At 38.6% G+C, this 137902-nt stretch overlaps 1 protein-coding gene across 5 annotated transcripts; it reads left to right on the top strand.

Annotated features, from left to right (window-relative positions):
• Positions 1-20590: 20590 nt before the first annotated feature.
• On the top strand, positions 20591-132960 carry EPSTI1 (epithelial stromal interaction 1). Of its 5 annotated transcripts, none has more exons than XM_072617147.1 (12): positions 20604-21397; positions 51412-51470; positions 55291-55374; positions 58414-58487; positions 59034-59117; positions 66062-66135; positions 86000-86084; positions 89210-89242; positions 89904-90047; positions 119899-119972; positions 126656-126755; positions 132640-132960. In XM_072617147.1, exons 1-12 carry the CDS (start codon positions 21243-21245, stop codon positions 132646-132648), a joined length of 975 nt encoding a protein of 324 aa, XP_072473248.1. In that variant the 5' UTR covers positions 20604-21242; the 3' UTR covers positions 132649-132960. The 5 variants fall into 5 exon arrangements, with proteins under 5 accessions (XP_072473252.1, XP_072473248.1, XP_072473249.1 ...); XM_072617148.1 differs by having other exon boundaries at positions 20616-21397; positions 89904-89987; XM_072617149.1 differs by lacking the exon at positions 20604-21397 and adding an exon at positions 30482-30590.
• The last annotated feature ends 4942 nt before the right edge of the window (positions 132961-137902 follow it).

Here is a 137902-nt window from a genome sequence, read left to right as displayed (position 1 = left end):
TTCTTAGTATTTTTCATATGCTAGTCTCACATTTGTCTTTGTCTCTACTGGCTCCTTTCATTCAACAAAGTTATTCTGAAAGGGGGATACCATTATACTTAAAATCCACAGAATTAAAACACAACCAAAAGCAATCATGAAACACAAGAGAATGGCACAAAATCCAACACTTAATAGACACCATTTAACAATCCACAATGACAAACAACTAACTAAAGGTGGCAGAATGGTTTAATCTGGTTTCATTTGGTCAAGGTCAGACGATATGAGTCAGATAAATATCCATGAAAACACACCAAGTGTGAGCACTGGTACCACAAAATGAAACCATATCAAAATTGTGACTTGTCTCAAGCAACATCAAGAATCTGGTTAAATTGGTCACTAAGATTGTTCCAGAAGACCCCTGATAGTCTTACAAACAGAGGCACATAATATACTGATCTTCCTTTTATGAGAATACTCAGAATTGTAGGATATTGGTCTTGATAGTTTATTGTTCAATAAGATAACCAATAGATTAAAAATGAGCTTATACAGAGTTGGTCCCACATGTTTATATATCAAGTAATTTGTTGTTGAAATAGTGTTTTGGGGAGAATTATGGGGAAGAAAAAAGGAAATAAGCATTTCATAGTACCCATTATGTGCCAGGCACTGCTCTAAACACTTTATAAATATATTGGATCCGATATAAGTTCTAAATAGAGGCAGCTAGGTGGTGCAGTGGAAAGATTGATGTGCCTAGAGTCGGGAAGACCTGAGCTCAGATCCAGCCTCCAACTACCTGTGTGACCTTGGGCAAGTCACTTAACCCTGTTTGCCTCAGTTTCTTCATCTGTAAAGTGAGTTTGAGAAGGAAATGGCAAACCATTCCAGTATCTTTACCAAGAAAACCCCAAAAATGGATCATAAAGAGTCTGATATGACTGAAAACAGCTGAGCAACAAGGTCTAAGTATGGTCCAATTTAAAGGCTACAGACCTTAACACTAAAGCACAGGAAAAATGTTGATAAATTTTTTAAGTGTAAGCATTTGGAAAAAGGAAAGTAGTTGAAATCTTTTGAGGTTTTCCAACTGACAACTACAAAGTAACTTTAATTTTGAATGTAGATGTTCACTGATTCAATTAATATATATAAATATATATCAACAGTGAGTAAATGCTAAACAAAATATATACAGAATAAAAATGCAATGTTTATTCAGCATAGTCAGGCTATATGTAGTAAAGCCTCACTTGTTCAGAGGTTACTGATCCAATTATCTCACCTATTTGGACTACCACCCAGAAGCTGAGTCAGCATTAAAAGGACTCTGAGCAGCTCAAATAGGTATCACAAAGTCCCTGAGCTAAAATTCATGTACTTTATTCATAGGAGAAGACCTAAGGCTTTCACCCTGAACCTATTGTCTAGTACTTTACATATCATTCTAAAGAGCTTGTGTAGCCTTTATGCTATTTTAATCATAAATCAATCAATAAACATTTATTAAGTGCCTACTGTGTGCCAGGCACTGTGCTAAGCTCTAGGAATAAAAATAGCATTAAAAAAAGAGACAGTCCCCACTCTTCAGGAGCTTACACGCTAATAGAGAAAGACAACTCATAGATAGATTAGCTAGCTAGAGCATTTATAAATGCTTACTAGGTGCCAATCATTCTGGAGATGCAAAGACAATTCCCACACACTAGGAGCCTACATTCTTTTTTATGTAAATAGTATTTTTTAAATTACATGTAAAAACAATTTTCTGCATTCATTTTATGTAAGACTTTGAGTTCCAAAGTTTTCTCCTCCCTCCCCTCCTCTTCCCCAAAATGTCAAGCAATCTGATATAGGTTTTATATATATATGTGTGTATATATATGTATATATATACATATATATACATACACAATCATGTAAAATGTATTTCCACATTAGTCATGTTGTGAGAGAAGAAACAGAACAAAAGAAAAAACCCCACCAGAATGTGGATAGCGTTTTCCATCACAAGTCCTTTGGAATTATCTTGGATCATTGTCTTCCTGAGAAAAGCTAAGTCAATCATACATACTTTTGTACAATGTTGCTGCTACTGTGTTCTCCTGGTTCTGCTCACTTCACTCAGCATCAGTTCATTTAAGTCTTTCCAGGTTTTTCTGAAACTATCCTGAGGAACCTACATTCTAAGGAAGGAAGATAACGTATTCAAAGGAGTTGGATATTAATGTTGGGCTGGGGTGGAAGGGTACCAAGGTGTTTGGGAAGGAGGTAGAACAGTCTGGGGAGTGGAGCTAACAATGAAGTGAGTGTGAATGAACTGGACTCTTGTGAAATGATGACTCCTTATCTACCAATCAGAGGAGAGGGCTGCAGGAGTGAACCCATCTCTAGGGTTCTAGATCTATCACAAACCATTTACTCTTCCTCTCTTCTGCAGCCCTCTTCCCCATTGGAAAATAAAACTACTCACAGCAACAGCTGTTACAGTTAGAGGATCTTATCTAGCTAACAGGAGAAAATCAAACAGCTTAAATAGAAACTGAAACGAAATTTCACTAAAACAGAATAAACTTTTAAAATTTCTGCCCCACTCAGAAGCAAAGAGGATGGGGAAAAATCAAACACTAAAGCATGAGTCTTCCATCACTGGGAGAAAATCTACACCATCCAGTTGCTCCATTGTCTACAGTGGACAGAGATGGCAGTCATGGAGGTCATGGGGGTGGATCAATACCTCAGATGCCTTGCTCATAATCTCCAGTCTCCAGCCCAAACTTCCATTCCATCTTGTTCATTCAAAATTATGTGAATCCCCATGATCTTCTCCCAACCCTGTATGTCTTTGCACAGCTCCCATAAGGGTAGTTTCATCTCTCCCTGCACTGGAAACCCACTCAGGCAGCCAGACTGAACACTTCTCTTCTGATCACAGAATCTGCCTCCAAAAGCTCCTTACACTGGTCTACACTGGAGGTTCCATTCTATAGTGGATAAAAAAGCACTGTCACTTGGTAATTTAGGCAAAGAAAGAATGCTTTAGGCAAAAACATGGAAAGTAGAAATAAGAAGCAGCTAAAAAAAGAAAAAAGCCTGAAAGTAAGAGAAGAGAAAGGGGGAAAAACTATAAAAAAAATAACTAAATGGGTCTGTTTAGTAGAAATAAACAATACTATATACTCTACGACATATACATATCTATGAGGACATAGTCGTATTACAACATGAAACAATTTATTGGTATTTTAAATGATGACCCTGAGTCATCAAGAATAAGTTAGATTATTTCCAAATCTATAATTTTAATTATGTTTAAACAGACCCCTATTTAAGCAGTCAGGAAAGTCTGTTATATATTTTTGAAAGACTCCCCTCGGAAATGGTTTAAATAAAATTTTGTCACTTCAAAGGGTAAGGCTTCAATATCTGGAAAATGTAATTATATGGAATATCTCCTTTCTGACAGTGTTAGATAAATGAGGCATCACTGGAATTATTTTCCCTACATCATTGTTCATTAGCTGTTTATTCACTTTTCTGCAATCGTAGCACTGTGGTGTTTCTACTGTGTTTGAGTTATGTGTAGCAACAGCATTCTGCAGAATTGTGAAGTCAGCAGTTTTTTTTTTCAGTGTCTCTCATTTCCCTTTTCATTCAGCTCATCCCCTTTCTAAGTGCCTTTCCCCTCAGCACTGGGTGCCCTCATGCACCTGGTCGATTCAGTCGAGAGAAAAATGGCCAAACAAATGCATTCCCAAAACAGTATGGGGACTGAATGTGTTACCCTGCAAGGGAGTGTTTGGGTTTTAAAGGAATGCTCCATAAAGCGTAATGCTCTGTCCTCTGTTTAACTCCAGTGTAAACCACTCCAAGAGGGTAAAGCCAGCCCCATGTACCTAACCCAAAGGAAAGGGAAGAGCTGACGATACCTGAATATTTTAGGCTGTGTAGAGAAATAGTTGATTTACAGGCCAGAAAAGCCACCTCAACTACTGCTCATTGACAAATGCATTAACTGAATAATTGCTAAATCCCTCCTTGATTTTGTACAATGTAGACATCATTTTAACCTTAGATATGCTATGGCCACAAAAATACCAGCTTCCAGGCTTTCAGACACACTGAACTGCTTTGTAAAGGGTTGAGAAATGTTTTCAGCTAGAATTTCTAGCTTCATGGGAAGTTTAAAAAAAAAACAAAGAAATGAACCTAAAAGGAAGCCACCAGGAGGCTGAACAGAAGGAAATCCTGCCAAACAAGATCCTGATTTAATTTTTTTTTTTAAATTTTAACATGTATTTTCAATTGACTGTCTGCCAAACCATTGGCAAGCTTGCACTGGCCTGTGACAAAGGCAGTAAAGGAAAAACTCCTCATGGCGGTGTCCACTGTCTAATCATGGGAAATGGGTCTTCTACATCATGTAGATTTGTCTAATGGCCACCCAGAGCAACATCTGTGGCTCAGGTGCCAGCTAGAGATAATCCCATGAAAGAAAAGCTGGCAATGCCACACACATATTCCCTTCTAAAGCCAATTTACATTTTGTGCTTTTGTCATCCGGAGCCAAAACAAAATGAACAGTGCCAAACCTGGTTTTCTGATTATTTTCAGGCTGATTGAATCTGGCACATGACATGGGTTTATCTAATTAACCCACATGTGGTACAAAACAAAACAAATTTAAAATGAAAAGCTCTTTCTGCCTTTATTGAAAAACTGAGGAGGAATATATAATTATTTTGTCCTCTTCTCCTGGCCAGATTTATAGTTGGTAGAGGGCGGTCTCTTAATAGCAGATAGAAAAAGAACTTCTATGCTATTACCTCCATAATTTTATTATAATTAAAATTTATTACAGGTTATCCATTTTCCCCCAGCCATTCTCCCTCCCTATCTTCCCCACCCTTCCAACTCTCTTTTTCTCTCTTTTCCTCTTTCCCTGTCCTCTCCTCTCATTTCCCCTTTCTCTCCCTCCATCTCTCTTTCTTCCTTTTCTTTCTTCCCCCTTTCTTTCCTTCTCTGTCTCTTCCCCATCCTCATCCCCAAAAGGCAAGGCTAAATGCCAAAAAGTCATGTTTCTAATAAGCCCATTAGCTGTTTGTTAGTTTGTGGAGAGGTATCTGAGCAAAATGTGCTGCTACATGGCTCAAGAAGTAAATAATCAGACTTTTAAAAACCTGGGATAACTAATGATTCTTTTATGGCTGCTGTTACCTTCCCTCTGTCTCTCTGGCAACAACAGAGTTAAGCGACCTCTAGACTCTCAGGATTTCTGCACCACTCTCAGAACAGTGGGATGGAGATGGTCACATTCAATAAAATTCTTCATAATCACAATGCTAATGCTGTTAGAGTGGGAAGGAATTTCTATGATCAAAGTAAGGAAACTTCTTTGAATTGACCTTTTAAAAAATCCCTTAGTTTTGTTGCCAATAACATCAGAATTGTCTCTTTATGAAATTTTCAAACGCAGAAATTTTTAAGGAAAAAACAAGAAGCAATTTGTACAGGAATGTACGGCTGCATGTGCCTCAGACATTTAGTTTGTAATATGACTTAGCATCTGTTTCTAGTCTGTCCACCTATCTCCTGTGGCCTTACTTACAATTTCACTACTATGGGTAGGCCCTCCAGAAGTGCAGATCGTAACTCATCAAGGTCATCTCATCTTGTACCATTCTTGTCTATGTTCTTCCATAAATCCTCTTCAGGGGGTCCATCCAGCATGATGGGTGGAGAGATCTTCTTTTAAATCTTTTAACAGCACAACACAAAGACTATTAACCCTTATCCTTACTCCATAATCTTGATGTCTCCTTTTCCAGTCCATCATGTCAACACTTTTATGCCATTGGATTCTGTGTGCACAGCTGACTATTGGTAATAGGCTACTGCCCACTGCTATGAGTCTTCCCATTTTCCTTTGGGTAATTGACAATTTTCTGTCTTCATAGTTTTGTTATTCCATGATTAATGTCCATATAACATTATCAGAAGCCATACAGCATCACTGGCATCTTATATAATGAGGGCTCACACAAATATAGACCTTTAAAGTGTATTTTACTCACAGTCATTCCATGAGGTCATAGCATTATGGGATTTGGAAATGGAACCAGAGGAAGTCCTAGGAAAAATCCAGTCCAACTTTCTATTTTTTTATTTTAAAAAAATGATTGCTATCTTTTTTTTTTTTATTGTCATTTTCAGTTCCAAATGCATTCCTCTCCTCCTTAACAAAGAATGAAAAGAGACTAAAAGCAGTTCAGCTAAGCCAAACAACACATCAACCAAGTCTGGCAGGATATGTAATATTCTACTTCCATAGATCCCAGCCTTTGCAAAGGAAGGAGGAGGTATGCTTTTTCATCACAACCAAGCTTGGTCATTAATTATAACTGCAGAGTGGTTTTTTTTTTTGTCATTCTTAACATTTGAATTGTTGCAATCATTTTATGTGTTGTCTTGTGTTTCACTCTGCTCAAATTCCCTTAAGTCTGAATTCTTCAGAGAACTCACAGAGGCAGCTACTACAGTGGACAGGGTGGTACACCAGGAGTCAGGAAGGCTGGGGTTCAAAGTGACCTCACATACTTGCTAGGCATGTAATCCTGGGAAAGTCATTTAATTTCTGTCTGCCTCAGTTTCTCCTTTTGTAAAATGGAAATAATAGCACCTCCCTTTAGGATTGTTGTGAGGATAAAAATGAGATAATATTTTCAAAGCACTTTTCAAACCTGGAAGCACTGTATAAATGCTAGATATTGTTGTTACTTTCAGCATTTCTCATGGCATAATAATATTCCATTAATGAATGTTCCAAAGTTTTATGTGGCCATTCTCAAAGCAATGGGCACCTACTTTGTTTTTGCTTCTTTACTACAACAAAAAGTCCTGCTATGAATATTTTGGAGTGTGTGGAATATTTCTCTCATTGACCTCTCTAGAGTTTGTGACAAGTGGTAGGCATGTTAGTCACTTTTTTAGTGTAATTCCCAATTGCTTAGGTTGGTTCATTTCATAGTACCCACAAAAGTGTGTTTGTATAACAATCTTTCTGTTGCCTCTTCAACGTGGACTGTTTAAATCTTTTCTCATTTTCTGCATGAGTTAAAACTTCACATTTTTAAATTGTACATTCCTTTTAATATTAATGTTTTGGATCAATTTTTCATATATTTTAAAAATTATTTTTAATTCTTTTGAGAACAGTCTATTTATGACTTGTGACTAGCTTTCCATTTGGAAATTGTCCAAGATACTTATGTTTTTAATTGATTTAAAAAAAATTCTTTAGTTTTGTTGCCAATAGCATCAGGCTTTTCTCTTTATGAGACCCTGACTTTTTTGAGAGGAAAAAAAAAGAAGCATCTTGCACTAAAATGGACTACTTGGTGTGCTTCAAACAACTGGTTTGTAACACATCTATTACCTATATCTACACCTACAACAGCTATATATCATTTGTATCTGTCTTTTCTATATCAGGCCCTTATTAAACATATTTCATTTAAAAAATGCTGTCCCAACTGGCAGATGCCTTTCTTGTCCTAGCCATATTGATTTTGTTTGTGCAAAAGCTTTTCAGTTGTATGTGATCAAAATCATCTGTTTAATCTTTTCTGATCTCTCCCTTGTTTGGAGAGCCATAACTGTGAAATTCCTGTTTTAACAGATGAAGAAATAGGCCCAAGGTCGGACAGAGAGTAAGTGGCAGGTTTCCATTATATAAGTCTCACAATTACTATCATCCTTATCTTATGGTGGAAAAAATAAACTTAGAAAAGAGGGTGAGTTGTCCACAATCTCACATTTGGTAATTATCATAATTAGGTTTTTTCACTCCAAATTCTGTCCTCTTTCTCTTATATCATAACTACAATTCACAAAATAATAATTGCTCAGATCTATACAGAGCCTTAAGGTTTACAAAGCATTTTTCTTAAAATAACCGTGGGAGATAAGACATACACATTTTGTCTGCCATATTACGTATGAATATACTGAGACTGAGAGAGATTAAAATGACTGGTAAAGTCAGAACTCACACCTAGGACCCCTTACTCTAAGTTTAATATTCTTTTCTCACTATCTGATTTTATTTTTATATTTTTTAAAATCTGTGACCTCTTCTGGACACTTTCCATTTCTTAAAATGATATTTGATAAGGTGAAACTGATGTCTTCATCTATCCTCCTATACGTACTATGTGTGAAAATAAATCAGTTGTTATTGTCTTTATGCTTTAACTGTAGATAGTTTATAGTGTCTTTTCCAGCCATATTAAGTCAGCAGCTCAGAAACTGTTGACTATATAAATACCCAAATTATGCAAAGCTTTATCAATGAAATTTAGCAATATAATGGATGCATTGTGCAGGAAAATAAAAGACACTAGCCATGTGCAGCAACACACACCAATTAAACACTTGAAGAATATTATTGGATCTATTTTTATAACAAATATTAAAGAGTGTTTCAGTTTCAGTACCTTGCCTCTGTTTTTTTTTAAACCCTTATCTCCCCATTTTCTAGCTCTAATTAAATATTTCCTGCCATCAGAAGATCTCTGAATCCAAACAAGAATAATTAAAGTAACACTTCACCTTTATTCTGCAGTTTTCTCTCTAGGGACCTGTGAAATTTCATTTCTTTGGCATCATGATTTCTTAAAAACACTGCTGTCAGCCCTTTCAAGCCTTCTTTCAACACAACAAGGCATTCTTGATGTAATACAGCATCTTGTTTGAAGGATAGACTGCCAATGATAGCCCTGAACCAATCAATCTATCACAAGTAATGACAGGATTCGTTTGATTGGTCCATTTATTTCCCATGTGGGTTTCAAGCTTAGGTTTAACGTCTCATAATTCCAGAGGGAGTTTTTCTTGGATTAAACATATGAAAAAAAAATAACAACTTCATCTTCAAGACCTTAAGCCAAAGAAAAATACTGGAGAAGTTCAGCCAGTGGAAGAATAAAAAGTATTTGTATATTCGTTTGAGTTAAAATTTTTCCTTTGGCTTTAACTGAGTTAATTGGTGATTAGACTCTGGAGTGCACACATTTTGAAGAATGTGAAGTAGTTTTGACAAAAGTTGTCATCACAGGATCATTTCAACCTGATCTTTCTCTTGGCCTAATAATTAAATGTACCTGGCACATACTGTCCTTGCCTAGGTTTTCATTTTGTCGTGCTAGATTGTGACAATATTCATATCTCTTAGCAAAAGATAACCAGGGAACAAAATTGTAGTATAGAATAGATGTGTATACACACACACACACACACACACACACACATTTTTTCACATTACACATTTTCTGGTTTCATGTCCTGGATGTCCCTGACATTAGAACAGTATGACCTTCAAAAACAGGACCATAGTCTCAAAAATAACAGTCTGCTGATGTAATGCACAATGGCAGTGAGGCTTCTAGATCATCACAGATACTTTTGCAAGATAACTGTGCTCTTAAGAGAATGGCTTTTCCTTTGGAGCAGCTTATTCTGAAAAGGAAAGGAAACATAAACAAAAATTATATCTACTGGTAAAGGATATAAAATATATCTCTTTCATAGATGAGATTTGATGCCACAAAAGTGTAGGAAAAGAAAATTGTTTTAATAAAAACTGCTAAAATATGGGTTAAAAAAAACTTTCTTCTGGGATTTGAACCATTTGGAGCGATAAATGTTGCTGAAAAATAAAGACTTAAATCATCTGGTAGAGAATGTAGGATAATGCTTTGTATGTGAACAAGGTTTAAAAGGACAGAGAAAATTTATTTATTAAAAAAAAGTGAAAAAAATAAGTATAAAGGAACACAATTTTTATGGACATAGATTGAGATGGAAGAACATTTTGAGAACTGAGTGTTACGGAGCATCATTGCCACTCAACTCATTTGCATATAATTATTTTTAAGATTTAAGAAGGCCAATCTCATAAAGTGAAAAATCGTACCTACTAGAATCTGTGGGATAATTACATAAGGGTAAGAGTAATTGATTTCAGAGGAGAAATTGGGTGATTTGTCACCTAAGTGGAAGGTGAATCACTGAGTATTAAGAGGTTCTGATTTAATTCATTTAGACTAAAGGGTGGGATAGAGACTCAAGGATCTATGGTAAAGAGATTGAAAAGCCTGGTAGCCGATTGAAAAAAAGACCAACTTTGTCAGAGTTGATTGAAGAAATCAGCAGAAGGAACATTTAGCTGTTATCAAGACTTTAGTTGTTAGCTCCTGATTAGTTGAATAAAGCACATTAAAACAGGAGTGGAAAACTACAACCTCTGTATCCAGCCCACCACCTGTTTCTGTACTGCCCATGAGCTAGGAATGTTTTTTTTTCACATTTTAAATACAATAAGATTTTATTTTAAAAATGTAAAAACCCTTCTCAGTTCACACAGTGGAATAGATTTCGCTTGTAGGTCTCAGTTTGCTGATCCAGGGCCACCTGTGGGTGGCCAGAGCTGAACAGAATGGCTAGAGATGGGAGAGTCAGTAGTCAGCAGTTTAATTTCAAAGTGAGGGAAATGGCTTGCAAGTAAGGGGGATTTGGGGGGATCTAGACACATGTTCCAGGGTCCTGCCCTTAGTGGGGGCATTCAAGGCAGTGTGGGGAGATCTCAATACTTTATACCAATGGTTGTGCAGTGAGCTGTAACTATGACAATGAGGGGTGACCGCAACAGTGAGATAAGTTTGATTCATAGCAGCGCCTCATGTCCAGTGCTTGTCTGAGCTCTGGTCCAAGCAGTACAATAATTATGTGATTTTACTAGAGGGTGAGATCATCCAGCGGGTGAGCACAAAGGATTGTTGTTATGCCAAGCTAGCTTGTGGGGCCTTAGGTTTGTCTGCTAATAGCAGGACATGTTTAAGACTTGGAACTGTTAGTGACTGACAAATGGGACCTTATGGGTGGAATCAAGAACTAACATGGTGAGTAGGGGGATTATATTCTGCCACACCAGGATTACTCTTAGGAGTTTGTGATTTTGAGTGTAACCTTGTGGGGCTGGGCCTTCCTTGGGAACTTAGACATGAATGTGAGAACTGGTTGGAGTTAGTGATTCCACCCAGAGAATGAGTAGATATACACATATCCATGTACAAGGTGTAAGTCACAGAAGGTATAGTGTGTTCTATTGTGTTTCCCACAATAGAAATTAAGTTTTTCCTAATGCAACCAAGTTATTCCTGGGAGCTGATTAAATCCCTGCCTCCCTCAATAAAGCTTGATCACCTAAGGGAACCAGGACCTGGCTGGGTGTCTTGTCATCTGCTCGGAGCACACATCTGTCTCTCTGTCTCTCTCTCTCTCTCTCTACCTGCTCAACCCACACCTACATCTTACTTTTTTTTTTTTAATTTTTGCCCTGGAAATAATACTCAAACCAATTCTACTCTTTGTAGTAGAAAGGGCATGACAATCACCTGTCCTAGCTCTCCACTCACAATCTCTGTGACTCCTCACACCCAAAGTCCCTTCTCTGCCAATACTCTCTATTTAATCTGTCCCATCAGACTATAAATTCCTTGAGAGCAGGGATTATCTCACTTTTGTGTCTGTATCTCCACTGCCCAGCATGTACTTGGGACCTCGGAGGCCCTTAATAAATGATTTTCATACTCATTCATTCATTGCTTCTCTGCGGGGAAAGTCTTCCAGGACACTCAACATCTTTGCTCTTTCTTGGGGAGCCTTTATACTAATACAAGTTGGAGACTATAAACTAGGGATAGACTATCAGTTGTGGTATGTCCAAGGAAAATTGGCCACATTGCCTTAGTTTTCTTCTTACAGGGCATGCAGGATAAAACTCTGTCATTTCTATATGTCACATCATTCTAAGGCCCAGAGCACTGCACTTGAAAGTAGAGGTTGGGTTCCAGGACCCATTTCAATGTGGTTAGACTGTGTCCATGGAATACACTTGTAAATAGCTTAACAGGTAACCCAACTGGCTGATGGTGTGTCCTGAACTAGGAAACTAGGAGTTGCTTTGGTGAATAAAAACTTTAATTCAGGTAGGGTAGTGTTGAAAGGAGAATTCTTCAAATTTTCCTTTCAAAAGTACCACCAAAGTGGGGAGACTTTGTGGAAAGTCTAAAAATGTCACTGTTCCTTGAGGAAGTTTGCCTGCCTATGGGGAAGGCTGTCACGAAAGAAACCCTTTTGGTGATCCCCTTACCATTTCTCAGGCCTTTAGGAGTTCCCCGAAAGGTCAGGGACATTCCTTCTACCCTTTCAGCCAGAATAGGACCAGCAACAATTTAAAAGAATGAGCGAGTTGCCATCAAACAACGATAGGACTGACAAGTCATGGTCTGATTTTATCCAGAGAATTTTAATTCACAAAAGAGAAATTTCAGCATCCTTTGTGGAGTCAGGAAATGTCAGCAGCATATTTTCAGTATTCCTCTTGTTTGGAAAGCTCAGACCTGGCAATCAGGAACGTCTTCTTATCTTTCAGTTCCTAAATAGAACCTTCTTCTAGTGTTTTAACATTTGAAAAAGAAAATGCATTTTTTTTATGCATATAAAACTCCTATACGAGAGCCAGAGTAATGCCTCACATAGAGATCTGACTTAAGCATCAGGAAGACTTGAGTTTCTCCTCCTTGCCCCCTGAAGCCTTTGACACTGATGATCTGCCTCTTTCCCTCCTTGCTTTTGTTTTTTGTGACATTGCTCTCTCCTTGTCCTCCTCCAACCTAGCTGACCATTCCTTCTCAGTCTCCTTTTCCGGATCTTCATCCAGCTTTTATGTGCAGTGGCTAGAACACCAGGCCTGGACTCAGGAAGATCTGAATTCAAATCCAGCTTCAGACACTTAATAGCTGTGTGACCCTGGGCAGATCATCCTCTATTTGCCTCTGTTCCTCATTTCTAAAATGGGTATACACTGGGGAAAGAAATGACAAACCACTCCAGTATCTTTGCCAAGACTTTGCCCATGAAGGCATGACTGGATATGCCTGCTAGGATATCCCTGAGGTGCCATCCTGGGTTCTTTTCTCTTCCCCCACATGTGATTTTTCTTGGAAAATCTCATTAGGTCCATGGATTCGATTATAATCTCTATGCAGATGAACTTTGGAGCTACTCATGAAGTTCTAAAACCCCCCCCTCCTGACCTCCAGTCTTGTATCTCCAACTGTCTATTGGATAACTAGAGCCTCATGTTCCTTAAGCAGCAAAGACTCAAGATCTAAAGAAAACTGAATTCATTACCTTTCCCCCCCCAAGCCCTCTCCTCTTCCTAACTTTCTTATTACTGAAAAGAGGTCCCTACAGGTCCCATCCTCCTAGTCATCATCTTTGATTCTTTTCTCTCTCTGTCTCTATCTCTGTCTCTGTCTGTCTGTCTCTCTCTCTCTGTCACCTCTCTCCATAGCCTATCTGAGGTGGATTCTTCACAGCATCTCTTATACACTCCCTGTAGTCTCCTTTGATACTTCCATCCTCCTGCTGCTGGTCCTGGTCACGTCACGCTTGGACTATTGCCGTAGCTTTCTGGTGGTTCTCTCTGCCCCATATCTCTGATTCTCCAGTTCATCCTCCATAGAGCTATCACACGAGGTGATCTTAGAGCATGGATCTGAGCACATTTCCTTTCCCCATCCCTTTTCAATCCCTTTAAACTCTAGTGACTCCCTATTGCTTCTAGGATTAAATATCAAATCCTCCCTTTAGTTTTTAAAGCCCTTCAAAATCTGGTCCCTCGCTACCTTTCCAGACTCTTTGCATTTCATTCCCTTTCATGTATTCTGTGATCTAGTGACAGTGGCTTCCTTGCTGTTTTTGCCCAAAATATTCCATCTCCTTCCATTTCTGGGCATCTTCCCTGGCTGTCTCTCCAACCTGGAATGCTCTCCCTCCTCGTCTCTGCCTCCTAGCTTCTCTGGCTTCTGTCAAATCTCTGACAAAACTTCATATTTTGTTTGTTTACATGTATTCTCCATTAGACTTTAAGATTCTTGAGGACAGGGGCTGTTTTTTGCTTTTCTCTGTGTATACAGTAAGTATTTAATAAATGTTTGTTGATTTAACTTCAAGTCCCACTTCTGTCTCATGTTGTGTGACCCTGGGTAAGTCATTTTATTCTTTGTTCCCCAGGCATCTCTCCAAGACTCCAAGTTCCAGCACAGCACTCTAGAACAAAATGAAATCACAGCGTGGGTTTGAAAAAAGAGAAGAAGAATATGTTTGATGTTTGATACAGTCAATCAACCAGCAAGCATGTAAGTGCTTACAGTGTTCCAGTACTAATCTAAGAGCTGGAGATACAAAGAAAGCCAAACCACCAAAATGACAAGTTGCGTAAGCCATTTTTACAACAGAGACCAGCTGATCACATTGATATGTCACAATATCAGGTGAGTGTTTTGATAGCTGTTATTGTCAAAACAGGAAAAAAAAAACCATATTTTTAGAATCTTTTTTTATTCCTTTTTCCTGGACCTGTGATTTCATCTCTAAAGGGAATTCTTAGGAAAGAAACTCCTTCTCCCCATGCAGAGATGCTTCTTTGCTCTAGTTATGGGCTTAGAGAGATCCCACACTCCCTGCCTCCCCAGGCTTAAGGGAGTCACCGAGCTAGTATGTGACACAGCTGAGACCTGAACCCAGCTTTGCCTTACCCGGAGGGCATTTCTTTATTCACTTAGCCATACCAGATTTAGATGGAGGAAATAGTATTTAGCACCACATTAGGAAATAATGATATATTGAAACCACTCCAAATGCATCATCTAAATATATTCTTGCCTTCTTCCAAACAAAAGCAGTTTTGAACTATTTCAAAAGAATGCTAGGGAAATTCCAAAATGCTAACCTTGCTTTATGTTGGCAGCTTGTTGGCTCAGTGGATAGAGTGCTGGACCTCAGGAAGACATGAGTCCAAATAGGACCTCTGATACTTACTAGCTATGTGACCCTGGGCAAATCACTTAACCTTGTTTGCTTCTGTTTCCTCATCTGTAAAATGAGCTAGATTAAGGAAATGGAAAACCACCCTGCTATCTTTGACAAGAAAACCCCAAATGGGGTTACGAAGAGTTGGGCATGACTGAACAACAATCTACTCATGTATAGAGCATCTAAAAACACAGCAAAGATAAGAATAGGGCTTTACGTAACTTTTATGGTTAAAGAAAAAAGGTAGAATAGACTAAAACACTGTTATTATTTAATTTTATTATTACTTCTGTCATAGGTCTGTTATACAATCAACTCATCCAGGAACCTGGTTAATCTAATTAAGCCAATTCACACTAAGATGTGGATGACTAATGGTTTGCCCAAGGGCATTTGGATTTTAAAAGATTATATGCTCTTTTCCCCCTCTTCCCATATCCATTATTAGTATAATTTCAGGCAAAGGGAAGTGAGAGTTGTTGATCTTTTAAAAGAAAGACTCAGCCTGTTGGCTGTAATATTCCTAAGTTGCAGGGGGGGGTGGAGGGGGGGAGGCGGGGGAGGATGGTGAAAAAAGGAGGGAGGAACCAGATTAAAATGTAATAGGGAAACATTTACCAAAAAAAAATATGAATGAACATAGAAAATATGTGTTTTTCTAAGTCAATATGCAGCTTTTAAGGATCCTTAAAAGGATTGTTTAGTTTCCATTTGAGTTTGACACTACTGTCTTAAATCATGAAGTGATTGACCTGGCTATAAATTGGATTATATATGTGCATACACACACAAACATTTGTGACAGTCTTTGTTTATTAGGGTTGAATCTACTCTTGACAAACTGGTAATCTATGTAGTATTTATAAAGGAACATGAGGTGGATGATAGTAGAAAAAAAGGGCTGTCTTGTAAGATCGTGAGTTCTTTGTCCCTGAAGTGAGTATTCAAATGGAGTCTGGATGAGCCCTTACCAGGGATATTGTGGAGGGGATTCCTGCATTTGGTTGCAATTATGTGAACTCAAAGGTCTCTTCTCCTTCTAAGACTCAACAATTCAATGGAAATCGAGGGGATGGCCATCAACTAGGGGATGGCTGAACAAGCTGTGATATATGATGAATGTGATGAAATACTGTTGTGCTATAAGAAATGATGAACAGGCAGATTTCAGAAAAACTTGTAAAGACTTATATGAACTGATGTTTAGCAAAGTGAGTAGAACCAGGAGAACATTGTATACAGTAACAGCAACATCTGTGGTTGACTTAGAAAGACAAGGATCCAAGACAGTTCCAGAAGATTCATGATGGAAAATTGCTATTCACATCCAGAGAAAGAACTATGGAATCCTGTAGCACAAATGTGATATCCACAGCGCCTACAGCAACCACAAATATCCTTGTGCGATTCAGAATTGTGAAATACCACAGACTCTCCACATGGAAAACAGAACCAAAACATTTGTTCAGCCACCAGAAAGTCAAATCCATAATAGTAATAAAGATATCTATATACAATAACAATGCAGAGGGTAACACCGAACCCAAGCCTTCCCCCTACTAGGCTTCCTACAAAACAGCTCCATGAAATAAAACACAATCACAAAATCACTCCTGCTACCCAGCTACCTGCATCCTTCCTATCTCTGACTGCTCTCAGGACTAATTTCCTCCCAGCTCTGCTCTAGCAGGCCTCTTCCTGTTCCACCCTTCCTGCTCTACCCTTTTGTGTTGCTTGTGACTTAGAGTCATGTGACTCAGGTTTCCTTGGGACCCAGGCAGGTCACGTAGGACTATTAACGAATGGGAAAGCTCTTCCCATTTAAATTTAAATTACAAGTCTGAATACAAATCAAAGCATACTATTTTAACTTCTTTTGGCTTTTCGTAGCTTTTCCCTTTTGTTCTGTTTCTTCTTTCACAACATGACTAATGTGGAAATATGTTTACATGCTTGTACATGTATAACCTATATCAGGTTGCTTGCCCTTTTAGTGGGGGGATGGAAGGGAGGGAGAAAAAATTTGGAACTCCAAATTTTGCAAAAAATGAATTACAAAAACTCTTTACATGTAATTAGAAATAAATATTATTATCCCCCCCCAAAATCAACAATTTGATCTAATCTGGGTTTGATTGCAATTATCTCCTATAGCAAGTCAATTTATTAAGTGCCAACTGTGTGCCAAGCAAAGTGCCAAGTATTGGGGAGACAAAGAAAGACCAAAGATAGTACCACCTGTTCTCAAGGAGTTCAGTCTAATGGGGTTCACAGGCTAATGATACATATGTAGCCAAATCAGAACTGGATGGTGCAAGGATCAGACCAATCATGGGAACTACAGATTTTTGTTGTTGTTGTTGGTTTAGTTTCTTTTATTTATTTATAGGATGAAGTGCTACTTAAACTAAATTCAGGAACTTTTATGAAGCATTTACTACATTCAAGATACTGTTTACTTTGTAAACTTAAGTTTGTTCCTGAAAAATGCTTTTAGGTGTTTAACTACATGAAGTGAATTGGTTTTCCCCTTTCTCTGAGAGTCTTAAGCTGTGACTCATGACTAAAATCAGTGTTTTCCTGTTTAAAACAAAAATACCACTAATATATTTTTGGGACTTTTCCAAATAAAGAAGATATTGAATAGGTAGGTCCCAGAGAAAGACTTGCAATACCATGTCTGGATAACTAATGAGAATGGCTGCTTGCTCCCTCTTCGAATGAGCTTTGGCTTTAAAAAAATAAGTCAAAGTTACTGAAACAGGCCGTGTGAGAGGGTTAAAATAAAATATAATGCAACCTCTTCAGTTCTGTAAAAGATTGTTCCAAATAAGGTAGAGATTGCATGCTTAGATGAACTCCAAATCTACCTTCCTTAAGGCTTTATTTTCCAATAAACTGAAAGTGTGGTCTGGCTCAGAGACTTAACTCCATCTGCCAATAACCCTTACACAGATCGAAGGTTAAAATAACCTCAAGGACTTGGATGGATTTGTCTGGTTTTCCAAAATGCCGTCACTAAGCCTGTCCAGTGTCTCCAGTGGACAAACTCAGAGATAGTAGGCTCTCAGAATTACAGAATGTCAAATTTGGAAGAGAATTCAGAGGTCCTCTAGCTCAACTGGACCTAGAAAAGAATTCTACCACAACACACCCAACAATTAGTCACCCAACCTTTACTTAAAGACTTTAGTGAAAGGGAACTCAGTAATTCCCAAGAAGTCCACTTTGGGGGATTGTTAATTGTTCTTTCAGTTCACTCAGTCAGTGTGCTAAGGAGTTATGCTTAAGCAAAAAGAAAAGTAGTCCCTAAGGGATCACAAGAAGCTTACATGTGGAAGAGGTAAAGCCGAAGGAGTGGAAAGGGTACCTGCAATCAACTTTCAACAAAATGTGGGTGGACCTAAAACACAAGTGTGTGGGATGACAAGACCCCTACTCAAATTGACTACTCAGAGGCATCTCAAGGTAAAAACAGAAGGTCCTTTATTCAGTTCTCATGAGAAGCTGGCATCACCCTCCCCAGAGAAGTCTGGAGAAGGGAAACCCAGTACACAATCTGAAACATGGTTATATAGCTAAAAACCACAAAGCCACCCCTCCTTACCCTTTTGGTCAAGAGCCTGAGCAAGCAATTTATTTTCAGAAATTTGCCCCAGATACAAGAAACAAGGAAATGGAAGTCAAGGACCTGAGTAAGCAATTTATTTTCAGAAACTTGTTCCACACACAAAGAATTGAGGAAGAGACTGAAAAGACATCTCCCCTATTTGGCAAAAGGTGGAGATTGTACAATATGATTAGAAAGTGGGTTAAGCAAATCTGGGGAGAGGGGCGACAGGTGGTTTCACAACTTCAAGTTCTGAGAAATTGAAACTCAGGTCTAGAGTCTGTTCTACTTCAGATTTAAGTTCTTGAGAAGTTTTCACTAGCCATCACACTCACAGGTGTGCTGAGTGGATCCAAGGCCCAGGTGGATCCCAAATGAGACATAGGCGGAGTTCAAACATGCCCAGCCAGACACCCCCAGCTTCCCTGAAGGTTCCCTAAGGTCCAAATAACCCATACCTCACACTGTGGGTCAAACTATATCCAACCATACAAAGCTAGGTTCAAACCATACCAATAAATAATAAAGTATTTTCCTCATAAGGTTAAATGACTTTAGTTCACAGCTACACAGGGGGCTCTGGGTAAATGGCAAAGCCTGTGTTCTAACTCAGGCCCTCTGATTCCAAATCCAATTCTCTTTCTACAGCATTGCCCTGCCCTTGTAATAACTTGAGGATGATCCCCTTGGATACCTGCAGTGGCAAATTCCTCATGGGGGTCTTCATCCCTTAACTATTATTTTCCTTTGAGCTGTACAGATTTGACAGGCTTGAGCTTGTAGACACGTGTCTACACACACACACACACACACACACACACACACACACACACACACACACCCCAACTCCCCCTCCCCCAACTTTCAACTCTGAGACTTTTTGGATTGTATTGTTATTTCATTGACACTTATTAAGCCTCACTCGACTGAGATGGAACTGGGTTCCTGCCCTCAAAGCACGTATGGAATATATGAGGATAAGACATATACAGAGAGCTACAATACAAAAATATTCACAAGAACATTTATGGCTTCACGGAAATGACCCATTTACACTGTGGTCCAGAGCTTAAGAGTTCTGATCAGTGCAGTGACCATTATCTCAGTGGTCTCATAAGGAAACATGATATCCACTTCCCAATGAAGTGACAGATTTAGGGTGCACAATGAGATAGATGGTTTTGAACATGGCCAAAATGGAATTTGTTTTTGCTGACTATACAGATTTTTTTTCCCTAGTGGGTGTGAGGGCAGAGATGGGAAAAAAAAAATTTCCATTAATTGAAAAAAATTAAAAATTAAATTAAAGCTAAATTTAAAAAATTAAAATAAAAAACCCAAGACTTTGGGATCAGAGGACCTGGGTTTGAATCTCCCCTTCCTTAGCCACTCCCTGTGTGACCCTGGGGAAGTTTGGGCATCAGCTTCATCTTTTAAGGGAGAGGGTTAGAGGAGATGGCCTCAGAAATTCCTTCCAGGCACCTCTGAATCCTAGAAAAATGAAGAGCAACTAAGTTCAAGGTTATTAGCAGAAAATAGTAAGCTAACATTTATATAGCACCTTAAAATCTGCTAAACACTTTACATACATTGTCTTTATCCCCACCACTACCTAGGGACCAGGGCACAATTATTATCCCCATTTTTGAGTTGAGGAACTGAGGCACATGAGGTGAAATGATTTTAGTTCTGAGTTTTAGTTCTGGTTTCCCGACTTCCTGACTTCAAGTCTAGAGCTCCATACAGAATGAAAAACCCAAAATAGAATCAGAAAACAAAGAAAACTTTAAAAGAATGTGAGTCCTTGAAAATGAATGGGTAGGCATCCCTAATCTCATTGACAGGATTTCTTGGCCAGCTGTCTCTCCCTTGTGTATGTGTGTACATGTGTGTGCCTATGTGTCTGTACACACACACATTCCTGCTTTTGTCCAGAAAGGGAGCTCCATGAAGTGAAGAGTCACTTACAAAAGGCAAGGGATAAAAGATACGGCAGGATTTAAATGACTGCAGTTCCTTTCCCTTACAGCTTTGTCTTTTCTGCGGCCTCTAGAATTCAGTATGTTTCTAGGAACCTGAACTAAAATTAGGGCTGAGCTGTCCTACTAACTACCTAAGCCCGTCTCCCCCTTCTCGCCCACCCAGCCCCTTCCCCCTGCTGATGACCGCGGGGTGCCCACGGGGGCCATGGGGATGCGGCTGCCGGCCAGTGCGGACTTCTCCCTCGCCCTCCGCACGTGCAGGGTTTTGACAGTAACTGAGCCTCGGAGAAATTGACGCGTGCCGGGAGGCTCTTCCCGGAGGAGGCGGCAGCACAGGTGGGGCCGATCTGGCTCCGGGCTAGTTAGCTCGTTACCCCGGGCAGCTGTCCGCAGAGGCCGGCCAGGCTGACACCTGGAACCAGCGGCCCCAGGAAGCTGTGGCGGCTGAGGCTGCAGAGTCTGGGGGCCCCGAGGCAGCGCCTCTGGGAAGGAGGGAGGAAGGAACTCCAGAGCGCCGAGTGAGCCTTTGGGGTGTGGGCAGGCCGGCGGCCGAGAAATAGAAACTTAAAGAGTGGGGTTTTCCGGCCGCTTTCGTTTTCCCTCGAGCCCAGAGCGCCCCTCGAGAGCCAGCGGCCAGCTGCCTCGGAGTCCGGCTCCCCGACGGCTGCCTGTGCTGCGCGCTGGAGCGTTGCGCCCCTGCCCTCCGCGGAGACCCTCTGACCATGTCCAGCCGAACCAGGGCTTCTTTCTCCTCCTGGGAGTCCGCGGGCGGGCAGCCGGAGCTGGGCTTGCCGCACGGCCAGAGGCAGGGTGCGGGGGCCGCCGGTGAAGCCCCGACGCTGGAGAGCTCCAGCCCCGGACAGCGGACGCAAGTGCAGTAAGTGAGCCTGGCCCTCGCTGGTTAGGTGGTGGTCCGCGTCGGGGACGTCTGATCTTTTTAAAACACAGGTGTGAATCCTGGCGAGTGACACGTTCTCTGCACGTCACCACCTCCCCGGCTCTTTGCAGATGAGGGAATGGGACCCGATGGCCTCTGACTACCCAGACAAGCTGGATCATAAAACTTCATATAGAACCCTCTCTTCACACCCCTCCTTCCCCCCTCCAATTGAGGGAGCATCTCTTCTCCCTGACTCAGGTCTTTAAAAAGACATTGAACCTGACCTCAGGTGAACAGCCTGGGAAAGAGCAGGGTGTAGGTAGGTAGCTCTGTAAAGGATTTTCTGTGTACATAGAGGCGATGTGCCTTAGCCAAAACTGAAACCAAGTGCAGTGAAACTTTTTTTTTTTTAGCAACATCTGAAAATACTTCGTACATAGGCACTTTATGAGTTTGACCCCCAGGGACAGATCGAAGGGTTTGGGTTAGTGGGAGGAGAAAGAAATGGCATATGAAGGTCTAAAGACCACAAATCCGGTGAAAGTGAACCCCCCCTCCCCCCAAATTTCTCATAGCCCCAGCCCTTATCTCTCCTTAGAATTTATCTTTCTGCCTCTCTGGGAGTGGACTCTTGAGTTGTGTTGCCTTGCATTAGTTAAGTACTTAACCGAATTGAAAGCCTACCTCCAGAAATCTTTTATAATCCAGCTACACCACTATGTAATGGGTTTTCAAATGTTTTAAGGGTTGGTATGGAAGAGTTTACCTTCTTTTGCATGGCCGCAGAGGGCAAAACGAGGACCAACCTATGGAAACGACTGGGAATCATTCAATCTTTATCTGAATAGAAAGAAGGATTTGCCAACAATTAGAATGAGTTTTTGGGTTTCCTGAACTTAGAGGTGTTCAAGGAGAGGCTTTATAACCAGTTTATTTCTTTTTAGCAATAAAATAGTGTGGTCCAACAGAAAGAGAAAACTGGACAATTATTTTAAAATCTAAGATTCTGTTTTGCCCAATCTTGACTTTTCTGTCCTTATATTAAAGACAGCAGCGTGGAGTGGTGGATAGAGAGCTAGCCTTGGAGCCTGGAAGATTTGGGTTCAAGTTCTTCCTGACACATTGGCTATGTGACCTTGGGAAAGTCACTTAACTTCCTGTGCTTTAGGCAGTTCTCTCATACTGTGAAGTGAGAGAAGGTGTTTACCTGTATGACAACAGGGAGTTTCCTAGGCCACTGAAATCACAGTCCTGTCCCTTTTTCCTCTAGGGGATAAATGAGCTCTTGAGTGAAGTGATATAGAATTTAATCAAAAGCAGAATCCTGGGCAGATTTAACTGCTAATGCTTATTAGGTGTTCTTGAATGAAAGGCTAAGAGCTTTTTTTAGAAGCAAAATTACATGTAATATGCATATATATAATGAATATTCAGCCATAGGCCTGTGACCTGTTAGGAGTAAGTGCTGAGGATTCTAGATTTGTGGGTTACTGAAAATTAATGAGGTCTTACTGTTGCATGACTTCTATTATCCTGAGGACAAGAGAAATGTAGAAATCTCTATTTGAAATTACCCAGATCACCCTTCAAAAGGAATCCTAAACTGGATAATTTTCAAAGTTCGGGGATGAGTGAATTTTTTCAAAAAGCACGGAATGAAATCAAAAAGACTGTTTACTGGCCACCAGGTCATGTGTTTCTTAGCAACCTGTCTTCAGCTTTCAGGTGTTTAGAAGTTTCTAATGGAAGGGGAAAGTGAAAACAAAGCTATTTGTAAGGGTCTTTAATTACAGCCACCTTTTGGAAAGCAAGGAGAGTAATACAGTGCATACTATTGCCTACTTCCAATTGATCAGAGGGGAGGACTGATGTCATTTCTCCATGGTGTAAATTACACTGCCCTGATAAGATAGGCCTACATACCCAAGGGCCCATCAAGCTCAAACAGCCACTGTTTGTGGGCACTCCACCCTTTGGACTCCATCCGTTCTTCTGGTTCATTCTTCAAGTACCAGAAGGTGTCATGTCAACCCTAAGATTCATTCTGACTTCCATTAGTAAGTACACAGTGAGCCTGGCTGATTAGAAGGCTCAAGGTCAATGATTTGTGTCAACACATGCCTCATTGCCTGGTCTTCTGTGCTGCTATGAATCCATCAGGTCTGATATGCTGTGGCACTAGCTCATTGTTCACTTGGGACACCTAGAGAAAAGGTAGATGGTGGTTTGTCCCCATCTGAAGGTCCCAAAGAGAAGAGCCTGATCATGCTTTACCAATGAAACCTTAGAACTGCACTTTGTACTTTACTATTGTGTGGAATTTGACCTTTTGTTTATGGTTGCTATAAGAATGTAAGTTGTGACAGAGTTTTGGTTAGTACAGGAAGCTATGTCCTTTGGTTTGTTTTTTTTTTCCCCACTCCCATCCAAATAATCTAGTTAAAGCTGCTAGCTTTTAGCTTCAAGTGAGGACACTATAGTTAAGATTCCACAGAGGAAGAGAGAGACTCTGGGAAGAAGTTGACATGTAGAGAAACCAGCACCTCCATCATGGATTTATTCTAAGCTTACTGCACTAGACACTTCAGGGAATTTCCCTTTGGGTGAGATTGGGGATTTTCACTCTTCTGACTGAGCTGAGATGTTTTCTTCCCTTTGGAAGAATGCATTGACCCTGTATATTGTCTGTTATGTTCTAATTGGTATAATTTATCTGATTTCTGTTTGCTATCAGCTTGGATAAACTTTTTTAAAGAACTTAATAAATTTGTCTCTGACAGACTCATACCAAACAAGCAAAGGGTGCTGTTTTTCTTTCCTAGGATATATGTGTGTTCTAGGTACTAGGTGATTCAGTGAGTAGAGTGCTGGGTCTGGAGTCAGGAAGACTCATCTTCCTGAGTTCAAATCTGGCCCCAGATACTTAATAGCTGTGTGACCTTGTCCAAGTCACTTAACCCCATTTCCTCACTTGTAAAATGAGCTGGAGTAGGAAATGACAAACTACTTCAGTATCTTTGCCAAAAAAAAACCAAACCCCAATGGTGTCACAAAGATCATGACTGAAAAATGTCTCAACAATAACACATGTCCTATATGTCATCCCCAACAGAATATAAGCTCCCTGAGGGCAGGGACTTTTCATTAGTCTCTGAATCCCCAACCCCTACCATATAGCACTTAATAAATTCTTATTTATTAAAATAATCTTTGTCAGTTGGATTTGGGTCAGGTGAAATCTCAATTGTTTTTAAGATCTATTTCTCTGATAGATTTTTTTTCATATGCTGGTTTTTGTCCTTTCAATAATTGCTTATTTCATCAGGAATTGCCTATCTTTTAACCAATTATCCTTCAGGTTATTTATTCTGAAATTTGTGTCAGTTCCTTATATTCTTTAGTTGTCAGACCTTTATTTGACAAATAGAATCCACTTTTCAAATTTCTTTCCTCTTTCTGGATGCATTGTTTTTTGTTGTGCTATTTTTATCTCCTATAATTTCCTCTGGTCAAAAGATAAATTCTTAAAACTGATTTGGAGGAAATTTATCCACTCTTCAACATTGTATGACATAATTAATTATTCATTTTGTTACACATGCATATTAATATATCTAAATCATTGATCCATTTGGAACTTATTTTGATTTGTTTCCATTATTTTGTCAGGGTGTTATCTAGCCTGTATGACAATTATTCTGGAATGAGTGTTTTATAATTTTAGGTTTAGTAAACACTAGACTATTATGCAATGTTTCCCTTTCCATCTTTTCCTTAATTCCCCTTGATATTTTTGACCTCTTGTTATTTTGTATGAATTTTACTTTTCTAATTTTGTGGAATATGCCATTGACTTTTGATCTGTATAATCAAACCCAGAATTAATTTGGGAAGTATTATCTTTGCTTGCTGTAGCTGATGGACCCCACAAAAGGTATTTTAAGTTCAAGACACTTTGAGTTAGTACCCATTCCTCCCCCTGGTGTTTACTTTTACCTGTCAGCCAAATGAGCAGTTAATTTATACAAGAAACACCATAGCAAATAAAGTGACAAGACTTCACATGCATATGGGACATGTTTCCTCATAGGTTAACATAACACTACTGAGAAAGGGTACAACTGCAGAGAACACATGTAACCAGAAAACATGCTTAGAAGGCACATACATAGGGGAACCCTTATGACCAGGGGACATGTGTGAATAATGATAATAGCAATAATTATTATTAATAGTACTAGCTAGCATTTGGAGTGTGCTTTAAGATTTGCCTCAACCTTGGGAGGTGAAACTGAGGCAAGATAGAGATCATTTGATTTGCCCAAGGTTACACAGCAAGTGTCTGATAGTGGATTCAAATTTGGATCTTCCTGACTGCCTCCCCTGTGTGATCTAGTTGTCTGTATGAAAAGATTTACATCACTTGCTGCTTTGGCCACTCATCAATTGGAAAATGGCTCTGATGAATTTGTGTCAGCTCCTTTTACATTCTAGAAATCTACATTTATCCATACTTACTCAAACTATTCAAAGTAGGAGGGATCTTAGTTTTTCCATCACTTGTAATGCTGGCTCTTGCATTTAAGTAAATTATTTTTATCGTGTTAAGGAAGACTACTTCCTATTCTTTGCTTTTTAATAATACAAATTACTGTTTTTCAAAATTATCCTTTTTTGCATCTGTTTAAATGAATGCGTGACTTCTGCTTTTATAGTTAATATGAATTGTAAAATTGTAGCTATTTTCCTAATACTGAACAACTAGTCTTGCATTCCTAGTTTTCCCACTGGTAACTTTTCAATCTAATGCTGTGTTTTATTTGCCAGCATATTATCAACATGAATAATCGTTATGGGCTGATAGCTCTTTGCCATAGGATTATAAAGGAAAGGACAATGGACCTGGAAGGAACCTCAGAAGTCTAGTCTAACTCCTTCATTTCATAGATAAGGAATCTCAAGCCTAGGGAATCTAAATGATTAGTCTAGGGTCACTTAATAGATATAAACAGATAGGCCAAGATGAAAACCTAGATCTTCCGACCCTCAGCCAGCAATCTTGCTTTTTCCTCCCTGGGTTGGGGATCCGAACTATAGTTAGAAAATTTTGTAGAGCGCAAGCTTTCTTTTTTAAAAGTTTACCTGTTTGGGGGATTATTTGTTCCTTTTTTTTTTTCTTCTATAATCTTCAACTCTAGGCCTGACTTGATTGTACAGTGAACATCTCCAGGAAGATGTCCCACAGGTATTTCAAACTCAGCAGATCCTAAACTGAACTCAAATTATTTTTCCCCTCCCAAACCTTCCCCTTTTTCTAATTTCTCCGTTTCTGTGGAATAGAGAACCACCATCCTAGTTACCCAGGTTCACAGCCTTGATGTCATCCTCAACATCTCACTTTTATCCCTTCAGTTGCCAGATGTTGTTATGTCTCTTTCTATACGATGTTCCATGTCAGCACTCTCCTTTTCATTCCTATGGCTGCTACCCTAGTTCAAATATTTATCACCTTTTGCCTTGACTACTATAATAGCCTACTAGCTGGTCTCCTAGTCACCAATCCATCCTCCACAGTTACCAAACTAATACTCTGAAAAATCACTTCTGGCTATGCCACTTGTTTGTTCAAGAAACTCAAGGGCTTTCCTCCTGAAATTTCTTTGCACTTAAAAGCCATGTTCCTGTTCTGTCTCCAACTTACCTTTCCAGGTTTATTGTTTTCTAAATTCCAGACAGGCTAGACTACATGCTATAGGATCCTCCATTTCCCTTCTATGTGTCTTTATTCAAGCTGTACTTTCCTACCTTCTCTCTTTACTTCTACTTCACAAAATTCCTAACTTAATTCCTTTTTTTTGTAGGCAAAGGGATTAAGTGACTTGCCTAGGGTCACACAGCTGGTAAGTATCTGAGGCCAGATTTACACTCAGGTCCTCTTGACTCCAGGGCCGGTGCTTTATTCACTTTGCTAACTCCCAAATTACAGTTCATCTCCTATAGAAAGTCTATCTTGATTTATTGGTCTCTCCTCAAAAATTACAGTGTTCAGATTTTGTGTTTCATTTCCTCTGTAGGTGTTTTTTCTCCTTAGTAGAGTATTGGGGTAGCAACTTCCATTTTTGTCTTTCTGTTTCCAGCAAGCTAAAAGAAGGTCTAGCATGTAGAAGGTACTTAATAGATGTTTATTTTTGAATTGAATTATCTTCCTTAATAGTTTAGTCAAAGTCTACTTTGGCTTATCTAGATATTATCTAGAATTATCTAGAATCATGATTGTACCTCATAATTTTCTGGAGTCAAGCAGTTCAAATTTCTCCCAACTTCTCATTTTAACCCTATAAATACCTTTCTTTCTTAGTTGTATTTTCTGTAAGCAAAATGTTACTGAGCCTTATCATTATACGTTTTGCAACCTTTTTATTTGTAGGTAAACTCAACCATTAATATCCAGAGTTATAATTTAGTAGGTTCTGGTTCTTAATTTCTTTTGTTAACCTTATTGGAGACTCTGCCAATAAGTCTTTTGGTCCAGTTTTGTTTTTGAAATTTCTCGCTTTTGTGTCTGTACTATAGTTTTATTACAGGATATATTGTGGTTGTATTTCAGGCTTTTTTGATGAACTACTTCTGTGTGTTTCTTTTTTTCTGCATGATTATTTTTTTTTGGTTTAGTTCTTGGTTCTTTTATTTGGACACTTTTGCTGCAATTTTTGAAGGGATATAGTAGAGCTTGGGTCATTCATTTCTACTGTGCCATCTTCTAGAAAGATCCCGGTTAGTCTTCTCTTCTCCAGGTTAATTTTTGCTTTTGTGTGTGTGTTCATTCTATACTCTTTGTTTAGTCGTAATTGTGAAAGACAGCCTCATCTTTTTTTAACATGACATTTTTTAACATCCTCCAATTTTTAGCACTTGGCTCTCATTGTAACGCAGTGTACGTAATGAGTCTAAACCTGTTTGCTGCCTTTCAAGTTTCTCGTTTGCCTTTGTCAAATACTTCTTCTCCAAGTAGTTAGTTTTTGGGTTTGTTGAACACTAAAGTTGTTGAATTTGTTTCTGATTCTTATTTATCTAATTGACTCCCCTGTCTTTTCTTTTTTTAAATAAGTTTGAAAAACTTTTGGTGATTACTGATTTATAATTTGAGATCTAGCAATTCTATTTTACTTTTATTCCTATTATCCCCATGATTTCCTTTGAAATTCTAGAATTTTTGTTCTTCCAAACAAATTAAGTTATTATTTTTGGCTAGCTCTTTAAAGCTGGTCTCAGAGCCGGGATGATCTGAGTTCAAATCCTGCCTATGACATAAATTGGCCGTATGATTCTCAGCAAATCACGTAACCTTTGAGTGCATCAGACATGTCTTTAAGACTATAAATTGCAGAGAAAGTGACTTGAATAAGAAAGTTTTCCCATCTGAGAGTTCCCTGTACCAATGAAATCACAAGTTCAGTCATTCTGACCTATAAATCCCTCCCTAGGTAATGTTGCCTGGCACTAAATCCATAAAATAATTTAGGCAAGTATTTTATTGTGAAACCCAGCTAGAAACATCATGAATAATATTTCAGTGAAGATTACCATGAATCAATGAATAACATTCAATAATGTTCCTTTAATTATTTGTGTTTATTTAAAGACTGTTTTGTGATTGCATTCCTAGAAGTAATTAGCTTGTCTTAGTAGAATGATTTCACGATGCTTTGAGTGTTTTGTGGCCATTTTGAGTGTGGTGTCTTTTTGTATGATTTCTTTCTGATTTTTGCATTTGCTATCTAGAAATGCTGATGATTTGTCCATTTTTGCATCCTGCTACTTGGTACTTTTTGCTGTTGAGTCATGTTAGTCATGTTTGACTCTTTGGCCCTATTTGGGGTTTTTTTGGCAAAGATACTGGAGTTTTTTCTATTTCCTTCTCCATCTCATTTTGTTCTCGTACTTTCCTTCATTCTGGAAGAGGACCATGACATCAGGAAGATGATACCGTGACTTGCAAGTGAATTGGATTTAAGTGAGGGAGGGCTGTGCAAGGTTGCCAGCCTCTCTTTCTCCTCTGGGACCATCTGGGTCCCATGGGAAGATATAGATCAGGACAACTGGACATGGCCCCAAGATCATTTTACAAATAAGGAACTGAGGTTGACAGGATGAAGTGACTTGCCCAGGGTCACACAACTAGCAAGTGTTTGAGGTTGGATTTTAACTTGGGAAGATGAGTCTTCCTGATTCCAGGCCCAGCACTCTGTGCACTATAGAGCCTTCTGGGTATTTTTTACCATAGTAATGCTTTTTGTTTGTTTTTTTTCCCCCTTGAGATAGAACAAGAGTCAGCTAAAGGATTGGGGGTCCCCCAATCACTTATGTACTAATTTGTACTTACCATAAAGAATTTAAAGAGAATTTAAACCTCATGAAAAATAACTCATTTCCCCCTTCTTAACTTAGTCTTGTTACTAGACTTTTAAGAATGCCTTCTGTGATCAGGGTGGAAAGGTAACAGTACTGACAAAGATAAGTTAATATGATTTGGAGTCACTCACGGTTCCCACAGAAGCATATGTGCCTATACAAAATCCTACCTATCACTTTCCCTTTTAGCTATTTATTTCCATCCTAGGAGTACTCAGACCTAAAATCGGAGGGGATTATCTATCCATATAGGGAATATTACTCAGTCTAATTTAACTACAATCTAATGTAAGAATTCTGATTTTGAAACATATTTGTAGAACCCATAAACACTAGTTTCGTGAGAGGCATTACTGAATATGGGAAACCTTGTGGTAACATATGAAAAATTAAGCCTATTTTTAAAACTCAAAATTTACGATCATTTTAATATTTGTAAATTTCATAGCAATAATTTCACATTACACATTCAGAAGAGAAAATAAAAGCATTAACATTTTCTCACAAAACTTCTATTCAGGTCCTAGAGTGTGCTAAGTTTTTATAGAAAGAATGTTCTAGGGTATTGCCAATCATAGCTTGGATGCTGGAGTATTTTGCCTCTTGGTTTAAAAGATCCTGGCATCCCACGGCAACGTCTGTTGGGTAGGGGGAAGGTGACTATGGCAACCTCTTTGCTGCCCCATCCCTTCTCCTGTGCCCTCAGGGAAGTGAGTAAATGATTGAAGACGTGGTTCAGCGTTTACAAAAGATTGCCAGTCCCTGATATGTGACAAAGGTACTGCAAGAAAAATTAATACTGAGAAAACACTATCTGTGATTTGGGGGTGGAATGTGCCTCAACGGGATAGCCTGGTTATTAAGTTTTGTAACTGATTCCTGGTTTAAATCTCTGAACCTCTTAAATGCAATTGAAAAGTAGTGAGGTATCCTCTAATAGACAGAAGGAGGAATAGGGAAAAAAAAAAACATTAAAAAATTATTCCTGACTTAACCCTGTTTACAGGTACCGAATGGTATGAATGGACTAGCTACGTGTCTCCTGGTAGATGGGGGAAATCAGATCACTCTAAGGTTTTTGTCAGCTCTGATATAGTACCTCAATGTCCTGAAAGAATAGAGATTGATTGGGTTTTTTCTTTTTGTGTGGGGGAGGAGGTATTGCTAGAGTGCATGAGTGACTGGAGAAACCCTAATCCTTTAGTTGATCATGGGGAAAAAATTAAAATACCTTAAACCTCCTTTCTGAAGGATCAGTAAAAAGGTTCTTTACATTTAACAACTAAGTTGTGTGATTCAATGAGTTAAAAGGGCGCAGAGTACAGATATACTCTGAAATCGGCTAGGTGGCATAGTTCATAAAGTTCTGGACTTGGAATCAGAAAGATCTGAATCTTACCTTGGATACTTATTAGCTGGGTGACTCTGAGCAAGTCACTTAAATCTTTTTTTATTTTGGTTTCAGTTTTATCATCTCTAAAATGGGGATGATAATATTATCTGTCTCCCAGGGTTAGGGTGAGGATCAAATGATGACTTGTCAAATGTTTTGCAAACCTTGAAGTGCCATATAAATGCTTGGTACAATTATTTATTTACCACTGTTACCATATGAATGAAGCAAGCCTCTTTACTTGCTTTATTCTTCACATGGGACTATTGATAAAGCAAACTAATGAGATGAGTAGGGCTATAGTTAGTGAAACAGATTAGTTAATATTGTGGTTCTTAGGGGGCTGCAGGTAACCTGGAAAGAGGGCTGGATTTGGAATCAGAGGGAACTACTACCATTTAAATCTTAGGTGTACCTTGTGCAAGTCACTTAACTTTTCTGGGACTCAGTCTTCTTATCTGAAAAATGATGGAACTGGACTAAGTGACTGTTAAGTTTCTTTCTAGTTTAAGTCTGTGATCCTAAGCCATATCCCTCAGAGAATAAAACCAGACGAGGGGAGTTGTCAGTTTTTGTATCATTTGAGAAAGTAGAAATCCTATAGGTAATGAAATAAGTGATTCTGAAAGAAGAAAGTATTACTGGTATTGACAAATCTGAGAACACCTGTTCACATTGTATGTGATATGTATTTATATGACTTAATTAAAAAAAAACCCTGGGAGTTATTGCTCAAATTATTTTTCCAGAACAATATGGATAAGTTTCTATTGTTGAGAATCTACTTAGAAATATGGTGGACAGGGTGCTCGGTAGATACTTACTGTCTTTAGTTCTTAATAACCAAATGGACAGAATTCTGGGAGGGGAGCATTATCAATCAGCTTTCTAATTATGTTCTATTAAATCCGTAAGCCCCATATTGGGGGAGGAGGAGCATCTCTTTCCTATTTAGAGTGAAGTTTCAGCATTTTCCGACATTTCATTTCCATCGTAGGGATTACAGTTGTGCCACGCCAAGACTCCAGGAATAATCATTTCAGTTCAAACACAATATCAAAGAAAATGAGTGGGCATTTTATTTGTGAAAAGTCAGTGACAGCTGAAACAGTACAACAGTAAATCAACAGGATGATGAAAGCTTGAAAACACTTAATACCTATAATAATCAATTGAGGCCTACCAGAACTGAGAGGGGGGAAAAACTTAGTTCAATTACATAGTGAGGTTACTTACTGCAAAGTCTGCAGAGTACTATAAGGTTATATGCATTGTTAAGGTTAATTGCATCTATTCAGAATGTATTTGAATCTGAAACAAGAGATTAAAGTAGGAAAAAAAAATCAAAGGGAGCTGACTGACAGTGAAGGCACTGGCTATATCTGGGAATCGCCCGCTGCCAGTGGATGGATGCTTTGTTCAGTCTGGGGCTCTTGTTTTTAATTTTAATTTGAGAAGAATTAAAAGGCTTTAATAGAAAGTCCTGTGGCATGACTGTAGAAACTTATAATCATAAAAAGTTCAAGGACAAACTTACTCTATACCATATGACAGATGGAAACTGAAGTTGCAGGCTACCCAGTTTGGAAAGGAAATGTCTTAGCAGCCTGTATTCAGAAGTCTTATTTTTTTTTTGTTTTAAGTGTAGTTTATTTGTATATCTTATTCTCTCTTCAGAATAAATAGGAAAGCTTTAGAACTTCAATGATCTTTAGTTGAGAGAGGTTGATCATTGTTCCTCCAAAATGGATTTCAGAAAGTTGATTTTTTTTTTTTGAGGGGAGGAGTTGGTAGAGAGGGAGAGTGGGTAGGAAGAATTTGGGGAGAATGTAAAAGAGGGTTAATAACTAGCATTTGTATAATGCTTTAAGGTTTGCCAAGCACTTTACATGTGTTATATCACAATTTTCACAATCACCCCTTAACTATGATCCCCATTTGACTGATATAGGAAATTAAGGCTGAGAGGTTAAGCGACAACCAAAGTGACACCACATGTGTGTGTGTGTGTGTGTGTATGTGTTCGTGTGTATGTGTGTAGTTGGATTTGAACTCAATCTTCCTGACTCCAGGTGTAGACTTCTGTCTATCTACTGTGTCATTTAACTGTATCTGAGAAGGATAGATTAAAAAATGCATTATTACTTCTAGAGAAGAAAATCTGTTAGCTTGATTTTTGTTAGTAAAACCCTAGTTTCTTCAAGGGGTCATATCCCATACAGGCTAAGAGGCAGAATCCAGAATTAGAAGGCATGTCATTGTGGCAGAGATAAGTAGAACTCAGAGGGAATGAATGAAGGAGACAGAAGTCCAGTTGTATTTAGAAATGATATTTTTTTAAGGGGGGTGTACAACTGCCCACATCATCAAAACAAAGATGTATTTTGAGAATGAGTAGGGAAAAAAGACACACAAAATGAAATTGATTAATGAAATTGAAGTCTGTTTTAAAATTCTATCTCATCAAAAAAGTCCAAGAGAGGAGTCACGTTGAGGCCTTGTTCATGTTGGGGGTATCTAGGTATGATAGAACACGTGGGTTTAGAGACAGAGGACTCAAGTTGAAATCCCAGCTCTGATTGATGCTTACCATCTGCGTGACCTTGCGTTAATAGTCTCCTTAGTGTACTCATCTGTAAATGAGAGGATTGGGCAACAGGTACCTCCCATTCTGCATTTATGATCTCTTCTGCAGTAAGTGGCTCTTTTGCCCCCTTAAACCCTTCCCTAGGATGCTGGTGGAATGCTAGAATGCTACCTTTCTCATAGCATCAAAGATTTAGTACTAGAAGGAAGCTTAGGGGTCTTCTAGTCCAATCATCTTCCTCTACTGATAAAGAAACTAAGGTTCAGAGTGGCTAAATGTGGCCACTGATGGCCACATCAGGGCCACTGGTCCCTGATGCCGAATCTAGTTGGTATCTCACTTTGTATGCTCCTTAAGGGTAGAGGTAAAGGGGTGATATGACATGGATCAATTTGAGGTCATTAAAATGTTCAGGTAAAAACTCATCTTATAGTTTCATATGTATCATGTTTATTGAGAAGCAGAATGACAATGGACAAGGAACTTAAATGTTCCAATGGTGAATTTCCTTTATGGAAAATGGAATGGTAATACTACTTCCCAGAGTTGTTTTGAGGAAAGCAGTAAGTAAATTTTAAATGGTTCTATAAAGAAGAACGATAAGTGTAACTGTATTGTTTTCTTTTTAATCTAAAAACCATCCTTGAGAAGGGTGTCAATTCTAGTATTGACCACTGAAAAAAGAGCATACAAACTGCTTGAAATGGTTTATTACAGGTGGATGACCTGCTTGTTTGAGATTTATACCTTTACTGTCAAAAAAAATTTTAAATAGCAAGTTCCCTTACCCTGATAGGTTTAAACTTTTGCCAAGTCTTCACCCATCCCTTTATTGTCGTTTAGTTATTTTTCAGTTGTGTCCAACTCTTCATGACCCCATTTGGGATTTTCTTAGCAAAGTACTACTTTGGTTTGCATTTTCTTTTCCAGCTCATTTTACAGATGAGAAAACTGAGGCAAACAAGGTGAAGTGACTTGCCCAGAGTCACACAGCTAGTGTCTGAGGCTGGATTTGAACTCAGGAACATGAGGCTTCCTCACTAGAGACCTTACCCTCTATCTGCTTCAATACCTAACTGCCCCTTCATCCATCCTAGCCCCTTGTGATTTAAGCCCACTTGTGATCTGTCTTCGTTGTCTGTCTCTTTAAACAATTGCTATAAATTCTATTTAATGTGAATGGGTACTGTGATGAGATAATTATTCTTTTTTTCTTCTTCACCAATAATCAATTAGGAGACTAATTGAATAGTTAAAGGGAGAGGAGATGAAGGTTTGAACTGAGGTGATAGCTGTGTACCTGAAGAGAACAGGGCATATAGGAGAGGTGTGGTAGCTGAGTGGCTAGGTAGGGTAAGATTGAGGATTGGAGGATGATGCCAAGAATGAACTCAGAAACAAAATGGAGATGTGGGTAGCTGTGCCATGTCTCTACTGATCTCATCTCTATGATATATGACCGTCTATCTGCCCCAAAAGTAAGCTTCCAAGCCTCTATCTCCATTTTGTTTCTGGAAAAAGAGCTTCAGACAAAGCAGGAAAGGACAAAGATGGATAATGGTGTCAGGACCTATAATAGAGCTCTGGAATAACCTCAGCAAGCCCAGTCACATTCCATCCTAGGGTAATGGAAGGACTTGGCTGTAGGATTGCCATGTAGTCAATGACCTTTGATAAATTTTAGAAAATAGGAGAAACTCTGTAGGAATGGAGTCAAGTTAATGTACTGATTTTTAAATGAGAGGGCAAATTCTATAAAGGATAGGTCTGTGAGCCCAACCCTGACTCTAAGAAAATACTAGAACATACTATTAAATGATGGTGAGTACTGATAACTCACATTTTATGTAATGCTTTAGGATTTGTGAAGCACATTTCTTATCTTCTGCTGAGGGTATGGAGTGTAATTATGACCTCCACTCTATGGAAAACTCTAAACTGAAACTGAGGCTCATTCATGGAAATCCAAGTGGAAAAATCGTGCTTTGACAATTGCTAAGTGTATAACTCTGGGTCACTGAACCTCTGAGTCAGAGAGCTTTTTGCCGTAGCCCCGTATCTCACTAGGCTAAGAGGCAACATGTGTCAAGAGGATCAAGTGAGAAGAACCCCATTTCCTTTCTTGTCAGGGTTAATAGATTGGTAATTCAGTGGAATGCTTTAGACAGAGTAAGCTTGGGAATCAGAAGGCACTTGACAAAAAGATTCTCAAGATTATTAGTTGGAGACACATGTCCTAGATGATAGATTTCGGTAGAATTAGACCTGGCCAAATAACTAGACCCAAAGGATATGACATATCAACCTAGAGGGATGTGTCCGATGACCCTAAATTTGACCACGTTTTCTTTAATATTTTTTTTATCAATGATAAGGTTGAAGGTAGGCTTGTCAAATCTGTAAATAAAACAAAGTTGGGAGAGCGAGCTGACCTGTTGAATGATTATGGTCTAATATGATATCGTCAACCTTGAATGATGAGTCCAATTCATTATAGGGATAACTGTAAGGTCTTAAGCTTGGGGTTAAAAAAGTCAACTTTGCAAAGCCCAAGATAGAGAAACTGTTGGTAGACAGAAGCTTTTCTGAAAACGACCTTGGTTGGGGCAAAAAGGCAGTGTTAGTGGGCCGAATGCTCACTAGGAGTTAACAGTATGGCTAATTTGTGTGGCTGTAGGCTTTATTGACAGCAGAATAGGGTCTAAGATATTCTGCCCTGTTCAGACTACATCTTCAATGCTGTGTTCTGTTCTGGGTACCACATTTTACCAAAAATGCCAGTTAGCTAGACATCCAGAAGAGGGAAGCCTGCTGCATGATTATGTGATGTGAGCATCTGCAGGTTAAAGATACTGGATGTATTTAGCATGAAAGGCCTGAAGGGCTGAACCAGGAGCAGTGAATACGAATTGTTGAGGCAGATTTTTCTTTATGTAACAAAAAACATTACAACACAGCTGTCTAAAGATAGAATGGTCCACTCTGGGTGGTAGTGAGCTGCACACCAGTGGTTTTCAATAAGAGTTCAGATGAACACGTGTCAAGAATATTTTAGAGAGAATTGCTGCTTTAGGAATGGGTTGGTCTAGATTGTATCTGACATCTCTTGCAACACTGAGATTCTAGGAACTAAATTCCCACCCAAGGGGAGAATTTCCTGGGATAATAAGGGCCTCCAACTATTTGAAATTTTAAAAGAATTCTAAATTTAATGAATACTTAAAAAAAAAAAGCAGCTTTCCATGTAGAAAGTAAACTAGAAAGGGAAGATTATGTGAAACTGAATCTTTATGTAAAAGTTGCTTTTTTCAGAACATATAATAAATTCATTATGTTATTTTTAAAGGTGTATTGATTGTCTGTTTCCCTCTGAACTTTTTCCTGTTTCCTTCTGTGTATTTTTAAGATCTTTCATTATTGTTTAGTCGTTTTCAGTCATGTCCAACTCTTTATGACCCCAGCTGGGGTTTTCTTGTCAAGGATACTAGAATGGTTTGCCATTTCCTTCTCCAGCTCATTTTACAGATGAGGAAATTGAGGCAAACAGGGTTAAATGACTTTCCAAGGGTTACACAATTAATAAGTCTCTGAGATCAGATTTGAACATGAGTCTTCCTTGCTTAAGACCTGGCACTCTCTCCACTGTGGCACATAGCTGCTCCAATAATAAGATGCTCCAATAATCCTCTTTTATTTTTATTATTTTTGCAACACTATAAATAACTGCTCTCTCTCTCCTTTTCCCCACAAAAAAGGGAAAAACACAATCCTTGTAACAAATAAGCATAGTCAAGCAAAACAAATCTATGTATTTGTCATGTGCAAAAATGTATGTCTCTTTCTGCACCTTGGGTCCCAAACTATTTTTTAAAAGAAATTTAGACTGAATGTATTATACCTCTTCTTTTGAAATTCTTCTTTCCTACAGATGAATATTTAATCCTTCTTCTCTCTCTTATTTTGTTGGGTATTTGCTTTTGATAGGCCAGTGTTTTTCCTAATTAGGAATTTAAATAGCATCTGGTACTGCATGCTCACATAGGGGAATATGTTTAGGTAATACTTGGAGCCTGTCAAGATGTTTTTCACCACTACCATAGAAATTTTTTCCTAGATACACTATTGATGACAAGTTCTGAAAATCATACAAAAATTTCTCTGAAGGAGACCAATCTCCATGGCCCAGGGAGACCTCAGAAGAGTATATGAAAAAGAAAAATCTTTCTTTTGAGGTAGGGAAGGTGGTATTCTTTTGGGGAGAGAGAAACTGAACAACAGAAAACTTGTCTCCTTTCATAAACTCTCACTCAGTAATCTCATTGATGTGTACCATTGGGAAGTTAAAATAATCTTCCAAATTGGGATATTTCATTAAATTTCAATGAGGTAATTAAGGAAACTCATTTTCAAAGATACACATTTATTTCGGTAGCTTGGATTTTGCTTAATCAGGAAACTGACTGGAATGCTAAGTGTAGCTAGATTGGGCTTTTCGGGATCAGAAGCTTTGTAAGAGGTTGTTGAAATGGATGACATGTGGGTTAAAACAACAGAGGCCACTTAAGTGTGGATAAGAATTAATTGGCTGAAAAACATGAATAAGTAATGTTGGTATTCATGTCAAGAGAAAGCCAAGATAGAACAAGTGGATATTCAAATATACAGAGATATTATACTTTATGCTGCACAATATTGCTAGGAATGGAATTGCAGCTCCTTAGATTTAAATTATTCTCTTAGAACAGGCTGAAAGAATAGAAACTGAATTACTTTGGAGCATGTTTTCTACCCAATCACATGGAATATCTTATATATGGTTCTTAGAGATGGTAAAATATTGCTAATAGTGGTTGTTCCACCAATTTCCATATGATATTGCTAATGACTGACCCACACCCCTTTCCCCATCCCTGAATCTTTAAGCTAACAATGCTGGTAATTAAGTCCCTAGATATGATTGTTTGTTACATTTTTGAAATGCTACAGGACTGAGTTGTCTCCTCTTCTTCCTTTTCCTATCATGTTCATACCAGCTAACCCATCATATTGGTTATAACGTTGGTTGAATCCAATTCCTAAAATAAAAATATTTATATCTTGACAGACTTCAACTTTTTGTTGTATAAGCAATAACTTTCTTTTTTAAAAAGTATTTTATTTATGTATTTTTGTTACATTTTGGGTTTCTAGTTGTCTCCCTCCCTCCCTCCCAACCCTGTGTTGGAGGAGGTCAACATTTGATATAGATATGGATGTGGAACCATTTAATACACACTTCTGTATATCAGTTCTTTCTCTGGAGGTAGGTAGCATTTTCCTTCACAAGTCCTTCATAGTTAGTGAATGATCATGTTACTCAAAATAGCTTAGCCATTCGTAGTTATTCTTCAAAAATATTGCCATTACTGTATGCAATGTTCTCTTGGTTCTGCTGGTGTCACTCTACATTATTTCATGGAAATCTTTCCATGGTTTTCTAAAACCAACCTGCTTGTTATTTCTTATAGTACAATGATATTTTATTACAATCATTACAAGTGCCCCAACTTATTCAGCCATTTTCCAATTGATGGGCATTCTTATTTCCCAGTTCTTTGTCATCACAAAGAGAACTGCTATAGATATTTTAGGACATACAGGTGCTTTTCCTTTTACCCTCATCACCTTGGGACACAGACCTAATATGGCATTGTTGGGTCAAAGGGTATACACAGTTTTATAATACTTGGGGAGCAATTTAAGCAACAACTTTCAAAAATAGTAAATGTAATTAATGATCCTTTCAAATATTCATTATCTGGGGGTACAACCAGGATGGTGGAGTAGAAGGATGAACCTGTAGAAGCTCTCCCCCTATAACCTATAAAATACCTGTAAAAAATGAGGTCACAACAGAGGCCACAAACTGAAGGAGTGAAACAGTTTTCTAGCCCAAGACAGCTAGAAGACCAACAAGAAAGGTCTATCACACTGGGCTCAGAGAATAGCACAGCCCAGTGTGGGTCATGCAGCACAGACAGGACTGGAGCAGGCTTCAGGGCATGGAATCACAGGTACCAGATTTCTCAACCCACAAAGGCCAAAGACAGCTTCAGAGGTCAGTAAGAAAGCTCTTTCACCTGGGTGAGAGGGGAGTGCAGTCTGACTCCAGGGCTGTGGCAGCAGTATCCACTTTTGGAGCCTTCAGACTAAAGACCCTGGGGAATCAGGCAGCTGATCTGGACTTCAGTCCTGAATGACAGTCTTGGGGTGAGGAAGAGTGCTGGCTTGGTGGAGCAGGTAACGGCTGTAGAGAGGGAACCCTACTCACAGTTCCAGGGAAGAAAAGAGTGCTTTTGGTTGCTCACAAACCAGCACCAGGCCAGAAGACTTGATTGTGCCTCCTTGGAGAAACTGAGAACTTACTAGACATATCTCAGAGAATAGCCACACAATACCTCTGAAGCCTAGGGTAGTATACCTTCCACTTGACAAAGGACTCTACAGTCAAGTAACTGGCTGGGAAAATACCCAAAAGAGGGGAAAAATAACACTATAGAAGGTTACTTTCATGTTAAAAATGTATTTTCTTCCATCCTTTTGGATGAGGAAGAAGAGCAAAGCATACCATCAAAGGAAGACATCAGAGGCAAGGCTTCTACATCCAAAACCTCCAAAAAATATGTGCGGTGGTCTCAGGCCATGGAAGAGCTCAAAAAGGATTTTGAAAATCAAGTAAGAGAGGTGGAGAAAAAATTGGGAAGAGAAATGAGAGCAATGCCAGAAAATCATGAAAAGTGAGTCAACAGCTTACTAAAGGAGACCCCCAAAAATGCCGAAGAAAATAACACCTTTAAAAATAGACTAACCCAAACAGAAAAAGAGATCTAAAAAGTCAATGAGGAGAAGAATGCTTTAAAAAGTAGAATTAGCCAAATGGAAAAGGAGGTTCAAAAGTTCACTGAAGAAAATAGTTCTTGAAAAATTAGAATGGGGCAGATGGAAGCTAATGACTTTATGAGAAACCCAGAAATTATAAAACAAAAGCCAAAGAATGAAAAAATGGAAGACAATGTGAAATGTCTCATTGGAAAAACAACTGACCTGGAAAACAGATTCAGGAGAGAGAATTTAAAAATTATTGGTCTATCTGAAAACCATGATCAAAAAATGAGCCTAGACATCATCTTCCAAGAAATTATCAAGGAAAACTGCCCTGATATTCTAGAATCAGAGGGTAAAATAGAAATGGAAAGAATTCACTGATCACTTCCTGAAAGAGATCCCAAAAGGAAAACTCCTAGGAATATTGTAGCCAAATTCCAGAGTTCACAGGTCAAGGAGAAAATATTACAAGCATCTGGAAAGAAACAATTCAAGTATTGTGGAAATACAATTAGGATAACACAGGATTTAGTAGCTTCTACACTAAGACACTGAAGGACTTGGAATGTGATATTCCAGAGGTCAAAGGAGATAGGATTAAAACCAAGAATCACCTACCCGGAAAAACTGAGTATAATACTTCAGGGGAAAAAATGGAATTTCAGTGAAATAGAGGACTTCTAAGCATTCTTGTTGAAAAGACCATTCTTGTTGCTGAATGGACAATTTGACTTTCAAATGCAAGAATCAAGAGAAACATGAAAAGGTAAATAGGAAAGAGAAGCGTTAAGGAACTCATTAAAGTTGAAGTGTTTACATTTCTACATGGAAGGATGCTATTTGTAACTCATGAGACCTTTTTCAGTTTTAGGGTAATTAGAGGGAACATATGTATACGTGTGTACACGTGTGTACACATGCATGTGTGTACATGTGTGCACACGTGTGTGTGTATATGTGTGTATGTATGTGTATATACGTATATATATGTGTATATGTATGTATATATACGTATATATAGATGTATATATATATGTGAATGGCATATATATATGTAGGTTTGTATGGGTATGTATGTGTACATTATATATGTATAGATATGTATATGTACATGGGTATGTGTGTGTGTGTGTGTCTACACACATAGACAGAGGGCATAGGCTGAGCTACATATGAAGGGAGAATACCTAAAAAAATAAAATTTACTCTTGAGTGGAATGTACTAAGAATAAGAGAAAGGAAAGGTAGAATGTAGCAAGTCATCTCACTAAAAATAGGGAAGAAAGAGTTTTTACAATGGAGGGGAGGGAGGGGGGAGATGAAAGGAAATAAATAAGTCTTACTCTCATAGGATTTGGTTTAAGGTGGGCGTAAAACACACTCAATTGGATATGGAGATCTATTTTACCCTGCAGGAAAGCAAGGAGGAAAGGGGTAGGAGAAAGAAGATAACAGAAGGGACAGCAAATTGGAGAAAGGGACAATCAGAAGCAAACACTATTATAGGAGGACAGGTCAAGGGAGAGAATGGAATAAATGGAGGGCAAGATAGAATAGAGGGAAATATGGTTAGTCTTTTACAACATAACTATTATGGAAGTGCTTTGCGTTGTAACACGTGCATGACCTATATTGAATTGCTTGTTTTCTCAATGAGGGTGGATGGAGAGGGAGGAAGGGAGAGAATATGGTACTCCAAGCTTTAATAATGAATGTTAAAAATTGTTTTAGCATACAACTGGAAGTTAAGATATACAAGCAATGGAATATAGAAATCTATTTTGTCCTACAGAAAAATAGAGGGAAAGGGGGACTGAAGAAGGGTGAGTAATAGAAAAGAGGACAGACTGGAGGAAGGGGTGGATGGAGTGCATGATGTCCTGGGGCGGGGGGATGGGGAGAAAATTTTGAATTCAAATTCTTGTGAAAGTGAATGTTGAGAACTGAAAATAAATAAATTATTAAAAAATTCATTATCCATCATGGGATTTAGCGTTGAAGAAACCTTAGAAACCAGTAAGATAAATTCCCTCATTTGACAGATGAAAAAATTGAGACCTGGAGTTGTTAAATGACATACCCAAGGTCACAAAGGCACTAAGGATTTAAGCCTAGATGCTCTGACTTCAAATCCAGGGATCTTTTCATTTTACCAGGCTGTCTCTCAAAATGCTGCTTGTGTAAATCAGGCATACAATGAAAGTGGAGAATAGGTGCATTTTTTTTTTTTACTAGAATCTGAATCCAAATGCATCCATGTGGCTGAAAATTCATAAATAGCAGCTCCGCAGTAACCTTGAAGTATGGCTAATCTAGTAGCATGAGAAAGACTTGTTTGGGTCATGCTTGTCTTGAATTGTGGACAAATGGCAAAGGGAGTTCTGACAGGGGTATTGTGTTAATATCTCTGCTTCTCCAATTCAACAAATATATACTGTCTACTCTACACAAGTCACTGCGTTAAGCACTATTCCTGCTCCTAAGGAAATGCAATGTAATAAGATAATGAGACACACGTGCAAAAAAATTATGTTATAAGTTAAGAAGTGATTCAGTACACAGGAAAGGCAAAGCAGGATAGCTAGGCAGGGGGAATTGAGGGGAGGGATCACCTCTGTCTGGGTAGGGGGAATGTCAGGAGTGGTAATGGGGATGAGGTAACTTTTGAGCTGGGTTTTAGAGAGTAAGGATATTGGAGGAGATGGGGAGCTAATGGAATCAGTTTCAAACTTGGGGGAAGAAGGGAGTGACAGGTATAAAGAGTCTGGAAGGGCTAAGATGAGATCTGAACACTGAAGCTGAAGCTTAAATACTTTGGTCACATAATGAGAAGACAGGACTCATCAGAAAAGACTGATGCTAGGGAAATTTGAAGGCAAAAGGAGAAAGGGATGGCAGAAGAGGAGATGGATGGATAGTGTCATGGAACTAGCACACATGAACTTAGACTTTGAGAGGACAGAAGGACTTGGTGTGTTGTGATCTATGGGATCACAAAGAGTCAGACACAACTGAACAACAGTAAGATAAGATCAGGAAATGATGAGTAGCCCAGATTAGCTCAGATACGGAATGCACAGAGGGGAATGTGGTGGAATAAGACTGGAAGAATAGATTGAAACCTGATTGTGAAGGATCTCAAATTTCAGTCTAGAGTTTTAATTTTGATAGTGCAGTGCCACTGATTTTTTTTTTTTTTTTATGATGAGGGGACATGAACAGACCTACATATGCATTAGATTACTTTGGCTATATTATCAAGGGTGATTTTGAAGAAGGGGGAGACTAGGGACAACCTTTGTTTCCTCGTATGCCTGCTTCTTCTCTCCTTTACAATTCATTCTTCATAATGTTGTGGTGGAAGTAGATGAAGAAAAGAAGGGATGGATGGAAGAGATACTTAAGAGGAAAATCTGTAGGTCAAACATCAGTTATGAACTCCTGGAAAGCCTGGACTTTGCCATGCTTTATATTTCCTAGACACTTACTAGCTGTGTCCCTGAACAAGTCAGTTAACCCTGTTTGACTCAGTTCCCTCATCTGTAAAATGATCTGGGTAAAGAAATGGCAAACCACTCCAGTATCTATGCCAATAAAACCCCAAGTGGGGTCATAAAGAGTTGGACACAACTGAAAATGACTGAACAACATTTCCTAGAGTACTTATCTAGATTTGTGCTGAGGTAACAGATAATATACAAATGTGTTGGATTGACTAGCATCCTTTCGCCATGCCAGAGATGAAGGACAGAAGTGATATTGCAGGGTGGGTTTTCCTATTTTAGTGAAAGCTACAATATAAATCACTATGTTCCAGGGAAATGAGATGATCCCCAGTATAATGCCATAGCAGCCCTTCAGGGGAGTTGGCTACAAGAACTACTAAGTATGGCAGAAGACAAAGGTTCTTGCTTCTAGGATGTATGGAGTGCAGGGAGAATTTTGCAGTGACTTCAAAGGGCATGAAATTCATCTTTCCAACATATCTAGTAATCATTACCTGTGCATGTAGTGTCAGCTAGTCTTCTTCCTAGAGGAAAAGACTTTGAATAGCAGGTACATACCTACTTCCCAGGTTATAAAAAGAGAAGAAAGAAAAAAAGCTTTAATTGAACACCTCCTGGGTACCAGACACTGTGCTAAGTGCTTTACAAATCTCATTTGATCCTCATAATAACCCTGGGAAATAGCTGCTATTGTTATGCCCATTTTACATTTGAGGAAATTGAGGCAAATAGAGGTTAAGTGATTTCCCCAGGGCCTCACAACTTGTAAGTACATGAGGCCCTATTTGAATTCTGGTCTTTTTGATTCCTGGCCCTGTGCTCTATCTACTGTGTCCCCTACCTGCTCCCCTTCTGTCAGAGAGGAATGTATTTCTTAAAAATAAACATGCAAAAGAAAATATCCAACCAAGAAAAAGTTCACATTGTCAAAATAAAGAAGAAAAATGATGTGTAGAGGCAGAGGGGAATCCTGTACTGTTTTAGGAGGTGGGAAAATTGTCACACGTCAGGTGAAAAGGCAATAAGGATGATTGCATGCTTGGACCTAAGTAACAGATACTGCATGAGTTTCTTCCTCAAGAGGGGAGAACTGGACCCTTTGAGAGGGAAGCAGCTAAATATGTCCTTCAAAGAATGATATGGACTCACAAGTGCCTTCAGATGACAGATCTCCTTGTTAGGGTCAGGGAAAGGAGAGAGTGGTGGTTGTTGATTCCCTGCTGAGGGTTACACAGAAGCATCAATTTGTGGACTTGGTAATAGGGAAGTCTGTCTTCCCAGGGTGCGCATATACAGGACAGAGAACCTTCTCAGACTTGTCAGACAGAAGAAGGAAATGAAAAACTCATTAGAAGATGAGTGTCTGATAAGGGAATTTGGATTTCTGAGGCACAACTTAGTTTATAAGGATGATGGACTTTTGGCCTATGATGGAGTATACCTCGCGACAGCTGGTAAAAAGCGTTTGCTGTGTCTTGCAAATCTAAGGGTTTTTAAAGAGGAAAGGAAGGGGGAGGGAGAAAATTCTCTGTCTCTCCATATAGCTAGGATTTTTTCTGCCAACATCTCCTATTGATATTTGCTGTTCTGTACACTTTGGGTATACAATATTATTCTAAATTTCTTTTTCTCCAAATAAATAAGTAGTTAAAGGTAGAGGCTGGTACAGAGTAACATTAATTTTTAGATAAAACCTTTCTAAGAAATCCAGAAATGGGAGATGGAGGTGGGGGAAGGGCAGAAATAGTAGAGATCATTTGGGTTAAGCAACAGAAAGTAATACAGAAGAATAATACAATACTGAATACGGAATACATTATACTATAGACCACCTAAAGGGGCAGACAGGTGGTACAATGGATGGAGCACCTGGAGTCAGGAATATTCATTTTCCTGAGTTGAAATCTGGCTTCAAATCTAGCTGTGTGACCTTGGGTAAATCACTTAATCCCATTTGCTTTAGTTCCACATCTGTAAAATGAACTGGAGGAGGAAATGTCAAACCACTCCAGTATTTTTACCATGAAACCCCCAATGGGGTCATAATGGGGTCCCTCCACAAAGACATGACTGAAACCAACTAAATAACAAAATAGACAATCTAAACGGAAAGAAGAACTAGATGAGGAAACATTTGATAAACAGATCACACGTTTTGTAAGGACTCACAATATAATATTGACTTCAATCTTCTCAACATCAGCTGGTGTTTTCTCTCTGCCCCAAGCAGAGTAGTTAATAATTTCTTTATTTCACCCTTCAAAATATACAAGAATCAATTAGGGCATCTTCTAGGTCCAGTTCTCTTCATGGAGTGGGGGAGATGACCATTCTTTGTTAGCATTTGTGATGGAGAAGAGGAAAGCTGAGTATAGTCTGATGTGGACCCTAGGTTTTGGGAGAGCATGTTTTGAAGGGTTCAGTTAGAACCTCATAGACTAAAATTCTAGAGGAGAAATCAGACCAGGAAGGATGGGAAACTCACAAGAGTGAAATTCTGAAGACATGCAAGGAAATAATTTTGAGGACCAGGAAGAGGATGAGGTGTCAAAAGAAATGAATGTGGATGTGCATAAACTTAAAAGAAATGCATAGAAGATGAGAGCAAAGACAGGTCAAGGAGACTAAATACAAAATTCCATTAAAGTCCCAAGGAATAATGGCAGGAATGCTAGAGCTCAAAATGAGCTGAGGCTGACGAAGAAACATGAAGTGAAGAGGGTTTCTTTCTTTCTTTCTTCTTCTTTTCCATCCTTCTCTTTCTCCATTCTCTCCTTTCTTTCTTTCCTCCCTCCTTCCTTTACCCTCTCTCATTCCTTCTTTCGCTCCCTTCTTTTATCCTTTCCTATCTTCCTTCCTTCTCTCCTTTCCTCCCTCCATTGGAGAAAAAGAGATCTAAGAAAGGATTGCTCCTTTGCTTGATAGCCAATCATGGACAATGGAGAGAAGACAGAGCCACTCACGTCTGATTTTGCTTTTGTTTTCCCTGCCAAGGAAAATAATATTTAGATGGATAGAACAAAAAATGGCTAATAGGAAGCTGATATCCCAAAGAAATACAGAAGTAACTGGTCTTCTTGAGTTCACCTGGCCCAGATGGACTACATTCTTGAGTTCTGAAAGGACTTGTGGATGTTGATCGCTGAACTTCTGCCAATATTTTCAAGATCATGCGGAAGTAGAAGGGGAACAGGTGTTCTAGGACTAGAAAAGGTTCTCCCAACTTTCAAAAAAGAGAAAAAAAGAAAAAAAGAGAGTAGAGTCTGCAAAGTGTTGGCCAGAGAATTTGACTTTGATTCCTGATGACTTCTAGAATCTGTTGATAGTTTGCCTATATTTTAGCAAAGCAGTGTTTCCCATGCATGTTCATGGAAAATTGGATTAGAAAATACCATGGTGAATGTAGTCTCAGAACTAAGTGCTTGGGCCCAAAATGTAGTCTATTAGTCATTCAATTTAAATTTAGAAGGAGGGGCTCCAGTGAAGTATGTCAGGGATCAGTGTATGTCCATATGTTGTTGAATGGTTTGGATAAAAACATAGTTGCTGACCTGTTTATCAGATGTTGGATAGCAGCAATTAAAAGATCTTGACAAGTAATATATTGGGCTGAATCTAATAAGATATAATTTAGTAGGGATAAATATAAAGCATTACACTGAGGTTTAAAAGATCAGGTACAAGATGGAGTAGACTGTACAATGGACCAGATTGTAGTTTGAAAAAGGGAGTTTTAGGGGCAATACATGTTCAGCATGATTCAATAGGATGCTATAATGAATGCCTTAAAAAAAAAAAAAAAAGACGTAACATTGGTCTGCATGACATTCTTGATGAAGCCAAACTGGATCCTTGTAATTGTTTCCTTTTTTTTAATTAATGGATCCTAGAATTTATCAGAAATCAGTCAAATTTGCTGGCCTAACTTTGCAGACTATACTCTCTTCTCTTTTTTGGAAAGTTGGGTGCATCTTTTCTAGAATTTGTTAAACATTTGCTATATGCCAATTTCCAGACTAAGTGCTGGGGATACATACACACACACACACACACACACACACACACACACACACGTGAGACAGGAGCTTACATTCTAATGGGAGATACTGTAATATATGCGCACAAATGTGAATATCTTTGGTTCTTATCTCCACACACATCTGGAGTTACAGATTGGAAAGTCAAAAAGATGACCAGTGGAACTATAAAGCAGTTCTTTTAACACATCCGTTTCAGAGGCAATTGAAAGTGTGTGTGTGTGTGTGTGTGTGTGTGTGTGTGTATGTGTGTCTTGTGTAGTAGTGGTGGTGGGACCTGCAGGGTGGAAGATGAGTCAAAGTGAGGATGAGGATGTCTGCTCCTAGCAACATGGTGTCTGGTGGTCAAATTTAGAGGGAGGAGCTTAGTTTGCATTTCTTGTGACAGTTGGTAATTCCATTGTATTTTGGTTTTATTTGGACCACTTTTGGAGACTTTATCTTTTCAATGCTCACCCTAGAATAGAAGTCCCAGAACTGGAGGGCAAACAGATTGGGGAAGGGCCTTGAAATCATGGCCTGTGAGGATTGTTTGAAGGAATCTGGGCATGAGAAGAGAAAGAAGCCTTGGGGATGATAGAATAACCATTTTCAAGGGTTCAAGTTGTCACATGGAAAAAGAATGAAACATGCTGTGCTTGGCCCTAAAGATATAACTTAGAGGCAGTAGGGTGGAAGTTGCAAAGATACAGATTTGGGTTCTGTCAGGAATAAATTTCCCAATGAGTACTATAATAATTAATAATAATAAAATAGCTAGCATTTGTATAGTTTTTAAAGTTTGTAAAGTGCTTTACCAACGTGATCTCATTTGATCCTCACAACTATCCTAGGTTGAATTTACAGTTGAAGAAGCTGAAGCCAATAAAGGGTAAAGGACTTACCCAGGGTTCTACAGCTAGTGATTGTCTGAGACTGTATTTTCCTCTGGGCCACCTTGCTGCTATCTAAAAGTGGAACAAGTTATTTCAGAGCCCTGTGACTCTCCTCACTAGAAATCTTCCAACAAAAGTTGGATGATTACTTGTCAGTATGTTATTGAGACAGCTGATAGTGCAGTGGACAGCTTGCTAGGCCTGGAGTTAGGAAGACCTGAATTCAAATCCAGCTTCAGACACTAACTGACTGTGTGACCCTGGGTAAGTCACTTAACTCTGTTTAAAAAAAAAAAAAAGGATAATAATAGCACCTATTTCCCAGGGTTATTGTGAAGATCAAATAGATCATATATATAAAGTGCTTAGCGCAGTAAGTACCCAGCATATAGTAGGCACTATATAAATTCTTATTCCCTGTCTGTTCCCCCTCTTGTCCGTCATCTTGTAATGTTGGAGTTTGAGTTTCTCTGAAGTCTCTTCCACCTTACAGAATCTCTTTATTTGTGATATAGAAATACTTGGGCACATAGCAGAGTACCTAGTTCATAATTATTGCTTAAAATCCTTTCTGACTTTACTAGATTTGGAAGGTCATGCAGTATTTGAATTTTAGGAAAGGACCTGCCATTTCTTGACTCTTTAGGCCAGAACCTGCATCTTTGTCTCCTTGGGTCTTATGGTGTTTGACCATATTCAGGACTAAGCTTTCCAGGCAAAGTTGCAACAACCAAGATCTTCTGGAGTTGTGGCAATTGAGGAGCGACAAATCTTCCTTCTGAGAGAACAAAGACTATGTAATGGACAAGGGATTAATTTTCAGCAACAGCTTCCTAATTTTGTATTCGTAACCCTAGGTGCACGTTGGGCTTCACGTGCACCTTCTGCTGATATATGTTGGGTAATTGGGTATCCAGCAGCCCAATTTACATGCAACAGTGGTTGTCTACCTAACATTCACGTGCCTAAAATTACAGGCTGGTTTGAAGTTGGCTGAAACCTTGCTGCTAGGTAAGTAATGAGATAAGGAAGAAATGGTTTCTGTTAATCAGCCCTTTTGGCCTCTGCTGTTCAACCTTTGCTAATTTGTTCTTTGAAGTTACACATTTCCTTGTTGAATAAGAAGTCGTCTATAGAGTAATTAGTGGTTTAAAAATCCATATGTACAAACCTTGATAATGTTTATGCACAGTATTTTCTCTTGTATCCCACTTACAAGCTCCAGTCTGTTACTGTCCTTTATCTTGGCTCTGTTTGCTGTCAAATACCTAGATTTCTTCTAGTGCTCTGCAAAGATCTTCATAAATAAATTTAAAATTTTTATCCATTAATAAGCCTTTCCCCCCCTCCCTTCATCCCCACTCAGAAAGGGAAAAAGAAGAAGAAAAACAAAACCTTTGTAATGAATGTGGTCAAACTAGATAAATTCTAATGCTGGCCATGTCTCATTCTGCGTAGTTAATCTATCTTTGTTGTTAGATGGTGGGTAACATTCTTCATCAGTCCTGTGCAGTTATGGGTGGTGGTTGTTGCACTGATCAGAGTTTTTAAGTCCTTTTCAAAGTTGATTGTTGTTGGTTTTTTACAATATTCTTCTCTTTCTCCAGATTCTGTTTCTCAAGTGTGTGTTTGGGGGCTGTTTTTCCCCCCTGACTTGTGATTTATTGAGTGTTGGGAAGTCTTGCTGAGGATGGATTTTTTTAATTGACATGGATCCTAACTCATTTATCTCAGAGTTTCCTGGGGATACTGAGCAGTGACACGACTTGTTTGCGGTTATACAGATAGTTTAAAAAAAACCTCTAAAGCAGAACTAGAATTCAGGTCTTCCTGGTTTTAAGTCCAGTCCTCTCGCTGCTATACTCCCTAGCTCTTAGATTTGCCATATGTTACCTAATAGAAGAACAGCTCAAAGCATGCTCTCAACTGACTGGTTCAATCAAGAGGCCCATTTTAAAATCCTTCTCTGAAAATTCCATCCCATCTCTTCTGCTTCTGAGCTGGCATAGCTACCATCAGGAAACACTCCTCTAGCAATCATCATATGCTGTTACCTTTTCATGTATATATATGCCCAATCTCTTCACTCAGCCAGTTTACACACTTGTGGTGAGGAGCCATTTTGTATATTTATTTCTTTCCTTTAGAGATCCTAGAAGAATGTTTGTGCATAGAAGCTGCTCGATGAATATTGTTGATCATAATGATGGATAGCCCTTCTCAAGAGGAAGCAATTCCAAGTGATTTTTAAAATAAATGATTACTTTTGCATGATGATGTAATGGAGGCTCTCCCAGGAAGCATGTCCTTAAATAATGTTTTTTCCCTCTATTGTAGCATGGCTGGGTTTACCGTGATAGCTCCAAATCAAATCCGAAGAGACAAGATAACGAGAAGTATGTACATTCAGTACATTTTCTGTGCTCTTTGCTTTACTTTGATTCTGGGATTTTGGGTGTGTGGGTGTACTTCATAGATCTAATGAACATCACTGGCTTTTGATGCTTTTATTGTTTTTAACCATTTCTTTAAAAAAAAAAATTGTTCCACTAAGAATAGTTGTAAATAGTTGATCTCTATTAAAAGACGTGCTGTTGGTATGCACTTGTAACTTTATCATAAACTAGCAAAACACGGTCTCTTCCCCATTCCCCTGCCTAAAATCTTCATGGAGTTGAGGGTGTCTGCTGATACTTTCATATAAATACGTAATGTTTCCCCCAACAAGACAGTAAGCTCCTTGAGGGCAGGGATTATTTTTGCTTTTATATCCCCAGTGCTTACCTTAGTGTCTCTCCCATAGAAATGCCTTAATAAATAAATTTCTGTTGATTGACTTTTTTCCCCCCTGTGTGGTTAGGCCAAATTCCTTAAAATGATGATGGATATCAGCAGTGATTCAGGGCTTTAATGTAAGAATTTGTCTTTACGCTGGACATTCTCCATGTCCATGGCCAACTTCAGCGGGCAGTCTTCTCCCAGATTCATGCCTCCATGGTAGTTGTAATGAGAAGGCTCTTAAAACCCTCTGTTTCATCCTTCAAGAAATTTTATGATGTTAACGTGTACATGGGAGATGCCTTATTGGAAAATAGTCTTTAAGAGGGCATTTGGTTCTACTGAATCAGATAGAGTATTTATAGAAATAAATGTGCTCAATGGTATTTTATATTCTCAGAATCCTAAGTAATGATAGCAAGCTAGAATTTATATAGCACTTCAAGGTTTGCACAGTGCTTTATGTAGGGTTATCTCATCTGATCCTTACAAGAACCCTAGGAGGTAAATGTTATTATTCTCATTTTGGAGGTGAGGAAGTTATGACTGACAAAAGTTAAGTGACTCTCTCAAAGTCATATAGCTAGTAATTATCTGAAGGATAATTTAGTTTAGGGTCTTCCTGACTTCAGGTCCAACATTCTATTCACTGTATCACCTAGATGTCTAGTAAATTGGGTGACTATAAAGATTTGAGCTGCCATAGAATGCTATTTGTGAAAGTTTGTTTCTTTTTATAACTTCATTCAGGTATCAGCTGAAGATTATTCTCATGCAGATTTTATAGAGATGGGGGGAAAGGGCATAGTCTGCTAATTACTAATATTTTATGAGGTCTTTTTTCTTTAATATTAACTATATACTTTCTAAGCCTTCTAACATCCTTTCCTTTTAACAAGTATCTTGAGGATTCATTTCCCAAGGTGAGTTGCTTTTTGTATAGCTCTTTTGTGTATATGTTGCCTGGTGCAACCCCTCTTCCCATCTTTTTTTTTCCTTCAGTATAAATTCTGCTATCCCATACTGTCAGTCATGGACTATAATATGAGAGTCAAGGCTAGGTGATTTCACTATCACTGATGGAGGAAGAGTTTATTATAGAAATCTTATAGATGTTTGTCTTTTCTTTTTCTAGGTGTATTATTAAATGCTCTTTGGGTGAGCTGACTTCAATCTTCTACCAAGTTTTCTTGTTTTCCTCCCCTATTTCTTGCTATTTTGGGGGGGTCTAGCCTCATAAATCCATCATAAATCTCTAAGATTATAATCTCACAAATTTTTTCTCACTGATTCAGCAAATGAGTGAATATCACAAACCATTATATATCATTTTTTTTTCCCAGCTTGCATATGGATCAAGCCTGTCAGTTTCTCTGTTATGGTGATGGATTTAAATCTATTCAACTTAGAAAATGGTGCCTTTTTTTTTTTTTTTTTGCTGATGTCTGAGTTTTTTTTTTTTTAATCCAGTCCCTCCCTCCCTCCCCCCATCCCCCAGCTTATTTTCATAGGTCAGATTGGAATTGCCTCAGTTGCATTCTGTAAACCCTTATTTATATTTTCTAATTTGATTTTCATTTTGATTTCTTTTTATTGTTTCTCTGACTCTACACAGAGAGCTGATCCAGAAATGCCTCTCACATCGGTAACCAGTTATAACTTTTTCTTTAAAACAGATTTTTTTTTTGTATTGTTATTTGGTATCATTAAAGTTCCAGAACCTCTCATTATCTTTTACAACAATAAAGTCTTTTTGATATTTAAGCATGAGGCTTCTGATAGTTTACAACAGTGGTCTCAAACTCAAATGTAAACTGGAGAGACCACTAAAACCGATATAAGGATCCCTGCATATTGATGTAGCAACCCACATGTTACCATTATCTTCTCTTCTGTTTTTATTTATTTTGTTAAATATTTCCCAATTACACTTTAATCTGGTTCCTGCTATATTTGGGAATATTGCAGCCTTAGTGGGCTATATGTTTGGTACCAGTTTTACAAACCTTTAGTTTCTCTCATTTCTTATTCCTGATTTATGTTATTCAACATCTTTTTTTTTTCATTCTCCCCATGCCTACTTTTATATTAAAGTCACAAAATGTTGTAGTAAACTGTAATTTGATTTGGAAAGCCTTAAATTCTTCTCATACTTGCTCTACCTCTTCAACCCGTACAACCAATCTTGGTACCTAGGTTGTAATTATTTTTATCATGGTTTGTTTGCAGCTGCTTATTTTAGGTGCTTCAATATAGAATAACCAAGAGTTCCAACAAATGTCTTTTGTTGCTTTTGCATGTATAATAAAGCCAACTTTTAACTCCTTTATTTGTCTCTTCCTGGAGAGCTTGTGTGTCATCTTTGCATTTAAATGCAACTTCTATTTGTTACCTGACTTCATTTATAGCAAGAATATCAAATCAATATGATTTAATTTTTTCCACTAGTGTGCCCACTGGTTGGTCATTGGACAAGGATCTCCTATTTAGAATGCTGGCAGCTGTGTGTGTGTGTATATACACACATACACATATGTATACATATACATATATATATAACATTTATTTATATCATACATAATATATAAAACATTGTATATATAACATAAGTACGTATATATAATATATAGATAAACTGGAGTGTGATTCTTGACAACCTCTGCCACAGAAAGCGTGATGGGACTTCACATGCCCAAGGACCATTTTGTAATTTTTTATTTATCTGTTGTCATGCTCAAGGAATTTGTTTGCCAGTTGGAACAACCTGGCCATGATCCATCTCTGCGTACTAAGGGTAGCCCGTAGTATGAGCCCATACTTGGTCTTTCCAGCATGGTAGTACCTGGCAGAGTTTGTGCTTGACCGATTGAGCCTTCAGGAGCTCAGAATTACTTCTACCTTACTTGTCTTTACTGAGACATCAGAGCACAACTTTTTGAACCATTGAAAACTCCTGGAAATAAATAAGTTCAAAAGAAATTGGTCTAAAATTTAAAAAAAAACCTTCATTTCTAGCAAGTTTTAAATACCTATAGTATTTTTAAAACCACATTTTTGGTCTATTTGCAATACACTCATTAAAAATATGATTCTTCTAATTTTTTCTGTTTACTTCTGTAATTGACTTGAGGGTTGATAAATTTAGGAGGAAAAGCTACGTTCCTACATTTCAGTTAATGAAGCAAAATGTGGTTATTTAACTTGTTCCTCTTAAAATGGAACTCACATTGACAGTGTAATTCCAGAGTGACTGTGAGTTTCAGGTTCATTCCTGGGCATGAATAAGGATTAGAGGCCAGACCCTTCCTTGTCATATTCTTTACTAACTCATACACTTAGAAGTCACTGCCTTTAATTTTTTCTTGATGTTTGTAAGTAACTCATTTTTTTCCCCTTCTAACTTTCATTAATTTGTTTCATCTTTCCCATCTGGCTTAGTTGCTAATAAAGAATTGGAAGATTTGGAGAACTGGAAACAGCAGCAGCGGTGTAGGCCAATCCACACAACGCCAAATAAACTGGGTAAGAAAGTAGAACAGTTCAGAGAGGGAAAACAGAAGTCTTCCTCCAGTGGCTCCTGGGGAAACCCCACCCACTCAAAGAACAACAGGCTTTCCTTCCCTAACAGAGTCCCCTAAGGATCCCTGGATCTTGCCATTTGTCTTACCCTGATCCCTAAGGTCTTTCTGGACCCTCTGCAGCACAGCTTTCCAATGTTTGTGGTCTCTCCCAATTAGATTGTGAACTTTCTGAGAGTAAGCATGTTCCTATTGCTTAGTAAGTCCCCACATAGTAAGGACTTTGAAAGTGGTCTTAACATTGCTTTCAGTTAGTTCTACTGCCTGTTATGTGCAGAGTATGGTACTTGTCCTACTGTGAGGGATATAAAGATGAAATAACACTGTAATCCCCTTGAAGGCAGGGTCTGTTTACTGCAGCACTCCTTCCTTAAGCTTTTCTTGGGGATTTGTCATGGACCCATTTGGCAATCTGATGAAGACTATAAGTCCCTTCTTAAAATATGAGTCTTTTAAAATAATTGAAGGAAATGCTAAATTTCAGTAAGAGGTCAGTGAAAATAACGATGTAATTTTTTCTCATTCCAGACCTCTTGAAATCTATCCACAGATTCCCATGGGGGTCTCTGGACCCCAGGTTTATTGGAAGAGATAATATAGACATAAATACATACAATAGAGAAGCTGAGGATGTATAAAGATGTTAAAAAAAACCGACTAAAGATTCTAAGCGGGAGTAATAATTTTTCCCTGAGGGAATTGTGGAAGGTTTTGTGTACTAGTGGACCTTGAAGAGTGAAAATGGCCAGGGTTGTAACCCTGAGCCATGGAAGTTACGAGTTTTCCTAAGTACCTTTTATTGTTCTCCTTTTGGAGCACTCACCGGGGGTAGTTCCTGGTTGTAGCTTGTGGGATGGAGTACATTTTTAAGTAAACACTTTCTTATCTCTGTAGAAGACTCCCAGTTACTTTACACAAAGCATCAAATGGATGACACAGTGGTTGTCTAGTGAATGCCAGGGTACTTTTAAGATTTGAGGGAGTGGAATGAGGGATTAATCATCAAAGCATTTAGACCCCTCCATCAATGACTGCACTCTGAAGAAAAGAGCCTGCCTGGGGAGCAGAATAACTCCCTGGTAGCGCAAGTCAAGTTGTGAGTGAAAGACTCTGAGCATTTTAATCACAGGGGGGAATGCTAATCTGTGTAGAAATGAAGGCAGACGAGTTTCTGAATGTGAGGTGAATGTGAGCCAGAGACACAGTGGTAGGTGTGAAAAGAAATGTCATCTATGTTTTCATTGCTAAGAAGAGAGACCTTTGATCCTCAAGACAGGATGCTGCCAGGGTGATGAATCGCCTTGTCCTGGCTCTTCTGAGGGCTTGAATCATTCAAAAGGGAGGCCATTTAATGCGAATCTTTTAACTCGTCTTTCCTTCCCCAAGAGGAAGGAACTCACACTGTTGTCTTAGACCTAGTTAATCAGAGGAATCTAGAGGAAATAAACTTCCAATTGGAATGGCAATTTTTGGGGAAAATATCCTCTTCCCTCCACCCTGCCTCCCAGGAGGTGTAGTGGAAGGTTTTCCAAACCTAATTTGGAAAAAAAAATGTAAAGATTGCATAAGAAGGGTAATGAAATAGTCAACAAATAGGAGAACTTTCCATTTCATTGTCAAAGTGGTTACACTAAGCAAGCATAAGAAAGATCAGTTATTGTAATCTGTGCAATTGGACTTTGAAAAAGATTTTTTGGGAAAACTTCACTAATATTGGACTCATGTCTTTCTCTTCTGCTTCCCTACCTCCACCACTGTTTTGAAATAGTTTTTCTCCTTTCCATAAAATGGTAGCAACTTTAGATCAAAATCTTCAAAGTTACTTCTCCCCTATCATCTCTTTTCTCCCACTTCCCCGCCCTGTCTAACCAACCCCTCCCCCTCAAAAAAAGGAGAGGGAGAAGTTCAAGTGATGGTTTTAGTGATTCAATTGTAAAAGCTCCCTAGAATACTGATTGCTTTAATGTATTTTGTGTGTGTGTGTGTGTGTGTGTGTGTGTGTGTGTGTGTGTGACAGTGAATCTTTCAGAGAACTGAAATTTCTTTCAGAAATCTTTCAGTGCTGGTCCTAAAGTCTCAACACTCATCTTTCTAAGTTCAAATCTGACCCTACACACTTATGAGCTGTGTGACCCTGGGCAAGTCATTTAACCCTGTTTACCTTAGTTCCGCATTTGTAAGATGAACTGGAGAAAGAAATGGCAAATCACTCCAGTATCTTTGCCAAGAAAACTCCAAAGGGGGTCAGGAAGAGTCAGACAGGACTGAAAGGACTGAATAATATACTTACCAAGATAGAATAAATGTTGAGAAAGTCTCTAATCAGCAGTTCTTAGACAATTATTGGGCAGTCAGAATTTTTGGTATTAAATTATTCTGTGTACAGCTGAGAACTAGTAAATCATCTGACTTGCATGTTTGTTGAGTAATGGGGAAAACCATAACAAATTGTGTAGGTTTATAAGGAATAAATCTTGCTGGAAAATTCCCTTTGCATTTATTTATATTCACATAATATGAATTGAACTTTGAGATCTGAGTTTCCTATTTCAGTACAGGCAGTGGGATACACAAAAGAGAGAAGAAAGCAGTAGGTCACAGAAAATCTAGGAGGAAGAGGTGTTTTAGAATTTAAGCTTCTGGAAGAACTGAACTTATTTATTATTGAGTATAATCACTCAAATATTTTTGATGGTGAATAGAAGCTGGAAAATCTGAATAATTAAAATTAGAACAAAATGTTAGAAATCTATTTAAGTAGAGTAGCTGAGTCAGGAATCTTTCAAAACACATAGAAACCCTTATTCTTTAGTCTTATTAGGGAATTCAGTTTTATTTTAATGTCTATGAGCATCAAACCATTAATAAGTAAAACCCAGTTGCAAACTATCCCTTAAGGCCTCTTTGATGGCTGACGTTTCAGTTAAATATTCAAGTTTCATTTATTGGTTCCTTGTCCCTAACTCTCACTTTTTTTTATAAGGTGGAAACCAATCAGAGGCTGAAGCTAGGAAGAAACAACAATGTCAACTCTTCCAGTCTAAATACCAGCAAAAGGTAAGAAAGAATCCATCCTATCAAGTTAATTTTATCAAGGACTTTTTTTTTCTTTTGAGTTCCAGTGCTTTTAATGAATGATGAAAAAATCATTCAATCTCTTGATCAGTATCATGAAGTTTCAAATTAATTGCAAGTCAAAACGAGAGAATTTAAAAAATGGAATGGTCAGCAAATATCCCTATCCAATTTGAATAGAAATTTAGGGGATATTAGAATCTGGGAATATTACTTTGGCCAGCCCCTTAAAAGGCAGCTCTGATGCTACTTTAAAATACCTCTGGTCCAAGGGCTCAGCTAAACCTATTTTTTCTTACACTACTTTGGGGAAATGGGAAATAGTTTCTATTAAATGGTCAGTGTTTGAAGGAGATGTCCCAGCTGTTCTTTGCTTTCTAAGGAATTTGGAATAACAACCTCTGATCATGTTGAGGCTTAGTTCAAATAGTAGTGTCATTTGGCTTTCATCATAATCCTGCATTTGAGATTGACTAAAAAAAAAGCTAATTTTTTCTTTTAATAATTTGTCTTCCCAAAATGATTTAGCTAAAAAGAGAAGAATGTGTAAGACTCCAGAAGGAAGAGGAAGAAGCTAAAATCCAAGCAATTAAAGCAATTCAGAGAGAAAAGGTGAGATGAAATTTCAACGATGAAACAGGATGGTGTGGTGTAATGGTAAGAGTAAGGCTCGGGGCTTAGAGGACCCGAATTTAAAGCCCTCATGGGAAGCTTGTGGTTGTTCTTGCTGTGGGGGGTGTTTGTCTTTTGTTCTCGAAGAGGACCACAACATCAGGAAAGTGATGCCATGGTGAGTTGGAGGCAGGGCAGTGCAAGGTTACCAGCTTCACTTTCTCCTCTGTACAGTGAGGAGGTCTCTGCTGGCTTGAAATCAATGATTCTATGACAAGAAGACATTAACTTAAACATTGTAGTCTTCAGACTAAGGTGATAGGAGTAGTCTTTGTTGCTTCCCACTTGGATTATCGCAAGCACCTTCTGGTTGGTCTTCCTTCCTCAAGCCTCTACTCCACTCCATCCTTCACTTAGGTGCCAAATGACTTTCTTAAAGTACAGATCTGAATATATCACCCTTCCTGCTTAACACATTCCAACGGCTCCCTGTTACCTACGGAATCACATATAAAATCCTCTGTTTGCTTTTGAAATCCCTTCACAATCTGATCCCTTGCTACTTTTTCCAGTTTTTTTTTTTTAACGCTTCCCCCCACAACCCCCACTCATCTCTGCATACTTTTTAATTCAATGTTTTTCCTACATAATACTCCATCTTCTGACCCGGCGCTTTAGAATTAGCTTCCCTGTATCCTTGGAATATTTTTTCTACTTCTTGGAATGGCTTATATCTTTCGTGATTCTGCTCAAATTCCACCTTCCACAAGACACCTTTCCCAGTCCCCCAGCTGCTAGTGCTGTCCCCGCTAAGATTATCTCCCACTGATATCAAATCTGTCTTGTCGGTACCGAGTTATTTACACATGTATTTGTATGTGAGCCTCTTGAGAGCAGGACCATCCTTGTGCCCTTCTTTTTGTCCCTAGTGCTTAGCACAGTGCCTGACACCTCCATGGGCAGCACTTAATAAAAGCGAATTGTGGTAAAGCTTCTTGCTCCCACTACTCTATTTAAATTGTTCTATGATCAATGACTGCTAAATTAATCCATTGCCCTTCTCTCAGCCCTCTCTGTAGTTTTTGACAGTAGTGAAAACAGCACTTCCTTTTGGAAAATATTATTTGTTACGTGTACCAGTTGCTTTGCCTGGGTGCCCCTCTGAATTTATTTTTATTTTTTGGTATGTGATTTTCTTTTGTTATGTTAATGAGTTTCTTTTTCGCATCTCTATCACCTTCCAATAACTTCTCCTTCCTCGTAACAATTCGTTATACTCAAACAAGTTAAATCATTATGTTGGCCAAATCTGAGGTCATGTGATGTCTCATTCTACAACTCTAGGCTCAATCTTCTGAAGTCCTGGTTGGTCACTGCATTTAATGAAAATTCTGAAGCCTTTCAAAGGGTTGCTATGTTTTTTGGGTTTTTTTGCTGTTGTTTTATTGTACTCATCATTCTATTGGTTCTGCCCATTTAACTTTCCGAGTTCATGAATGTTCCCAAATTTCTCTGAATTCTTCATAGTCATTATTTTTACAATGCAATAATATCATGTTACATTCATATGCCACAACCTATTAAGCAGTTTCTTCAGTTGATGGGGACTTACTTTGTTTTCAGGTTTTTTTGCTACAACAACAACAAATCACTGTTCTTACTCTTGAGCATAAATTGTGCTGACTCTGTAAGTTTGGGGAAAGGATCTCTTGGAAGGTCCTGTCATGGTGGGGTAGAAGGATAGGTCTAGAGTATGTCCTCTCCTCAGGCCCCAGGACATATGTTCCAATTTGGCTTTCAGTTCCTACTGTGTTGTCCCTGACTGCCAGAGCAGCTGTGTATGGCACCTGCTGGAGATTTAAATTGAAAAGAAAACAAGATTTTACTCTCTGAGGATGATTTTCTTTTCTTCTTCCCTTCCTTTTTTCATTTTAAGTAATTTATTTTTGGCCAGAATCTAGCTCTGGCTACCAAGCAACAGATATGTTTTTATAGGAAAATGTAAATGTAGCCAAAAGTTAGACTAATTGCTTATGATATCTACAAAATATCCACAAGATATTTGTGCTTTCTTTTCTAATATTTTTAGTTTCAATGAGTCAATTTCAATTTGATGTTGGTCACTGTGTGTTCAGTTAAAGAATTTTAGGAGCTCACACTAAAATCATGTTTTTCTTCATTTATTTGTTGTTTCCTTTTTTCTTTGAAGAGGGCACACCTTTTGAGCTCTCATATTATTGGCAGGTGGGCTCAGTGCCCTCAGGAAAACTTGACCTGGTAGGTGTCCTTTTGGACATAGCCTGTTAATTTTGTCAAACAAAGCCAGTAAGATCCCCGCCTGAACTTCATGGCCTGTGTGGTCAGTTAGAGATCAGCTAAAGTCACCAACTCTTTTCCTTTAGAGCCAATTTAATTATAATCAAACCACACTGTTATCCACTCTTAGAACATTTCTTCAGGGGCCATGAACTTTTGAATCTATCTTATGTTTAACATTTGTAGTAACTGCAAAATTGGAAGGGGCTTTTCTTCCTCCTTTCCCCCTTCAAATACCACCGTCCTCAGCATATGGTATTACATGCTTATGAATTAATTTCTACCTTTAGATTTGAGGGTGACTGTTGGTGGCTAAGGGGGAAGGGTTGGATAACCTGGCATCAGGTTTCCCTTCATTCAAAGGGAAAATTACAGTTCTTCTCTTGTAGATGAGTTTAAAACCAGGAGATTATCTATCTACCTACCTACCTGTCTGTCTCCTGGTTTATGTGTGTGTGTGTGTGTGTGTGTGTGTGTGTGTGTGTGTGTGTAGGCATATATATGTATATGCGTGTGCATATGTCTATGTGTATGTATGTATGTGTATGTATATGTATATACGTGTATGTATGCGTATATATGTCTATAAAATATTATCTAATATATGATATGTAATACATTATTATACATATACTTTGGCCCTAGTGGTCATTAGGACTGTTTGATATGCATTCTTCTTTGGCTTAAAAAAAATCCACACATAATGGAAATGGGTAAATATGTGGGTAGGTTGTGAGAGACTGGAGAAGAGTTGACATGCCAAGTGTGAAAATGGCTCCTGTAAATGAGGGGTTTTGTTTTGCCAGTTTGAATATGTCTACGTTGGGTCCTAATGGCTGTGCTTATGGTGCATTCATCCTTTTAAGTGCAAGATGGACATAGATGTGCACCGATGCCAGCGTATAGAATCTGCTAAACCCGAGCGGAGCTGACCATCCCTCTGTTTGGCTGGGAACCAAATAAAATCCAAGCAGGTCAGGCCTTGGGCTGCCATCCATGTCTGCCTCTACAGAGCTGTGCAAAGAAGATCATTTCCCTCCTTCAGTGAACTAATATCTCTTTAATCACATCCTCTCTTCTAGTTTCCTATGTCAGAAGACTGTCACCAGAGGTCACCAGCCCCATGTTATTAGTTATCCTCTGGTACTTGATGCAGAAAACTGAGAAATTGATTTCTGGTGTACATTTAATTATCAGGAAACTCTGGAGGTGACTATATTTCAACCCCTCTCCCCCCCACCCCACACGCTTAATATTCTTGTCTATGTAGATGTAGGTTGAGGAGGGGAAATATACTGATCCTGCATATCCATTATGGGGTCTAGGAGGAGACTGAATTATGCCTTGGAGAACTTTAGCTAAAGAACAAAATCTTAGCGCAGAAGGCAGTTTAAGTCAAATTAGAAATACAAGATCTAAGTAGTGGAGAGGTGTAGGGGACAGCTAGGTGCTACAGTGGATGATTGAACACTGGATCTTGGGTCAGAAAGACCTGAGGTCAAATCCAGCCGCAGATACAACTTTGGGCAAGTCACTTCACCTTGTTTGCCTTAGTTTCCTAATCTGTTAAATGAGCAGGAAAAGGAAACGACAAATCACTTCACCACAAAAAACCCAGGGTCACAAACAGTCAGACATGACTGAAACAATTGAAGAACAGAGAGGTCTAATCCCAAATCAGAATCCCAAGTAACCTCAGAGGGTATCTATGCCAACCTATCCCCGAGCATGAATCTCTTCTCTAATATACCGCCAGATCGGTCATCTTGGACTCTTCTTAGAGACCTCCAAGGAAGGGAGATCACCTACCACCAACAGTTCATTCTATCTTTGGTCAGCTTTAACCATTAGTTTTCCTGGTGACAAGCCCCAAGGGGGGACTGAGAGAATATTCCTCCACCTTCTCCATTCCAAAACCTCAGAAAGATTATGGCTATAAAAGAACAAAGCCCCTATGATCAATTTTGGGATAATACGTGTCTGCCTGCTCTGTCATTAAAAACAGATGATTATCCATATTGTAATAATAGTGAGTTAACATTTCCTACATGTGGTGTTCTGTAAAGCAGAGAAAATTTGGCTAAGGTATTAAACTTCAGATTGAAAGGAGAATGCAAAAAGGCACTGTACAATATTAGTGGATGCAAATAACCTTAATACGGTTCTCTGTTTCGGAATAATGAGTCCCATTTTCAGAAATCCCTTTTAAACCTCAAGACTTTCTTTTAAATTCAATTAAAGAAATGTATTTGGATGCAAACAAGCTTTTTATGTTTTGGTTGGAGCTATAAGTTCCAACTGGACTCTGCTAAATTTTTATAATATAATATCCTCACACCTGAAATAGAGTAAAAACTTCCACTTTCATGAATAAAATTCTGGTATGTTCCACATCAGTGAAACACTCGGTCAAAAAAAAGTGATATATGAGACATTAAGACTCTGAATAGCCAGAGATATGGATATGGAGTAAGATCCCTGTTGATGCTAATGGCAAGGGATACAGACAAATACCTCATTGCATCATGGTAAACCTATAACAGAGGTGCCTGGTACTCTTCCCTGGCATTGTTATTTTAATGGAGTTCTATTGTATTTGAATGCCTAGTGCCCCATAGAGAGTTTTTGTAAGTTTATGAGTAGAATTTTTTGAAGAATTGGAGAATTTGAATTAAGGGGTACCTCAACTTTTATCTAGGCATGAAAATCATCCCCACTATAACATATCCCCCCAAAGAGTCATCTAGCCATCATTTGAAAACCTCCAAAGAACCCCCCTCCCCCATTGCTAGCCCTATGTTAGGAAATTTATACTGACATGGAACCTAATTTGGTCTCTTAGTAAATTCTACCCATTACTACCAACATTCTATCCTGGCTGCCTATTAATGATTGTTGTTCAGTTGTCTGACCTGATGACCCCATTGGGATTTTCTTGGCAAAGATACTAGAGTGATTTGCATTTCCTTCTAATTTTACAAATGAGGAAACTGAGCAAATTGGATTAGGTGACTTGCCCAGGATCACACAGCTACTAAGTGTCTGAGGCTGAACCCTACTAGGTGTCTCAGTGGAGCCTGCCTATTTGCTTACTGTGTCATCTGTCACTCCAAATTTTAGTGAGCATGCCGTGTATGCTTCATGAGAGTCATTGATAAGTACGTTAGCACAGTCCAAGCCTGGTTTCCCCAGACTGTCTTGCATATACCCCTTTCTCTCCTCTGACACTGCCACCATCTTGGTGTAGTTTCTCACCACCTCCTGCCTGGACTGAGGCTTCTGGTTGCTTTCCCTGCCTAAAGTCTCTCCCTACATCAGTGTTTCCTCCACTTCACTAGCAGAGTAAACTTTCTCTAAGTGCAGACCTGATCATGTCACTCACCTATTCGGTAAATTTCATTGACTCCCTATTGCCTTCAAGGTCAATTGTAAAATCCCCATATTGACTTTTAAGCCTTTCATATCCTGATCCCTTCCTACCTCTCCAGTCTTCTCACACTCTCATTTCCCATTATGCATTCTACAATCCAGTGACACTCAACCCCTCGCTGTTCCTCACACATGGTATTCCACTTGCCACCTGGACATTTTCAGTAGGTAGTTCTGATGCCTAACATGTTTTACCTTCTCATCTCCATCTCCTGGCTTGCCTGCTTTCCTTCAAGTCTCAGCAAAAGTCCCATCTTCTTTAAGAAGCAATTCCCTTTTTAAATTTTATTTATATTTTAAAATCTTATAGTCATTTTAGATATATTTATTTTAATGCTACTCCCTTCCCTCCGAGATTCACTCTGTATCTTGGGTGTGCATAGTTGTTCACACACTGTCTTCCTCACTGGACTGTTGAACTCCTTAAGAAGAGAAACTAGTTTTGCCTTTTTTTTTTTAAGTGCTTAGCACAAAGTCTTGCACATAGCAGGTGCTTAATAAGTGCTTTTTTGACATGAGTTGACACGGAGCAAAAATTTCCAAAGGTACTATAACCAACCTCTTTCACTTCTGGGTCCAGATTAATGTTCATTTGTAGGATCTTTCATATGCATTTGTGTGTGTGTGTGTGTGTGTGTGTGTGTGTGTATACACTAATGGACAAGCCCCATGACTGATTACTCAGTTACACATAAGCTGGACGAAAAAAAGCATTATTCATCCATTTGGTTTTTCCTGTTAGGCTGAACTATTTGGATTTTATATGGAAGATTTCCTACTATATTCTCTATAAGTTATTTGACTTGCCCAGTAAGAAACCTTATATTTCCTTTTGAGGGTTTCAGAAATACTTGCTTAGTAGAAAATAGTAGTAGTATTAATGAGCATTTCCATCTTAAAGCTGGAACAACTGAAATGCTGACAGAGTCCATGACTTACCCAAAGCAAGGCAAGAAAGTGAAGCTGCACAGTGGCTGATGATAGCAGATCTGACCTGGCGTAGCAGGCATGATGTGGGGTAGTTGTGCTCAGCTCTGAGCAGCGTTCCATCCTAGGGCGTGTTCTGAGGCATTCTATAGGAACCAAATTAGGCTCCAGAGAGCCATCTATATGTTGTATCTTAGATAATTGCACAATTATAATTTTTTTTGTTTAAAGTATGCCTGGTAGATTGATTTTGGATATGTTTGAAACTTCAGAGCAATAAATTGGAGGAAAAAAGAAGGGTTCAAGAGAAGCAAAGGAGAGAAGCATTTAATGATCAGCCTCCCTGGTAAGTTCAAGTTGAGTATTGGTAAGAGTTCACGTGAAAATGAAATTGCTTTTTCAGTCAATTAACAAGCATTTATCAAATATCTGTTGTATTCTGGGTGCTGAGAATACATTGGTTTGTGGAGAGTTGATCATTTCTTCATTAGATTTCCTGGATAGTGAGGGACTCAGAATAGTCTTACCAAACTGGGATCTGGTGCTTTGGGCTGAAGACTGTCCTAAATAACACAAATTATTTCTAAAATTGAATTGATGACACATTTTGGGCAGCCTGCTCTGGATACCAAAATTGCTGGTTATGACTGAATCCTGGCATTACATAATCAAGTCTGTCTGAAGTTACCTGTTCTAGTCTTCTCAGTGATGTATCTTTAACATTATACAATCCTTAAGATTCTATATTCTTCCTCTGAATTATCTCTTATAGACCACCTGTATTACAGCAGGTTTCTAAAAACCACCTTGGAAGGGGTGGAGAGAGAGGTAAGTAACCGAAACCAACTGGTGTAAAATTATGAAAGTACTTGGTGGGATAGTAGATAGAGCACTGGGCCAGGGTCCAGGAAGACCTGAGTTCTGATATGGCCTCTGGCATTTACTAGCTATGTGACCCTGCACAAGTGACTTCATATCTACTCTTTACTTTCCTCAACTGTAAAATAAGAATGGTAACAGCACCTACCTCACAGAGTTGTTGTGAAGACCAAATGAAGGAGTATTTTCAGAAAAAAAAGCTCTTAGCACAGTGCCTGGCACATAGTAGGAGTTATATAAATGCTCAGTCCTCTTCCCCTTATGAATAAGCAGGATTTGGTATTCCAAAGGACTAGGGAATTTGCCTGGTGGACTTTTTGTGGGGGTAGGTTGTGTGTACTTCAGATCCTTTTCACATAAACTCTAGAGTGGAGTTCACAATTTCCCTGTTGCTCCTCAGGAAATTCCCGACTGGTTTGACCCCATGAGATTTTGCTGAGCACATCTTGAATTTTTCACATATTTCCAGTATAGGCTCCATATCAAAGATAATGCCCAGCCCCCAAATTATCAACCTGGTGTTTTAAAAAAGTATTTAATTTCGGACAACTAGCCCATTGACCTCCTGAGTTAGCTTTCCAACATTACAGTACTCGTGCACCTAATGTGGTCACGATCTTTGCAAGAAGATTGAGAAGCACATTATGTAGCAAAAAGAGTACTGGAGCTTATTATAGTGGCTGGCACATAGTAGGTCCTTAATAAATGTTTGTTGACTGACTGGAGCTAGAGTCAGGAGACATGCATGACCTTGGGCAAGTCATTCTTTTCCCCTGTTTTTCCTCATCTGTAAAGTGAGGATAATCACGCTTGTGCTACTTTCCCAGGTTTTGTTTTGGAGTAAAGTTTGGTAAGTTGTAAAACACTGTGGGAATAAATGGGAGCTGCTGCTGCTGCAGCAAATGAGAAGGGAAAAGGGAGGCTAGAACTTCTCAGAGTTACACAGAAACACAGTTGGTATTTCTGTCCACAATTGAGGTATACGTAATCGATATAGCTATTCTTGGTTCCCCTTCTCCTTTTTCCATGCCATGGGCCCTTTTTGGACTGTAGCTTTAGAACTAACATAAAGTTTTATTGGTTAAAGCATACTCCTACTCTCCCTGTTAAGTAGGTGATCTTATTTCCATTTTATAGATGAGGAAAACTAAGGCTGAGAGAGGTTAAATGATTTGCCTAGGGTCATCCATCCAGGAGGGTAGCTGGATGGTGCAGTGGATAGAGTACCAGGCCTGGAGTCAGGAAGACTCATCTTTCTGAGTTCAAATCTGCTCAGATCTGGAGCAGAGAGAACCTTGAGGCAGGGAGACCAACAAGAAGGCTTTCACCCTATGAAAGTAGGGGATAGCCTGTATTAGGGTGGTGGTTGTTTGAATGGAGAGATGCAGACATATAGGGGAAATGTTGTGAGGGTAGAAAGGACATGATTGCAGTCACATTCTCTGTAAACCTGTTAAGCATAGAAATATTTAAATGATAAAAGAACATGGTATTTGGAAGAGATCTTTGGTGTACTTTTCTTCTCGGTCCCTGACTCAGTGGTAGTCTTACGATTCAGTTACTTTCATTTTATGTAAGAGAAATAAAGCGAAGCGTCAAAGCTTGCCATTAGTGCACTTAGGGACTTTCTTCTCTAAATCTTGGTCCCATCTGACTCCTTTATCCTTCTTCTGGAGTGACAATCTCCTTATGGTCCTGGCTAGCTGGTTAGGAAAGGTTGGTTTAAATGAGGAGGAGGGAGAGAAAGAGAGAGACAGAGACAGAGAGACAGAGAAATTGTGTGTGTTCATATATATATCTCCCTCTCTCAGAAAAAATACACACACATTCATAATGTTATACACAAGCAGGTCATAGATGTTGTTCAGTAACATATATGACGTGCTTGTATATAACAGTATGAATGTGTGTAGGTATATATAACTTGAGAGAGAGGTGTACATGTGAACGCACATTCACACTTTTCTACAATATATAGGACATGCTTATGTGATTATATCTGTATATATACGTATGTGCACATATAAATATAAATTTTGAGAAATGTGTACGTATACGTGTAAGCATGTTTCTCACAATTTAAATCAATTTTGTCTAATAAACTAGCCAGGAAAAAATACACATACGCATACTTGCATGTATTTATTTATGTATATATAATCACAGATATACATATATACACATACGATACTCAGCTATTAAAGCTATATGTTACATATACACACAATACAGTTAAGCTATTAAAGATATATATTATATGCAATATATCTTTTTATATATATATCTTTGAAGATGGGTATAAGTATATATATCTATATGTATCTGAATACTGATAGCCCAATACTGCACTGACTTTATATAGAATTCATTTGTTTTGAGGTCGCTCAACCTGGAATTTGTGTGACTTACTTTCCATAGTGATAAATATGAAAGCAATTTCTCAGAAAAGATGATCTTTGAATTCGCTAATCAAACTTTTCCTAGAATTAGTTTTAGAATAGAATTTTTTGAGGGGACAAGCAGGTTTTTAATAGTGCCAAGATTTCACCAACTGAGCCCATAGGGAAATAGATTTTTACTCCATATAAGGTAAAACTTCCTAAAAATTAGAGTTTTTTAAAAATGGAAGGAGCTACCTTTATAGGTAGTGACTCCTTCATTATTGGAGGTCTTCAGGAAGAGGTTAGATGAGCTTTAGCTAAGAGCTTGATTAAGTGGGTTCTTTGATGACATACGTGGCAGCATGCTAGAGAATAGACCTAAAAACTTGGGTTTGAATCCTAGCCTTGGACATATACTAGCTGGGTAATGATGAGTAAGTCACTAAATCACTCAGAGCCTCAGGTTTTCCATCTTTAAAATGGGGATATTAGTGACTTCATCATGTACCTATCTCATATGACATTGTAAAGCTAAGTAGAGATAAAATGTAAAATATATAAAATAAATATGTGAAATAAAATGTGCTCACTCCATCTCCCAAAGGGATTTCTTTCAAATGCTCTTTGCTTGGCTTTGGATCCATGAATTTGGCCTACAAAGAGTACAGTCCTGGGAGAATTTGACCTCTAATAAGAGGGTGCTAGACTCCCTCTCATCTTCTTTGGCTTGTTACATCTGCTCCTCCCCCATATCTGAGTACCTTGGGGAAAATTACTTAAACCCTTAGGTTTTGACTTATGGCTGATTCTCCCTAAGATCATGGAAATGTACTCGACATACCGTCAGGTATAGGACAACTATTATTGTTCCTACACACGAAAGAAATGGTGAAGGACCCAAAAGACTCACAGCGTACATGGACAAAACAACTTTAAACAGTTTTCAATAACAATTTACAATTACTGTTATACTCTTTCAGGAGGCTGAGACTTAAATCTCATGGAGCTATTGAATAGGCATTCCACATTTCATTTCAACCTTGCAACGTCCAAACTATCCATGGTCCATGTCTTCTGGTAAACTGGCCAGATTTGGACCAGATCTCTTGTAGACATTCATTCTCCAAGAGTTCTAGAGTAGTTGCCAAGGACTCCTCTCTGGATCATCAATCAGCTCTGACCAGAAAGATTTAGGACTTCTAGACTTCTCAAACATACCAAGTTGCTGTCAAGTCTGGGTCTGTGCGTCTTGGAAGAGATGCTTGTTTGCCTAAGATCAGAAAAGAACAGACGCAAGAGGTAGCCTCAGGCTTATACTTGTCTAAGAGGAACATGTGGTTTATCTTCCATGTGTTCATGGCCACTTGGCACCTGGGAAGTCACCCCTTATGGGAAGTGACTTGAAATCTTCCTGACATGTTACACACTTGAAAGGGAAGAGAGTCCCCGTTTTAGCTAATAGGGAGAAAGCCTTATGACAAAAGACCAAGCTTCTTTAGCACTATGTCAGTACATGTGGTTGACTGGAAACAGGAATGGACAACTCTGCACAAACTCAGAGATGGCCCTGGTCATAAGTATGCAAAGTCTATTATCAGGCAAATGACAACTACTTTGGACTTTAGCCTTATCTATAAAATGAGGATGCTGGATTAAATAGTATCTAAAGGTCCCTTCTATCAGAAACACATGAGAAAGTATGAATCCGATTGCCCTTAGCTTGAATAGATTTCTCTGAAATGAAGGAAAGCAAACCAAAGGCAAAGCAATTTTTTAAAAAAGACTAGTCAATGGTTCCTGTCTTGGCAGTGCCAGTGCTCAGCATGCTATAACGTATGGCTCCGTGGCAAGTCAGTAACACATTGCCTTTTCTTTAGGGAAAGGTATCCCAATTCCAAGATTGCTTAGGAAAATGCTCATAGTGACTGAATGGGGCCACAACCGTGAATCCTCATCTATGCACCCTTGACACCGTGTTCCTGACTTTGTTCATTTGCTTCTGATTATTTTTAGTGTTGTCAATTATTTAGCTAACAGGCAGAAAACTAGGTTTTTATTGACATCCAGAGGGACTCTCCTGAGTGTAATAACAGAGGCAGTTTATCGAATGCCTGTGAGGTTGCTTTCTAATTGTACACATTAATCTGCCCATGCAAGCTGGCTGAAAATACACAAGCAGATTGCACATGCAGATGGAGCACATAGGATGGTTTTTATGAAAAGACCTCTGGAATGCACTTCTGCAGTATGGCCATTTCCTTTAAAAACAACAGAAAAGTGGATGGCAGTGACAGTTTCCATGGAAGGCTGGGAGCAGGCCAGGCTTAGAGTCCTGCTGTGGTTGGGGACAGACCTTAAATCTCACCATGGAGAGTTACTTGATTTTAGGATGCTGAACAATGACACAGAGATTGAGAGGCATGGCAGGCAACAGATGTAAACCCAGTCTTGGTACTTCTGAAGATTATATTTAGTCCCTAAATCATCCCAACCCTTTTCAAGTCCAAATGTGATCTTTGTCAGGATAGCTTTATGTAGCAGTGAATTTCACAGAGGAGATACTACTGCACAAAATAACAATATTGCCTTAACATCCCTTCTAAAGGGGAAGAAGCAGTATAGATTATTGAAACTCGTTAAGTATATGGCGTTTTTTTAATCTCAAGTATATTGTGGATCTTTGAAGGTACACACATATGTACATGTATATGTATCTACACACTGTAGATATGTAAGGGTTCACACATATAGATATGTCGACAAGCACATATGTTTTAGATATAGCTGCAAGTCTAGATACACATATATCCCACATGCATGTGTAGATATGACTATATATTATCTATACTTATTTTCATACATGTGCATACATTTACACACATATGTGTGTATGTACTTAAAATTTCCCAAGGCAAGTGTTAAAAACTAGTTTGAAATTCCTAAGATGGGAACAGTAAAATAAGAAGTTCAGCCACCTGTTTGACCCAGGATGGGGATATTCTTGAATTAAACATTTGTAACTGTGCCCAAAAGGGCTATTTAACTGTGCATACCCTTTGATCCAGAAATTCTACTGCTAGGTCAATATCCTAAAGACATAAAAAAAAGGAAAAGGACCTATTTGTAAAAAAATATTCATAGCAGCTCTTTTTGTGATGGTAAATAATTAGAAATGGAAAGGATACCTGCCCATCAATTGGGGAATGGTTAAACAAACTGTGGTATATGTTTATAATGGAATTATTGTGCTATAAGAAGTGAGGAACAAGCAGATTTCTGAAAAACCTTGAAAGACTGACACAAACTGATGCAAAGTGAAATGGACAGAATTAGAATGTTGTACATGGTAATAGCAGTATTGTTCGATGAAGAACTGTGAATAACTTAGCTGTTCTCCACAATACAGTGATCCAAGACAATCTCAAAGGCCTCATGATGAAGCGTACTATCCACCTCCATAGAAAGAACTGATATTGTTTGAATATAGACTGAAGCTTGCTATTTTCTTTTTCTTTCTTTCATTCTTTTTCTCTCATTTGAATTTTCTTATACAAAATGACTAATATAGAAATGTTTTGCATGATTGCACAAGAATAACCTATATCTCATTGCTTACCAAGTCAGAGAGGGGAGAGAATAGAGGAGAAAGAAGGAGGGAAGGAAGGATAGAGTTTGGAACTCAAAACTTAAAAAAAAAACCAACCCCTAAATGTTAAATAGTTTTAATGTAACTGGGGGGGAATACATATATATATATATGTGTGTATATATATATATATATATATATATATATATATATATATATATATATATATACACACACACACACACACACACACACACACACACACATATATATACACACACACATATATGCATATATACATGTGTGAATATGATATAATATTTGTGTATAACACAATATATTTATATCATATGACATATTCATGTATTATAGCATAATAATATAATAACATAATATAATGTTATATGTGGATTAAGCATTTGTTACAGATGATTGAGAGTTGGCAACTTAAAAGAATGGAAATTATGCTGGTGTATAAGTTATAAGACCCATGCCCAAATTCTATATATGTCACTTACTGTGTAACTTCCCTGAGTCTTAATTTCCTCACCATGGAATAATAATGATTATTTTTCCCACCTCTGCAGGATTGAAGGAAGCATCAAACGAGTCAGTAGAAGCAAAAGTGCCCTCTATAACTTTGAAAGTGCCATGCAAATGTTCTTTTTAAACATTTTTCCCCTGTCTGGACCCGTGATTTAATTGGTGCGGACACTTCCTTTACTGGTAAAGATCCCTGACTCATCTGTAATTCATTCTTAGAGAATTTCCTAGAGCCAATCAGACATGAAGTGACTTGTTCATGTTTACCCAACTAATATGTGTCAGTCAGGACCTGACCTGAGGTGTCCTTGAGGCTGAGGTAGGTTCCCTTTATCTTCTCATGGTAGTATTGTTATTGTTTAAAAAATGATTGACTGTTGCTTGTAATCAGTAACCCTTATTTTGGGAGTATGCTAACAGGGATTTGTCAGGTTTTTAGTATCATTCGAAATGTCAAATATCTTTTCAGCTAGATAACCTTAGTTCTTGAAATGTTTTCCCTTGTATGATGCAGCAAATACAGTCACCTCTTAATAGTCTGTGTCTAGCTTATTTGCAGGCAGGTGGGGAGGTCCCACCTGGGTTGCAAGCTAGAGTGTTGTGAAATCACAGATAATGGAAATTTGATAGCTTGTAAATAACATGATCATCCATCCCTGGATCTTTTTCAGTCTTCTTTTAGGAAAAGGTGACCATGACTGAGTATGGGACTCCTAGCAAGGGTTGAGAACTTGCTTATCAATGCAGAATAGATTTGGGGGTCTTTTCTAACCTTTCATGCAGGACCTGAGCAGTGTAGTTACTCTGGAGATATCCTCTCATTGAGTAATAAATGACCTTTTCCCCAGATACACCTAGACTTAATTCTCTCATTTGATTGGATAGCTTGTAGCTAAGTAGGAAAGAACGCCACTCAGTAAGATCAAAATATAAAAATGACTGATGTGGAATACTTGGGAAGAATTGTGTGTGTGTGTGTGTGTGTGTGTGTGTGTGTGTGTGTGTGTGTGTGTGTCTCAGACACTACAGACTTGTGATTTCCTCAGTATCAGGAACTTAGAGAAAGGTGCCATGATGGATATACTCAAAAATGGATCTCATTGATTTGGGAGTTCCCTATGATGGTACAGATCAATTGACGATCCTTCTATGTCTCCTTTTCCTTTGTTACTCTTGTCTGTATCCTTCCCCAACTTTGCAACAGTTGGTCCTTCTGGAGAACTTGCTTTTTTTCTCCTGATATTTCAAGGAGATCAGTGGAATACTTTGACTATTTGTCTGACTTAGTTTTTTCTTGGCAAACGACCAGTACATCTTCTCTTATTCATTGTTCCTCATTGGTTAACTGCTCAAACCTACCCTCATCTACCTATCTGTTGTCCTCAGTGAAATTTTTTAATTCTTCAGTGCCATTTGGATTCCAGGTCTTGTTGCCTGATAGCAAAACTGCAGAATGTTAGTTTTGAAAGGTAACCTTTTGCTCTCATGAGAGGCCTGTTGTTGGGAAAGGAACTTTGCAGTTTCCCTAAATCATTCCAGGCTGTTTTCTTCATCCTATTCACCTCTGGACTCAACTCACTGCCATCTTTACTGTTTGTCCTAGATATAGGTGTAGAAAGAGTTGGAGTATGATGATGGGTTTATAGGAGCCATCCCAGAGAGCATGTACCAGAGGCCCCTGGGAACATCTAGAGATTCCAGAGACATGTATGACTCAATGCTAAAGAGTTGTGTGCTTTGTGATGATGAAGTAACCCCTGAATTGATTACTTGAACAGGAAAAACAAATGATACAGTGCAAGTGACCCCTCACCTGTGCTTTGAAGGAAGCTAGGAATTCAATGAGGCCGAGGTGAGGAAAAAGCATTCCCGACACAATGGGGACCTCGGCAGAGGCAGAAAATGGAATGTTGTATTTATCATGCTGGTCTAGGACAGTGAGTTTGTGAAGGGGAGAATTAATTCTGCTGATTCATTTCATGTGTCTCTTACATATAATCATGTTGTCTCTAATAAGCCTTTTCATCTCTAAATAATAGAGCATGTGTGATTAGGGATTTTTTTTTTTTTTTAAGAGACTGGTCTTTGTAGTGTGGATGGACAGGCAAAACTTTGAATAATTTGAGATTCTTGCAGGAGACTTTGTGACATTCTGGGGTTGCTGCAGTCAGTACATCATCTGCAAACAGGAGTATATGGAGGCCTTCTCCATCTACTTTGACTTCAACACTGTGAGGATTCTCTTCCATCACTGTGGCAAATACCTTTGGCAAGCATACATCTCCTTATTTTATGACTTGCTTGATGTCTGCTATCAGGGTCATTGAACAGGGTTATTTCTGTCATATTTTCTAAGGAATATTGAATGATTTTATATATGGATGAGAGACATGGCATTTTCTTCTGCTGAAGCAAATGCTTTTCTATAATCAACAAACATCTATTATAGTATTTTATGTTCTCTATGTTTTTCAGTTAACGATAAACTGATCACATGATATGGTGGATAGAGTGAAATAATCATAAATGGATATAAAATAAGTATTGCAGCATTTAATGTGCCATTTACAATATATTTTTTCCTTGTGAAAAAATGTGTTGAGTCCCCAACAACTGAATTACAAATGAATTTTTGGAATATACTGTAGGACTTGGGTGTGAGGCTGATTTGAATTCAAACACTGCCTTAAATACCACTAGCTGGGTGATAGCTAGCTGTATCACTTAACTGCTCTGGGTCTGTTTCCTTATCTGTAAAGTTGGGCTAATAACATCTGAAACAAACACTAATACACCCCCACACTGGAGGCTGAGATTTCCCAGTTGTTCATCTGTTTCATAATCTGGGCATTCTTTATTGACTTGGTTTTTCCTGTGTAGATGGTTAGGTCCCAGTACAGCAGTCAACACCTTTGAGGAGCATAGTTATCTGATTTTTATGGCTCACCTGCTATTAATGATAACTGGGGGAAAATAGTTACCTTCTTTATAACTTTTAAGGAATCTTAAATAATTTTGCTGTATGTGTGGGAGAGAGAAACCTTGTTGGAAGAGAGCCTTTAAAGTGATGTTTTGCTCTACTGACCCAGTCTATTTTTGTATCAAGTAAATTACTTCAGTGAGATCTTGACTTGCCTCTTTTGGTTGATTGTGTAATAGCAAAGATGTGGTCCTGTTCCCACTAATACCCCTGTGAAGGATGCTCTCAGTGTGTATGTGGAACTTATGGCCTAAACAAGAGTTTCCTAAAAGTTTTCTTATAGACAGAAAATAGACCTAAATAAAGAGTCATCCTTCTTTTTCCAATATGTATGACTCAGAAGGCAATGGAGACTGGTGTGGTGACTGTAAGTAGGCTGCTATGCTTAACAAAGAACTATTAAGAAAAAACAGAGTGAAGGAAGGATGTTGTCAAAGAAATGCATGAACGTAAAAGATGGGCTGCTCATGGGGTAAGAGTGAGGATAGTGGGTTACCCATGTACTACACTGGTATCCTTGAGATGTCAAGGGAAAGCAGGGAAGGGTGCTGGCACCTTGGTGAGCTCATGAGAAGGCAAAGGAAGCACAGAAGAGATAGGAATGGATGGATTATGATTATGCATTGTTGGCAGAAGCATCCATATATGATTCCACAGGTCTATTTGGGTATATTTGGACCAGATATTTCATCCCAGTGTGAAAACTACCTTCACCATTAGAGAATGGTAACTCTTCTGTAACTTAGGATCTTAGAAAGTTGTCTGTGGACACTGAAAAGTTTTGACTTGTCTGTGGTCACACTCCTAGAGCATGTCAGAGTAAGGCTTGAATCTACATCTTTCTAAGCCCAAGGTTAGTCCCTATTACTTTTGCCATGCCATATATCGATGATAATGAACGTTAGTATTGCAAGCATAGGATTGCTAGCATTTTCCTAATGTACAGATGGTTGTCTTGGGGGGGTATTAAATTGTCTAAACCCTCAAACAAGGCTTCCTTCTCACTCATATATGTTGATAACACTTGCTAAAACTTTCTCTGTTTCAGTGACCTTTACTGCATGAGTCCCCTTTATTTCCATTTGAATAATTAGATGATTAGTTCAGATCAGGTTCTCATCTATTTTGGTTTCCTTGAACTCTGAGTCCAGCAAGTTCTGCTGAATATGCATTCTGGCTGCCAAATTTTGTCTTCAGATATGCTCACAAAACTTATATTACCCTTCATGGGAGCTTCCTGAAAGTACTTAAGGGCTAAATTGATCCCTTATCCATATGTTAAGCTTGAATCCAATCTCACATTTTATAATTCTCGGAAATAAGGTGAGTTGAAAGTCAGACTATTTATAACTTTCTCTACTCTGCTAATGAAACCACTGACCTCTTTATGTTTCACTTGGAGTGGTTTTATTGAGAATACCTCTGCACCTCCTATAAGAAAAATGGGGCTGGGGACTTAAATCTCAATCTCAGTAGCCTACATACTGACATGTTGATGTTCTTGGTCAAATTGTCCAACCTTGTTAATTCTACCCTCTAGAGGTCTCTTGAGTATTTGCATCCCCACTGCTATCACTTTAGTATAGGTTCTTACTACCTCCTACATGGATTATTATAGTAACCATCTAATTCAGTTTTTAATGTTTTAAGCCATCCCATCTTCAAGGCCTTGTGCTACAAATATGAACTAAGACACAGCTATTATCCTAAAGAAATTTATATTCTTGGTCTCCTTACTTTTGTTATGACCCCTTTCCTTAGATTGCTGACTCCAGGATCTACCCCTCCCTGCCAGATTCATCTTCCCTAAAGTGGTACTTTTCATTCTCTGCGCAGGAACCTTCAGTGTCTTCCCATTCCTTATAAATGAAAGTCTCCTAAGTCTGCTATTCAAGGTCCACTATAATGAAATTCAGAGCCCTCAAGATGGCTTTCAGTATCAAACTCTACCTTACCTTATCCCTTTGTCTTATAAGCATAAACTTTCTGAATCAGTCCAAGAACTTTCTTTCCCTGAAACACAACTTTTGCATCCTCAGGTCTATTCCTTTTTCCCTTCCAAACATAGAATGCTCTAGCTCTTGCTCTTGGAGTTCTGTGGAACCTTATATAGTTTGTCTTATAAATCCACTTTACTAAGCCTTTTTGAAGCAGCTAGGTGACACCATGGTGCTCAGTGCCAGACCTGGTGTCAGGAAGACTCACCTTCCTGAGTTCAAATCTGGCCTCAGACACTTACTAGCTGGATGACCCTGAGCAAGTCACTTAACTGTGTTTGCCTCAGTTTCCCCATCTGTAAAATAACTGGAGAAGGAAGGCAAACCACTCCAGTATCATCACCAAGAAAATTCCACATGAAAAGTTGGACATGACTGAACACTGAAGTTTTGCTTACATTGTTCCCTCTTACTGGAATGACCCTTTCCACCTTTAGTTGAATTACTATACCTTTCATGTATATTGTGCAGCTCCTTAAAGATTGGAGAGAACTTTCCTCACCACTATCCTGTGAATAGATGCATAAATATAACTGTCCCCATTTTATAGGTGAGATCTCCAGAGGGTAAGTACACTCTGACAATCCAGAATGTCAGAAGACTTGAACGCAGATCATCTGACTCAGACCAGTGGTATTTCCACAGTTTCCCTAAACAAAACCCAACCATCCTTCAGGCCCCAATTCCTCCATGAGGCCTTCCTTGACCATGTACTTCTCCCTTCAATGATCTCTATACTGCTTAGTATAGACTTAGGGTCAGTCCCACTTAATAATATCTCCCTCGTACTGTTATTGCCCGTGTTTTTCTTCTAGTTAGGGAGGTGAGACGATAAACTCTAGAAGACAGGGCCCATTTCACAGACTACTCTTAAATTTTCCTGTCAGAGAACATTTCTTTGCCTTGGTGGCAGTTATCTGTATGCCCTTTCTCTCCCTTTTAAAGATCTACTACAAAAAGAAAAAAAAGTAGTAATATGGCTATTAGGAAGTATCATTCCCTTAGAGATAGCTGAGTCAATGCAGTGCTTTGTAGCTAAGAAGGTGACCACTGGTTCTTTTACCTTGAACACAGACATTCATATGCCAGGTTTTTTGATGTATTATTTTTGAGGAATACGTGATGTTTACATTTGATTTGTGGGGTTGTTGGAAAGCAGAAGAGCTAAGCAATGTTAGATCCTGTATTTGAAGAAAGTACACTTTAAAATGACATCACAAGAACCTTCTTTTGGCTTCAAAAAATGGCCATTGTGGATATTCAGATGCAGACTGCTACTGCCTAGTAGACTGATCTGAGGGGTAGTATAGAAAGAACATTGGGCTGGAAATCAGGGGATTAAATCCTCATTGGATTCAAATTCCGTTGCCATTTACCACCTGGGTGGCTCTGGGCAAGTCATGTTGACTTTCTGGGCCTCAGTTTACTCCTCTGGAAAATAAAAGGGCAAGGTTGGACTTGACCTCTTAGTCCCCTTCCAGCTCAAAGAATCTATGATATAGTGAGGGCTACATAAGTCACTATTCTTCTATGTACTGTTTTCCACTTAATAATTCTTCCTTCCACACCTTAAAGTCTAAGGTCCAGTGTTCTTTTTTGTCAAATAGAAAAACATTCTGCTTCTGTTTGGAGCTCTGCTCTACTTGACTGATCAAGTCCAATCCTTGGTCTTCAGGGGTCCATTTTTCACAAGCATTTTTTTTCCTACAGCTGATTTTTTTTTCTGTCAATTTATCTCAATTAAGGAATGGTAACAGTGCAGAAAGAGCTAGCCTATCAGGAAGATCTGGATTCAAGTCAAGCCTTGGCTACACACATGCATGCATGCCTACATACATACATACATACATACCAGCTCTGTGACTATAAGCAAGTCAAGCAATTCATTTTTCGGATTTGCACTGATGAAATGTGTTTCCACATTGGGAGTTTACTACTTTGCTGAAATCCTAGGTCTAGACCACAAAACAGCCCCAGACAAAATCATGAAGAAGCTCCAAGTTTCAAGTGAAAGATTAAAAGAAATTGTTCCTGTTCTGATATTAAGATCATCTTTCACATGCTTTCTCCCAGTGTTTCTAAGTTGCTGTCTCAAGAACTCTCAGAAAGACATTTTGTTATTATTCAGTTGCTTTTTAGTTGTTAGTTGTGTCTGAGTCTTTGTGAACACATTTGGGATTTTTTTGGCAAAGATAATGGAGTGGTTTGCCATTTCCGTCTCCAGCTCATTTTGACAAAAGAGGAAACTGAGGCAAAAATAGGGTTAAGTGACTTGCTTGGGGTCCAACAGCTAGTAAGTGCCTTAGGTCAGATTTGAACTTGGGAAGGTCAGCCTTCCCGATTCCACCACCTAGCTGCTCTCTGAGAAAGACATCTGCTATATTAGGTACCCCCAAATCACATGCTAATTTAGGAAAAAGTCCTAACTTTGAGAATGTCAGGATGTTACCTATAACTACTGTTCCTGTTTGTGAAATGATCAGAATACACCTGTTTCTTCAGGGCTCACAGTATTGTTTACTTGAATAGCACCTGGGTCCCCTAAAATAGCTACTTCATTTTCAAGGTATTCTTTCGCCATATACTCAAAACAATAGCTCACAGAACCCCACTGACTTGTTTATATTTTTTTTTTACTCATAAGGCAGAGGTTTGATTTAACCCAGACCTTCATGATAGTACAAAGCAAAGTCATTTGTTAATAGGAAATAGTCAAATTTGCTATAAAATATTCTCCCCACTAGCCCTATGACATATTCATCCACAACTGTTCCCATCATCAGAGAAGAGAGTGACCCAGCATGGGAGAGGGGGTAGAGGTGGGCACTTCTGGAGAATACATGTGTAGGATCAATTCATACCACCCATGCTATAAGACCTTGTGTGTCATCTTCTGCTTCTCCTGGGATGGCTGGGAATGTCCTTCCACTGGGCTCTATTGACCTCATTGTGTAGTCTCCATTGGCCCATTGTTCCTCTGGTACTGGGTTCATCTCTTGTGTGACACCTAAGCCATCTCAGCTTCAGTTTGCTAGGATCTCATGACTAGAACTTCTCCCTGATATGGGCAGGCTTACAGCACTTTAGTCGAAACCATCACACCCAGACAAAAAAAGCTAGGCAGAGTGTCTTCAGACTAAGATTAGAACTTTTACTTTTGATTTCCATGTCTGGGTATTACTCAAGGTCTTCTGTTTTATACTAACTGAATGTTAGACACTTTTTAGATATTCCCAAGATCCTCTCTGGGATGGAGAACTGGGTCTGATTTTGAACTAAAACAAAAGACAGACTTGTAGGGGATCAGGTAGGTGTTATCCTTCCGCACAGTATACATTCCTGTCTTTATTATATATATTTGTCTGCTGGAAAGCTTGATTCCTCTCTTTTGGCCTGTCTTAGGTAATTTCACTAAATGGGCTATCTATACCCATTTTAACTTTGTATCATTCAAAGCTATCTGAATAGAAATCATGTATTATATGAGTGCTATGTGACAGTCTTTCAGTCTGGCAGGTACAGGCTGCACTTCTCTGCGCCTCTCAACTTTTCACCTTCCTTGTCCCAACAGAAAAGAAGAACCAAAACCCATTAGGTTCCCCAGTGGGTCTGAAATTGTAGGGAGGGAAGAGAACTGAACCAGGGGCCTCAAAGACAGGCAAAGAGGGATTCCCACTCTGCTAACAGGCATCTTTTGATTAGAAGAACATCCTTCTAGCATGACGACAAGGTGTTATCCCTCCTTCTCCACTCCTTTTTCTCTAAGGTTATGATTTGTTAAGGAAGGAGGGAGAATCGTGGAATTTCTGTCCCCATCTCCAATTTCTTTTTTCTTTAATTAAAAAAAAAAATCTCTCATTTGTTGACTTTGAGCATTAAGGACAGCTAGGTGATTCAGTGGATGGAGTGTTAGGTCTGGAGTCAGGAAGATTCATTTTCCTAAATTCAAATCCAGCCTCAGACACTTATTAGTTGTGTGACCTTGGGCAAGTCACTTAACCTATTTGTTTCAGTTTCTGCATCTTTAAAATGAGCTGGAGAAGGAAATGGCAAACCACTCCAGTCAAGAAGACTGTCTCTATCAGGAAAATCCCAAATGGGGTCACAAAGAGTCAGATATGATTGAAACAGTGACAACAACAACAAAAAAAATTCACATTAAGTTAGCAAGCATGTCTTTATTTCCTCCCACTCTGATTCCCCTCCCTCACTGTATGATTAAAAAAAGAAAAAGAAAACCTTCATTATAAATTTATAGAGTTTGAAAAGATCCACATTGCCATGTGTCATGCTGCATGTTAAATGTATCACTTTTGGCAGGACGTGGTGCACATATTGATGGGGTGCTCAGACCCCCACCCTAAGATCGTGTCTCTGGAAGCCTCCCAATTTCTCAGACTCCTGCCCGGTGTGAAAATTTTCTCTTGTTAGAGAACACCTTCTCTTTATCAGAACAGACACAAGGGTGCTTGGCCCAGAGATTTTTTGTCCTTGACTGGCCCAAGGAGTCTCCCTTGTGCCAGATCCCCAAGGTCTATGCCTCTGACTATTCCTTCAATGTCTGGTATTGACAAAGTTCTCTCTGCAGACTCCCTGCATTTTCTCATCCTTAGATCATAGGCACCTGCTCCCAAAAGACACCTGGACCCTTAGATTACCTAACTAGAATCCTTGGTATCCTTGCCCTTGTCCCTTTTCCATATAAGCCCCAACACCATCCTCACTATCTTATAGGTTCCCCTAAGGACTCTTGCCTGCTTTTGCTAAACTGTTACAATATACTTTTTGCCACTTGACTACAAGAAGGCTCCAGTGTGTGAATTCCTTTCAGGCAACTCTGTCTTGTCATTCTTGGGGTCTCAGCGCCCCTATCAGCATCCATAACCTTTTCAACATTCCACCTTTAGAACTCTGGAATCATGGTTGTCAGTGCATCTATCAAAGTTCTAGTCTTTCAAACTTGTTTTTCTTTATAATATTTTCATTGTATGAATTGCTTTCCTATTTATTCTCACTTCATTCTCATCAGCTCAGAGACGACTTCTCATTTTCTTCTGGAATTGTCCATTTTTGTATTTTCTTATTGTGCAATAATATTCCACTCCATTCATATGCCATGCTTTATTTCACCATTCCCCAATAGGTGACCGTTCCCTAGGTTTACAATTTTTTTTCTACTAGACTAGAGCTACTATGAAATTTTTTTTCTTTTTTCTTTGATCTGTTTGAAGATATAGACCATACTGGTACTATCATTGGATCAAAGAGTTCAGAGAATATAGTTTCAAAGTACAAAGAAGCATAGTTTCAAATCGCTTTCCAAAATGACGGAGCCAATTCACAGCCTCACTAATAACGCACTAATGTGTCTGCTTTCCCCACAACCTCTCCGTCGCCTGTCATTTTCTTTTCTTGTCCTTGACAGTTTGAGTTGCTTTAATTTTCATTTCACTAATTATTAGTGATTTGGAGCATTTTTCATGTGGTTATTGATAACTTAGGTTTCTTCCTTTGAAAATTGCTTCTTCATATCCTTTGATGATTTATCTATTTGTGACCCCACCTATCTTTTCTACCTCCTTATCTCCAGAGGAGAATGGGACACTTGGATCCAGGCTATTGCATCAGCTAACTCACCTATCAGAAGAAAGTGTGGAGTCTGCCTATGTGCCACCTTATAGTAATTTCCTGTCAGCCTTACATGTTCAAACTTTTGCCCAGTGTTTCTCATGGGATTACAGCCATCCTGAAATTCAGTTGTATGGCCCAGGGCAGTGCCATTAGAGCAAACACTGAAGATTCTCTACACATTCAATGAAAAAGCCCTGGGCCCATGAGATTGCTGGATGTTTGACTGTGTCTGGGATTCCTTCCTTGGTTATCACTGAATTTCTTCCCTATGATTTTCTCTCTTGCTCTGTATCCAACTAAGGACAGTGAGTCAGCAATCTCATTGTGTAGCTCTTTGAAAACAAACAAAAAAAGCCAAAAAACCGAACAAAGCTTTTAACTGATGACTTCATAAAGCCACAGACAGTGGGGCAGCTTCCTGACTCCACAGCTCTATTTGTCTCCTTGTCTATCCTGGATGAGATAAGTAATCGTAGACAAACGGCAAGGCTGCTGGTCTCAGCTGACTTATCCTTGTATCCTTCAGTCAGGTATTTCCTTTCTCTATTAGTTCCCCTCATAGCTCAATCCTCTTACCTTGTTTGAATCCCGTTTTACTGTTAAGTAATTATTTGGAATGATACTGGCACTTTGTTTTATTTCTAATTTCTCGTTTGCTTCTTGACAAGCTATTTTGTGCTTGGTTTTGGATTTTTTTTTTCTTTTATCACTTGGGAGGGTCAGAGCTGTATATTAGTCTGTAACATTAAAGAGGAATGAAAGAGAGAATGGAACTTAGGAAGCTGATAAGAAGGGTTTGAGCTGCTTGAACACCAGATGAATTTGTGGATATAGAAATTGAAGAATGGGGTGAATTCATAGATGATAAATCCTACTGCTGCTTTTTTTAGTGTTAATGAAGAATGTTAATGATGATGATGATGCTAATACCTGTCATTTATGTAGCGTCTTAAGGGTTATGAAGTTCATGTGTGTTGTCTCATTTAATTCTCCTAACAACCCTACAAAATAACTGCTGTTATCACCATTTTATATTAAGAAACTGAATGACTTGTGCAGGGTCACATAGTTAATAAGTGTCTGAGGTTCAGGTTCATAGCTATTACCCACTCTGTTTTCTAAGGAAGTGAAGTGAGAGCTTGAAGTGATAAATAGAAGCCCACTTCATTATTGATTTGACAGAATAAAGGAGAAGAGAGACTGAAGAAGCAATAGGTATGGAAAGAGAGTCTCATAATCCAGTTATAATCCAATCCAACAAACGTTATGTCCGTCTTCTGTCCAGAGGCCTTTTAATATGGAGGAAAGAAAGAAAATCATCCTTAGAATCAGGAGGACTTTTGACTGAGTCCAAGTTTTATAGAACAAATCCTTTTTTATTAAGGGGATTTGTTAAGTTTGGATTCAGCCAAAAGGCCAAACTTGAGGATCTAGAGGGCTACATGTGGCCTCTAGGCTGCCAGTTCCCCGTCCCTGCAAATGGAAGTATTGAAAGGCTGAAAATTATCCTCTTACAACGGTAATAGATCTATAGGACAATCATGCATATCCTGACAACAGAGCTAGCTATTCCTGCTTTGGATAGGGGTTGGATACTTAACCTTTTATTTTAACTTTTACTTCACCTTTTATTTCACCTTTTAACTTTTTCTTTTCCTTTTCCTTTATTTTACCTTTATCTTTTCCTTTACCTTTGTCCTTTTCTTAAACACTTCAACACTGGGAGGTGGAGGGGAAATAGCAAAGGAGGAAAAGTTGCCATCGGCAGGGAAAATGATACTTACTAGAAAACCTGAGCTGGAATAGTAGATTAATCTCTTTCTGCAGATGAAATTGAAGTCCAAGTGCCTGGCTTTGTGTCCATGTAAGAAATCAGGTGCCAGGATGAGAGAACCAGAAGGAGCATTAATTTCCACATCAGCAACACAAAGTTGAAGAGATTGGAGTAATCGTGGGTTCACATGTCACTAAACAAGCACTGAAAATTTCAAATTCAACTGTCCTCAAGAACAACTTCTAAACATATCTCTGTGTTTTGATTTTCTGCTTTGCTCTGTTCTCAGCATAACCTTTTGTTCTGCCTATGATTTTTTCTTTTTAGTCATCGCTCAATAAAAGTTCAGGCTGAGATCCAAAGGTACAATAAAAATGTGGTGATGTTTTCTATCTTTCCCTCCCCTTAAAAGAACTAACAAATCTATTTATATTGTCAGCAAATCCTCTGAATTCTTGAGTAGTCTGGAACCAAAGGCCCCTACCAGAAGCTGCCGGCAAACTTCTTATCCTGACACAATATGGGTAAGTGGGTTGCAGCATCTCAGGTACCATGTTTGGTGAGTCTGTGCTGATTAGGACTCATTCCATAGCTGAACCCTGGAGAAGCAGAATGGTGGGTCTTGAGCACTGGAGGACTATGTAGGACATTGGACTCTAAGGTCTTAAACTGTGATCCTCAGGGAATTAATTGCATGGTCTGTTTCTTCTCTTACAAATTGGCCTTAAAAACACCTCCTATCTCCCTCACTGATGTTTGTGATCAAGTTGTGGTCATTATAAAGTACCTTATATTTACTCTTCAGAAAGAGATAGCTTTTAGTTTGTTCTGACTCTGGGAAGATCATTTACTGCATCCAAGCATGATACCCTCATAATTGGAGAGTGAAATGATCTTTTGGAGAATTAATTTCCTAGTTAAGTAGCAGTCTGACCTGTCATTTTGTCTTGGCCATGATTTACTTAAGGTCCCAGTCCTTTTGGTGCTAGAACCCCGAAGGGAGCACTTCTGGACTCTAATGATAGAGTTGTTATTGATAGTTCCATGGCCACAGATGAGACAGGCTGGTCTATCCATAGAGACATGATTTTAGCAGTAAGCCTGTCAAGTAGCTTAGAGACTGAAGATGAGATACCCTTTTGAGATTTACAGTTGCCAAGCTAATACTTGGAGTGTATCTATATTTCCCCCCATGTGGCTTGCAGGGGCTGCTTGTTAGAGACTTCATGATGACAGAGATAGTGATGGCCTCCAGGTTGTGACTCCCAGTGGATGGACAGTATTAAGAGTTTGGGAGTTGAATCACAGTGAAATCTGCAGCTCTGCTAGAGCTCAAACTTGGGTAACTTTCACTTCCTCTAGAGGAAAAGTGAACTTTAGTCAACCAAGTTCTGAATGAGCCCTTTAATAAGCATTGATTACTAGTGACAGAAAAAGGTTAATCTCTGTGTTGTGACACCTAATGTATTATTAAAATGAAAATGGGCTATTGAAGAATTTATAAGAGGGAAGAATTTTAAGAGATATTTTGGGGGGTAAAAACTACATGGGTAATATTTATATATTTACTAATTTTCAGGGGGATTATTTGTAGATTTGTACCTTTGTGACAACATGAAAGACCTTGTTCAAACATCAAGGCATGGGACAGCTTGGTTCTTTTTAGTTCTTGGCTGACTGAACACCTTTAGGAGCTGAGAAAAAACACATTTTCTAATATCTTTTATATAATAGATGATTATGCTAAAAATTTAAGGGATAATAAAGTTGAACAGAAGAAAAGCCCAAGTTTTCTTTTTCTTTTTTTAAACTTTGGAGTGATTCTGTTTAAGGCAAGAAAGTAGCTTCTCATTCTGTGGGATGTTTCCTCAGAGTGGAGCTGAGCTCCCAGAAGTATTATCTTCATATTACTTTGTTCATTTCTGATTTTTATTTTCAAGTCAGTGTAGTTATTCTGGGTTGAGCTTGACTGCTGGTAGTTCAGGTTTGATATTTGAAAGAAAAAATACTCAGCAAACAAAGGAAATTTGCTTGGCAATAGCAGAAAAAGAATAGCCAATAAGAGTATAGATTGAGGATCCTCCCCCTCCCCCAAGCTCTCCTGCCTGAGTTGCCCATGAAGTTATACTTCATCAGCAGAGAGTGCTTAGAGATCAACATAAGACATGATATCAAACCAATCAAGTCTCAAGGATGGCTTCAATACCTTTTAATGAAAAACTAGCCTGACTTGCTTGGGGGCAGGGGTGCTACTACAACCTGCGTGGAATCTCCCTCAGAAGGTGGGGCATCGTTCATCTTCAGCATCCCCCAGGACAATTGTTTAGTGTAGTCTATGAATCGTCAGTGTGAATGTCCCAAGTGGCTCCCCAACTCAACTATTTTTTTAATCTTTCTTATCTGAAGGTCTTTGGGAGAAAGGGTTTGGTAAATGGGGGGTAACGGGAGGAAATCAATGACATAAACCTTCTACTGAGATCTTTCTAAGTGATCCTATAGGCTGGGAAACGGGAGTAAGAGAGCAGAAGCTCCAGAGATTACCGTTTGGAATTCTGGGCAGTTGTGAAGATGGTTGAGGCTGTAGTGGTAGCTTGCTTTTGGGCCTCCTTCACATTCCTTACCACTTGGCACATCTGACCATTCTGTGCTCTTCCTCTATTCCTTTTAGTTCATTTCTCCAATTTAATGAGATCATCCTGAATTTTAATTTTGTCTTCTAAAGTATTAGCAATCCTTCCCTGAGCTGCATTTCCAGGGGCAGGTGGATTAGTGGATGAGCTACACAATCTTCCAAGTTGTTAATAGAAACCATGGAGTTGTATTAGGCACAAGCAGGCTTCTTATGAACTCTATCTTGCTTCTAGGCCATTAATAATTAGTTTGTGCTCAACAGTGTTAACTGACTGTTTATACATATTTTACTGCATTGGTTTTGTCTAATCCACATGCATGATACATCTCTGAGAATCTATCCTAGACTATTTTGTGTACTTTAGCAGAATATTTGCTGTGTTTAATAAATGTATACTCTATTTCTTTGATGTCCTCTGTGTTTTACTGAAAGCGGAAATGTTAACTTGTAGATAAAAGATGTAGAAGTTGAGTATTATTGGCTAGGTTATTATATGGGAAATAGACTAGTTGCTTCTAAGGCTTGGAAGCATTTAGCCCTGACTAACTATCCAGTACAATTTTCCCAAGAAAAAAGCTATCTTTGCAATGTATTTTTAATGTATCACTGTTATGTGTCGGGGGGTGAATATAACATATATCAATGAATGATATTTGTTAATAGTGACAGGAATTATGGGAGGTAGACAGTCCTAGGCACTATGCAAAAAGACCGGATTGTGACACCAATAAGCGTGTGTTAGTCTTATTTCTTTGGACATGAAAAGAATGGTAATTTAAAATTTTCCTTTTGGGGGAGTGGAAGAAAGGCAGGGAGAAGTAGGAAGGGGTTGGAAATTAAAGCATGCTTTTTGAATGGAAAATTTTCAGAACAATTTACCAGTTGGGACCGCCTTTGTTTCTATGTTACTTATTGTTTAATGGGAGTTTAAGTAAGTAAATGTGTTAGTGGCATGTTTCTAGGGCTTAGGACTGAGGGAGAATTTTAAAGTTTTTTTTTCCCCTTATTTTTGTACAGAAACTCCCTGCCCTGCTTAAGGACCATAACTTGGTAAGCAAGCTTTAGTATTACATGTAGCTTTCCACAAAACTCTCCTTGGGTTCTTCACAACTAAGGCAGCACTCAAATTGTAGGATTGCTCGTTGGACCATGTAAAAGGGTCTCTGCTTATAGGTATTATCTTGTTAAGGCCCTTAAACTATCCCTCTTGACTTCTTCCAGATGACTCCCCTTCCCATACCCTACATCCTAACTAAATTGGCCTACTTTTTAAGCATTGCCAACGGATAGACCACTTAACAGGATAGAAATGACAGAATAGTCAGTTCCTCCAGAAAGAATCCACCATTTTCACCACTACCTGCCTCTGCCCTTGACTGATCCACAGACTAGGGGTTCAGGAGCAAAGTGCTTAACCTCTCTATGCCTCTGATCGTTATGAATCGTTAGAATGAATAAACATCGATTTATCTCTGAGGAGATATTTTTAAAACTTAAGTGAATTCTGAAGTCACTCATTGAAGCAAGGTTACATTAGTTCGTGTACAATGTTGTCCTTTCTTAATGCTCCTAAAAGACCACCTTTTGTCTGTTCATATCATCCAGTAATCAAAAAGTGTTTATTAAGAGTCCACCTTCTTCCCAATAGGATGCTCAGTGTTTGCTGCCATGTTTGGCATGTGATACTAATGTCCTGCTTTACGCATTGCAGGCCAAAAATGAAGTGCTTAAGAACACCCTTAAAGATCAAGAAAATCAGAAAGTTCATAAGATGAAGGATGAACAATGCAAGAAGGTATATAGAAGTAGTGGTGAAAGGCGTATGCCAGTAGATAGACTTGATCTTACATGGAAGGTAAGAAATTGCATATGGCTGAAGGACTCCATGATATTCTTGTTTTAAAATCAGGCTGACTTGCTGGTGAAGACGGATAAAAACTCTCCAGCACAAGCAGAGCTCTAACTTGGATGGGGGTGGCCAAAGGACTTGGCCGCAAAACTCTGATAAGTACTTTCAGTTCTTCTGCAGCATAGACATAACAGGGCTTGTTATTTAGCAAGGATAACCAATTAAAATAGGAAGCTCCCATATGATGATCAGGAGTGAACCCTTCTCTTCCACACTAGTGCCATTATGTAGTCCTGGGAGGTCTGACTCTGTGTAACGTGTAAAGTTCTGGGTCTTGTCTACTCCCTCTTCCCCTGTTGAGGGTGATTTCATGCCATTTGCCCCAAATGTAATTTGTGATGCTTGCCTTAGGAATTAAAGTTTCAAGCTATGGTTTGGAGTACGCATACAGAAAAGATAAGGTTGGCCAAAGGTTGACAACTGGCTAACTTTAGGATGGTGATAGGGAGGATCTGGGACCTTGAGCCCACATGTAGACTTCTAGGTCCTCAAATGTGGCCTTTTGACTGAATCCAAACTTCGCAGATCAAAGGACAAACACAACAACAACAACCTTGAGGCAGCTAGGTAATGCCATAGTACACAGAGTGCTGGAGTCAGGAAGACCTGAGTTCAAATGCAGCTTCAGACGCTGACTTAACTGTGTGACTTGGGCAAGTCACCATCATGTCTTCTCAACTGTAAAATGGAGAGAATCTTGAAGTATACTTCAGAGTTGTGAGGAGCAAATAAGAAAGCATTTAGCAGAATGCCTGGTGCTATATCAGTGCTTCCATCCTCCCCATTTCCTTCCCCCTTTCCTTCCTTTTTTCCTTATCTTTTCCTTTCCTCTTTCATTTTTTTTCCTTCCCCACTTTCCTTCCCCCTTCCCCTGCCCCCTTCTAAAATAACCCAGATCTTGTTCTCTCAAAGCTTTATGCTTGTTGGGTTTGCTTGGTTTCACTCTGGACTATCCTCGTAGATAGACTTCTGAAAGCTATTATGTGTATCTTTCCAATGGCAAACTTGTCTTTCTATTAAATCTGGATATATATAATGTCCTTTCAGAGTCTTGTACCATCTTTCCTTTGATATACCCCCTTACTTACTTGTCCTATTCATTTTCTGCCCTCTCTCATAAAGAAAACTCAATTTTGAGCTCTCCCATTTATTTCTTCTAGCTTTATCTCTGTACTTTTAGTGGTGCTACATACCAGCCTCTAAATGAAATAAAAGTTAATCCCTCCATAGGTTATATTTACCAAACGGTCCCTATGTAGAAAATTAAATCCTTTAAGTATCCTGAGGAAAGTCAATTTTTGTTTCTGTTTTTACATTTGCATAGTTCTTTGTGGAGTTATTGGATACCTGTACTCCTTCATTTCAGTTATTGGCTACTTTCTAAAAATTTCATAAGGCAAGGTAGAAAGATTCTTAGTGTTGCCTATAACATTACAATCGACAGCCTCCTCTGAATTTCAGAAGAAGCAAGATTTCATGAAATCAGGTACTTTTCTCATGCAGATCAGAACTCTTCTTAATGAGTTACTTAATGAGATACTAAGGCAAAAAAAAAAAAACACAAGCAAACAAATGAATGAATAAAATAAAAACCATTTGTTCAAGACTTGAGAAGATGTCTCTTCTGCACTTAACTAGGCAGTTCCTTGCATAATAATCCTTCAATGAGCCCCTATTCAACCCTTTCCAGTTTGGTAGGAAGTATCAGAAATTGTACTCTGCTGGTATACTCTCTAAGTTCTCAGGACCAGTACTCCCGTACAGGGAGACATCAGAATAGAACTTTAAAGAATTCAGCACCTTATGGCTAAGTTTCTGGTCATGAACCTGGCTGTACTTAAGCAGATTTCTGAACAAGAAGGAGAAATGATCAGGAGTCATTTCTTCCAGTTTGACAGATTTCATCAGAGCTTTTTGCCATGGTAGCAATAACTCTAGCTTATTGCCATAACATTACAAGGGAATGAAATAGAATTTTATTAGAATTTTCCTTTTCCTTAAAAATTATTATATTTTTATTGATATATTTTATTTGAACACATTAATTGGTGATAAATAGGCACCCTGGTTCCCATAACAAGAACAATTAAGTAAAATCATCTAATACAGTAGTTGTGATTGAAAGGATTGAAAGACAACAATTTTCAGTCTTTATATTTTCCATTTCTTAACAGAAAGGAAGGAAGTATTTTAACTAGGCCATCTGGAGCCAGCATTGACCATTATTTGTTGTTGCTGTGTGGTGGTTTATTGTGTCTAATGTTTCGTGACTCCATTTGAGGTTTTCTTGGCAAAGATACTGGAGCGCTTTGCCATTTCTTTCTCCAGCTTATTTTACAGTTGAGGAAACTGAGCAGATAGGGTTAAGTGACTTGCCCAGAGTCACACAGCTAGTAAGTGTCTGAGGCTGGATTTGAACCTCAAGTCCTCCTTACTCCACACCCAGTGCTCTATCCATTGTGCCATCTAGTTGCACACTTAAATCTCTGGTATTTTAGTGTCATCTTTGTTAACATTATTGTCGTTGTATATGTTATTCTTGATTCTCCTTTCTGTGTTCTGTACCATATTTGCTATGCCTCATATGTAGCACAAGAATATTCCATTTCATTTATATACCACAGTCATTCCCCAATAAGTAGAAACACATTTTGTTTCCAGCAAATAGTTCTATTTTGAATATTTTGATATTAATGGGACATTCCTATCATTGATTGACATCCTTGAGAGTATAAATTCAGTAGTAGGATCATTCAGCTGAAATGTTTAATAACTTTTCTTGCATAATTCAGTAGATTTTATTTTCAACTTTGTTCTTTATTTTCAAAAAAATTTTTTGTGCTTATTTTAAGGTTAATTGATTTTTCTATTTAAAAATGCACGGTCAATTTATTAGCTTTCTCTTTTTATTTCATTAATGTTTTCAGAAAGATAAATTTCTCTGAAAACTGTTTGGCTAAATTCTATTTATTCTGGATCTTATCTCATTATGATTCTCTTGAAAATTTTTTAATATTTTTCTTGACTTACTCATTATTCAAACTTTCCTTGGTTTCCATTTAGTTTGCTTGTTTATATGTCTTTTATGGGTTATAATTTCTATTGCATTATAATCTATAAATATATTTAATAATTTTGCCTTTCTAAATTTATGTATGATTTCTTTGTATCTTAACATATGATTACTTTTGGTAAAGACACCATGTGATGCTAAATATATGCACATATGTATGTGTACATATCCATATAGATGCATGTACAATATTTATACATATGTATATGTACATACACACACGTGGGTCTCATTCAGAAATTACCACAGGCATTTCGAACCTAATTTTTTCAAATCTTCAGATCCATATTTTCCTTCTTTTTTTTCTGTTACATTTTTATAGGTATAAACAAAAAATGTTAGTCACCTACAATTATGGTCTTACTGTCAATGTCATTTTGCATCTTGATTAGCTTTTTTTTAGAATGATATAGGATCTATTTAATAATACTTTATTATTAAATAATATCTTGAGTCTCTTGATAGTACTTATTTTTAACATCTCATCCAAAATCATAATTGGAAAACCTGCGTATTCACTTTCTTTAAAAAACTGTCTTTCTAATATGTGGGAAATTTTGAGTTCTGTTTTCTTACCCATTTTGCTATTCTTTTTCATTTTATTGGCAAATTTAGGACATTTGTATTAAAGATCATAATTATTAAGTCTGTGGATTCTTTCATCAAATCTTTACGTATGCCTAGGGTTATTATTATTGTATTTTTAGACATAAAGCAATGCTGTATTTTCTTAAAGGCCTTTTCAGCATCTAATTATGTTATTTTACTTTTTCTATTGATATGCTTTATGCATTAGTTTAATGTCCCATTTATTGACTTTGCACTTAATTATCCTTTATTCTCTTGTTTGACCCTCAAAAAAATGAAGTTTCTTGGAAGACAGGCCCTAAACTTCTAGGACCATCTAAGAACTTTAAGAGTATGATTATGAATTGCTCCAAATATTTCCTTAGATGTCTCTGAAGGACCTTCCTTCTGTGGATTTCCATTCTCAGAAATATTCATAAAGGAGATAGAGATTTTTGTTCACCTTTAGGGGGGATCTTGAAAAAATCTAGAACCTCCTATTCACCACTTTTACATCTTGGGGTTAGCTATGTCATTACTCTAAATCTTATCCTTCCTTCAACCACTTTCACATGACCCTTGAGCCAGAAGTCTTCAGAAACAATCTCCAAGTTCTGGAGCAGGGAGCTAAAGAAGTTTATTTACTTCTGAGAGAAATGACCTTTCTTCCCTTTCTCCCAAGATGAAACCTACTATAAAGCCCCTATGTCATCCTAGGTTCGTAGGTATAATATGGTGCCCATTCTCCTACAAGACTTTACTCCCAAATTTTATCTCCCTGCTCTTCCCAGGAAAGGTAATATATCCAAAATAAAATTATTACCCTGTCCCTTTACCCCACCCCAACTATATTTACTCAGGTCAGTTGGATGTATATCTCCAGATCCCTCCAGTTCCTACATACTATTTTCTCATTTCAAAAGATTTCATGTGATTACTTCCAGTGATGTTAATTTAAAATTTATGGAGTATGAGTTTATGGAAAGAGTATTGGATTTGGGGTAAATAGTTCAGTGCTAAATCTAACCTCTATTTTTTACTGTCTGTGTATCTTGCCACTCTGGGTCCCATATCACCCCTGGAAAATGACATTTTTGTTCCAGACAATCTCCAATGTTCTTCTTCTCCATATCAATGAGCCCATTGATTTTTATTCCTACCCAAGTCTTATTTAGTCTCAAAGATAATTCTTTTTTTCAGTTTCATTAGCTTTACCATAAATGATCTCTTTGTTCTCAGATAAGGTGAGATTTATAAATGGGAATTCCCTTGTTTTGTTCTTTACTTATCTTTAGCATTAGTGTGTTTCTGGATTCCCCACACTTTTTCCTTATTTATTCACCTATTTGTTTGGGTCTCTTTCATTTACAAGAAGTAATAATTTAACCCTTTTTTCTATACCTTTCCTTTCTTTCTCTTGGATGCTTTTCTTTAATGTCCCCTCCCCCCCAACCCCAAGCTCTTAGTGAATTCCACTCATGCCCTCTGATTTTTATCTCTCTGGTCCCCAGAAAAGGTTAATGTACGAAAGTATTTGACTTAGATTTACATGGATTTAAGAATTTAATCTTACTTGCTACATGGCTTTATTTACCCTAAGATATTTTAAAAATTAGTGGATTTGCATGCCATCTCTGAGTTATTCAGAAGAGATTATTCAAATTCCTCCCATTTGCTGAAAGTTCATCTTTTTTCATTGGTGGTTAAATTTCACTTTTCAGGATATATTATTTGTGATAAAAACTGCCTTTATGCTTTTTGTACTATCACATTCTAATATATTCTTTCATTTTTTCTGGATAAGGAATATTTTTTTCTGTGACTCTTACTCATTTGTTATTGGATATAAAAGATATCTTCCAGGAGACTTGCAGGGTTTGTCTAAAGGTGAAGTCCTGGAGCAGGCCTGCACAACAGTCAACTTAGCCTGTGAAAGGATTTCAGGCATCTTGGGAAAATGTAGAGTATGTAAAATAGGCCTGCACATACTGCCTATGGGCTGCTTTGGCAGGCTAACTGCCATATGTTGTACAGGCCTGTTTTAGAGCTTGACCATCATATTTCTGGGTGAGTTAAGCTTGGAGCTTCTCAGGTAATGATCCATAAATTCTAGCCAAACTTTGACTTCTGGTCAATTTTCTTGTATGATTTTGAGAAATAATGTATTCAGGATTTTAATTTATTTATTGTTTTCCTGGGAGATCGGTGATTCTTAATGTTTGGTGTATTGCAACTTAAAAGGTCAGTTATCATGGTTTTTAGAGATAGTGGGTGTTTTTCGAGCTTTTCTTTTCTCATAGCAATCTGTGACATTCCCCCACCCCTTCTCCATTTTTTGAGTTTCATATAGACAAATCTCTTCAGGAAAGCAACATGACACAATGAAAAGAGTACTGTACCTAGAGTCAAAGGACCTGAATTCAAGTCCTGCCTTTAACACTTAACTTAGTACCTGTGTGACACTGGAAAAATAATTTAATCTTCCTGAGCTTCAGTTTCCTGAACTATAAAAGAGAGGGTAAGACTAGGTAACCTTTGAGATTTCTTCCTCTTCTGATTCTACTGTTTTGGAGTATTCTTAATTACTTTTTAAAGTTAGCCCTTATCTTTTAAAATCTTTTTTACTTCTCAGTGCACAAAATTCCATCTTTATTTCTTTTATTGATCTTCTGAACTCCTCTAGAGATTCTCACAGTTGTTCATTTATAATTTTTATAGTGGTGGTGTTTTTCAATCTGCTTTGTTTTAAATTTAAATATCTTTTGTTCCACAGTATTTATTCAGCATCTTGAATCATCTTTTAAAATTTCTTTTTAGCATATGCACTACTTTTTTTGCCTTGTAATGAGTCCTTTTCCTGCTTTGTCGGTTATCTTCTTTATTGGTGCATTTTTTGCTACTTTGAGATAGTGGAGGGGAGCGCTATATTTAGGTCTAATTTCATCTCAGCTATTTTAGCAAAAGCCCCCAAATAATTGATTTTCATTGACTATACTGGCATCTTTAGTATTGCACAATTTTCAGGTCCATGCTGATTCTTTAGGCGAATCTATTTAATAATGAGGTTTTTTTTAATGCCAATCAATGACAATGAATTAATATTTGAGTACTTACAACTTTATTGAGAGAAGAAAAACACATAGTGTTTAGTTATAGGACAAACATGATGTAAATTTATGACAAACAGGACAGTTAGAATTTGAGATATGAATGCAATGGAACATAGAGGATCAAGAGATCACTTTGGGCTCTATTGTTCAGCAAGGACTTTATAGAAAAGATGTCTGAAGAAGCATTGTAGTACAGTAGAAGGTGCACTGGTTCTTGAGTCACAGTGCCTGATTTCAAATCCTACTATATGTGTGACCTTGGACTAGTCACTTAATTTCTCTGGGCCTCAGTTTCTCAGTGAAAAATTTAGATTTTGGACTAGGTGACCTTTGAGTTCCCAGCTAGCTCTTTATCTGTGATCCTATGGGACTAGAGCAAATCATACCTGCTGGGTAGGAATATGGAGGTGGGGTCATTTTAGTGTGTGAGATTATTCATGAAGTGTGCAATCTATTCATGGTTTTTGATGTGTCTGGAGTTGATGAATATTTGGTCTATGAAGGACCCTAAATCCTAGTAAGAGTAAGAAATTTTGGCCTATCTTCTGGGATTTGGGGAGTCAGGGGTCACCTTTCCTTACTAACACTTGCATTTTGCATGGCAGACTCACCTTGATGTTTAATGTCATTTCATTCTATTCTAGTGAAACTCTAGTATTTATTGTGTAGAAATCAAATCTAATATGTGGCATCTAATGGTGCGCTTATGAGTTTTGTCAGTTACGACAATTAAGTATCCTGAAAGAGTTAATACACTTCCCTATGGGCCCAATTTGATAAGAGGCAGTGAGGTAAGTAATAACTTAGATACTGAGGACAAACAGAATCCACACTGAATAGCCTGCGATATGATTTTGATTTAAACTGTTTTCCAGTGGGTTTTAAGCACAGCATTTTATACAGTTTGGTGTATATATTTAGAAGATCTGGTTATTGCTGAGCTTTAATGAAAGCCATTAAAAGTAGAACATTTCACAAAGAGAAGGCTCAACAGATTAGAAAATCAGATACTGGGTTTTAATTTTCAGGTTGAGCAGTTATTTAAAACAGTGAAAATTAAGCTTTTTATTTCTTAATAAATCTTGAATTTTTTTTCCTTCTGAGGCTAGACAAATATTGATACATACATATTTTCCAGTTATTGATTGAACATATTATTTATTACGTAACCATGCACATAAACTTGTTATTTTATTTCATTTTGCAAAGCCTTTAGTTACTGGAGCACTGCATTTCAGGCAATCCATCCCCAGTGGTCTTCAGTTGACCTGGAAAATATGAAGGGATTGCTTCTCATTATCCTTCATATTTTTTGCTTTTCAACATTTAGTACCTGTCACCTTCAATGCATGGAATATTAAAGCTGATTATACTTGGAAAGTGCGCAATCCAGTCTGCCAAGACTTCCCTTAGTAAGAGTCAAGTTAGTTGTCACTTAATAGTATATATTGATTTTAACCCTAAAAAAATAAGTAGGGCCATACCAAACATAAAAGACAGTGCAAAAATACATTCCCAACGTTACAAGTGCTTAGTGTATGTATATATGGAGGAAGTTGGCTTCATAGCGGTTCGTATGAAAAAGGTCTGGGGCAGGGGTGGGGAACCTGTGGCCTTGAGGCTTTCTAGGTCCTTGATGTGGCCTTTTGATTGAATTCAAGTTTTACATAACAAATCCTTTCTTTAAGGGAATTTGTTTTGTGACTTTGGATTCAGTCAAAGGGCCACACTTGAGGACCTAGAGGGACGACGTTGAGGCCACTGGTTCCCCACCCCTGGTCCTGCAAGAGTTAATAAACTGCAAGGTCAGTATGAGTCAATGGTGTGACTACCTAAAGAAAATTAATCAGGTTTTAGGCTACATTAATATAATGTTCTGTCAGTATCTGAGCCTAAGGAGGTAATTGTTTTCTTTTCTCCTTGTATTGTGTCTAGTTAAACCACTTTGGGCTCATATTCAGTCCTTTCTTTCTACTCATACATATACCTCTCTTCAGGCTCTTCTCACTTGTCACCCAGTGTATTGCAACAACCTCCTGATTGGTCTCTTTGATTCTCTAATCCATCCTTCAGACAGCTGCCAAAGTGACTATCTGGAAGCAGAGGTCTGATATCAGTCCCCTACCCAGTAAGCTCCAGAGTCCTTCTGTTATTTCTGTGATCAATGCAGTGGATAGAGCACCAGTGCAGGAGTCAGGAGGCCCTGAGTTCAAATCTCACCTCAAACACTTGACACTCACTAGCTGTGTGACCTTGGGCAAGTCGCTTAACCCCAGTTGCCTCATTCTGGCTCATCTCCTGTCATCCTGATGAATATCTGGTCACTGGATTCAGATATCTCTGGAGGAGAAGTGAAGTTGGTGACCTGCACAGCCTTCCCTCACTCAAAACAAAGTCAAGTCCAAGTCATGTCATTATTTCTCTGATGGCATGGTCTTCTTCAGCAACAAAGGACGAACACACAAATTCCTCAGTTTGGTATTTAGAATCCTTCCTAATTTAGCTTTGGTTTATCCTTCCTGTCTTATTTTAGAGTACATGCTTTCATGTACTCTATGATATAACACTAGGGGTGGGGAACCTGTGTGCCCTTGAGTCCACATGTGGCCTTCTTGACCTTAAGTTCGGTCTTTTGACTGAATCCAAATTTTATTTGGAATATTCTTAAGTGCCACCTTTTGACTGAATACAAATTAATTCCAGTTGACCAATGAGAGATTTTTTCTTAATCCTTATGTTTCTTGATTCCCTAGAGCATTTAGTACTGAGCATTCCTTCCTCAAAACTCTCTTTTCCCTCCATTTCTAGGATCTATATAATTCTAGTTGTCATGATTTTTCTGCGATCTTTTTGTTGTTTCCTTTGCTGCTTCCTTTTCTGTCTGACATCACAACATGGACAATTCTCCTAGGTTTGGCAATTTCAATCTTTAAATATTTACTCGTTTTGGAGTTTCCTCCAGCTTCAAGTTTTGTCTCTATGCAAGGATGCAGATTAAGATCTCATTATTTTTTCTAGTTGTCACATCATACCATTGACTCATCTGAGCTTTCAATCAACTGAAATCCCGTCTTTTTTTTTTTTTTAAATCTCATTTTTTATTGATACATTTTGGTTTTATATCACATTTGTTAATGAATTTTCCCCACTTCTTTATGAAGTGACTCATTCATTTTTAAACAAAGAACTAAAAAAAAAAGGACAAAAGCAGCTTGGTAAAACTGAACAGTAAATCAACTGTGTTGAATAGTACAAGCAATTTTCCCTGTCCCTGGTTCCCTGTCTGTTTTATCCTTCCTTTTTTTTTTATTCTCTAATTTATTTTTTTATTTTAGTTTTCAACATTCATTTCCACAAGACTTTGAGTTCCAAATTTTCTCCCCATCTCTTCCCTCCCCCCACCCAAGACACCATACATTCTACATATCTCTTCTCCCAATCTGCCCTCCCTTCTATCACACCACTCCCTTCCCTTATCCCCATCTCCTCTATTTTCCTGTAGGGCAAGATAGATTTCTATATCCCATTACTGGTATTTCTAATTTTCCAGCTGCATGTAAAAACTTTTCCAAAAGTTTTTTCTTCTAATTACCACCTCCTCCCAATTACCCTCCGTTCTATCACCCCTCACACCCCACTTCTTCCCTTCTCCCCTACTTTCCTGGAGTGTAAGATAGATTTTCTTACCAAATTGAGTGTAGATGTTATTCCCTCCTGAAGCCAAATGTAAAGAGAGTAAGCTTCACTTTTTCCCTCTCACCTCCCCCCTTTTCCCCTCCATTGAAAAAACTTTTTATTGCATCTTTCATGAAAGATAATTTGCCCCATTCCATTTCTCCCTTTCTCCTCCCAATATACTCCTTTCTCACCCCTTAATTTTATTATTTTTTTTAGCTATCATCCTTTCCTATTCAACACACTCCGTGCCCTCTGTCTATATGTATATAATGCTTCCAACTACTCAAATACTGAGCAAAGTCTCAGGAGTTCCAAATATTATCTTTCCATGTAGGAATGTAAACAGTTCAACTTTAGTAAGTCCCATATGATTTCTCTTTTCTGTTTACCTTTTCATGCTTCTCTTGGTTCTTGTGTTTGAAAGTCAAATTTTCTATTCAGCTCTGGTCTTTTCATCAAGAATGCTTGAAAGTCCTCTGTTTCATTGAATGACCATTTTTCCCCTTGAAGTATTATGCTCAGTTTTGCTGGGTAGGTGGTTTTTGGTTTTAATCCTAGCTCCTTTGGCTTCTGGAATATCATATTTCAAGCCCTTTGATCCCTTAATGTAAAAACTGTTAGATCTTGTGTTATCCTGATTGTATTTCCACAATACTGGAATTGTTTCTTTCTGGCTGAATTGTTTCTCCTTGACCTGGGAACTCTGGAATTTGGCTACAGTATTCCTAGGAGTTTTTCTTTTGGGAACTCTTTCAGGAGGTGATCAATGGATTCTAGAATATCTATTTTACCCTATGGTTCTAGAATATTAGGACAGTTTTCTTTGATAATTTCATGAAAGTTGATGTCTAGGCTCTTTTTTCAATCCTGGTTTTCAGGTAGCCCCATGATTTTTTAACTGTCTTTCCTGGATCTATTTTCCAGGTCAGTTGTTTTTCCAGTGAGATATTTCACATTGTCTGCTATTTTTTCATTCCTTTGGCTTTGTTTTATAATTTCTTGATTTTTCATAAAATCATTATCTTCCACCTGCTCCATTCTAACCTTTAAGGAATTATTTTCTTCAGTGAGTTTTTGGATCTCCTTTTCCATCTGACCAATTCTACTTTTTAGGGCATTCTTCTTCTCATTGATTTTTTGGATTTCTTTTTTTATTTGGGTTAGTCTATTTTTTTAAAGAGTTATTTTCATCAGCATTTTTTTGGGGTCTCCTTTAGCAAGCAGTTGAACCATTTTTCATGATTTTCTTGCCAATTTTTGCTCTCCTTCACTTACTTGATTTTCAAAATCATTTTTGAGCTCTTCCATGACCTGAGATGAATTCATATTTTTCTTGGAGGCTTTTGATGAAGGAGCTTTGACTTTATCTTCTTCTTTTTGCATGCTTTGGTCTTCCTTGCCATCAAAGTAAAATTCTATATACTCTGATTCTTTTTCTGGTTTTTGCTCATTTTCCTAGCTATTTACTTGACCCTTGAGCTCTTTGTTAAGGTGGATCTCTGCTTCCAGTGGGGGTGGGGCGTGTAATGTCAGCTGCTCAATTCCCCCACATTCTGTGGGCCTAGAGCTCCAGAAACAGTTGCTGTCTCCATCCCTGCTGCTGCTGTGGCTGCTGTGAGTTCCTTGGTTTCCCTTCCTCCTCTGTTGCCCCGGGACTGGGACCAGACCACTCCACTCTCCCACACTGGTCCTACAGGCTCTTTCCACTAACCTTCCAATTTGTCCTCTGCATTTTGGGGTCCGAAAGTCTGAAAACCACCACAGGTGTGAGAGATTCATTCTCCCCAAGGTCTGCTCAGGTCCTGTCTGAGCCAGCACGGCCCACACTGGACTGCGCTCTGCCCCCTGCGTGTTGCAATAGACACTTTCCAGTGACCTTCCAGGCTGTCTTGGACTGGAGATTTGCTTCGCTCTGTCATTCTGAGGGTTCTGTGGCTCCAGATTTTGTTTAGAGCCACTTTTTACAGGTATTTTTCTGGGCTTGGCAGATGTGTTCTGGAAAGTCTGCACCCAAATCTCTTTAGTCACTCAGTAGCCTGTCCTTTATTTCCATGACATCAGAGAAATGATGACATGACTTACACTTGACTTTGTTTTGAGTGAGGAAGGGCTATTCAGACCTCACTTTCCCCTCCTGGGCCATTTGGATCCAGTGACCAGATACTCATCAGGATGACTGGAGAAGGCCCAGGATGCAATGGGAGACCTTGGCCTATTTAGGTACTCACTTAGAGTGAGAATAATGCCCATTCAGTGAATAGGTCTCTTTAAGAAGTAATCAGGAAATAGCCTTTTTAATGAGCAAAAGAAAAAACAAGTAAATCAAGTTGGGAGGGAAAGAGCAGCAGTTACTATTGATAATCACTCTGGAGTCAGGAAGGTCCCAAAAAGAGCCAATAAGTGGAGTTTGGGCAGGGACCTATTGTTGTTCAATGTATGGGCTTCAGAGTGCACTGAGTTTATGGTTTTGGGAAAGACAAGAAAGAAAGGAAGGAAGGAAGGAAAAAAGGAAGAGAGATAGAAAGAAATCTAGTCAGTAATCCCCAAGTGAACGGGACATCTTCTGGCCATCCAAATTTACCTTCCTTTGGGTAGGAAAAGGAAGTGGGGAGACAGAAGGGAGCGAATGAGCTGACTTACCCGACTGGTTGGGTCCCCACTCAGGCAGCTCTCTCCACTCACAGGTCTGTGTTTGTCCTTCATTTTCAAAGACCATGACATCAGAGAAATGATGACATGACTTGCATTGGACTTTGTTGCAATGAAAGAAAAAGGCACATGTTTTCTGAACACTTCACTAGGCCAATTGTATGATCATTACAATTGAACAATTTCAGTTTATTTTTATTTCTTTGCTCATACCAATTACATTGTTATCACTTTTCCTGGTCCTTCTTACTTCCTTCTGCATCAGTTCATTTAAGTCTTCCCAGGCTTCACTGAATTAATGTTCATTTTTTCTTATGGTGCAGCAGTTCCATTCATGTGCCACAATTTGTTGAACCATTCCCTAATGCATCAACACCTACTTTTTGTTCCTAGTTTTTTGCTACCCCAAATGATATTGTTTGAATTTTTTTAGTGAACATGGGATTTTTCTTTCTTTCTGTTGTTGTCCTTTTCCCAGAGAGCTTTTCATAGGAACTGCTCTCTGTCTGTCTTTCCTTCCCGTCCTTCTTATACTATAGCATTTGGCTTTTCCACCTGGACCTTCATTAGTTTGTTCTTCTCAGCTAAAGTTCAAATGCCTTAATTTGGCATTCAAAGCCTTTTGTGTGCTGGCCCCATCTACCTTATCTGGTTTATTTTTGATCATAGTAGTAAGGATAAAAATAGTTCACATTGATGTAGTATTTGCTATAAATCAGGTACTGTGTTCAGTACTTTACAATTATTATCTCATTTGACCCTCACAGTAATCCTGTGAGAAGATTAAAATGGATCCTGCATAATTTATTTATTCATTGATCCTATTTGCAATAATCGATTTTGTTCTGTAACTGCTTTTGTCCTGTAATCATTTAAGTGCTAGCTCTTTACCTCTGAACTTGGTTTAGAGATTCAGCAGGCCTGAGATGGGTTAAGTTTAAAAATCCAGCTCATCTTACCTCAAGAAATTTAACTAACCTTGGGAAATGTGTGTGAACAGTCCAGCCTAATGTCTCTACTCCATCAGGCTATCCTTCAAGGATGTCTGGTTTGCTGTCCAAAAGTCTCCGATGCTATCTCAGAAGTGGACTCAAACAATGAGCACTTCTTAGTCTCGTGAGAGAAGAAGCCAGGGTAGGAGAGTGAGGGTGTTGTTGCCAGACCCTATTACTAAACTTCCAACCAATAATGTTGTTCCCTGTGCTTTAGCTTTGTAACAATTCTGTTATCTTAATTCCATGATATTATCTAACCTATTTTTTGTTCTATAGTCACCAAAACCTGTATAAAGAGAACTGTTCTTTTGGTCAGGGTCTTAGGCATGGATGGAGGTAATCTATTGACCTATTTATCGACAGGCACCATGGCCCTGTTATTAAATGTTATCTTGCATGGTGATTTGCCTCAGTTTACCTTTTGGTCAAATTTCACTCAGAATACTTGGGAGGTAGGTGCTATTATTGAACCAAAAGCTTAATTTTCCTGGTTCTTTTTCTTTTTTCTTTTCTTTTTTTTTTTTTTTTTTTACCAAAATGAGTGTGCATTTTATTCCTTCCTTGAGTCGAATGTGATAAGAGTAAGCTTCATGTTTTCTCTCTTACCTCCCTCCTTTTTCCCTCCACTGAAAAGTCTTTTATTTGCCTCTTTTATGAGAGCTAATTTTCCCCATTCCATTTCTCCCTTTTTCCTCCCAATATATTCCTCTCTCACCCCTTAATTTCATTTTTTAAAATATGATCCCATTCTATTCAACTCACCCTGTGCTCTGTCTGTGTGTGTATATGTGTGTATGTGTGTGTGTGTGTGTGTGTGTGTGTGTGTGTGTGTGTAATCTCACCAACTACCCAGATACTGAAAAAACTTCAAGAGTTACAAATATTGTCTTTCCATGTAGGAATGTAAACAGTTCAGTTTTAAGTCTCTTATGATTTCTCTTTCCTGTTTACCTTTTCATGCTTCTCTTGATTCTTGTGTTTGAAAGTCACATTTTCTTTTCAGCTCTGGTCTTTTCATCAAGAATGCTTGAAAGTCCTCGATTTCACTGAAAGACCATTTTTTCCTCTGAAGTATTATACTTAGTTTTGCTGGGTAGGTGATTCTTGGTTTTAGTCCTAGTTCCTTTGACTTCTGGAATATCATGTTCCATGCCTTTGATCCCTTAATGTAGAAGTTGCTAGATCTTGTGTTATCCTGATTGTATTTCCACAATACTCAAATTGTTTCTTTCTAACTGCTTGCAATATTTTCTCCTTGACCAGGTAACTCTGGAATTTGGTTACAATGTTCCTAGGAGTTTCTTTTTTTGGATCTCTTTCAGGAGGTGATCAGTGGATTCTTTCAATATTTATTTTGCTCCCTGGTTCTAGAAAATCAGGGCACTTTTCCTTGATAAGTTCATGAAAGATGATGTCTAGGCTCTTTTTGGTCATGGCTTTCAGGTAGTCCCATAATTTTTAAATTGCCTCTCCTGGATCTGTTTTCCAGGTCAGTTGTTTTTCCAGTGAGATATTTCACATTATCTTCCATTTTTTTTATTCTCTTAGTTTCATTTTGTGATTTCTTGGTTTCTCATAAAGTCATTAACCTCCATCTGTTCCATTCTAATTTTGAAAGAATTATTTTCTTCAGTGATCTTTTGAACCTCCTTTTCCATTTGGCTAATTCTGCTTTTTAAAGCATTCTTCTTCTCATTGGCCCTATTGACCCGCTTTTCATGCTTTTCTTGCATCTCTCTCATTTTTCTTTCCAATTTTTCCTCCACCTCTCTTACTTGATTTTCAACATCCTTTTTGAGCTCTTCCAGGCCTGAGACCACCGAATATTTATTTTGGGTGTTTGGGACACAGAAGCCTTCACTTTTATGTCTTTCCCTGATGGTAAGCACTGTTCTTCCTCATCTGAAAGGATGGGAGAAGATATCTGTTCATCAAGAAAGTAACCTTCTATAGTCCTATGTTTTTCCCCCTTTTTTGGGCATTTTCCCAACCAGTTACTTGACTTTTGGTTCCTTTGTTAAGAGTATACTCTGGGGGGGTCTGTAAGATCTCAGTTCCTCCAAGGTGGCACAATCAAGCATGTGCACTGGTCTGGGAGCAAGCAGACATTTTTGTGCTCGGAATCTGAGTAATAAAGTTTCCTCTTCACAACCACCTCGCCTCCAGTTCCACCAAGCCAGCACTGGGGGCTGAGATTCAGAAAAGCTGCAGGGGCAGGGCTGCCATTTAGTGTGAGATGAAGATCAGCTGCTCAAATCCCCCAGGAGTATTAGGTGGGGGCAGGACCTCTACACAGGGTTGAGGTAAGAATCAGCTGCTCAGTGCCCCCAGGGGTTTTACGATCCAACAATGGATGCAGGCTGCTATAGGGGTTGCTGTGGAAGCTGCTGCTGCTGCCACCACCTGCCTGATGTGGCCTCTGTGGCCACTACCTGAGGTCAGAGCTATGGGAAGCCCCTTCTCAGCCAGCTAAAAAAACCCTGTGACTGACCTTTGTCACCTGTGGGTTGAGGGATCTCTGAACCACTGCTACTGCGACTGGGGATTCCGCCCCAGAGGCCTGCTCTCATCCTCCTCCCAGAGCCATGCTGAGTGGCCAAGGCTGGGCTAGGCTCTGCTCGGCGTCTGGTGTGACAGACATTTCCTGTTGGCCTTTCAGGTCACCCTGGGCTGGAAATCTCTTCCACTCTGTTGTTCTGTGGCTTCTGCTGCTCTAGAGTTTGTTGAGAGTCTTTCTTTACAGGTATTTTATGGTCTGTGGGGGAAGAGCTAGCATATGTGCATCTTTCTACTCTGCCATCTTGGCTCTGCCCCCCGGTAGGTGGTATTATTATCCTCATTTTACAGATATGGAAACTCTAGCAAACGGATGTTAAAGGGCTTCTTCGGGGTCACACAGTAAGTGTATGAGGCCAGACTCCAAGTCACATCTTTTTGATTCCAGATCTGATATTCTAGCCACCTAGCTGCCTTATAGGTACTCAGAACTCCTTTAAACTGTACTAGTTTATTACTCTCCCAATACAATATTCTCCACCCTTTCCTTCTTTTATGCATTTATTAATTTCATTAAAATGGATATACAGTCTGTTTTGGTTATCATCAGTAAATAATATACTTTGTACTTTTCATTGTTTCATTGGTGGCTGGTGCCAAATAATCATCTAGTGACAAGTTTATTCTGATGACCTTCTTTGTACTTACTATGTTGATCCTTGGAGCAGCTAGGTAGTGCATTGGATAGAGCACCAGTGTAGGAGTCAGGAAGGACCTGAGTTCGAATCTCACCTCAGACACTTGACACTCACTAGCTGTGTGACCTTGGGCAAGTCACTTAACCTCAATTGCCTCCTCCTGGGTCATCTCCACTCATCCTGATGAATATCTGGTGAGTGGATTCAGATGGCTCTGGAGGAGAAGTGAGGCTGGTGACCTGCACAACCCTCCCTCACTCAAAACAAAGTCAAGTGCAAGTCATCTCATCATTTCTCTGATGACCTGGTCTTCTTCAGCAATGAAGGGTGAACATACACATGTTGATCTTTAAAGAGACATAGTCTGCTGCTGTGACTAGCTTCCATTTCCTTGAAACACTTCTACATGGTAGTCAACCTTCACTGTTTTGGGTTTTTTCTCTCTTTTTTAAGTCTTGAAGTTGTTTAGTTGTTTCAGTCACATCTGACTCTTTGTGACCCCATTTGAGGTTCTCTTGGCAAAGGTAGTAGAGGAGTTTGCCATTTCCTTCTCCAGTTCATTTTACAGAAGAGGAAACTGAAGTAAACGGGCTACGTGACTTTTCCAGAGTCATCCAGCTACTATGTGTCTGATGCTGGATTTGAACTTTGGAAGATGAGTCTTCCTGACTCTAGACCTTGCGCTCTATCTGCTGTGCCACATAAAAAAGAAAGACAATTCAACATTACTTTAGCTCCTATGCTGTGACTTTGATCTGACTTAGCTTTTTAAAATATATTGACATCCAGAAAGGAGATAGTAATGTGAAGGATGTTCAAAAGATTCTCTGACTCACTAGTTTCACACCTCTAGACTATAAATGTCATGGGGTTAGAGAGTGTACTTTATTCATCTCCCTGTACCCTTTTTCCAGACCCCATCCCAGAGCCATTCCACAGTACCTTCCTACAGAAAACCCTTAATAATTGTTTGAGTGTATGCAAAGGTCATTCTTTAGACATACCACAGAAGACTTGTTAAGCTCAACAGCCTATTCCTAGTCATATCATAGCACTTACCAATTGCTTATTCTTATAAAATTGGAAACCTTTATCTAATCCTTCTTTGATTTGACACGGATAATGCCTTGGAAAAGTGGAACGCTGTCTAAATGGTGTCCAGACAGCTTGCAAAACAAAGATGTTTACAGAAAGGAATGGTTCCTGTGAGGACAAATTTTTTTTTTTTTTTTGCCTCTCACACCAAAAACCTGATAATATAAACATGGTAAAGATGAGGCCTGGATAAAAGGAATAGTCTTTGATTTTTTTATTAAAAAAAATGAAGAATAAATAGATGGTTTTGCTACTTCAATCCATTATTTTTTATAATGGAATGGGAAGGGCAAAACTACTAAGGGCATTACAGAATTAAATGGAAAGACTTGGCTACAAGTGCTAAAGGTGCCATTGGTGTTGGTTTGTCTTTGATCAAGTTTCTTAATTTTTCTGGCTCTGTTTCCTTGTCTGTGAAATGGGCTTAATAACCCCTGTACTAATTTACCTTCCAAGATTACTTGGAGGACCACATGAGACAATGTATGTAATATTTTTTTAAAAAGCCAAAAACTCACTTGCTAGAGAAATGTCAGTTATTGTTAATAATGAACAATTATAAAACAACTGACAATAAAAAGTAAATACCATATTTTTCTTCACCCTTTCCATAAGTTATTTACCACCTCTTAAAATGATTTTTGAATCTGAATTTTTTTCCAAGGATTGCTCTAGCCATCAGAAGAGCATGGGAGGTAACACTAGGGATTCACAGATGTCTGAGGAATTAACTCTAAAGCAATGTGTGAGAAATCTCCTGTGAAGAAATCTTCTCTTGGTAGTTTATTATTAGTAGTATTGTTTTAGATCTTCCACTGAGGTCTAATGACATCCTAGGACCTGTGATTTCATTAGTTCAGAGAACCCTTGTTGAGGGAACTATCCCAATGCATGTCTATCTTTGCTCTATATAGTCTTAGAAATGTGTGCTGAGATTCTAGGTAGATGTGTCAAACATGAAGTCTACTGCTGGCATGCAGCCCACAGAACTCTCGAGTGGGTCCAAATAAATGTAATTGGGAAATATTTAATGAAAAAATAAAAATACAATAAAACATAAACATATTACATTTTAAATTTAGTCAATAACATGTGGCATGCAGGGATTCTCATATACAGATGAATAGTTCCTCTTTCTATCTGGTCTAGAGATTGTGACTTGTCCTCACTCATCCATCCAGGATATGTCAGAGGCAAGGTCTGAACCCAGGTGTTCTTGGCTTTAAGGGAAGCCCTATCCTCTGTGTCCCTCTCTGTATGTAAATACACCCGACAAGAACCAACTACTTCCTTGAACTTCTCCCTTGTAAGACGGCTGTCTGCATTAAATCAATCAAGCTAAGCCACATTTCACTGTGTACCTTGGGGATTCAGACATGATTTTTAAATGCTGCAAGCCCATGTTTTCAATTAGAGTATTTAAAACTTTGTAGAATTACTCTTTGGAGGTTATTCATGCACCAGAGGTATTGAGACTTCAAATATTCCTTCCTGGTGAATAGACAGGTCTTCTTGTTGCTTTGTCATCTCCCTGTATACTGACATGCCAAGATCCCATGTCCTGTAGGACTGGGATTTCTTCACCCTTACTGTAGCCCATTTGGTAGACAGGAACTTTCACACAATGAAACCATACACCTCTGGGATAGCAACAGTTATGCAGATACAGGAGATAACTTTTAGGGTTGTGTGACCATGCCCCTTGCAAGGACTGTGCCCACAGAAATTATCATGCTCATGCCAGCCCATAGCTTTGTCCCAACACTGTTAAGAACTCTTGATTATTCCAAAGTTGTACAATGGCAGCAAACTGAGGAAAGCCCTTCAGATGTATATTAATGGAATGCCAACTGTGAGTTGGATGGATGGTCATTTAAAGTGAATATGCAGTGATTTTATGAGAAGTAAAATGCCAAAGTTGTAGGTTTTGGGTGGCAACTTCAAGGTGTGGTTATTAATTTATTTTAAATTTTTAATGTTCACTTCCATAAGACTTTGAGTTTCCAATTTTCTCCCCATCTCTCTCTTCCCCTCACTCCAAGATGGCATGTAATTTGAGGTAGGTTCTACATATACATTCACATTGAATGGTATGGTTTAAAGTATGGTTATGAAATTACTTTTCATTATGGTGACTTGCTTTCCCCCCTCCCCCACTGGCATGCCAAAGTATTATTTTTATGCAGACAAAATAAATGATGCATTATATAGAGAACCAAATGATGTTATTTACCTAAAGCATTTTGGAGAAATTCCTCTTCTGGAAATTTGAAATTTTGGAATTTTGTTTTCAAATTTCTTCAGAGGCATTTCATATACCTTGTTTACAGGAAAATCAGGCTCCTTGGGTTTCTAGTCACATCTCATTTTTTATACCAAACAGTATGTGTGTTTGTCCTTCATTGCCGAAGAAGACCATGCCATCAGAGAAATGATGACATGACTTGCACTTCACTTTGTTTTTTGAGTGAGGGAGGGCTACCAAACAGTAATTACCTAGTGGGACCATGCAGTATTCTTCCTCTTCACCTACAACTGTATCTCCTTTCATTCAAGGCTCAGCTTAAGGGGCAGCTCCTAAGTGTTTCCAGATGCTAAGACACTGTTGGAGTCTCTCACTCTCAGAATTCTTTTTGTATTTATATACAATATATATTTGTATATATATATATATATATATATATATAAAATATATTTGTATTTATAATATGTATGTCTATATATATATATCTATATACCTATAGATACATAGATATAAGCTCTTTGCCAGTATAGTGACCACATCTGTAGTCCGTGCTTCTGGGGAGACTGAGGCTGATGGATCACATGAGTTCAGGAGTTCCAAGCTGAAAAAGGGGTTGAAATCAAGCAAATATCAGTACTGCCTGGCACAGATGTGATGAGCTTCCAAGATTGGAGGGCTACCAGGTAGTCTAAAGAGGATTGAATTGGCTCAGGTGGGAAAAATGGAATAGGTTAAATTTCCTGTGTTAATCAGATTTGGGCTTGTCAGTAGCTGCTGCACTTCCAGATTGGGTGAGATAGGGAAAACTAGTCTCAAAAAAAAAAAAAAAAGAATTCAAGGTTCTTGGGGGCTGGAATTATTTTTATTTTTTTGTCTTTGATGCTCAACACCACCACAATGTCTAGCATATAGAAGGGACTTAATAAATAGTTACTGAATTAATTGAATTGCTTAATAAACTTGGTTCTGAATAACTATTGACTATTTCAGGAATCCAATCTCTCCTCAAATGTTTATCACTGAGGATAATAAAAAGATTTTACTGGAAGCTCTGAAAGGAATTCCCAAAGAAGAGCTTCTAAGATATTTTTAGCAATGGTAGGATCAACGAGAGTGAGCAAATAGTACAACTTAGGTAATTTCTTGGAAGGAGCTAAATCATTTGAACATATAATATTCTAAGCTATTTATCTACAAGAAAACATCTGTGGATGCCTTGTGCCTTTGCTCATGCCTGGAGTGCCATTGCTCTCATGTCTCTTGACATCTTACCCATTATTCAAGCTCGAACTCAAATGCCATTTCTTTTGGTCAAATTTCAACTTGATCTCACCAATTTAAAATTATTGTTACATGGACCTTCTTGATCATTTTGGCCTGGTTGTGTTTGAGTTTATAGGGGGTGGTGTGGAATGTGAACAACACTGTATTGGTCCAATCAGTCACAATCAAACACACTAACTCGGCACAGGAATGTCATTTTGGTCCTCTTTGAGAACAAAGGATAGCAGCCAACCAACCATCTGTTAGGGTGTATTTTGAACAACACTGAATTTTGGACATCTGGGCTCAAATATGAGGTCTGACACTTCGCAGTTCTCTGACTATGGGCATGTTATTTAATCTCTCTGTACTTAATTTTCTTATCTGTAAAATAACGCTAATACTTGGCTAGCTGAGAACTTCTGAACTGGAGCCACAGGGCTTGATGATCTTTACCAATCCCCAACTTTTATCTGTCCTTTCTATTTGCCCTAGGTTCATTACTTTGGGGTTGCTTGCCTTGCCAATAGGGAAACTAGGCTTGGTGCTTCATTTTTATCCACTTCTCAGATTCCTGAGGGACACCCTTATTTTGGGCTCTGGTCTAGAGGGTCTTCCTCAGAAAAGGAGGAGGAAGTAAAATGCTACTTAGAGTACAAACATGAATTAGGAATGGAACAGTCTTATTCCCATTAAGAAAAGGAAAACTAAGTGATAAAGAATCATGGGATGACTAGTCAGTTGAGGCACCTTCAATGTTGTGAGATGTTCTCTCTCAAGCGTGAGAGGAAGTCAGCAAAAGTTTCTGACTGTTAAAAGTTTAAATTGTTTCTGATTTGCAGGCATGTTGGGACATTTGCAATAAGATTGCTCACTAATTATTTTACGATATACTGTACTGAGTAAGTCCCTGTAAGTGCCAAGTGGACTCTTCCTTCCAGTGCTTTCTCTCTCTGTGGGTGACTCTTTTCCTTTGATCGTTCTGCTTGCACCTCTGCTTTTACTGTTGCTATTTCAGTAGTCAATAGCCAGCTGCTTGGGAGACCCTTTCGGGATCTAATAAGGTCCTGTACCAAAGGAAAGGAGACACAAAGATGAGGCAGCTCTATCCCACACATATGTTTGCCCTAGGCAAACTATGAGTTCAAGGCTGGAGCAGCCTGATGGGAGCAGAGGAAGGAAGGGTATCCTCCCCAACAGTTCTCATGTCCTTACCTCTCTAGGACATCAGAAAGAGGAAACCTTCAGGGCAGAAATTTAGTATATTCAGGGTCAGCTAAGCAGCTGATTAAGGATAGTCACGGTCATGTGGTTGATCAGAAGCAGTCAGAGGATATCTGCACCTGCTCTAAAGTGGAGAAAGACCCTTCCCCAATATGCTGTGCTCAAATTGTCTGCTCTACTGTAATGTTGTGACAATAAGGCTTTGTAAATATGCATTGCAATTTTTAAAAACGAGTTGTATCCTTCCACTTATGGAATGGGACCTTGGTAAGGACAAAAAACATGTCTTTTTTATTTTGGTATTTTCACCACCCACCCACTACCTAACGAAACATTAGAATATTAATGAATATTTAAATGGAATTCAATATTTGCTGCAAATTAAAATGTTTTTCTCCGAATTATCTCAAAAGTAATATAACTCTTCTGTTTCTCTTTTGTACAAAGTACTGTCCTGAGTGTTGTGAGTTGCATGAAGCTTATCTAAGATATGGAATTGTGTCCATAGAAACAATTTAAACTTTTAACAGTTTTTTACTGGGTTCCTCCCTTGTGCTTGAGAGAGAACCTCTAACAATACTGCAGGCACCTCACATGCCTATGCTTACGATTCCTCCTGGCCCAAAGGGCATTAACTTTTTTCCTCCCCTCCTTTAAGCCTGAGCTTTTGAACAAAGGACCCTATTAAACATCTGGCCAAATCGATGCTGCTTGTCTCTATGTGTTAGCAGTGTGATTCTGGTAGGCGCGGCTCATCGGGCGAATGGCCGTAGTGCTGTCTGAAATAGCCATCAGTGTAGCAGGACAGATTAATTTGTTGCAGGCATGCTCTTGGGTACCACAGAAAACCAGTCTTTTCCTAGCAAGAACGCTTTTCTGGTTATCGAATAATCATCTGGAGAGCATCCATGCATACAGTCTTGCTTTCTGTCCCTTCTTCCCTGTGGAGTCCTGCATGGAGGTACCTCATTAGTTTTCCTCCTCGATTCTCTCTCTGCCCTCTTGTCTCTGTAATACTAGGAATGTGCACTGCCCCTTCCTCCCTTCCCCTCTCTGTTCTCATAAGGTGCTTTATGGTAGAAAGTCCTGTCTTTTCAGTCTTATATTTCATGACTGCAAGGGAAAGCGAGCTGGATTTGGACCTCAGTTCAACTCTGATCTCTGCTACTTACTCCTTCTGCAGCCTTGGGAGACACACTTTCTGAATCTGTTTTCTCATATGCAAAATGGGAGGAGCAGGTGAACTAGATAGCCTGTAAAATCTCTTCCAGCTCTAAATTAATGATTTGCTGATAATATGATATGCTACATTTGCTCTTATTTGAATTCCTGTCATAGCATTTTAGGATGCTTTAGTTTTTTTGTACTATGGTAAAGATATTTTTCCTCACCCTTATACTATTATCATCATATCAGTCTCAGAGTTTTAGGGGGGAGGGATTTGGTTTTGGCATTCCCTGTAATTAGAGGTGGGCCCAAGACTAGCACTCTCTTAGCTCACGTTCAGTATTGGGACAAAATGAGGCACTTGGAAGTTATCAAACAATTAACAAAAGGTTTACTTTGCCCTGAAACAACAAGGATGTGCAGCAATGATATGGTGGCATCCCTGAACATGGCTCCCCAATTCTCCACAAAGAGTGCATCTGGTCATCTCCTCATTTTACAGAGAGGTGAGTGACTTGCCCAAGGTCATATAGACAGTAAGTGACAGAGCAGGATTGAAATTTAGGTCATCCAACTCCAAATCCAGCACTCTTGGACAGAATGACCTCTCAGGCTTTCTGTTAGATAATATTGCCATATCATGGGACCTCATGGGAAGCTTTAGGCACTTTATGGTCTAGGGGCTCTTAACCTGGAGTCTGTGTACTTTTTTTAAACTGCTGCTAGAATTTTGAATTTTGAATTTTCTTAATGTATTATATAGGTTAAGGATGTCATTTTTGTTTTAAATTTTTTTTTATTTTAGATAAGTACTAAAATTTAAATACATATTAAGAAAAGAAAAAGAAACATTATAAACTCAAATATAAAATAAAGAAAAATGTCGTGTGCACAGAACATAGGAGAGGATTTAAAACATATAGCAATAACATTATTTCAAGAAAGCCTATATATTAAATACTGTGCATTAAGTTGAAAGTTCATCTTTTCTTTGCTTTTTTGTAAGTTTTCTTTTATTTTCTGCTATATTCTTTTTCGTTTGTTCTTTTCCCCCTTCTTCCCTCCACCCACAACCCCAAGGCTGCAACTGAGCATGGATATGTTTATATATATATATACATACACACATGTATACACATATATGCACACATACATTATATACATATTTAAACATATACTTTCCCTAAGAGATTCTATTCCTAATCTTATGTTTGTGCATATCTCTTTTTTCCTTTCTCCTAACTCCTCTACTCTATCCTCCTTTTACTTACCCTATCCCCACTCCAGCAATCCCCCCTTACCCTCCCATTTTCCTAAATCTAAACAGCCTTTTGAACACCCCTTTGACTTGTTCCCTCACCCTCCCTTCTAAAGATCCCTCCTTTATCCTCTCCTGTTTCCTATCCCCTTAGAATTTTATTTCTTTTTTAATTTAGAAGACTTTTATACTCTTTAAGATGCATATGTATTTTCCTCTCTTAAACCCATTCCTGATGCAAGTAAGTTTCCACAACAACCCCCTTTCCTTATCTAAGTCCTCTGTGTTGGTTCTTCCTCTTGTATCTCATTTGTATAAGATAATTACTCTTTTAGCTGTTTTTGAATGGCTTTACCTTTTAAAGTCATATCATACTCACGTCTTACTCCAGTCTTTCTTAGAAGCTACCTAATTACTAGTAACAATCTTAGACATAGGTTTAGCATTTTCCATGCCTGAAAAGTAAGCATTCTATCCTTATCGAGCCCCTTGTAATTGGTCATTGGTATGTACCTTACATTTCTCTTGGCTCTTGTATGTAAAATCTTCTGTTTGTTTTTTTAATGGTGTCCTGAAAATCTGACAGTTGGTCAAATATCCATTTTTTTCCCATTCAAAATTATGCTTAGCTTTGCTGGATATAATATTTTTGGCAGGAGGCTCAGTTCTTTTGCTCTTCGATATATAGTGTTCTGGGGCAGCTAGGTGGTGCAGTGGATAGAGCACCAGTGCAGGAGTCAGGAGGACCTGAGTTCAAATCTCACCTCAGACACTTGACACCCACTAGCTGTGTGACCTTGGGCAAGTCACTTAACCCCAGTTGCCTCATCCTGGGTCATCTCCAGTCATCCTCAGGAATATCTAAATTCAGATGGCTCTGGAGAAGTGAGACTGCTGACCTGCACAGCCCTCCCTCACTCAAAACAAATTCAAGTGCAAGTCATGTCATCATTTCTCTGATGGCGTGGTCTTCTTTGCAACGAAGGACAAACACACGTGTAGCGTTCTAAGACCTGCAGTCTTTTGGTGTTGCCAGTGCTGGCTAGTTCTTGTGTGATTCCAATTGTGGTACCATCATATGTAAATTGGTTTATTTCTTTTTGTACATAATATTTTGTCCCTGATTTGGGGTTTTGGAATTTGTAATATTCCTGTGAGTTTTTGTTGTTGGATCTCTTTCAGGTGGTTATTGGTGAATTTTTTCTATTTCTACTTTCCCCTGTTGTTCTAATGCTTCAGGATAATTTTCTTTAATTATTTTTTGTATTATTGTATCAAGATTCTTTTTTTATCAGAACTTCCAGGTAGTCCAATTATTCTTATGTTTTCTCTTCTGAATCAGTTCTCCAGATCTATTGTTTTTCTTATGAGACGTTTCACATTCTTTTCTATTTCTTCCATTCTTTATATTTCATTTTTTTTATTTCTTCATCTCTTGCAGCTTCACTGGCTTCCCTTTGTCCAGTTTTGATTTTCATGGAGTCATTTTCTTCCTTAAGATTCTGGATCTCCTTTTCTAATTGGTTGACTTTCTTGTCATAATCTTCTTGTTTTTCTTGTATTATTTTTCTTTTTAATTTTTCCTCAATTTCTCTCATTTGATTTTTAAAGTCTTTTCTAAGTTCTTCAGTGAATTCCTTTGGGCTGGTGACCATTACTTTTTGAGGTAGAAAACTATTTCTTTGTTTCGGTTTCCTCCTTTGAAGATGAGCCCCGGTCTTCTTTATTCCCATAGTAGCTCTCTGTGGTTAAATTCTTTCTCCCTTGCCTGTGCATTTTGGGTTTGTTTGTTTTTTGGTAATAATTTAGTTTTTATAATCACCTCTAGTCCTGGAGCATGGGAGATGGTGCCTCTGGCCTCTGATTCTCTTTAGCTCTCCCCTCTGACCTCTGATTCTCTTTAGCTCTCCCCTCTGACCTTGAACTCAAACCAAGACCTCTAGCCTTCTGTAAGTGCACACAGCAGAGTCCCAGCCCCATTACTTCTGCATTCACCAGGCATGTGCTGGTTCCTTCTCATCCCACTGCTCTCAGCAGCACAGCCAGGTCTAGGGTTCCTTGTTCAGCAGAGCTTCCCTAGGCCTTCCCCAGGTCAGCCACCCAACTCCCCACACTGTCCTGGGGGTAAAAGTTCCTTTGGCAGGTTTGCAACTTCTCAAACCAGCCAGCCCCAGGGCTTGCCACTTGTTATTTTAAGGAACTTACTGCTGGTTGTTAAAGTGGCCCCTAGCCTGGAGGTGTTTACTCTTCACCCAGAGGAAATCTAGTCCTGGGATTTTTCTTCAGGTCTTCTCTGATTGTCCCAAGAGGGACCTTCCCCCCATTCTGCCCCTACTCTTATTTGTTTTCATGGCTTTATGTTTTCCAAGAGGTGCTGTTTTCTCTCTTTTGTGGAGGAAAATCTTCAGAGCTTGAAATTTTCTGACCTATACCACCATTTTTCCAGTATCCTCTCCCAAACTTATTTTTTAAAAAAGTTTAACTCTCTCAATATAATTGATTTCCTTTGAAATCCTTTATATTTTATTTTATGTATTTCAAAGCATTCTGTTAAGAAATCCACAGGCTTCACCACACTACCAAAGGGGGATCCATGAAATCAAAGAGGTTAAGAATCCTCTTGAGTCTAGTCCAACTCATACTAACCCTGGGACCTTGGATAAATGATTCAATTTTTAAATTTCCTCATCTCCCCTTATATGGGATGGCAGTACCTGGCTTCTTTACTTCATAACTATCACAAAAATCAAGGATGTTGTGTTTGTGGAAGTATTTTGAGAGCTACTAAGCATAATATAAATGTACAGTAATATTATTAGAATTCCAGTTTTTCAAAACAGATAAATTGCCCATCTTCTCCTGGGGCTCTGTCATTCCTAGTTCTAGGTAAATGATTAAATGTATTGATCTGATCACTTGGAGTTTTGTTGGAGTAGAGATAGAACATGCATAGTACAGTAGAAAGAAAGATTTAAATTTTTTTATTCTCATAGTTGATTAGCCTTTTAAGCAATGGATTTTAAATTCATTGGAATTTGTGTACACACATACATTGGATCAAGGATCTTGTCAATTTGGAAGTTTCCTCAAAGGATTCAGAATCATGCATCTATGCCTGCCCATCCCATGTGACTCTTGGCTATGTCCCATTAGGTTGCCATGGGATAGTCCACCCACCATGATGGAACCCACCATTTCTCTTGACATTGAGAGGATACCAGTAGAACTCTCTTTCTGCCTTAGCATGAGTAGTCTGTTTTTTCTTCCTATTCTAGAATTTCTTGAAGAAATATATATCTTTCATCAAATGAACCCCATGTGCCTTTGGAATACAAGGTCATGTTTATCTTTTGACTCTTTAGCATTCATTCTAGAAGAGAAGCTAGAGAAGTCACTGATTTGGCATACAACTTTGTCCAAATAATTTCCTGGATCCTTCCCCCTTATGAAATGGAGATAATGCTCAATGTCTTCCTCACAGAATTGCTGTGGAGATTAATAAGGTCTTAGACCTAGTTCTAGGGTGGAATAAGTGAAGTGAAATACTTCTCTTGGAAGTTAAATGTTCACCTCTCTAAGATAAATTGCTGCTTCCAAGAAGTCAACCAGCCTGCCCGGAGCAAGTAATTTAGGTCTAGTCAAGCTTTGCTGTATTTGCAACAAATTACCTCTCCAGGGAGCCTTGAGGTCTGTCTGAAAGAAGTATCTTACCTGAAATAGGTGAGTCCTTATTTTCAGAAGGGAATATATTTTACTCACATTGATTCAGTACTATGAAATCTGGCCTAACATTGGTGAGTTCAACAGGAAAAAGGTGAAAGAAAAATGCAGAGTGAAGTTATTTGGGGTCACACCTGGAGAGGTTCATCAGACCCTACAAACCTGATGATGTATATCCCTTACATTACCATTCTCTGAGATGACAAACAAGTGACTTCAGTTTAGGCTGCAGATGTTGCTTTCTACTTAGATGGCACCTCATGCCCAAGCATCTAGAATCTTTGTGCTTTGTTGGACAGTGCTCATTAGCTTTAGATCTCCCATTTGGAAGTCGCACAGTGGTGCTATTTTTTGACTGAATCATAATTATTTTGGCTGTTGCTTTATTATGTAAGAAACTAATTTCTCACGGAAACCAAAGGTAAGTAAAAGTTTCTAAAATGAAATACTGCACCATTTAAGGTTAAATATGTAATTAATTTGGTAGTCTCCTGAACAACCATGTTAATTAAAAACCATTATTTGTTTTTTTCTTCTCCCCCAACTTTATTGTTCCCAGAGTGAATTACTAGAACTGAAACGACAGGGGCAGGAGGAAGGAAGAACAGAAGCTCACCGACGTGAACAGAGGAGGTACAGCTGGCTAATAAAGCAGGCCTTCTCGCAAAAATTAACTAGCTATTAATGTTTTAGGAAAAGAGCACAATAGGATGAAGCACATTTGGGGATTTTGTCTTGGCTTTTTATATTCTTCTTTATTGATTTGTGTGTGTGCGCGTGAGTAATACCCATCTGCAGAGCTATTGTGATCGTGGGCCATAGTCAGTTTACCAAGGTTGGTAGCCTGAACCCTGGAGGTAGGGGTGGTGTGTGTGTGTGTGTGTGTGTGTGTGTGTGTGTCTGTGTGTCTGTGTGTGTGTCCGTCCAGGTAATATTTCACTGCAACACCATCTCTCATAACACACTGTCTCTTCATGAGGCCTTTTGGGAAATAGCAATCCCCACTGTGTTACACATTCTACTTCACTATGATTGATTTATCCCCAGAAGCCGGGACCTCCAAATTCCAATGATAAATAAAGCCCGCTCATTCCAACTTTGACAAAGACCAAGAAAAAAGACTAAGTGTACATCTCAAATTACAATAAGTTGTTTTTTCTTATTTCTTATGAAGTAGATATGCCATCAGTTTTTAGAGGCACAATGTGTGTATTGTAGTGGATGGAGAATTGACCTTGGGGTTAAGAAGACCTGGGTTCAATTTCTGCCTGAGACATATACTGACTAAGTGACCTGGGCAAGTCTTTTAACTTCTCAGTGACTCAGGCAACAAATTACTTATGTCTTAAGATTGTAATTTGCAGAGCAGGTGTTGGTCTTCATTGGTAGATGAAGTTGACTCACTGGGACTTACCTAAACCAGTGAAATTGCAGAGAAGCATTTTAAAAAAGTATACTTTTAAAAAGAAAATAAAAGAGAGAAATGCATACTTTATTCTAGGTTTGTTAAATATTATCACTTGGCCTGATTTAATTATTTCGCCACAAAACCCTGGTGCCCAGACAAATCACCTCACCTCATGACCAAATGGTATTCTTTGGAAGTGTTCTCTGCTTAAATACAGGGTCACTTTCTGGAGTGGGGCAGCTAGGTGGTGCAGTGGATACAGCACCAGTGCAGGAGTCAGGAGGACCTGAGTTCATACCTCACCTCAGACACTTGACACTCACTAGCTGTGTGACCTTAGGCAAGTCACTTAACCCCAATTGCTTCATCCTGGGTCATCTCCAGTCATCCTGATGAATATCTGGTCACTGGATTCAGATGGCTCTGGAGGAGAAGTGAGGCTGGTGACCTGCACAGCCCTCCCTCACTCAAAACAAAGTTAAGTGCAAGTCATGTCATCATTTCTCTGATGGCATGGTCTTCTTCGGCAACGAAGGACGAACACACACTTTCTGGAGCACTTTTGACACTTTCTTCTATAGCATGAAGTAGATCCTGATGGACTGAATGTGGCTTTCATGGTTGGAAAGAGTGACTGTTTCCAGAAAGAGACTAATGAGTGGCAAGTCTTGGAATTCCTTATCTCATTAACTGCCTTATTGTCACTTGTATCAGCAAGGACCCCAACATACACAGGAGGGCCTGCTGTACAGGTTCTTAGATAGGCTTTTCCAAAAGGAAAGCAACTTTTGAGGGGTCAACAGTCTACTTAACTCAAGCACATATATCATTCCCTTAGTTCAGGGGAAAAAGTCAGCACCCTGAACTTCAGAGAAACAAAGATCAACAGATAGGGTTTCCAACTGTCTGAACACAAACAATACATACATCACAGATCAACAGACATGTCCAACTGTCTGACCATGCATACATAGTAATAGTACCAAAGAGAGAAGCACCAACACCTGAGTTTTCAAAGCCAGGGACTCCTTAGGGGCTGGCCAGCATCTCATCTGGCCAAACAAATACTTCCAGTGAGTAAGCCCCAAAACAAAACCTCACCTCAGAGTATTTATACACTCTTCAGAGTCAGAGGGCATCACAGCCCTTGAGAACCACTGCCTCATTAGAAATTAACAAAAGGTGTGAGACTTTCTACAAAAAAAGTCACTCCAAATCAAGGGCCCCTTAATGGGCAAACCCATTAATGGGTGGGGAAGATCTTTATCACTGAAATGAAGAAGGTGGAGAAAGGGAAGAATGGGGTCTGGTTCAATTTTACCAGTGGAAATTTCAAGAGCTGCTAAATGAGCTTTTTGTGTAGCTATTGACAGCACTATGAGGCAACACGATGTAATGTTTTGTGCACTGGACAATGAGGCAGCAAAGTGAGTTAAAATCCTGTTTCTTTGGGATTTTAGGAACCCTGCAAGTTTTTAGTAGCTGTGTGACTATGGGCAAATCACTTATCTTCTGTCAGCCTCAGTTTTGCCATCTGTAAAATGGTACAATATCTGGATTATTTTAGAGTTGTTCTGAAGATCAAATGAGACAGTATTATGTAAAATGCTTTGTATCAGTTGTGATTATCATTAGAACTGGATTCTCATATTCTTTCTATGAGACTTACAGGCCTCTTAAATGTGAAAACGAATGATAAAGGTAAGGATAAGTGAACGTTGCCATACTGGCACCAATGTCCTCTTACTTTATTCATGAGACAGGCCAATGCAATGGACTGCCTTTTAACCTCAAACTGGACATATCTCATCAGCTCAATCAACTTTCTCCTAGCTATATTTCATTTTCTTGCAAAAGGATTTTCTATTGGGAAACCCATTATTGTATTCCTTATATCCCAGTTTCCTATATTTCTCCTGGATGTTCTGAGGATTAATTGGATTGCGCCTGAGGGGTTTTTAAGCTCCTTAGAGAAAGTGGTCAAGCTTTTAGTAGGCAGGCTCCATTTCTATGGACTTGGCTTTCAAAGGGGCACCTTTAAAAAAAAGAAAAGAAATGTCTAATCAGTGGTAGGAATGTGCATCTGTATATTTTGGTAACCTAGGCTTTGGTTTTTTTAATTCATTTTCTGTGCTGTTGAATACTCTGTTTAGTGGGTCTGAGAGTGGACTGCTCTGCCCCCTTCATTCTTCTCTTTGGACTGGTTATAATTAAATCCTACATCCAAATTTAATCCATAAAGAAATCCCCCAGACTAACAAACCCAGCCACTGGTTTTCTAAACAGCTGATCCTGTCATTAAAACATGTTTCATGCCACTGGACCTCATTACTGGAGCTTAAGAAATTGCCACGTCTCCACTCTTTATTGTAAGACCAAGAGCTGGATGCAGTGTATCTGGGCAGGACCCAAGAGAGGTTTTCTCCTGGGGTATAATTTTTATTAGAGTCAAAAAGGACAGTTGCTGTCTCCCTGTTAGAGGCTCATATGGAAGAAACCTTAGACCCAAGTTCCAGGATAGAGACCTCCAGGGGGTTCTCCAAACCCTTTTAGAGTGAATTCCATAATGAGCTCATCTGACACCTGAGCTTGACATCCTGTGACACTGTGATTTAGAGGGAGTAGAGTACAAGTTCCAAAGAGAAAAGACTGAGCAAGGACTAGGGACTCAGATGGAACCAAATAAGGGACCAAGGTAAAAATCTATTAATTTCCTAAATCTTTGAAAGTACTCAAAGGATATTTTTTTTACTCAACTATATTAAAAAATTAGGAAACCATTGTGAACTATGATTGTGCTTATATATTTTTGAACACTATTGAAATCTCCATTGAAGTACTCCTCTGGTGTGTTATAGAAGTGAACTCGATTTCTCCTTCTCCCACCTCCTCTTTTGACAGGTCCGACTTTCTAAGGGAGGTATTTGAATTTTATTATTTTTACTTGTACTTTTTTCAGTGAACAAAAATCTATTTTCTCTCTCTCCCTTGCTCTCCCTCCCAATGGAAAAAGAAAAATGATGCCCTTATAACATGAATATGTAGTCAAGCAAAACAAATTCCTTCATTGGCAATGTTCAAAATATGTTTATATCTGCACCTAGAGTGCAGTGCCTCTCTGTGTCAAGAGGATCATACTGTATCATCAACCCTCTGGAATCATGATTGGTCATTGTGTTGACCAGAGTTCTTAAGTTAGTATTTTTTATGTAAACTATCCTTCTGGTTCAAGTTACTTTATTCTATCTCTGTTCATAGACATCGTCCTAGACTTCTCTGTAATTGTCCCTTTTGACATTCCTTATGTCAAATTAGTATTACCTTATACTTATATCATAATGCTACTCCTTTCCTTTGGGAGAGGGAGGATGGATTATGAAAAATTACATAAATATTGACCATTTTAGCTAAATTGTGCTTACTGAAGTGTTAATGAGTTTTAGGAGGTCCTAAAAGTGTAGTTTTCTAATACTAAGAATCCAAGTCACCACAGTGTCATGGAACATCAGAAACCTATGAATAGATCGATATAATCCAGAGAGAAAAGAACCATTTGCAAATGAACTATGGTCCAGGAAGTGGTCAGCACAGCTCTAATCAAAATCAGGTCTTCTTCAGCAAGGCCTTTGGTTCTCTGAAAAATGACCCACTGACTCAGTCACCATAAAGTCATTTGACTCAAAGCTCCCAAATCTTCATTGCGGCAACTGCATTGGCATCCACTTTGACAAACTTTTCACTTAAAAGAATTGACATATATATATATATGTTTGTACATATATATATATATTTCTATGTGTGTATTTATACAGTATACATAGACATATATAATACAAATATGCATACATATGTCAATTTTTATGTTTTTATCTTTAGATATGTATCTATATTCATATATTATATATAAATGTTTATATATCTTTATATGCATAGGTAATCCATAAAGTTTGCAAAGCACTTTGCATTTTGTTATCCTATTTGAACCTCACAATAACGGTATTGATTTAGGTGCTATTATTATCCCCATTTTAGAGATGGGGGAACTGAAACTGACAGAGGTTGGTTGACTTGCTCAAGGTCACACAACTAATAAGTTTCTGAGGCTGGATTCAAACTCAGATTTTCCTGACTTTAAATCCTATGTTCCACCTCCCAGGTGCCTTCCTTCCTTACTTGTTTGAGAATGATGCTGATGACTGGTTCCCTTTATTGATTTTTCCCCCAAGGCTTTTGTATCATCAGATCCCTATTTAAAAATGCCTTTTAAAAACTCAGCATCCCTTCCCCTTTCTCCCTTCCTTATTTTTACTTGGCTATAAAGCTATAATCCAGAAATAGCCCATATCATTTTCTTTTGGGAATTACTATGGTACTTTGAACAAAATGGTAACTAACATAAACTTCCTTCAGAAGGTCTCCAATAATTACGAGAACTCAAAATGACTATCAAATAGTTGCTCATAAAAATTCTGACCACACTCAGAGGAATGCTTTGAAGATGATGTTTCCATCATGTACTTAGTTTTTTTAAAAAATAAAATTTCTTTTGCAATCAAGGAAATAAAATTTACTAAAGTTAGACTTTTTGATAAAAACAACTTTTATAAATGAACTAGTAGCTTTTCAAAAGAAAAAATTGCCTTTTGAAGTTTTGGGATGAAATACCTCAGCTTTATGATAACCCTATGCATTTAAGATGACAAAATCCTACTATCTTGATGGTCAAGTCATATCACAGAATTATTCCATTTCCAGCAACTGAGTTGAGGGTCTCATCTTAATAATAAGAACAATAACTTAATAATTATACTTATTATACATAATTTATATATAATATTAAAATAATAACAATAACTTGCATTTATATAACACTTTGAAGTTTGCAAAGCACTTTGGTATGTTATCTCATTTGTGGGGATAGGTAAGTGCTGTTATTATATCTATTTTTCAAATGAGGAAACTGACACACACAAGTTAAGTGAAATGCCCAAGATCACAAAACTAGTGTCTGAGGCAGAGTTCAAATTCAGGTCTTCTTAACATCAAATCCAGAATTCTATATGCTTTGCCCACCTCACTGTCTTGTATCAATTAAAAGCATCCTATTACAGAGGATTGTGCTAAAGCATATTAAGATCCTGCATACTGCTTTCATTCCCTCCATCCCATGCATTATTTCAGTAAGGCATAAGGTGATACTGGCTTTAAGTTCTGAAATGTCTCACAGTCTAGGGCGAAACAGTTGGGAAAGCTGATGTCTTCTTTGTTCTACAACCGTTCCTAACTTTCTCCTCTCCTTTCTTTTGGTCCCCTTTCCTGTCTCTCATCAGAGCCCTTCTCCTTGGAGACCACTTCTGAAGGCACTGCTGATTTGGGGCCAAAGGAGGAATGTCTCTCTCTGTCACTGTACTGAGATCCTCTCCTGCCCCTCACCTGCTCCCCCAGAAGTTGTTCTGTTGAGGATTTCTCAGTTCAGTTTCCACCATCTTTCCAACTTTTGGTCTCTGCCAAAACCAAGGATGACCCCATCTGTTGCCTCCTGTCCTCGGACAACCCTGGGGTTCCCACTTGGCAATGCAGTGTCCTCCAGGGGTGGGGGATGTAGCTGTCTCTGCAGTATTATTGCTGCATTGGAATTGGGGGTGGGGATGCCACAAGCTGGCTGGAGTGTAAAACTCAGCATTTGTGCCTTGGTGCTCCGAGCCAAGTTTGGCACCAGTTCCAGTACTTGGGTCTGTTATCAGCATGTCAGGATGGTTTATGTGGAAAAAGGTTGCCACAGATTTCTCCTAAGCTGGGGGGAAAAAAGCAATCTGTACAGTCAGTTCACATAGCACATTAGGTTTTCAAAAATCTCCCAATCCTGCAGCAGGCTTTCCACTAACTTGCATTTTTCATTGTTTTTAAGGGTAAATAATGCTTTTCTGGACCGGATACAAGGCAAAAGTCAACCAAGTGGCCTCCACCAATTTGGAGGCTTTGGAAATATGAATTGTGGTAAAGGCTGGGTGAGTTTCTTTTTACTCTTCCCTGTCCCCCCACCCCCAAAAAAATCATCTTTCAGAGTTGAGTTAAAACAATGAGAATTTATTTTAAAAAATGTAGCCTTCTCCCCATATATTACTCACTCAGCATTCTATGATGGGCAGTCAGCCAGTGTGAAGTGTGATTACTGTAAATTCCACTATAGCTTCTGAGGGAGAAGAGGAGGGATAAAAGGGCCTGTTTTCAGCTCTGGCTTATCAAAATGAAAATGACACTTGCCCTTCAATTTCAGCTTGATTGTCTTGAATACAGGATTCTTTTTTTTTTTCTATCACCCAGCGTCCAGACCTGAAACGAAAATAAATGAACTTTTTACAGGATCTTTCAGATTTTCATCCAAAGATAGCTGGCTAAATTGAATAATCCAGAAGCACAGTCTTTCAGGGAAAATGAACATTGGAGGGAATAGTTATTCTATTTTTCTTTTTTTTACAATAAACTGCTCTTCAGAAATCTCCTACAATGTGCAACTTTAAAAAAAATGTTCTCAAATATGTCAGGAAAGAAAAGTCCTGGAGTCTTTGTCATAAAGTAATTTTCACATATAAGTAGCAGGAGGAATGAAGGTACTGAAGCCTCAGTAAGGCTTGGTAGTGGAAGTGAATCTGGTTAGTACCTCGCATGTGGGCTCAAACTTGGATTGGCTCTGAAAATTTAAGTGAACCCCTAAGTTAACAAAGATATTTGCTCAAAGGATAGTACTGAGGAAATAGAAATCTGCAAAGAGGATGGGGGATTATAAAGTTACTGCAAGTTTAGATGAACTGGGAAAATCAAGAGAAAAATCAACTTTAAATGAATATTTGAAGGAGGAAAGTCATTGTTTTGAGATAGCTTTATCTATTAGAGGTGAATGAGATCTTGGAGAATGAGAATGGGTCTTCTGCATTTATTGATTATGTTAAAAGTCTGCTGATTTAGGGAAAATTCAGGTGTAAGCAGAAGAAGCTTTTATGTTTTACAAGGTATTTGTGTGTCCTAGCGCAAAAAGCCATATATACCTGGAGAGACTGTCACATGTTATACATCCTTGTGACCTTTGGATTGGTCAAGAAAGAGAAAGCAGGAAGCGATTCTCTTTGTTATCTTGTATTTTCTACCTTCTTCCTAGGTTTGGGGGTTACAGTTTTTTTCTTCCTTATTTATTAGAGCATCGTTTTTAAACTGGAACAGTTCTCCCTTTTGTCTCCTGTAGTTTTCATTTTGCTGGTATTTTTCCTTCATTCTTGAAGAGGACCATGATGTCAGGGAGGTGATACCATGACGAGCAAGTGAATTGTATTGAAGTGAGGGAGGTCTGTGCAAAGTCACCAGCCTCACTTTCTCCTACAGAGCCATCTGAATCCAGTGGCAGATATGGATCAGGACCACTGGAGATGGTCCAGCATGCAGTGCCTTTTCAGGCTAAGTTCCTTGTAATATATGAGAAACTAGGCTTTGACGAAGCCTATTGGGATTCCAATGGAGCTACTTGACTATGCCTTTTAAACCCAAATCACCCTGGCTCTTGCTGATTGGTCAATAACAGGTCTCTCATGCTTATTCTTTAGTTTTGGTGGCTCAGTGAATGTAAATAGCACTTGTTTCTGTTTTGGTTAGAAACCCTGAGGGTCTTCCTTCCCAGACTGATACCTTTATGAAGGCAAACTAGGCCATCTTTTGCCTCATTTCTTACCTAACCTTTAAGAGCACCAGTGCAGGAGTTAAGAGGACCTGAGTTCAAATCTTGCCTCAGACACTTGATACTCAGTAGCTGAGTGACCTTGGGCAAGTCACTTAACCCCAATTGCCTCATCCTGGGTCATCTCCAGTCATCCTGATGAATATCTGGTGAGTGGATTCAGATGGCTCTGGAGAGAAGTGAGGCTGGTGACCTGCACAGCACCCCCTCACTCAAAACAAAGTCAAGTGCAAGTCATGTCATTTTTTCTGATGAAAACAACGGCAACGAAGGATGAACACACACATGCACCCACGCATACGCACGCACCCACGCACATGTACGCACACACACACGTGCGCACACATACACACACACACACACACACACCCCTACACACCTAGCCCTTAACTACTGAATGGGTATTGCCTCAGACAAATTTGGACCTAGGAAAAAGGCCAAGGTCTCCCAGTGGATCTGGGGCCGTAGACAGTCATATTGACCTATGTCTTGCCGCTGAATCCCAAAGACTCTGGAGGAGAGAGTAAGGCTGTTGACTTCCCACAGCCCTGCCTCACTTAAATCCAATTCTCTTGCAAGTGAACACATTGCTCTCCTGCTATCATTGGTCCTCTTAGAGAACTACCTCCTAGTTTCAAGGGGGGACATCAAGGAATATTTAGGGTTGTCTGAGATTGCCAAGAAAGGCAGTTCATCCAGAAGAACCATGAGTTTGGAGTCTCCATTCACCACACTCTCTGCCATCTTAGCCAAGAGTTTTGTTTTCATCTATGCTAAAATGGGACAAAAGGTCTATTTGTGTCACCAGGGGGAACCTGTGAGGAATGAGTGATTCCAGCATTCGTAGGAAAGGTGCAATAGAAATCCAGGGAGGCTACTTTGCAAAAAAAAAAAAAAAAAAAAGATGCTAACAAGAAGCAACAGTTATAGAAGATCCCCTCTGTCAAGGCTAGATGCATTACTGGATCATGGAAGCAAATGACTAGGTATAGCATTAAAATTCATGTCCTTGATGGTTCAGTTTTGTGTATTTTTTTGGTGTAGGCAGAATTATTTTTAATCTCTGTATCCCTAACACATAATGGATACTTATTAAATGCTTGTTGATTTGCTTTTAAAAAAATAATAGACCAGAAACCCTTGTCTATGACATCAGTCAGGGTGTTTTAAGGTAGTCAGAAGGCAGTATGATGGTAAGAGGACTGGATTCAAGTCCTTTCTCAGTCAAGATCTCAGATCTTGAAGAAATCACTTCATTCTCTGGGTCTTACTTTTATTACCTATAACATGACGAAGTTGAGCTTAATGACATTTATGATTTTAGCTTAATGACATTTGTGATTTTTTTTCTAGCTCTGTTTGTGTTCCTCTGATTCTTGTGTACGTTTCACCAAACTCGGTTCCCATTCTTCTTTTAGTACTTAGATGGTAAAGCTCGTCAAATGGTAGAAAAGCAGCTTAACTTGTGGGTTTTTTTATGCTATCTATCACTGCACTATTATTATGGTGAGTAATGAAAAGTAAATAAAAAGTGAGACTATTTTGTAGAGCATTTAGATCTATAACCCCAGGAAATCCAAATGAAGGTCACTCCTTCCTGTGGTGATGTCAGGAGAAAAATTGCTGAGACTTTCTATTCACTGTTGCTGAATGACAATGATTTAAAACCCAAATCCAACAGCAGTTAAGATACATTTTATTAGCTGTGTAAAAGGAATCCTTCCCTACCCTCCATTCTCATGCCAATTAATTTATTTCACAATGACTCATCTTAGTGGTACACTAATCTCCAGGTTGGTGAATATTTTTAAGCTTTAAAAATAGCACAGAATCCAAAGCTAATTTTCAAGCTCCACTTTCCCCCCCATTACATGAGATATTTGAAAATGCGTATAATTAAATATGAAATTTCATTCATTCAACACAAATGCCTTGCGTTTGTTATATGTAGGATGCTGTTCTAGGGTCTAGTGGAGAAATAAGTTTTGTTGTTCAGTTGTGTCCAACTCTTCATGACCCCATTTGAGGTTTTCTTGGCAGAGATACTGGAATGGTGTGCCATTTCCCTCTCTAGCTCATTTTATAGATGAGGAAACTGAGGCAAACAGGGTTAAGTGACTTGTCCAGGATCACACAGCTAGTAAGTATCTGAGGCCAGATTTGAACTTGGGGAGAGTCTTCCTGATTTCAGGTTGGGTACTCCTACCTAGCCACCCAAGATAAAGTAAAAATAGAATAAATACGACCATAAGACCTACTTCCCCTCCTTAAAGAACTTTGTCTATTTGGAGGACATGGGCTACATGCAGGTAATTAAGTGTCACTACCTTTTCTCATCCCTCTGGCTCTCAGAATTCTACCCATCCTCCAAACTTAGATGTATCCTTCCTCCAGGAAGCCCTCCCAGATTTCCTCAACCAGAAGTGATCTCTCTTTACTTTTAATTATCATATCCTTTTGTACCCTTCTTAGGAACATGCCACAACTTATATTGTACTTGGTGTTTATTTTAAAGACTATATGACATGCTGGGAAGAGAATGCTCACCTTGGAGTCAGGAAATCTGGGTTCATACTCCTGCATCAAATACTCACTAGCAAAATGGGCAAATCACTCCATCTATCTGTGTCTGAGTTTCCTCAATGTAAAATGAGAACATTGGCCAGGAAAGGTCCCTTCCAACTCTGGATCTCAGATACTGTGGTCCTTCTGTGAAAACACTGGCCTTGTAGCCAGGGAGACATGGATAGTTTACTTCCTGTCTCTGAAATAATTAATGATGATAGCTAACATTTATATAGTGTTTACTATGTGCCAGGCTCTGTGCCAAGTGCTTTACAATTATTTTCATTTGATCCTTACAACCACCCTGGAAGGAGGGACTGCTTATAATTCCCATTTTGCAGATGAGAAAACTGAGGCAGGTGGAGGTTATGTGGCTTGCTCAGAGTCACACAACTAGTAAAAGTCTGAGGTAGGATTTGAACTCAGGTCTTCCCAACTCCGGGCCCACCACTCTGTCCACTTTGCCACCTAGTTGTCCATATATCAGCTGAGTGACTGTGGATAGGTCACTTCTCCTATTCCTAACAATCTAAGACTATAAGATAAAAGCAGCATAGGGAGTAGAGCAGGTGTCAGGTGACCTGAGACACTTTCTAACTATGTGACCCTGGGCCAATCCCTTCCTCTCTGTCTCAATTTCCTCATCTGTAAAATGGGTATTATAATTCTACCTACTCCCCAGAGTTGCTGTAAGGATCAACCCAGATAATATTTGTGAAGCACTTAATTTTTTCCCTTGTCCCACTGTAAGCTGCAGTCCAGTTACCTGTGTGCTCGGATATGGAATTCTCTTTTACCAGGAATTCCCTGCAAATAAAATCACAGGTCCAAACCCCTGACCAAAAATTACTTGCATGTTTGTCTTATTACCTTTATTGTACTCAGCTTATTAAGTTCATGGTCGGTTCAAGGTCAAGTTCTAGTAACAGCAGCCCATACATAACCTTACACACAGTAGAAACTGGGCAAACATTTCAGTTGAGCTTTCTGCCTTCATTCCTCTAGAGTACAAGGGGAGAAGGAAGGGGTTAAAAGATCATGTAAGATCATCCCTCTATTTTTAGGTGCTGGACCTAAACCTCACCTGGTACAATTTTCAAAGACCAAAAAAAAAAAAAAAATCTGCCCAATAAATTTCAGAATATTCCCTCCTTCTGATATTATTTAAACAAAATACCTAATTATTACAGTCTAACTTAGTCAGACAGTATTTTCATTTAAATTGCGCTGCTCTGTGCTGAGTGTGCCAAAGTCTTCACTATAACTGTGCAATTGGACAACAGTATTTGTGTGGGCACACTGTTATTTATGAACCATGTTTAACTATCTCTGAGAGCACAGCATGCTACGTGTCACTCAACAAGATATTAATATGTCTGCTGATAGACTATTGGCTGAATCAAATGCAGCCACACTAGAAAATTAAATACTTTCACTGGTACTGTACATAATTAAAAATAATCATTTAAACCTGATGAAGTAATAGGGAAGATTTCAAACCGCCCCCTTTCTTTTGAGGGTCTCCCTTCACCTTGGACCACAATGAGTGAATTTCTTTTGCTGCTTGAGGTAATTTTCTTCCCTTTTCTTTTTTCTTTCAGGGTGTTTGAGACATTCTGCACTTTCATCCAGCCTTAGTCAACTGACCTTGAAAAAGCCCTGGTGATATTTTTTTTCTTCTAACGCAGTCTTGTTCAGCTCCATTGTGATTTTTTTTTATTCTGGCTTCTGCATCACCCCTACTTCAGCGAACAATCTGCGATGACCAATCTGTCTCTTGCATTATGTATGGGTATTTTCAGCAGTTGATTAGTGAGCTCATAGTTAATCTTTAATGACAGTGAAATGTTTCATTATTTTTGTAATTTGTTTTGCCTCTTGTCAGAAGTATAATTATAGCAACCTTAGTGATCTAGAGGAATGGATGAAAGAAAATGTTTGCCCTGTTGCCAGTATTTAAAACCACCAGAGGAGCAGGAATTTTTTGTATATTCGTTCAAACTGGGGGTCAGCTTGTAGAAGTTCCTAGGATCTTTGGGGTTTTATAATTCATTCTTTCTTATCTAGCTAAAGAACTCACAGTAGAAAATTAAGCACATTTTAATGTCCTTTTATGGAAATTTATTAATAAAATTTTACCTATCTTGGGAATAATTTTTTAAAAAACTTGTGGATGCCTTTTCTTTACATCAGTCAATTAAAGAAAAAAGTTATTTTTTGTATTCTCTTATGACTATCATCTAAGTTAGATATAATCCTTGTTGCTCTAGAGCTACCATCCCAGGTCCTTCTTAAATTGATGAATCTGGTTCCAAAACTTAAGCATCCTTGGCGTACCCATGAGAGGTTGGTTAATGGGTTGTATTTTCTAATATTATATATCTCATAAGCCCCCATCAATGTGCTTTTTCTCAAGATTATCAGTTGAAGATCAATCTAGTCAGCCAGCCTGAAATAACTTTTAGAAAAGGGTATTATCTACTAGCAGAGTATAGTTGTTACAAAATATCCCCCAAAGAAAATGTTTGTTACACCCTCTCTCATTAGCACGTACAGAGCACAGATGAAAGTGGGCTTACCATTATAGGAAGCATATATGGTAAAGAGGCAACTCTCAACTCCTTGTTGCTAGAAATCCTTTTTATCTCTTTATCAGGTACTCATGAAATTCTTCCATTTCTTCCAATTCTTCCACAGTGTAGCTTTTTTGCTGGGCATCTTGTGGTACCATGAATCTACATCCAGTCTTCCCTTGGCTCCTAATGTAGACACTGCTATCAATTGATTGAGAGATACCAGTAGGAAAAATCCCAAACCCTTCAAAGTTGGAAAAGTTATTCTTGGTCCCAGAAGGTGAAGTGGAACAGAGGGGACAGAAATGGAAGCAATCTATACTCACTTTCCTCTCCTCCTAAGTAGCCCCCTCAGGATGTTTACCTGGAACAAACTCAGCTTCTTCAAGTCTTCGAGGAATCTGAGTTCCAGTTCTCAACTAGCATGAAATTTTACAGATGGACCCTTAGGGTGTGACCAAGTTTCTTCAACTTCTCCAAATGTCATTCCTGTGAAACATTGCCCCATTTCCAAGAACTTTTCACGCATAGTCTAAAACCTATAGTTAATTGATTTTAAGTAAAGTCATCTGGTTAAGGTTCCAAGTTATTACTTTAAATGGGACTAGGAAGGATTTGATTAATTTACTTAGTCAATGCCCCACCATTATTTACTATATATGGACTTGACTTAGGGCTTTATTGTCATCTGCTTTTGCTTCCATTTTGATTTAGTGATATTAAATGATAATTCTGGTAGTGCCAATGCCCATTCTGCCCCCAAGCCCCTCATCAAATCTGATTTTCAGACTGGAGTATCTAATGTAGGACTTCTGTTTCAGCAGCATGAGATGCTGTCTGGTTTGTGGATGGTCCTAGAGGTTTTAATGCTAACCTAGATAGACTTATTGTCATCAACTCAGTAAAGCTCTACCATTCAACTCTTAAAGATTGTACAATTGAACAAATTGAGATTAGACTGAATGAGTCTTCTATTTCAGTTCCATAGATCTTCCATGAGAGGCAGGTTGGCGTAGTGGATAGAGATCTGGCCTTAGAATCAGGAAGACCTGGTTTGAAGTCCTGCTTAATATGTGCTAGATGCATGATGTTAAGCCAGTCACTTAACCCCTTAGTGCCCAGGCAGCTTCCTAAGACTCTACTGACAAGCACTTATATGGTAGGAATTTTAAACTGGGAGTTCCTCACTCTGAAATCAAAGATACAACAAAAACAAAACTCTCCCATACCCTACATTAAGATGATTATGTAAGGAAAATAGTAAGTACATGCCAGTCTTATGGAGGGGCAACTAGGTGGCATAATATAGAATGCCAGGCTTGGGGTCAGGAAAACTATCTTTCCAAGTTCAAAATCTGGCCTCTTATACTTCCTAGCTATGTGACTTTGGGCAAGCCACTTAACCTTCCTTGCCTCAGTTTCCCCCTCTGGAAAATGACATAAGAAGGAAACAGCAAATCACTCTAGTATCTTTGCTAAGAAAACCCCAAGTGGGATCTCAAGGAGTCTGACACAACTGAAAAATGACTCAACAACAAAAATATCTTAAAGGGAGAATAACTGACTTTACTAGCAAGTAACGTAGGCTTCTTGAGGGCAGATCTAGTTTCATTTTTGTTTTGGCATCCCCACCTCCTAAGACAATGGATGGCACAAAGTAAGTTGATAATTAGTCCTTAGTGATTAGCTTGGACTGGAGCACTCTAGAACTGTGCCTGATAGAATGACATGACAAAACACTGAACTTGGACACAGGTTAAGAATCCTGGTTCTACTCCTTACTATGGTATCATACTATCATACCTTACTATCCTTACTGTCCTTACTGTCTAACTTTTGAACCTTGGTTTCCTCATCTTTAAAATGAGGTTATAAGCATCAAGTCTGATTTTTGTGTTAAGCCCTTTCCAACTCTTTGCTCAAAGCCATCCCTGCTTAAACACTTGGATTGAGTTTATACTATTCTGTTAATAATTTAAGACATCTATGATCCCAGCTACTCTATTGAAATAATAATAATTATTTTTTAAAATAACATCAGCATGTAAAAAAATAGTACAAAACACACAATCCTGCCAACTATGTGTGGACATGTAGGCAAGAAAAGGACAGAGTGCAAAGGGCAGTGCCAAAGTAATCCCCGGAAGCAGAATGGTTGTAGGCAAAGCTCCTGGAGCAAATAATGCAGCGGTTCTCTCTTTGGCTCCTTTGCCCATTGAGGTTTTCAGCGTTGGTGCTGCTGAGTTTCATGTAAAACAGTTGGGTCCACTTTGAATTCTTGTCATTTCCTTATTTGGTCAAAGCTAGATCCCTCTGGCTGTTAGAAAAAGCAGCCAGACGGACTCTAAACTGCCTCTGTGCTCTGGCTTTTTATGTTAGTGGCAGGCAGCCGCGTTAGCTTGGCACCTGCCAAGCCTGGCCACCAGCTTGATCTTTGTTCCGTTACTTTGCCCTCCATGCTTGTTGATCCTTGATAATCAGTTTCCCCTATAATTAGGGGGTTACAGGATGGAGTTTGGAAGAGAAAAGGGTGTCTGCGTTGGCAGGCACACATATTTGAATTCCATTAATGGGTAACTACAGCAACCAAACCAATACCCACAACTGAATTTGTGTAGTACCTACTATGTTCCAGGCACTGTGCTAAACCCTTTGCAAGTATTATCTCAAATATTGTTGTTCATCACAACCACCCTGGGAAGGAAATAGTAGATATTTTGTAGAATCATAGACCTCTGGGGGACTCAGAAAACTTGGATCATCCCCTACTTTTGAACATACCTCATAAACGGGAAAGCTTTCATTTGGATATTTTACTTTAGTACAAAGAATGCTGATTTAGGGCATACCACCGTACATTTGGACTTCAGGAGGTGTGCAAAATATGGTAAGTACCATTGGGTGCTAAACACCCCCTTTTGCTGTTGTGTATCTACAAGAAAGCAGAGACCTGAAGAAATAATAAATAGGAATATCCATGATAGGATCTGCCACTTTTCTTTCTAAGTTTTTTCTAATCTGTCCTACTGAAGTGATTCAAATTGGATTTGACCTGCTCTGAATTCTGGATGAGAAATCCCGAAATATGTGTCATGCTTCTAAAAATGCCAGTGGGCCAGACTTGTGAATATGCAAAGCAATTTGTTGTCACCTCAATTTGGCAAAATGGGGAACATGTGCTCTGCACATCTGACGTGTTACCTGACACCACTTGTAGGTAGTGTTGGACAGGATCACAGAATGTCAAGCTGTAAGGGACCTAGATTGCTGCTGACTTACTATGTACACACAAACAAATAATGGTGTTTATTTTCCCTGATACATGTTGAAAAATAGTGCTTTTGGTTTTTCCATGTTTTGAGATGAATAGAAATTATGAGGGTTTTTTCTAAGGAAGTATCTTTGGGAGCTTTATATGAATGGTTTTGTTGAAAAACAATTGAACTGCTGTTCAGATGGTATATTTAGGAAATAAGGTGAAACTATAAAGAATTTAGACTTAATTCCTCTCCCCCTCCATTTGGTATTAATGAAAATGTCTATCACAAAATGAGAAGTTTGAGTTAAAATTAGGATGTTTGTGACTGACTCCAGCTGAAGGGCTTTAATTGATTTTAGAAAGCAAATTATCACATAGGGATGGTGCCAGAATGGACCAGAAAGTCCTCCCTACAAGCTTAATATGAACTTCTAGGATATAAAACAGATGGGATCTGTGATCTGGTGGTGCTCTTTGTTTTGGGAGTTTGAAGGCTGGGGCATGTCTGTGGGAGAGGAGTAGGATGCGTATGTTTGTTGCTAGTAGAGAGGGGAAGATACAGAGGGTGTTTGCACCACTACCTGTCATTGGATAATAAATTTACAGCTAGAAGTGATATTAGAAGTCACCTTGACCAAAGCCTTAATTTTAAAGATGAAGAAATTGAACCTCAAAGATGTTGGAATTTGCTCATGGTCAATTAAAGGTAGGGGAGCTGGGATTTGAATCCAAGACTTGAGACTTCAAATTCAGCATGAGAGCCATATTTCTGCTGTAAGTGGATTTTCAGTGCTATAGTGTTATGAATTAAATACTGTTATAGTTAGTAAAGCACAATAGGAACTTTACACAGGTAAGGGAATGTGTCCTATTTTGTTTATAGGAAAGTAGCAAAAGACATAGGTAAGGCTTAACTGTCCTTGTATTAAATAAGCAGGAACCCTTTTCCAGATAGCAAATTGGATGTTGCTCTACTTAATAGCTGAGTTTTAAAAAGAATTAGAGAAGAGAGGGTTTAAGAGGAGATGTTGC

The sequence above is a fragment of the Notamacropus eugenii genome, chromosome 6, assembly GCF_028372415.1.
Source record: "Notamacropus eugenii isolate mMacEug1 chromosome 6, mMacEug1.pri_v2, whole genome shotgun sequence".
NCBI lineage: Eukaryota > Metazoa > Chordata > Mammalia > Diprotodontia > Macropodidae > Notamacropus > Notamacropus eugenii.
The sequence above is the reverse complement of the archived record's forward strand: the minus strand, read 5'-3'. Positions and strand labels throughout refer to the sequence as shown.

What these genes read in the sequence shown, in the direction of transcription:
- EPSTI1 (XM_072617147.1), top strand. Translation starts at nt 21,243, where the DNA reads ATGTCCAGCCGAACCAGGGCTTCTTTCTCCTCCTGGGAGTCCGCGGGC. An exon ending in TTTAATGATCAGCCTCCCTG is followed by an intron (nt 66,136 to 85,999) that starts GTAAGTTCAAGT and finishes TTATATTGTCAG; the next exon opens with CAAATCCTCTGAATTCTTGA. An exon ending in TGCTTAAGGACCATAACTTG is followed by an intron (nt 89,243 to 89,903) that starts GTAAGCAAGCTT and finishes TACGCATTGCAG; the next exon opens with GCCAAAAATGAAGTGCTTAA.